The following is a 144,179-nucleotide window of genomic DNA, read 5'->3' on the forward strand; positions in this document are numbered from 1 at the left end:
TCTGGAGCTGGCACCCACCACAGCCAGATACAGCTTTGTCCCTGCTGTGGTGAATTGGCATTGCCACCTGCAGCTGTCGAAATTGACAGCTGCTGGTGTTGGAACGGTCAGCATTGCTGAACATTCATACATTGCCCATGCTTATTGGCCTGCTGTCTCTTAGAAAGTAGCACTGATAAGGACAGGGAAACATAGCGCCCCTGTCACACTGCAGACACAGCTGCCTTCATACATGGGGGAGAAGCGGTATAGCGCACATAACTTACGATGATACCGCTTCTCCCCCATAACATTTATATTTATGCTCTCATACTTCAGTGCTGCCCTTTCCCTCACTAAACAATCATACTTCAAAATTCTCATCTCTACCCAGTCTTCCAACCCCCATCGCCTCTTTGCCACTGTTAACTCCCTCCTCTGCCCAGCAACTCCTCTCCCTTCCTCATTGTCTGCTCTTGACTTTGCCACTTATTTCACATCCAATATTGACTCCATACATCAGCACATCACATAACACCAGACAAGCAACCAGACACCACCCATCCCTTGCCACTCCTCCCCTTCCCTCACAACAACTCTGACATCTTTCTCCCATGTATCTGGTGAGGAAGTCATTGCTCTCATCTGTTCCTCCACTCCACCACCTCCTCACTTGACACTATCCCCTCCCACCTCCTCCGCTACCTCTCTCCTTCTGCCTGTTCCCATCTTGCCCACCTTCTCAATCTCTCCCTCTCATCAGGCACTGTCCCCTCTGCCTTCAAGCATGCTCTTGTCTCCCCTATCCTTAAAAAACCTACCCTTGATACAAACACTTTCTCCAACTATTGACCCATCTCTCTCCTCCCTTTTGCCTCCAAACTCCTTGAGTGTATTGTCTATAATCGCCTCACTGCCTTTCTTTCCTCTCACTCACTGCTTGACCCATTCCAGTCTGGTTTCCGTTCTCTTCACTCCACTGAAACTGCCCTCACAAAAGTCTGCAATGACCTCCATGCAGCCAAATCTAAGGGCCACTACTCTCTGCTTAATCTTCTTGACCTCTATGCTGCTGTTGACACTGTGGACAACCCTCTCCTTCTGCAAACCCTTCACTCTCTTGGTCTGCATGATACTGCCCTCTCCTGGCTGTCCTCCTACCTATCTGATCGTTCCTTCTCTGTCTCCTCTCAGGACACTACCCCCCCCCCCCCTTCCACTGTTGGTGTCCCCCAAGGCTCTGTTCTTGGTCCTCTTCTTTTCTCTCTTTATACGTCCTCTTTAGGTGAACTCATTAGTTCTTTTAACTTCCAATATCACCTCTATGCTGATGACACTCAAATCTACCTTTCCTCACCTGATCTCTCCCCAGCTCTCCTCACTCATACCTCCAACTGTCTCTCTCCTATCTCTTCCTGGATGTCCCAGCGCTTTCTTAAACTCAACATGTCTAAGACTGAGCTGATCATCTTCCCACCCTCCCACACAACCTCACCTCCCACAATCTCATTATCCATTGATGGCACGACGCTCTCCTCTAGCCCCCACGTACACTGTCTTTGTGTAATCCTTGACTCCTCCCTCTCCTTCAAACCACAAATTTAGCACCTTTCACAAACCTATAATTTTCATCTCAAAAACATTTCCAGGATCAGACCCTTTCTCACTCGGGATGCCACCAAGACCATTATTCACTCAATGATTATTTCCAGACTGGATTACTGTAATCTTCTCCTAACTGGACTCCCTGACATTTACCTCTCTCCACTCCAATCAAATCCTCAATGCTGCAGCCCAGCTCATCTTCCTCACCAAACGCATTACATCCATCTCCCCTCCCCTACAAGCCCTTCACTGGCTTCCCTACCCTTTCAGAATCCAATTCATACTTCTCACACTCACAAAGCACTCACCCACTCCTCTCCCATTTACATCTCTGACCTTATCTCCCTTTAATCTCCCACCCGTCCTCTTCGCTCTGCTAATGCATGCTGACTCTCCTGTCTTCTGATTACTTCCTCCCCCACCTATCTCCAAAATTATTCATGTGCTGCTCCCTTTCTCTGGAGTTCTTTACCTCTCCCACTCAGACTCTTCACCTCCCTACAGAACTTCAAACGGGCTATTAAGACACACTTCTTTACCAAACCCAGTCAAATCTCATCCTAATCCTCTGTCCCATGCTTGGTCTACGCCATCTGTGTCACCCCTGTCTGTCTGCCCCTCCCCTTTAGAATGTTAGCTCTCACAAGTAGGGCTCTCTTCCCTCATGTGTTTATCCTTTTCTTACTTTAATAATCCTCAACTGCCCAAATCCAGCAGTTTTTTGACCACCTTGAAACTTATCTCTATGTCATCTACTGGTGTAGTTATGCTTAGTTACCCTGTACTTGTCCTATATTGTCTTCAACTGTAAGTAACTATTTTCATGTTTTCATTATGTGCATATGTACTCTGTAATTGGGCGCTGCGGAACCCTTGAGGCGCCATATAAATAAAAGATAATAATAATGATAATAATAATAATAATAATAATAATAATGACGGGTAATACATTTACACAATAAACTGTAAGCTCCACTGGGGCAAGGACTGATGTGAATGCATATATTCTCTTTGCTGAAGATGTGTGCGCTATATACAGTAAATAACTGATAAATAATAATAAATGAATAATCTTCAATAAAACAGGTTTTTTGCAGCCTATTCTTATTACTGTACATCGAATTTATAGTACTGTATGTACACATACTATAGACTAAACATATGAAAACATACAAAGTACACTGAGAAAGATGAAAATAAAAATAAGAATAACAAGTCAACTTTAACTGCTAGTCATACTGTACATATAATGAATCCTAAATTTGAATAGTAATAAAAAATGGAAACTGCAAAAGGAATTTTCAGAGATACATACATACACACACACACACACACACACACACACACACACACACACACACACACACACACACAAACAGGAGGAATGAAACAATAGCACTGGGCATGCCACTGACATAAAACATATTAAATAAAACTGCTTGTTTTTTAGTATAATACAGTATAATGCCAGAAGTCACAGCATAATAAAAAAACTTTGCCTAGTTCTATGTCAGAAGCCCTGATTATTGTGCTATTAAAACCTGGGAAGGATCCAGAAAAGGTTGATCCTTATCGACAAATTTCGCTGTTATCTACAGATCTTAAGATTTTGGTGAAGGTCTTGGCAACTAGGTTAAGTTCAGTGATAATGCAATTGTTTCATGAAGACCAGACTGGTTTCATGCCTGGGCAGTCCACTTTACTTAATTTAAGATGTCTTTTTTACCCATCTGTAGGTCTCCCGCAGGGACGCCCACTCCTCTACAATAGTTTCTCTTGATGCTGCTAAAGCATTCGATTCGGTGGAGTGGGCATTCTTGTGGTGGTCCCTCGACCACTGCGGCATTGGACCACGTTTTATTAGGTGGGTTAATTATTATATTCAGCTCCTTCAGCCAGGGTTTCAATAAATGGTTGTGTTTCTTCAGCCTTTCCTCTTAAAATGGGTACGAGACAGAGGTGTCCTCTGTCTCCACTACGTTCGCTATAGCAGTAGAGCCACTGGCTTAATTAACCTTGCAGTTAACCGCAGACTGCAATTTTCCCACCATTGAATGTAAAGGAGGACCGCGATCCTTCATTATAGCCTATGCGCTCCACCTGATTGACAGGTCAGGAGTGCACAGCCAATCAGGAGAGCAGTATTACATGGCACTCCCTGATTGGCTGGTGGGTCCTCTAGTGACAGGAGTCACATGGGATCCTGCCATTTGGGGAAAGGAGATCCATGTGCAAACATGGATCCCCTTTAGTGCAATGAATCGGGTCTTTGTGATTTGTTTCTTATTAATGCATGGATGCCTACAGGGAAAGAAGAGGACTGATCTACGCAGGATTTTTTGTGAGTATATATATATATATATATATATATATATTTTTTTTTAGTTTTGTGTTTCTCCAAATACAAGCATGCGGGGGAGGCTTGCTGGGACCTGTACTTCCAAACCACTTATTATGGCTATCAGCCCTCCATTCACAGCCCACGGATGGAGGGGACAGCCTCGGGCTTTACCCCTGGCCCTTGGGTTCCTGGGAGGGGGGTACCCCTTTATTGTAGGGGTCCCCACTCCCCCAGGGAACACCGTCTAGGGGTGACTAGTTGGGGTGTTAATGCTACAGCCGCAGGGACCTTCATAAATGTGTCCCCCGACTGTGGCATTATCTTCCTGGCTAGTGGAGCCCAGTGCTAGTTTTAAATATATGGGGGACCCCTATGTCTTTTGTCCCCCAGTACTGGTCCAAGAGCCCGGTGCTGGTTGTATAAATACTGGGGACCCCTATGCATTTTTCTCTGGTATTTTAACAACCAGGACTGGCTCAAAGAGCCTGGGGCTGGTTAGGCTTAGGAGGGGGGACCCAACACATTTTTTTTTTAATATTTAACTATTTAAATACTGTACACAATGAAGCCCTGCACGGATCTTATTGATCCAGCCGGGCTTCATTGTGTTATACAGTATCCGGCAGTGTTTTACTAATCTCTCCCATAAAACACTGCCTGACAATATGAATTACATCGACATCGGTGAGTGCAAATTGAAAAAACACAGTTTAGTAAATTACCGTGTTTTTTCTCAAAAAGTTGCAATCTGAAATGGCCAATGTCAACCGAGATTGATCTTGTCTGAAATCAGCACAATCACGAATCTTAGTTTTTATACCCAGTGGTGCAAGTAGAAAATTTTTCTCAGTGATACTGATAGTAAAAATAGGCGTGGTCACGTGTCATGAGGGGGGTGGAACATGAAACTAGGGGAGTGGCTACATGACAATGGGAGCATGGCCACATTATGCCACACATTGTAATGCCCCTTACACATTATGCCAAACACTGTAATGCCCATTACACATTATGCCACACACCATAATGCTTATTACACATTATGCCACACATCGTAATGCTTATTACACATTATGCCACACACCATAATGCTTATTACACATTATGCCACACACCATAATGTCCATTACACATTATACCACACACCATAACATCCATTACACATTATGCCACACACCATAATACCCATTACACATTATGCCACACACTGTAATGCCTTATATATTATACCATACGCTGTAATGCCTATTACATATTATGCCACACACAGTTATGCCACTGACACCATTATATGTCCCACACACAAAAATGCCCCTTATAAATTATGTCCCAGTGGTGGGCTGGTGACACTGAGTACTGCCATCATATTTTTTTAATGGTATTCCATATCACCCCATACCACCCTAGTTTCAGCACTGAATATATCCCAATGGTTTCTTTAGTGTATAGCAGTGGTTCTCAAACTGTGTGCTGTGGCACCCTGGGGTGCCTTGGGACACTTGCAGGGGTGCCCTGGGTTGGTGGTCCAGGACCAATTCAAATTATTTATGATCAACCTAATAGACAAAAGCAGTGGTGGTGGCTTCCAATCTTAAAATATGTGGACAAACAGAAGCAAATCTTGTCCCTCACCACACAATTGAACCAAAGGATGACATATAAACACAATTTACATAATTTAATATTTCTTTCTAAATTTCTCAATAAGAAACTTTTGGCCTAGGGGTGCCATGAAAAAAATTCTGATAGTCTAGTGCACCATGAATGAAAAAAGTTTGGGAACCACTGGTGTATAGTATGGAGGGGATTATTAAACGAGAAGTACTGTTCTGTAATACTTACTGTCTGGGTTAGGGCTGGCAGGTCCTGAATGCTGCTCCTGCTCCACCTCCCAGGCATCCATGTCAATGACGAGGGTATCTGCATGAAAAAGAAAAAATGAAAATAAAAAAGACAGTAACAGTATTAGTGATGAGCGGGTTCGGATCCTCGGGATCCGAACCCGCCCGAACTTCACCTTTTTTTTCACGGGTCCGAGCTACTCGGATCCCCCCGCCTTGCTCGGTTAACCCGAGCACGCCTGAATGTCATCATCCCGCTGTCGGATTCTCGCAAGATTCGGATTATATATAAAGGAGCCGCGCGTCGCCACCATTTTTCACTCGTGCATTGGAAATGATAGTGAGAGGACGTGGCTGGCGTCCTCTCACTTTGTTTCAGGGGCTGCAAATATCTTTATTCTGGGGACCAGCAGTATTATAGGAGGAGTACAGTGCAGAGTTTTGCTGACCAGTGACCACCAGTATTATACGTTCTCTGCCTGAAAAACGCTCCATATCTGTGCTCAGTGTGCTGCATATATCTGTGCTCACACTGCTTTATTGTGGGGACTGGGGACCACCAGTATATTATATAGGAGGAGTACAGTGCAGAGTTTTGCTGACCAGTGACCACCAGTATTATACGTTCTCTGCCTGAAAAACGTTCCATATCTGTGCTCAGTGTGCTGCATATATCTGTGCTCACACTGCTTTATTGTGGGGACTGGGGACCACCAGTATATTATATAGGAGGAGTACAGTGCAGAGTTTTGCTGACCAGTGACCACCAGTATTATACGTTGATCTAATACTGGCATATAATTCCACACATTAAAAAATGGAGAACAAAAATGTGGAGGGTAAAATAGGGAAAGATCAAGATCCACTTCCACCTAGTGCTGAAGCTGCTGCCACTAGTCATTGCCGAGACGATGAAATGCCATCAACGTCGTCTGCCAAGGCCGATGCAGAATGTCATAGTAGAGAGCATGTAAAATCCAAAAAAATAAAGCTCAGTAAAATGACCCAAAAATCTAAATCAAAATCGTCTGAGGAGAAGCGTAAACTTGCCAATGTGCCATTTACGACACGGAGTGGCAAGGAACGGCTGAGGCCCTGGCCTATGTTCAAGGCTAGTGGTTCAGCTTCACCTGAGGATGGAAGCAGTCATCCTCCTGCTAGAAAACTTATAAGAGTGAAGATGGCAAAAGCACAGCAAAGAACTGTGCGTTCTTCTAAATCACAAATCCCCAAGGAGAGTCCAATTGTGTCGGTTGCGATGCCTGACCTTCCCAACACTGGACGGGAAGAGGTTGCGCCTTCCACCATTTGCATGTCCCCTGCAATTGCTGGAAGAAGCACCCGCAGTCCAGTTCCTGATAGTCAAATTGAAGATGTCACTGTTGAAGTACACCAGGATGAGGATATGGGTGTTGCTGGCGCTGGGGAGGAAATTGACAAGGAGGATTCTGATGGTGAGGTGGTTTGTTTAAGTCAGGCACCCGGGAAGACACCTGTTGTCCGTGGGACGAATATGGCCATTGACATGCCTAGTCAAAATACAAAAAAAATCACCTCTTCGGTGTGGAATTATTTCAACAGAAATGCGGACAACTGGTGTCTAGCCATGTGTCGCCTTTGTCAAGCTGTAATAAGTAGGGGTAAGGACGTTAACCACCTAGGAATATCCTTCCTTATACGTCACCTGGACCGCATTCATCAGAAGTCATTGACAAGTTCAAAAACTTTGGATGACAGCGGAAGCAGTCCACTGACCAGTAAATCCCTTCCTCTTGTAACCAAGCTCCTGCAAACCACACCACCAACTCCCTCAGTGTCAATTTCCTCCTTAGACAGGAAAGCCAATAGTCCTGCAGGCCATGTCACTGTGAAGTCTGACGAGTCCTCTCCTGCCTGGGATTCCACCGATGCATCCTTGAGTGTAACGCCTACTGCTGCTGGCGCTGCTGTTGTTGCTGCTGGGAGTCGATCGTCATCCCAGAGGGGAAGTCGGAAGACCACTTGTACTACTTCCAGTAAGCAATTGACTGTCCAACAGTCCTTTGCGAGGAAGATGAAATATCACAGCAGTCATCCTGCTGCAAAGCGGATAACTCAGGCCTTGGCAGCCTGGGCGGTGAGAAACGTGTTTCCGGTATCCACCGTTAATTCACAGGCAACTAGAGACTTGATTGAGGTACTGTGTCCCCGATACCAAATACCATCTAGGTTCCATTTCTCTAGGTAGGCGATACCGAAAATGTACACAGACGTCAGAAAAAGAGTCACCAGTGTCCTATAAAATGCAGTTGTACCCAATGTCCACTTCACCACGGACATGTGGACAAGTGGAGCAGGGCAGACTCAGGACTATATGACTGTGACAGCCCACTGGGTAGATGTATTGCCTCCCGCAGCAAGAACAGCAGCGGCGGCACCAGTAGCAGCATCTCGCAAATGCCAACTCGTTTCTAGGCAGGCTACGCTTTGTATCACCGCTTTCCAGAAGAGGCACACAGCTGACAACCTCTTACGGAAACTGAGGAACATCATAGCAGAATGGCTCACCCCAATTGGACTCTCCTGGGGATTTGTGACATCAGACAACGCCACCAATATTGTGTGTGCATTACATCTGGGCAAATTCCAGCACGTCCCATGTTTTGCACATACATTGAATTTGGTTGTGCAGATTTATTTAAAAAACGACAGGGGCGTGCAAGAGATGCTGTTGGTGGTCCGAAGAATTGCGGGCCACTTTCGGCATTCAGCCACCACGTGCCAAAGACTGGAGCACCAGCAAACAGTCCTGAACCTGCCCTTCCATCATCTGAAGCAAGAGGTGGTAACGAGGTGGAAATCAACCCTCTATATGCTTCAGAGGATGGAGGAGCAGCAAAAGGCCATTCAAGCCTATACATCTGCCTACGATATAGGCAAAGGAGGGGGAATGCACCTGACTCAAGCGCAGTGGAGAATGATTTCAACGTTGTGCAAGGTTCTGCAACCCTTTGAACTTGCCACACGTGAAGTCAGTTCAGACACTTGTATATACACAAGGAGAGAAGTATGACTCTTGTTTGGGCGCACTCTTATTTCAGTGTCTAAGTGTTAATAGATAGGTATTGTGCCTAACAATCAATAATGTAGTCTTTATTTCTGCTCTTTAGAATACATGGAAACTCAGCAAGACATATAAAGCATAAGTAACCGTGGGTAAATCAAATGGGAGACGTATACTCCAAATTGTGAAATGTTCAGATCTTAATTATGCCTGGATAACTGCATATCGGAAGATAGCTACATATTACGCTGCTTCCGTCTGCCAAAGATCTGTACAAACTGCTCAGAATGGAAGTGAACAAGCCCGTGACCGGGTGAAACGCGTTTTCCTCATGGGCACCTGCCTGTCTGACATTTGAATGGGTGATATTTGATGCCTTATTGATTCAGATTTCATGCTTTAGCAGAATATTTTTGTATCTTTGAAAGAATTGTGTCACCAATATTGCTGGTATTTCCAGCTAGGCTAATTATATATGTGTCCCTTATGGGCACCTGCCTGTCTGACATTCGAATGGGGGATATTTAATGCCTTATTGATTCAGATTTTATGCTTTAGCAGAATATTTCTGTACCTTTGAATGAATTTGTGTCACCAATGCTTTAGCAAAATATTTTTGTACCTTTGAAAGGATTTGTGTCACCAATATTGCTGGGATTTCCAGCTAGGCTGATTATTCCTCATGGGCACCTGCCTGTCTGACATTTGAATAGGTGATATTTGATGCCTTATTGATTCAGATTTCAGGCTGATTCTATATGTGTCCCTTATGGGCACCTGCCTGTCTGACATTCGAATGGGGGACACTTAATGCCTTATTGATTCAGATTTCATGCTTTAGCAAAATATTTCTGTACCTTTGAATGAATTTATGTCACCAATGCTTTAGAAAATACTTTTGTACCTTTGAAAGGAATTGTGTAACCAATATTGCTGGGATTTCCAGCTAGGCTGTTTACATATGTGTGTACTCTCTTATGTGGGTACATTGTGATACAACCTTGTGATAGGGGCAGGCAATTTGTGGCTCCGCATTTTTCTGCGGGCACCTCGTCTGTTCCCTAAGGGCACCTTCATGTCTGACATTTGAATGGGTTATTCCTGCTATTTATATTGCTGGTATTCCCAGTGAATGAGCATAGCATATCCACTTTGTCTATGTACATTGTGAAATATATGTTTTTTCTTCACACCTCATGAAATAGTGACAGGTGGTGTGCGATCTCGCAAACAGTCTGCTTCTGTCAAATTTCAAACTGTGTGTATTATGTTTTTGCTTTCTAAGGGCATGTCACCCAAGTGATTATTACACAGGGCATAATCTATTTGCTTCATACATTAGCTCTTACTATAAAAAGCAAGGGCCCTCATTCCGAGTTGATCGCTCAGTTTTTCGTTCGCACAACATATTTGCAAAGTTGCGTTAGTGTAGTAAATTTGCGAACATCCGCCCCCAACGTATTTTTGCTCTTTCGTACGCAGTATTACACAAAGTGGGCGTACGCCAAATGACATCGCAGCAATGCGAAAACATCGCAGCAATGCGAAACCATCGCATTAACACATACTTCATCGTAAAAATACTAAGTTGTAGTATATTTACACATTTATCATTAAAAGTGCTCACTTTTGCGGGCAAACGCACCACAATGGTTTTTTTTTACTATTAAGTGGAATAACACATTCAAATTAAAAGTCCACAAGCCCTCCTCAATTACAAATCCAATTAGTGAAATGAATTGTAATGTTCATGATCAATTAAGTCTTTTTAAAATACCTGAAGAACACTTTGTAGCCATAATTGTACCTAAATTATTTTAGAATTTTAATATAAATATAGATGTTTGCAATGTGCTTGGTCTAATGTTTTTATTTTTATTTTTTAAGTAGAGTTTTAGTATGTGAATGAAGGTGTTTGCATGTTTATTTAGACAATAACAACATATGTCTTTTTTACATTTTAAACAAACTTACGTTAGATGTATGAAATGTTTAAGGTAATAAATGTCTGTTCGTCATTCTGCAGTTCCTTCATTGCATTAATAAATAATAAACACCCGCTTAACTTGAAAACAAATTTTATTTTTTGTTTTTTTTTTTTGTTTTTTTTATAATATAAACATATATTTATTTATTTTTTAAACAAAAATTAAAACAACGTTTGCATTTGGTCAACAAGACCCAGCAAGGCCTGGAGATGTATCCTCATGTTGCCAATAATGGCCGCAAAAGATGTGGGATCTCCAACGGCAACATCTGAAATTAAGAGATAACATAAACATTAATAACTTACTCACATTACTTATTATACAAGCAAGGCACAAAGCACACTTTAATGCAGGCATGTCCAAACTGCATCCCTCAAGCTGGTGTGAAACTACATATACCAGCATGCCTTGACTCAGTTTTGGGGCCAGGGAAAGCCAAAGCTGTGTCAGGGCATGCTGGGATGTGTAGTTTCTCAACAGTTGGAGGTCCGCAGTTTGGACAGGCCTGCTTAATGGCAAAGTTACTACATCATGGCTGTTTTATGGTACAATCATTAGCAGAAAAACACACAAGCCTGCTCTGGGTTTTTTTATTAAATTTTTTCCGTTTACGAGACCATGGGGTACATTTACTACTATGTGAGTTATATTTAAGATGGAGCGTTGCCCATAGCAAACAAGGAAAAATAAGAATATTATCTTGTAGAAGTGGTTCCCCAATTGTAAAGTATAATCTTATTGGTTGCTATGGGCGACATCCCATGTTAAAGATAACTACCATCTTCGTCAATGTTACACCATGTTGGCATTCATTTACATCTGGAGTGTATTTATGATTTTTTTTATGGGTTTGGTCCTGCATCATCACACTGCATATCAACATCTTCAGAAGGACAACAGATCCTAGCATGCCCACACTCCCTGAAAGCTGACCTTACTAAATAAGGTCAAACAGGTTTGACTTTAGCCAATAATCATTTTGTGAGTGTAACTTTCACACCACAAATCAGTGTGTCATTAGGCTGCATAACAAAGTGAAGCATGTGATTTGTAAGTGCAAATATTAAGACTACACAGGCACAAGTGTAAAAGACCAACAACATACTAAACTCCACTCAGGTCTGTTTCCCTGAAAACCTAACACATATAAACCCTGTTGTCCTGGCAACCCTGTCGACCTAATGAGTGTCGACCTAGAGTGGACACACAAAACATTGCACACATAAACACTGTACATATAATGACACTCACAAAAATGTAAATACAACATGTAGACCATGAAGAATAACACAAATATTTGTCCTTGGTACAAGAATTCCAACAGTACAACACTGCATGTTTTGGCATTGTAAGTGTAAGTAGGTAATCATTTTTGGAGAACATGTTAAAACACTTACTTTCCTCTGCAACATGATGGTTGACAGTTAATTCAGCAGGGGCTTCTTCTGCCCACTCACTGGGTGGGGAATGCGGCTGGATGGGGGAAGGCGGCAGGATGGGGGAAGGAGGAGGGATTGGGGAAGGAGGAGGGATTGGGGAAGGAGGAGGGAAGGGGGAAGGAGGCTGGATGGGGGAAGGAGGCTGGATTGGGGATGTAATTTCAGAGGGTGGGTCTGATTGAGAGGGCGAGGGGGGCGGAGAGAAAGTTAAGCCAATAGAGGGTGAGGGGGGCTGAGAAGGTGAGTTTGAAGTTGAAGGAGAAGGGGTATGGGAAGGAGGAGAAGGGGTCACAGAAAGAGATAGAGAGGTGGTGTGAGAAGGGGAGTGGAAAGTGGAGTGGGCCTGGGAAGCTGAGGGGGACTGGGAAGCTGAGGGGGACTGGGAAGCTGAGGGGAACTGGGTAGCTGAGGGGGACTGGGTAGCTGAGGGGGACTGCGAAGGGGAGGGGGAGTGAGAAGGGGAGGGGGAGTGAGAAGGGGAGGGGGACTGGGAAGGGGAAGGGGGCTGAGAGGTCTGCCGTTGTTCTCGTCCTATAATGATATTTTTGATAAAATTTATTTTGCATGTTAAATTACATACTAAACAATTTGAAAAATCACTGTTCTGTTCCATGTAAAAGACTGTGGTTTGTTTTTCTTAAAAATACACATTTTAAAAACATCATCATGTTGCCCACAGCAAACAAAATGAGTCAAAACTTTTACTTTGAAGCTCATTCCTTAATCTATTCCATTGAGTCATATTGATTGGTCTAGGCAACATCACCAGATAACTATTCAAGGCACCTTATTATATAGACAGCACTGATCAAGTATTTGGGTACAGTTTCCTGCCTGGTTATTAATTCTGGAAAACATGCACTTGTTTGGTGACACTTTGCTACAGTCAGTACTGTTTGCCCTAACCACACACACTGTCCTATGTTATAAAAATGGACAATCAGCGTTGCAATTAGCCTACCACTTAGTGTAAATTTCTTAAATTTTTGCTAAGAATCTTATGTAATGTAACTTACTGCGTGCATGCATAGCCCGTATTTGCTGGCGGATCTCCGCCAACAGCTCTGGCGTCCTCCTGCGGAGATCACTCCATCTCCGCGCTAGTTGGATGATTGTCCGCCTGCTGCGGACGCGAGTCCGCAGCAGGCGGCGGACCTCCGCGTAGGCCTCGCGCTTAACCCGATTTGGGATGAAGCGCCCAACGCGGCCTACGCGGCGGTCCATCACCGCAACCAGGACGCGGAGCTCCCGCCTGGTGAAAGGTGCAGCACGCATCATGGCAATGGCGTTTTCCTTATTTGGGCATATATTTATAGTGTCTGTTAGCATGTGATTGGTCAAAAATCTATGTTGTCATTTCTAATAACTTTATTGATCTTTGCAATGCTGTGAAGAGCAGAGTGTTATTTCGCACGAGCGGAAATACGCATTCGCATTAGCAAAAATTTTAGCAAAAAAAAAAAAAAACACAAACACAGACACAGAGACACACAGTTTTGAAAAAATTCCTACAAATATCTGTGTACTCACCACAGTTTGTGTGATCATTCAGCTGGACAGTCACAAAGTGGGCAACATTCAATTTCATTTGTTTGTGTGTTTGTTTAAATAATCAGGATTTTAGGATATAAAACAAATAAGGACACTATTTAGCATCATCACATTTTTTACATTTCAAATCTAAAATTGAAAGCTTAACGTGTTAACGGATTTTTAGTATCAAAAAAATTACACATTCCAACACACCAAAAGCATTACACAATGACCTTACAATATCAAACAAAATGTCAACATTACAAATAATACATAAGCATACTGTGATTTTAATTTGGATAAAAAAGATAATATAAAAACACTATACCTGAAATATTCAGCAACAATGCTTGCCCTGACTTGGCTCCCCCTCCGTGTAACACTCCCCCCACCGAAGTGTCGAACAACCCCTGGCTCCTCATCAGGCAATTCCTCTGTCTGAGGAAGCTCTACGCTACTCCTTACCGCGATATTGTGTAGTATTGCGCACAGAACCACTAGTTTACTTGCCATCTCCGGCGAATACATGATGTCGCCACCAGTGCGGTGAAGCACACGAAACCGCCCTTTAAGGACCCCAATTGTGCGCTCCACCAGCTGCCTAGTGGCAGTAAGCGCGGAGTTAAATGCCGTCTGTGGTCCTGGCCTGGGATTACGGTAAGGAGTCATGAGCCAGGGGGTGCAAGGATATCCACGGTCTCCTGTTTGAGGAAAAACCAAAATTAGAAATAGTAAATTTTGAAGAAAAAAAAAAATTTGAAAGAAATATGTGCAACAACTCACCCAATAACCACATGTCTGCTCGTTGACTTGATCTTAATCTGTGCCATATCCCTGATTGTCTAATGACATACGCATCATGGGAACTTCCAGTAAACTTTGCATTCAGGGAAAGGATCTGGAGGGATGGCCCACAAACAACCATTACATTCAGAGAATGAAACAGTTTCCTGTTTCTATAAATTTCTTCATTATGTTTTGGTGGCTGAATAGCTACATGTGTGCCATCCACAACCCCAATAACATGTGGGAAGCGACTACCACCTTCCGCAAATTGCCGCTTCACCACATCTAGGGCACCAACATCCAAAGGCATAGCAATAAATTGCTTCACACGCTTGAGGAAAGCCTGGCAGACACGCCGCAGGACCTTACTGAACTGGCCCTGCGACATGCCAACCAGGTCTCCAACCACATGCTGGTAAGACCCTGTTGCCAAAAAATGTAACACAGCAAGGAATTGTGTCAATGGTGGTATTGCTGTAGGATACCGAATTTCAGACTCCAGATCACTCTCTATTATGGAGAGAGTGTCTAGGATTAGATGTGGTGGCAGCCTGTATCTACGTACAACCACATCATCTGGCATCCCAAAAAGTAGGACACGGGGTCGGAAAATTGGTGGCCTAGCATGCCTCCGTTGCCTTGGTTGATGAGGAGCCGGTTGTGGTTGTGGGGCTGGCGGTTGGGGTGGGAGTGCTGGCGTGGGTTGGGGAGGTAGGGCTTCTGCTGCGATAAATATAGACATCACACACTTTTATAAAAAAAAAAAAAAATGTTGAATAAGACAAAAACAAAGTCCAAAAAATATGCAAACAAAAAATTTGTAAAAAAAGGGGGTGTCAACTTACTGCAGGAGCGTAAGACATTTTTTCTGGGGTCAATTCAGGACCAAAAAGAATATTATCACAAAAAAGAAAAACAACATTATTTTTATAATGAAAGCTACATATGTTAAATTGTAATTGTTAAAAATACTATTATTTAAAAAAACAGAACATCAAACACATCACAAACACCTACTACAAAATTATGAATAATTGGTTAAAAACATTTAAATAAAACAAACAAAAAGTTAGCCCTTTAGTAGCTAGTCCAGTCAAGAACAACACTACTTTGCTGATCAATCCCGGTAAAAAACATAACATTTATTATCAAGATGGAAAACAAACATAATCAAAACACTTTGAACAAACACAAACAGGCACCAACACAGGCCCAGGGAACTTACCTGATCCAAAATGAAGAAAGGAACTATTTGTGTTATATAGCACACAAAATAAACAAAATAGACTAGGGTTACGTCACCCAAAACAATTCTCCTACAAGAGAGCAAATATGACAGTCAAAAACAACATACAGACCAATAAACCAAACAGGCACCAACACAGGCCCAGGGAACTTACCTGATCCAAAATAAAGCAAGGAACTATTTGTGTTATATAGCACACAAAATAAACAAAATAGACTAGGGTTACGTCACCCAAAACAATTCTCCTACAAGAGAGCAAATATGACAGTCAAAAACAACATACAGACCAATAAACCAAACAGGCACCAACACAGGCCCAGGGAACTTACCTGATCCAAAATAAAGCAAGGAACTATTTGTGTTATATAGCACACAAAATAAACAAAATAGACTAGGGTTACGTCACCCAAAACAATTCTCCTACAAGAGAACAAAAATGTCAGTAAAAGCAATGAAGCACAGGTTTATTTGCAAAAATGGACTAGCAAAATATATATGTGTAAAAAAGAATAACAAACAATCAACATAAAATAAACACTTTAAAATCAAAAAATGAACAACAAGACGAATTCCAGAATACTCACAAACGAAAATTCGCAGACAAAATGCTACACTGACTATATTCTAAACGCAAACGAAAGGACAAATGTATGCTTGACAATTACTCACTCTGAAAATTCCTATAGCACCTTCACGCACAAGCCAACAAACTCAAGTGAAAGAAACTCCAAACTACCTACACTCACAGCGTGCAAAGTAGGCCCTTAAATAAGCAGTGCAATCATTAACCAGATTAACAGTGTACACCTGTGTGAATTAACGCTACGCACGTAGGTATAAATAAGCACACACCTCGGCGTACACACGTCATCACAAACATGGCTTCTCGTGAGCAAATCGCAGCAGAGATGGACCGCATTGCAGAGCAGGAGATGGCATTGCGGAAAAGACGCCTAGATTGCCAAAGGCGCATGTTGGAATACGCCTCTGCGGATGTTGAAGAGGCAGGACCTAGTACTCTGCAAATGTCTGCTTCTGAACCACAACAATTGACTGGGGATACCCTGCCACACACACATAGTGACCAAACTGAGGGAGAATTGGCTTTAGCCACACAAACACAACAGACAGAAGCTGCTAGTGAGGAGGAAGATGGTGATGACCAACAAGAAGAAACCTCACAGGCTACCTCCAGACGGAAGAAAAGACAGCCTGCATTCACTAAGAGGGAGTTGCGTGTCTTGGTCACGCAGGCCATGTCCAAAATCCATAGAGGGCCAAAAAACATGGGGGCGGCTTCAAAAGATCGCATCTGGAGAGACATCACAAAATCTGTGAATGAAGTTGGCTCTGTCGTCAGAACATCACAGGAAGTGAGACGACGGTAAGTGCATATTGACAGTCATTTTTCAGTGATAAGTTGACTAAAAAATGTAGTTACATGTGATGTTATGTCTAGCAAACACAAGCAGAACACGTGTCCTATATATTAGCTTAGACAAATAATAAGACTCTACTTTGTCCCTCTTTCACAATACATATGTAGGTGGGCCGACTTCAAATCCCGCCTGAAGGCAAAGAGGGCTGCGGAGTGGAATGCCTCAAGGGCTACAGGTGGAGGAGCACCTGTCGCTGTGGAGTATACTGACTTGGAGGAGATGGCGATGCCCTGTGTCAGTTATGAGGAGGGCCAAGGGGTGTCTCATATGGACACGGACCTGCCTGAGATCCTGACGGGACATGACTTGGAAGGTAAGTTTACACATTTAGTTGTCTGTAATTTTGACAGTATTTATAATAATAAACTAATTTTGTATCCAACTTTTTTCCCACACATTCTTCTATTTGCTTGCCACAAAACACAGCACAGGGGGGTGATCCGTTTGAGTCACAGGACGGTTATGTGGTTGAGGCTGAGGTGGAGGGACCTAGTGAGTCTGGCAGTGTGGGCCAACAAATCCCACCTCTGCAGGTTCCTACTGGCCCCCCCACCCAACCCTCTGCTATCCCGGAGATCCTGCTTGAAATCGCTAGGTATGGCGAGAGCCTAAATCGGTTTCAAGACGGGGTCATCCGGGAGGTAAGCCAGATAGCTGTCCGGCTCACTGAGCACCGAACCTGTGTTGAGCAAGGTGTTGCTCAACTCTGCCAAGGTCTGGCAGAGATCAGGCAGGGCCAAGAACAACTTGCCTCCTCATTCCAAAGCCTTGCAAATAACATCTTGCAAGGGCTCCAGGCCATCGCTGTCTCCCTTGCCCACAGTGGCAGAGAGCCACCCACATCGGCTCCCTCCCCTGCCCCTGCCCAGGAAGAACAGCCCACTGGGCAGGCCCAACGAAGGTCGCTCCGCAGACCTTCCAAAGAAGAACAGCCTCAGGCGGGGAGAAAAAGAAGAAAATGATGTCTCTCCAGATGGGCAGCACCCATGTTTTTGATGTTGCCTCTATGTATTTTTGGAGTTGGCTTGTGTGGCCAGAATGGATAACTCCCTCTTAGTGAAATGTATTCTTTCTGTTTGGATGTATTGTAGCCTGTGAGTTTATGTGTATAAACACCAGAGCCATCTTCCTCTTACTAGTGTGCTATGTATTGTTGTGTTTGTGTGGTGGATCCTAATTCTTTCTCATTTGGTTTAAAATTTGTGTGTGGCAGGGTGTGTCATGTTTTATTTATGCTTAAAAAATATACTTTTGTCAGAAGCAGAATTTTGCAGAGTACTGAGTTCTGCTATCTAATAATTGTCAGTGCCATCTGCTTGCTGCTTGGTCCATCTCTGCCTGTGCGACTCACGTGGAGCCATGTTGTTTAAATGTTGTGAAATATTATTATAGTAATATAGTAATCAGTCTAACGTGGACAGCAGATTCACACCTATCTAACTGCTCCTATCCCCTCTTCCCCACGCAGTCCTATCAATATTTCTTTTCTGAGGAGGATTCAATCCTTCCGTTTCGGTGCACTCTCATTGGTGGTATAGGGTCAAACCTTTCTACGATCATACCCTTGCATTCACGCCCAATCTCGTCCGATCTTGGAAGCTAAACGGAGGTGGGCTGGGTCAGTACCTAGAAGGGCGACTTCTAGGGAATACCCAGTGAAGTAGGAGGATTTCTTTCCCTATAGAAACAACACCAACAGCAGTATCACCACTTATACTCAATTCTACTACTTTTTGAACCTCCATTCGTCACGACTTATCCCTGACAGTGGCTGATTAATTGAATTGCCTATTAGTGTGTGGGTTCTCCCACTCACGTATTTAACCCAACTAAGGGTGCATTAATACAAACACAGTTTGTACAGATCTTTGGCAGATGGAAGCAGCATAATATGTAGCTATCTTCCGATATGCAGTTATCCAGGCATAATTAAGATCTGAACATTTCACAATTTGGAGTATACATCTCCCATTTGATTTACCCACGGTTACTTATGCTTTATATGTCTTGCTGAGTTTCCATGTATTCTAAAGAGCAGAAATAAAGACTACATTATTGATTATTAGGCACAATACCTATCTATTAACACTTAGATACTGAAATAAGAGTGCGCCCAAACAAGAGTCATACTTCTCTCCTTGTGTATATACAATTGCTTATCTTTGACTCTGGGCGCACCGCCATACGGACAGATAGGAATTTCCACAAACATTGTCCATTTCTGGCCACTATTCGATTACTAACGTATTTTGAATCCAGGTCGGTGCAGGATCAAAAACCCTCCTTTTCCGTGTAATCAGTTCAGACACTGCCAGCCTGAGTCAGGTCATTCCCCTCATCAGGCTTTTGCAGAAGAAGCTGGAGACATTAAAGGAGGAGCTAAAACAGAGCGATTCCGCTAGGCATGTGGGACTTGTGGATGGAGCCCTTAATTCGCTTAACCAGGATTCACGGGTGGTCAATCTGTTGAAATCAGAGCACTACATTTTGGCCACCATGCTCGATCCTAGATTTAAAACCTACGTTGTATCTCTCTTTCCGGCAGACACAAGTCTGCAGAGGTTCAAACAACTGCTGGTGAGAAAATTGTCAAGTCAAGCGGAACGTGACCCGTCAACAGCTCCTCCTTCACATTCTCCCGCAACTGGGGGTGTGAGGAAAAGGCTAAGAATTCCGAGCCCACCCGCTGGCGGTGATGCAGGGCAGTCTGGAGCGAGTGCTGACATCTGGTCCGGACTGAAGGACCTGCCAACGATTACTGACATGTCGTCTACTGTCACTGCATATGATTCTGTCACCATTGAAAGAATGGTGGAGGATTATATGAGTGACCGCATCCAAGTAGGCACGTCAGACTGGCAGGAAAAAGAGGCAATTTGGATGCCCTTGCAGAAACTGGCTTTATTTTACCTAAGTTGCCCCCCCCTCCAGTGTGTACTCCAAAAGAGTGTTTAGTGCAGCCGCTCACCTTGTCAGCAATTGGCGTACGAGGTTATTTCCAGAAAATGTGGAGAAGATGATGTTCATCAAAATGAATTATAATCAATTCCTGCGTGGAGACATTCACCAGCAATTGCCTCCAGAAAGTACAAAGGGACCTGAGATGGTGGATTCCAGTGGGGACGAATTAATAATCTGTGAGGAGGGGGATGTACACAGTGAAAGGGGTGAGGAATCGGACGATGAGGAGGAGGTGGACATCTTGCCTCTGTAGAGCCAGTTTGTGCAAAGAGAGATTGATTGCTTCTTTTTTGGTGGGGGCCCAAACCAACCAGTCATTTCAGTCACAGTCGTGTGGAAGACCCTGTGGCTGAAATGATGGGTTTGTTAAAGTGTGCATGTCCTGTTTATACAACATAAGGGTGGGTGGGAGGGCCCAAGGACAATTCCATCTTGCACCTCTTTTTTCTTTCATTTTTCTTTGCATCATGTGCTGTTCGGGGACTATGTTTTTAAGTGCCATCCTGCCTGACACTGCAGTGCCACTCCTAGATGGGCCAGGTGTTTGTGTCGGCCACTTGTGTCGCTTAGCTTAGTCATCCAGCGACCTCGGTGCAAATTTTAGGACTAAAAATAATATTGTGAGGTGTGAGGTGTTCAGAATAGACTGAAAATGTGTGGAAATTATGGTTATTGAGGTTAATAATACTATGGGATCAAAATGACCCCCAAATTCTATGATTTAAGCTGTTTTTGAGGGGTTTTTGTAAAAAAAAAAAAACCGAATCCAAAACACAACCGAATCCGACAAAAAATTTTCAGGGAGGTTTTGCCAAAACGCGTCCGAATCCAAAACACGGCCGCGGAACCGAATCCAAAACCAAAACACAAAACCCGAAAAATGTCCGGTGCACATCACTAAACAGTATACCAGTGGGTCCATAACAGTACTAAGCATTACAACTATGAGAGCCCTCCTCCTTCTCCTGGTTCTGGTACTCTGAAAACAAATAATAACTAATGTAAGATAGCCTTGAAGCAATTTTGAAAATAAATAAATAAACTCAGACTATACGATGATGATGATGATGATGATGATGATGATGATGATGATTTTTAATATTACCAGGGTTGGAAAAAAAGAAAAATTATTCTCAGTATACAATAAACCTGGGAAGCAAGGTGATCAAGGTAGTAATTGCAGCATACTTACTAGCTGGGGCAATGGTGCTTGGACCTGGAAGACCACTCAGCCCTGCTGCCTCCACCTCGTTCTCTCAGTGGGCCATCTCCTGTTGGGGGTGGCCACATTGCTGTCCTGTGGAAACATAACTAAGACCATACCTCTTTGCAGAAACATAATTTCTCATATGTCCTAGAGGATGCTCGGGATGCTTTAAGAACCATAGGGTATAGATGGGATCCGCAGGAGACATAGGCACACTATAAGACTTTGAATGGGTGTGAACTGGCTCCTCCCTCTATGCCCCTCCTCCAGACTCCAGTTAGATTCTGTGCCCAGTGATGCACACTGAGGAGCTCTCCAGAGTTTCTCAGAAAAATACTTTTATTATGTTTGTTATTTTCAGGGAGACCTGCTGGCTACAAGCTCCCTGAAGCGTCAGAGTGAAGGGAGAGAAGCAGACCTACTTCTTCTGAGTTCAAGGGCTCTGCTTCTTAGGCTACTGGACACCATTAACTCCAGAGGGTTCGATCACTTGGTACGCCTAGCTGCTTGTTCCCAGAGCCGCGCCGTCACCCCCCTCACAGAGCCAGAAGACAGAAGCCGGGTGAGTATGAGACGATCAGAAGACTTCAGTGATAGCAGAAGACAGCATTTGAGGTACCACGCAGCGGGGGCGCTGCGCGCCATGCTCCCACACATAAAACGGCACTGCAGGATACAGGGGGGCACCCTGGGCAGCATGGGGAACCTCAAACGGCACTGGCATAAAATATAACAGTGCCCAGGCACTAGTTAAGGGACCCCCACCAGTATAAAGATTATTTAAGCGGGACTGAAGCGCGCCATGTAGTGGGTGGGGCTTAGCCCACACAGCTCTGACCAGCGCCATTTTCTCTTCACAGAAGCTGCAGAGACGCTGGCCCTGAACTCCACACTGCTGTACAAGTAACAGGGTGCACAAGTGATTTGGTGCTAAATTATATATATATATAAAAAGCGCTAGCAGGTCTGGCCAGTCTTGGTACTTGCTTCAGTACCGGGATAGGCTCTGGGTGTGAGCTGGCTGAACTCTCTCTGTGTTTCTCTGGCAGGCTTTATTGTGGGTCTGTCTCCTATAGCCCCAGTGTGTTTGTGGGCGTCGGTACGTGTGTGTCGACATGTCTGAGGCCGAATGCTCTTCCCAGGAGGAGGCTGGAGTGGGGACAGAAAATAATGTGAGAGTGACCGTGTCGGCACCGCCGACGGATGATTGGGTGAATATGTTGAGTGTTTTAAACGCAAATGTGACTAAGTTGACTAAGATTTGATAAATCTGATCTAAGAACCAGACATGGAGGAAATCCATGGAAGATGCTTTGTCACAGGCCCAGACTCCTTAAGGGGTCACAGAAATGTGCATTTACCCAGATAGCAGATACAGATACCGACATGGACTCTGATTCCAGTGTCGAATATAGTGATGCCAGATTATATCCAAAACTGGCTAAGAGTATTCAGTATATAATTGTGGCGATAAAAGACGTATTACATATCACTGAGGACCCTGCTGTTCCTGATACTAGGGTCTGTATGTTTAAAGGAAAGAAACCAGAGGTAACGTTTCCTCCCTCTCATGAACTGAACGCACTTTTTGAAAAAGCTTGGGAAAATCCTGACAAAAAGATACATGTTCCCAAAAGAATTCCAGTGGCATATCCGTTCCCCTCTGGGGACAGGGAAAGGTGGGAGTCAATCCCCACAGTAGACAAAGCTTTATCGCGTCTATCCAAAAAGGTGGCGCTTCCGTCCCCTGACATGGCAGCCCTAAAGGATCCTGCGGATCGTAAGCAGGAATATACACTAAAATCCATTTATGTCACTACAGGGTCGCTACTCAGGCCTGCCGTTGCTTCGGCATGGGTGAGTAGCGCTATTGAAAGGTGGGCAGATAACTTGTCATCTGAGGTAGATACCCTAGACAGGGATAGTGTGCTTTTGACTCTGGGTCACATCAGGGATGCTGCAGCATATTTAAAAGAAGCTGTAAGGGATATTGGCATTTTGGGGTCAAGGGCCAATGCCATGGCAGTCTCACCAAGGAGAGCGTTGTGGATACATCAATGGAATGCTGATGCTGACTCTAAGAAGGCGATGGAGTCTCTACCATTTAACGGTAGGGTCTTGTTTGACGACAGCCTCACTGACCTGGTGTCTACGGCTACCGCGGGTAAGTCTTCATTTTTACCTTATGTCCCTGCACAGCAGAAGAAATCGCCTCACTATCAGATGCAGTCCTTTCGTTCCAATAAATTAAAAAAAGGACGTGGGTCCTCCTTCCTTGCTGCGAGGGGGAGAGGACGGGGAAAAAGGTCACAGGCTGTGGCAAGTTCCCAGGAGCTGAAGTCCTCTCTGGCTTCTACCAAATCCACTGCATGACGCTGGGGCTCCTCTGCGGGAGTCCGCACCATTGGGGGCACGTCTCCAACTCTTCAGTCAGGTCTGGGTGCACTCGGACCTGGATCCTTTGATAGTAGACATAGTAACCCAGGGGTACAAGTTAGAGTTTCAAGACGTGCCCCCTCACCGATTTTTCAAATCGGCCTTGCCAGCTTCTCTTCCAGAAAGGGAGATAGTAATCACTGCGATACTAAAGTTGTGTCAAAATCAAGTGATTGTCATGGTACCCCCATCTCAACAGGGGGGAGGTTTTTATTCGAGCCTGTTCGTGGTCCCGAAGCCGGATGGCTTAGTCAGACCGATCCCTCAATTTCTTTCTGAAAAAATTCAAGTTCAAGATGGAGTCTCTATGAACAGTGATCTCCAGTCTGGAGGAGGGGGATTTTATGGTGTCGGTCGACATAAAATATGCCTACTTACATGTCCCCATATATCCTCCACATCAGGCTTACCTGAGATTTGCTGTGCAGGATTGTCATTACCAATTTCAGACGTTGACGTTTGGTCTGCCCACGGCTCCGAGGATTTTCACCAAAGTAATGGTGGAAATGATGGTTCTCCTGCGCAAGCAGGGAATCACAATTATCCCGTACTTGGACGATCGCCTCATAAAGGCGAGGTCCAAGGAGCAATTGTTGAAGAATGTTGCCCTTTCACTGACGATTCTGCAACAACACGGTTGGCCTCTAAATTTGCCAAAATCACAGTAGGATCCAATGACACGGCTGTTGTTCCTGGGTATGATTCTGGATACAGAATTGCAGAGAGTTTTTCTTCCAGTTGAAAAAGCTCTGGAAATACAGAACATGCTAAAACAGATTCTGAAACCGGCAAAGGTGTCAGTTCTTCACTGCACTCGGTTGCTGGGGAAGATGGTGGCGGCCTACGAGGCCATTCAATATGGCAGGTTCCATGCGAGGGTGTTTCAGTGGAACCTGCTAGACCAGTGGTCCGGGTCTCACCTGGACATGCACCGGAAAATAATTCTATCTCCCAGGACCAGAATTTCCCTTCTGTGGTGGCTGCAAAGTTCTCACCTTCTGGAGGGATGCAGGTTCGGGATTCAGGATTGGATCCTGGTGACCACAGATGCAAGCCTACGAGGCTAGAGAGCAGTCACACAGGGAAAAACTTTCAGGGAAAGTGGTCAAGCCAGAAAGCTTGTCTACAGCACATAAACATTCTGGGATTAAGAGCCATCTACAATGGCATACTGCAAGCAGAACATCTTCTTAGAGGTATGCCGGTCTTGATTCAGTCAGACAATGTGACAGCAGTGGCGTACATAAACCTCCAAGGCGGAACAAAGAGCAGAGCGGCGATGGCCGAGGCCACGAAGATTCTTCGCTGGGTGGAAAGACATGCCAGCGCTCTGTCAGCGGTTTTCATTCCAGGAGTGGACAACTGGGAAGCAGACTTCCTCAGCAGACACGATCTCCATCCAGGAGAGTGGGGTCTTCATCAAGAGGTCTTTGCAGAAGTGACAAGTCATTGGGGAGTTCCTCAAGTAGACATGATGGCATCCCACCTCAACAAGAAACTTCAGAGATAGATTGTTCCAGGTCAAGGGACCCTCAAGCGATAGCGGTGGATGCCCTAGTGACACCGTGGGTGTTTCAGTCGGTCTATGTGTTCCCTCCACTTCCACTCATTCCAAAGGTGATAAAAATTATAAGAAGAACAAGGGTTCAGGCGATCCTCATTGTTCCGGATTGGCCAAAAAGGGCCTGGTATCCAGATTTTCAGGAGTTGCTCATAGAAGATCCCTGGCCTCTTCCTCTTCAGGAGGACCTGTTACAACAGGGGCCGTGCGTGTATCAGGACTTACCGCGGCTGCGTTTGACGGCGTGGCGGTTGAACGCCAAATCCTAGCCCGAAAGGGTATTCCCAGTGAAGTCATTCCTACACTTCTTCAGGCTAGAAAAGAAGTAACGGCAAAGCATTACCACTGTATTTGGAGAAAATATGTGTCTTGGTGTGAATCCAAGAAGGCTACTACGGAAGAATTTCACCTGGTGCGATTGCTCCATTTCCTACACGCAGGTGTGGATGCGGGCCTAAAGTTAGGCTCTATTAAAGTACAGGTTTCGGACTTGTCGATCTTTTTTCAGAAATAATTGGCCTCCCTTCCAGAAGTTCAGACCTTCGTAAAAGGCGTGATGCACATCCAACCTCCCTTTGTGCCCCCAGTGGCACCATGGGACCTTAATGTGGTGTTGCAATTCTTGCAATCACATTGGATTGAACCTTTGTGCAAGGTTGAGTTAAAATTCCTTACTTTGAAAGTGGTCATGTTGTTGGCCTTGGCGTCTGCAAGGCAAGTTCTGAGTTGGCGGCTTTGTCTCACAAAAGCCCCTATTTGATTTTCCATGCTGATAGAGTGGAGTTGAGAACTCGTCAGCAATTTCTGCCAATAGTGGTTTCATCATTTAATGTTAACCAGCCAAATGTGGTGCCAGTGGCTACTGACGCCTTGGCAGAGTCAAAGTCTCTCGATGTGGTCAGAGCTTTGAAGATCTATGTCGCCAGAACGGCGCAGATTAGGAAAACAGAGGCTCTGTTTGTCCTGTGGGCTCCCAACAAGATTGGGGCTCCTGCTTCTAAGCAGACTATTGCGCGCTGGATTTGTAATACAATTTAGCAGGCTCATTCTACGGCAGGATTGCCGTTACCGAAGTCGGTGAAAGCCCATTCTACCAGAAAGGTGGGCTCATCCTGGGTGGCTGCCCGGGGAGTCTTGGCGTTACAACTTTGCCGAGCTGCTACTTGGTCGGGATCAAATACCTTTGTGAAGTTTTACAAGTTTGATACCCTGGCTGAGGAGGACCCCTTGTTTGGTCAATCGGTGCTGCAGAGTCATCCGCACTCTCCCGCCCGTTCTAGAGCTTTGGTATAAACCCCATGGTTCTTGAAGCATCCCCAGCATCCTCTAGGACGTATGAGAAAATAGGATTTTAATACCTACCGGTAAATCCTTTTCTCTTAGTCCGTAGAGGATGCTGGGCGCCCGTCCCAGTGCGGGCTGTATCTGCAGTTTGGTTATAGTTACGCTCATGTTGCGTTAAGTTCAGTCAATCTGTGACTGTTGTTGGTCATGCCGTTGCATGCATTGTTGTTGAATGCCATGTTGTACGGTGTGGTAGTGGTGTGAGCTGGTATGTATCTCACCTTAGTTTAAAATAATTAAATAAACCCTTTTCCTCAAAATGTCCGTCTCCCTGGGCACAGTTCCTATAACTAGAGTCTGAGGAGGGGCATAGAGGGAGGAGCCAGTTCACACCCATTCAAAGTCTTATAGTGTGCCCATGTCTCCTGCGGATCCCGTCTAAACCCCATGTTTCTTGAAGCATCCCCAGCATCCTCAACGGACTAAGAGAAAAGGATTTACCGGTAGGTATTAAAATCCTATTAAACATAGCCAAGCACTTTATAGGGGTTAGGGGGCACCACATACAGAAGCAGATAAAGAGGGGGTGTGATTGCTCCCCTCCACTGCATCCGCACAGATAAAAGGGATCTGTTAAGTGTATGCGTGTGTGTGTGAGTGGCGAGTAGGCAAGTGACAAACCTGGGCCCCTGCATCAGGCCTGGGCCCAGGTAATTAGTAAATTCCAGGTAATTAGTAAATTCCCCCCACTCTCGATACCACTGTTTAGCAGGGCCCTTCTAGACATTATGCCACACATTAGCAGGGCCCTTATAGACATTATGCCACACATTAACATGACCTTTATTCACATTACTGTATGCCACCCACTACCAATATTAACAACAAAAATTGTATATAGAATACAGTACTGTACTGTATGTGTGGAAATCTGTCTCTGAAACTACTGTACATGTACTGTGTCCAGTGCCTACCCAACCAGTGATCTCACTGTACTTCACTGTAATTTGCATTAAGCTAAACAGTATGCCACTACAGTAGATACTGATTGGCTGTACAGTACAAAACTTAACATACAGTAACATTGTGCAGTGTTGTACTTACTACCTCTAAGGTGGTCTCTCGGTCTCTGCAGCAGCCGGGGGTCCCTCCAGGAAAGGTCACACCAGGTAGTTCTGGTCATATCGGGGTCAGCTCGTACTGTCCCCAGTGGCATAAGTCCTGACGGTATTCTAGTACTGGTATGCGTGTCTGTCCTTATGGAAAGGATGGCTGTTTTCAGGGCTGGATTAACAATGGGGCTGACAATTTGGCCAAGAAGCTCCGGGAGACTGGGTTGAGGGAGTGTGCCAGGGTGGTGCTGGGATGGTGGGTTTGCCAGTGCCACACTGGAGCTGTCATTGCTTCCCCTCTCCTCAGCCTCAGTGAGCTGCACCTCCTGTGCTGTGATTGGAAAAGGAGACAAAAGTAAAAACAGGAGACATAAAGTATAAAATAAAAAACAAAAAACATTTACCTTCCAAGGCATGTGGACATTCAAGGGCAGGGGTGTCAATGTCCATTTCTGACACATCTACCACCTCCTGATATAACACACAGACCATCATTTGCTCCTCCAAGTCCGTAAATTCAAAAGTCTCAGGCAGTGTCCCTCCCCCTGTTGCATTCAAAGCTTTCCACTGTGCAGACTTTTTCATTTTCAGCCGGGACTTGAGGTCAGCTCAACTACAGTTGTTGTGGTGGTTGGGGAAAAGATGAAAACACAAAACATTATTACATTTTAATAACATTTTTTGCTTTTATTGCAATTGTATACATAAAGCAGTCACAAATATCACACCCTACATTACTTTGGACAACTTCTACATGTACACATACATAGCAGAAAATATTGTAAAATGCAAATTGAACTTCAACATAGAGGTATAAACATACCAAATAAACATTAAGCTTATCATTTATTTAACACCTTCTAGAAGGTTACATGTGTAATAGTCTTGATTGCTATAGGTAACATTACATCTAAAATCTAGCTTCCATCTTAGTAAAAGCAGACAATAGTGTTTTATAGTGTGCCTCAGTATGTACTTACCGTCTCCTGTCTTCTTGGGGTGTGCGGACAATTGGTCCCACCGCATTCACTGCATCTGTGATCTCACTCCAGATACTGTCCTTGGTCCCCATGTTTTTATTTCGAAAATGAATCTTCTCAATGGCTTGTGGGATGAGAAAGGCCAACTCCCTCTTGGTAAATGGTAGTTGGCATCTTCTCTTTTGTTTCATTGCCTGCGATGCAGTAGCCTGAGAACTAGTTTCACATTCCTTTTCACTTTGTGGTCCTAATTGTAGCGTTTGGGTAGTTGGCCTAGAATCTTCCTCAGTTTGGCCCACATCTTCCTCACACCAGCCTCTTGTTGTGTTTGTTGCCCAGTAGATGGGGATACTTCACTACTGGGTTATGCTCCTGTCTCCTCCCAGCCAGCTTCTTGTTCCTGTACCAGCAGAACTCTGGGAGGCAACGGAGTCAGCTGCCACGGGGCTCCTGCTTTGAAGGGGGGCATCTCTCCTCCTGTTCCATGTGTTCAGCTACATTAATCAATTAATTTAATTGACAGCAGCTGGTACCTCTTCCGTAGCTGACTTCCCCACTAGTCACTACACCTTACAAATCACACCCTCTTTATTATAGATACACAGGAAGCAGACACCTTAGTGATGAAGCTATTTGCTCCTATAAAGGAAGCATGAGAATTCTAACTATATGAAGTTATTTCTCTGACAATTACAAGTAACTTCATATAGTTATAATTCTCATACTTTCTATGCAGTAGCAGATATCTCCATCAGTAAGGTGCATGCTTCCAGTGTAATAGGTTGTGGGTCCTAATCCTGGGTATGACACTTGCAAATTAATTGTCAGAGAAATGATCAGCATTGTGAGTGACTGAGCAGATTTATGTAGTGTGTGGTTGGACCCCTACATAGATCTGCCTAGTTGCAACGGTTTTGTAGTAGTTTCATGTAGTTAGAATCTCTGCAGGCTTGCTATGTAGGAGCAAATAAATAATAATAATAATAATATATATATATATATATATATATATATATAGGGGGCACCAATATTTTTCTTGCCTCCGGGCAACTGGGACAAACTTACGCCACTGGTACCAACTGCTGTAGTCTTTTTTAACTTTTTTCTTCTTTTTTCTTTAATGCTGCATACTCTGCATGCATTTTCCTGTATTCATTAGCTAGGTCATGCTTGTAGCATGTGCATATGGTTCAGGGGCTTTGTTTTATACCTGCGTATGCATGCTTAGTGAAAATCAGCACAGGTGATGCATACACAATTGGTACATTTGCTTTGATTGCTACTACTATTTAAGCATGTTCTAGCCATCCGTGGTTTGTTGGTGTATGCAGGAGTAGTTTGAGTTGGATTTGCAGTTGGTTTGGAGTTGGAGTTGTTTCAGAGGTAGAGAGTGTTTCTTTGAGGTAATGTTTTTTGTGTTTAGGTGTATAAAATTAAGTAGTGTTTCAAGGCATATTTCCATGGAATAATGTCAATGCAATGTGTTATGCATAGATGTGTGGTTTTTGTTATTTGTTCTAATTATTGTGTTAAGTATGTTGTATAGTGAATGATTGTGTGAGTTTGCACAGCACAGCATGTGTTTGCAACACGTCCCTGTGTAGTGTATTGTGGTGCATATTTTTTTTTACAAATGATGTAACATTTAGATACAACAACATGTGTGGTCAACTTGTGTCCCTGTAGCTGTTGTGGGAAAAAAAAACATCCCAGCATTCCCTGGGAAAGTTTGGGTATTAAGACATGCAATCGCTGAGGCAGGCCATGCTTGGATGTGTAGTTCCACAGCAGCTGGAAGGACAGGTTGAAAAAACATACACTGCAACAGATTACTGTAACACATTATTTAATAAAAAACACTATCATAACAGACATACAAGTAGGAAGTTCCTGTTTATGATGAGTAGTAGCCCAACAAACTCTGGAAATTGTGTTTGTGAAATAGTGAAACGTTAACATGACAGATGCATAGTGTAGATGGTATTTTATTGTTTTTAGTATATAAGGGGAGTGATATATTTTAGAATACAAATATGTACTGTGTGCTAATAATTGTTTTAATATGTAAATGTTATATTTTCAAAGTTATTAATCAGTAGAATATGTAAAGAGCATAATCAGCTTTGCAGTGGCATTCTAGTGGATTGTAGTGATGTTTTTTTGAATAAGTTTTTTTTTTTATTTTAATTTTTCTTTTTCACATTCTACACCACTTATTTAGAGATGAGCGGGTTTGGTTCTCAGAGAACCGAACCCTACCGAACTTCACCACCTGAGCCCGGATCCGAGTCAGGCTCGGTTTTTCCCACCTGACTCGGAAACCAGAACGAGGCAAAATGACATCATCCCGCTGTCGGATTCTTGCAGGGTTTGGATTCCATGTAAGGAGTCGTGCGTTGCCGCCATTTTCACTCCGGCATTGGAGAGTGTAGAGAGAGGACGTGTCTCCGTCCTCAGTGTCCTCAGTGTCCGTGTCTTGTGCTGCATCTGTCCAGTCACAGTGGTTGTGTCCTCTGCTGCCATATGTAAAGTGCTGCTGTATAAGTACAGTCCAGTGGTGCTGTGTTGTGCTGCATCAGTCCAGTCACAGTGGTGTCTTGTGCTGCATCAGTCCAGTCACAGTGTTGGTGTCCTCTGCTGCCATATGTCCAGTGCTGCTGTATAAATCCAGTCCAGTGGTGCTGTGTTGTGCTGCATCAGTCCAGTGGTGGTGTGTTGTGCTGCCAGGGCCGTTTCTAGACAATTTGGCTCCCAGTGCGAGATTTCAAAATGCGCCCCCCCCCCCCCCCCATTGCTATAAAAAAAATTGCGTGCCCCCCCCATATAGCCATAAAAAGAAAAAGCATGCGCGCGCCAAAGGCGCGCACGCTCCCGACAAGGGTGTGTGGCCTGATTACAATGGGCGTGATCTCATTAAAGTGGGCGTGGCCTCATCTGATATCATCACACCCACCACAGGGAAAAAAAATAAAAAATAAAAAAGTCCCCTTTTTACACATTACAGCAGGCAAGTGTCCCCATATTACATAGCACGGCAGGCAGGTGTCCCCATTTTACTCAGCGCGGCAGGCAGGTGTCCCCATTTTACAAAGTGCGGCAGGCAGGTGTCCCCATTTTACACAGTGCGGCAGGCAGGTATCCCCATTTTACACAGTACGGCAGGCAGATATCCCCATTTTACACAGTACGCAGGCAGATGCCCCCATTTTACAAAGTGCGGCAGGCAGGTATCCCCATTTTACACAGTGCGGAAGGCAGGTATCCCCATTTTACACAGCGCGGCAGGCACGTGCCCGCATTTTACACAGTACGGCAGGCATCCCCATTTTACACAGTGCGGCAGGCAGGTATACCCATTTTACACAGTACGGCAGGCAGATATCCCCATTTTACACAGTACGCAGGCAGGTGCCCCCATTTTACACAGTGCGGCAGGCAGGTGTCCCCATTTTACACAGTGCGGCAGGCAGGTGTCCCCATTTTACACAGTGCGGCAGGCAGGTATCCCCATTTTACACAGTGCGGCAGGCAGGTATCCCCATTTTACACAGTGCGGCAGGCAGGTATCCCCATTTTACACAGTGCGGCAGGCAGGTGTCAAGTGGGGGGGGGGGAAGGAAGGGGGAGAGAGAGATAGAGATAATACTTACATCTTCCCGCTCTTTGGGTCCCGCCGACTCACGTCCCTCGCGCCGGCCGCCTCCTCCTTCCAGGCTTATCTCCTCTCCTCCCTCTCCCCGAGCGCTCCTGCTCTGGGGGCTGGGCTTTGCGGAATGACGCGTTTGCGTCGTGACGTCACAACGCAAACGCGTCATTCCGCGAAACTCCGCCCCCCGAGCAGGAGCACTCGGGAAGAGGGAGGAGAGGAGATGAGGAGTCACAAAGTGCCGCGGCGGGCGCCCCGTGCGGTTGCACGGCTCGCCCGCCGCTAGAAACGGCACTGTGTGCTGCATCAGTCCAGTCACAGTGGTGGTGTCCTCTGCTGCCATGTCCAGTGCTGCTGTATAAGTCCAGTCCACTGCAGTGGTGCTGTGTTGTCCTGCATCAGTCCAGTGGTGGTGTCCCTATGCTGCCGTACAGGGGAGTAGCCAGAACTTTGTGGGCCCCATAGCAACATTCTGAAGGGCCCCCGTCCCAATGCTTCTAGAGAAACACTTCTCTGCAGCAGTTGTTATTTTTATGCCCTATAATAGTGTCCTAGTTCATTTTCTGAACCATAGTAGAGCCTTATTTAAAGTTATACCCGATAATAGTGTCCTAGTTTCTTTCATGAATTGCAGTAGTGCTTAAGTTCACCCTATGTCGCTCTATTTCAGAGCTGCCGCACAGTATCCCCAATTCACATTATGATATATAGTGCACACAGTTCATATTGTGCCTCATTACAGTGCCCCGGTTCATATTATATAACATTAAACTGCCCTCCAGTGCATTTTATACCACACTACAGTGAGCATGTCAAGTGACATACGTAGATATATTGTAGGCCCCAAGGAAAAAGTTTGAAAGGACCCCTACATACCACCCAATGGTGAAAAATGTTTATAACACATGTAACTCTGACAGGGAAGGTGGGCCCCTCTCAGCTCTGGGCGCCATAGAAGCTGCACTGCCTTCAACTATGGTAGCTACGCCCTTGCTTATCAGAATACATTGACGTTTTTATTAAAAAATATGTTCCGTTGCTAGACACCTATGTTAAGGATTCAATGCATGTTTTACAATTATTAGATTCATTTCTTTAGAGTCATGAATATAGCTGGGGTACCATAGATGTACAGTCGCTGTACACTTCTATCCCCCATGTTAAAGGTATACAATGTATAGAGATGGTATTACAAAAAGACCCAGAAATGAATACACACAGAATTGCTTTTTTATTAGACTGTCTCAAATTTGTGTTTGAGCTCAATTATTTTACATTTTTAGATACATTTTTTGTACAGCGATGTGGTTTAGCGATGGGGACGATTTGTGCCCCGAATGTGGCAAATTTATTTATGGGGATATGGGAACAAGACAAAGTTCTTAGTGAAAATCCCTATTCTGACAATTTAATATAATTTAAACGCTATATCAGCGATATTATCGTGATTTGGCGAGGAAATAAATCAGATTTTGGGGATTTTGTATAGTATTTGAATATTAACGACTATAACCTCAGCTTCACGTCAAAATTTTATAAGCAAGAAATTGAATTCCTAGACTTAGTCCTCAGTGCCATGGATTACCAAAAGGGAACCAGCATGAATGTGGAAACATTCACCTTTTTTAAAGAAGTTGACAGCAACAATTATCTAGACTATAAAAGCTGCCATCATAGAAAATGGAAACAAAATTTGTCCTATTCTCAACTAATTAGACTTAGACGCAACTGCACATCAATATCCAAATTTGAAGAACAAGCAGAAGTGTATAGACAAAGGTTTATTGAAAAAGGGTATCCTATCCCTTTAATAGAAACAGCCATTTCAAGAGCAAGAAGTCTAGAAAGAAAAGATCTGTTACAATATAAAGAAACTAATAAAAATAAAAAGGATAGGGAGGGTGTAATTTTTTGTCCCTTTACAACACAGTATAACTCTTTTAATAGTGACATTCAAAAGTCTCTGACACGCCATTGGGATATTATACAAATGGACCCCGGTGTTAGCAGAACATGTGTCACAAAAGCCGGATGCAGTTTTTAAAAGAGCTAAGAACTTGAAAACACACCTGGCACCAAGTTTACTCCCCTTGGCAACGGAAATCTCCAATGGCAACATGTTTGATCAGATTAAAGGGTTTTTCACATGTGGCAGGTGCAAAGTGTGCAGCCACGGTATGAAAGGCATGAAATCATTTAAGGACAGGGGCACTCCTGTAAAAGAATATAAAATTGATAAGTTTATTAATTGTAACACTATTCATGTTATATACTTGCTGGAATGTGGTTGCGGAAAGAGGTATATAGGAAAAACCAAAAGAGTTCTAAAACTGAGGATATTAGAACATCTAAGAAATATAAAAAATAATATGGATAATCATAGTGTCCCCCGGCACTTTAAACAGTGCCATAATAGTGATCCATCTTCATTAAAATTTTTAGGTTTGGAACATATACCTGTGGATAAACGTGGTGGGGATAGAATAAATAGACTTAACAGACGAGAAACCTTCTAGGTCATTACTTTGAATACTTTATCTCCAGATGGATTAAATGAAGGTTATGAACTCACTCCTTTTTTGGTTTAACGAACGGTGTACTTTGCTGCTTGTAACTGTTCATTTATTACAAATGTTTTATCAGTGTAATTTTAGGATAAAATATGACTGCATGATATTCATTTGTATTAGACAGTCTTTTTCTGTGTAAATGTATGTGTTGTTGATAAATCTCACTCACTAATGAATGATTACTTGAACCTGTTAATGTGTAACACTGATTGGAGAATGCAAACAGGTTTTTAGGATTTAAAAGCTCTAAGGGAAATGTTAAGACAAGCCCTCTGATGAAGTCCTGGTGACGAAACCGGTAGGGGCGTGGCTCATGGATGGACGCTGAACAAGGCAACATGCAGTGGTGAATCCATCTTGTATCTTTGATTTTAAAACGAATGTATCAGCGGTGATTATACCGCCATCTTTGGTACGCTTACATTTTTATACCTGTGTTTTATGATGTATCAATAAATTGTCATCTTTTAATGCACTATTGGTGCCCCCCATTATTCTATTTTCTCTAGACATAATCTTTCCCTGTTGGGAGACAGGAGAACGGGGTGGACGATAGCTGATCTAAACGGCAGTGTGCTGCCAGATTATTTGGAGACTTTACCTGTTTTAATTTGGATCTAACAATCTGGACTTGGACTTGTAGTTCCACAGACATTCTCCATTTAAACCCGGCTTGTGCTCACACCTCCAATTTCTTTTTCTCTCTCTATATGAATCAGGGTGCGCTAACAATCACTTCCCATTATACCAGCAGTGCAATTGACCACATGAATGGATAATAACATTTTATTGAAAGAACAATCCGCTGTTAGAGATAACCCTTTCAAATACACATATCAATAATTTGTGTCTTTAGATGAAATTAAGGGTATTTTCTCTCTCTTCAACTCTGACACATTTGTGTTGGTGGAGCTAAGCTGCGGAGCCGGGGGCTGGTTATTTCCGACCCTGCGGGTTGCGGCCTCCACGCCCCACTGAAGCCGGGACCGCGAGTTCCCCTCGTCACTGCCTTGGCCCGCCTGAAGTCCGCGGACGGTCGCCTGCTACCCGCGGCTGGCATCCGCCCGGCCTAGTTTCTTCACCCCCGCTTCCCTAAGTACTCACCGAGGGTCTGCACGCCGGGAGCCGGTGCGCGCTGCATACAGCAAGAGTCCCGGCTGGCACTGGCGGATGGTGCCCGCCTGAGATTGAAGACTGCTGCAGAGGTCCTGGAAGTTGCCGGTCCTCCCCTTAGAATTACCTGACTCTGGAAGCTGTCTGCACTGTCATGTTCTCATCAGCGGCTCCCGGCCATGCTCTCATCAGCGCTCCCACCTGCTGCTGCCGGCTTTCTCCTGCGGCCCTGTGCTGGGTGAGGTCAATGGACGAAGTTCAATGTCCAGCGCCATCTAGGGGGCTGCATACAGGGATCTGGTGGAGCGATCCTGTCCCTACTCCAATCTGAAGGGGCGAGCAATTATCTCCCGTGGGTTCCCTCACAGCTGTTAGGACAGAAGCTACTCCTATAGGTACTGTGGGGGGAGCTGAGGGGTGCTGTCTGTGTGGTCACCGGTGGCCATATTGCTGAGTTGCTGACACTGCAGTCAGGGCTATAGGCTGCACACTGAGGCAGCGATACCTGTACTGTCAGTTTTTGTTTGGGTTTTTTTCCCCCTTCAGGCTTACATATTATACAGTTGCCTGGCCTGCTTTAATATCCAGGACTCTTACTCTCCTATCCACGATGCGGCCGTGCCCTTATCTGGGGGACTCTCTCCTACCCCTGTAGTGGAGTGCTCATTGCCGGCATTACCGCCATACCCGCCCCCGGCTCTATGACCACCTTAAAGTAAGGTGCGTGGTCTCCCATGGGTGTTTTTTTTCCCCCCTTCATCTTGCCTCCCCCACCCTGCCCCATATTTTTTGGACTTCCTTTCTCCCCTGATGGATCATATCTCATAGTATAATACTTTACACTGGTCTCGTCCACATGCAGAAATCTTCGTCCAAGACTCCTAAACAAGGGAGTGCTGATATCTCTCAACATTTTACCAGGGGCACCAAGAATACCCAACATCGGGGTCTCCCCTCCCCTCCTCACGATTCTGTGGATAACTCCATCACACCGCCTTCTGCTCCATCCACTAAGGATGATATCTTAGCTCTCCGCTCCATTATTACGGACTTTAAGGACTCTCTGGAGTCCAAATTGGGCAAAGTGGTGGCCTCCATTAAGACGGACATTTCATCCCTCGCTTCCAGAGCCTCCAAAATGGAATCTCGTCAGGACCATTTCCAAAAAGCTCTAAACGATACGGGTCGTGACCTGGACCACATTGTCTCAGAATTGTCTGAACTTCATACTAAAAATGAGGATCGTGAGAACCGCGAACGCAGATCCAACCTGCACATCCAAAACATCCCTGAATCCGTCGGTGTGGATAACCTCAAACCCTACCTTCACACTATTTTCTACTTTCTGATACCGGACCTGGGGGATGTACAATTTCCTATAGAAAAGGCTCACCGTGCCTTCCGCCCTAAGCCTAGGGATGGTGAGCCTCCTCGTAATGTGGTAATCCACTTTCTCAAGTTTAAAGATAAAGAAAAGGTCCTCAATTCTACTCGTGGAAAGCCTCATATACTCTTCAATTCATCTAAACTACAGTTCTTCCAAGATTTGGCCCCTCTAACCATAGCTAAATGGAGGAAACTCCGTGATCTAACAAAGGCCCTACGGGACAGGAACATCTGTTACCGATGGGGTTTCCCCTTCAAGCTGATCGTTGATCTTCAGGGAAAAACAGTCATCAGAGATCTTTGTGAGGGCAAGGATTTGCTTTCTCACATAGAAGAAGCTGGACCCCCTGCTGGGGCAGACCACTCAACTTAAAATTTGACTATGCGTTTGGTTGGATGTTTGCTTACCAGCCCTTTTTCCTTTCCGTTGATAATCACCTCGGCCCTTGAAAAATCTCTGCCATTATGCTTACTTCTCTTCTTAGATTTTTCTATAACTTTTCATTGATTGTTTGCTGTATGGGAATCACCCCTTGTTATACGACTGTAAGGATATCAATGTTTTGTTCACTTACTGTATATGTCCATCCCTTCCCCCTTTTTTATTATCCCCACCCCCATCCCACGATGCCTCTTGTTCTTTTACTGGAATTGTCTCGTGGTCACTCTTTGCAGCAGTTCAAACTCACTGGGGTAAATTTACTAACGTTCGTGTTTTCCCGTTTCAGGTCAAAGTTCAATCACGAATGACATCGAAAGTGTAAAACTGCAACTTTTTGAATTTGTTACGACGGATTTACTAAGCTGTCGTATTCGGGTTTTTCTTTTGTTCCGATGTCGATGTCATTCGTGTTTTATTTTTTATTTTTACGGCAGTGATTAGCAAAACACTGCCGACTTTTTTACAATGAATCTCGGCCGGATCTGTGTGATCCGTGCTGGGGTTCATTTTTTTTTTTTTTTTTAAATTAAACACTGTAAAATCCAAAAAAAAAAATTGCGTGGGGTCCCCTCTCCTAAGCATAACCAGCCTCGGGCTCTTTGAGCCGATCCTGGTTGCAGAAATATGGGGGAAAAAATGACAGGGGTTCCCCCATATTTAAGCAACCAGCATCGGGCTCTGCGCCTGGTCCTGGTTCCAAAAATACGGGGGACAAAAAGAGTAGGGGTCCCCCATATTTTTAAAACCAGCACCGGGCTCCACTAGCTGGACAGATAATGCCACCGCCGGGGGTCACTTTTATATAGTGCCCTGCGGCCGTGGCATCAAAAATCCAACTAGTCACCCCTGGCCGGGGTACCCTGGGGGAGTGGAGACCCCTTCAATCAAGGGGTCCCCCCCCCAGCCACCCAAGGGCCAGGGGTGAAGCCCGAGGCTGCCCCCCCCCATCCAATGGGCTGCGGATGGGGGGGGCTGATAGCCTTTTGTGATAATGAAAAGATATTGTTTTTAGTAGCAGTACTACAAGGCCCAGCAAGCCTCCCCCGCATGCTGGTACTTGGAGAACCACAAGTACCAGCATGCGGCGGAAAAACGGGCCCGCTGGTACCTGTAGTACTATTACTAAAAAAATACCCAAAAAAACACAAGACACACACACCGTGAAAGTAAAGATTTATTACATACATGCACACAAACATACATACATACTTACCTTATGTTCACACGAGGGTCTGTCCTCTTCTCCAGTAGAATCCAAGGGGTACCTGTTGAATAAATTCTACTCACCAGATCCCGGGTCCCAGGGTCCTCGGGGCAACCATTTGTAATCCAGGTACTTGCATAAAATAAGAAAACGGAAAGCCGAGCCACGAACTGAAAGGGGCCCCATGTTTTCACATGGGACTCCTTTCCCCGAATGTCAGAAACCCACTCTGACTTCTGTCTAAGTGGGTTTCTTCAGCCAATCAGGGAGCGCTACGTTGTAGCACCCTCCTGATCGGCTGTGTGCTCCTGTACTGTCTGACAGGCGGCACACGGCAGTGTTACAATGTAGCGCCTATGCGCTCCATTGTAACCAATGGTGGGAACTTTCTGCTCAGCGGTGACGTCACTTTAGGTCAACCGCAGGGCAGAAAGTTCCCACCATTGGTTACAATGGAGCGCATAGGCGCTACATTGTAACACTGCCGTGTGCCGCCTGTCAGACAGTACAGGAGCACACAGCCGATCAGGAGGGTGCTACAACGTAGCGCTCCCTGATTGGCTAAAGAAACCCACTTAGACAGAAGTCAGAGTGGGTTTCTGGCATTCGGGGAAAGGAGTCCCATGTGAAAACATGGGGCCCCTTTCAGTTCGTGGCTCGGCTTTCCGTTTTCTTATTTTATGCAAGTACCTGGATTACAAATGGTTGCCCCGAGGACCCTGGGACCTGGGATCTGGTGAGTAGAATTTATTCAACAGGTACCCCTTGGATTCTACTGGAGAAGAGGACAGACCCTCGTGTGAACATAAGGTAAGTATGTATGTATGTTTGTGTGCATGTATGTAATAAATCTTTACTTTCACGGTGTGTGTGTCTTGTGTTTTTTTGGGTATTTTTTTAGTAATAGTACTACAGGTACCAGCGGGCCCGTTTTTCCGCCGCATGCTGGTACTTGTGGTTCTCCAAGTACCAGCATGCAGGAAAGGCTTGCTGGGCCTTGTAGTACTGCTACTAAAAACAATATCTTTTCATTATCACAAAAGGCTATCAGCCCCCCCATCCGCAGCCCATTGGATGGGGGGGGACAGCCTCGGGCTTCACCCCTGGCCCTTGGGTGGCTGGGGGGGGGGACCCCTTGATTGAAGGGGTCCCCACTCCCCCAGGGTACCCCGGCCAGGGGTGACTAGTTGGATATTTGATGCCACGGCCGCAGGGCACTATATAAAAGTGACCCCCGGCTGTGGCATTATCTGTCCAGCTAGTGGAGCCCGGTGCTGGTTTTAAAAATACGGGGGACCCCTACTCTTTTTGTCCCCCGTATTTTTGGAACCAGGACCAGGCGCAGAGCCCGATGCTGGTTGCTTAAATATGGGGGAACCCCTGTCATTTTTTCCCCCATATTTCTGCAACCAGGATCGGCTCAAAGAGCCCGAGGCTGGTTATGCTTAGGAGGGGGGACCCCACGCAATTTTTATTGAGAAAATAATCACTTTCCCACCACTTCCCACTGATATACATGCACGGATCTCATGGATCCGTGCATGCCTATCCAATCACGGAAAAAAAAAGCAGGTCTGTTTTTTTTTAGCACTTTTTTACGAGTTGTAATTTTTCACGGCAGTGTTTTTTTTTTTTTATACTTTGCACTTCTTAGTAAATTACCGAGATTCATACTTAAACAGCCGCGTTTTGACCGATGGTGTATTCATTTGTATTTTTTTTGTTGGACTTCCAAAAAATTACGAATGCCCTCATCACTGCCGTGATTATTGCTTAGTAAATTACCGAGATGACACTTTGATGAAAAAACGGCATCTCGGTCAAAATCGGGACCTTAGTAAATTTACCCCACTATGTTTATAGTAACCAGGGTGGTAAAATTTCGGTTTCTAGCAATCACCCCTAACCTTGCATGCTTATCTTGGCCACGGTTTGACTCTAGCTCACCCCGATGCTGCATTTTACCTTCCGTTGTTAATTTGTTCCCGGTACAGGGAATTAATGTTTATCTTAGATTTCCATTGCAATATTTTTAGCTCCTTGCACTGTTAGGTCTTTTCCCTCCCACTGTCCTAACATTTGCAAGTTCTATCTGTTTCGGGTCCACGGGCGCAGAGGTCTCACATACTTCGCCAGCTTCTCCGTTGGTTTTCTCCCAGACTCCACATGCCGCATTGTGGGCCCTCTGTGCCTGTTGCCCATACTTGTTTTAACATGTGTGTACCTTTGTGCTCCGAAAAGTTTCTGGTATTTTCAGATGATAATTGTTCAATATATTTTCTGGTGATTCTCAATTAGATCTCCACCACTCCCAATTTTATTTTATTTTTTATTCCCTTGTGGCCAATTGGACCTTTTGTTCCCTCGCCTCTCTGGACCACTAAGTCCTAATTATAGAGTACCAACCTCCTTTGTATTGAGTAACCTGCTCTTCCTCTTTTTCCTAACTTTCTCTACTTTGCTCAATTCGAATTGAGTACTCTGCTCCTTTACCACCTAATTTTTTTCTCTAAACTCTTTCTCTTGAGCGAGTCGGCCCCTTCCCTCTGCTCCCCCTTTTCAATACCCCCTCTACACTCCCCCCTCTCTCAGCACCATGCCTTTTACCATTGTCTCTATTAATGTCCGGGGCCTTAACACGCCCCATAAACGCTCTCACTTGTTCCGTACAATCCGCACTCTATGCGCAGACATAGTTCTACTTCAGGAAACACATTTTAAGAGATCTGGCCACCCCACTTTGTCTTCCAAACGATTCTCCACTGTGTTGTACTCCTCGAGTGAATCTAAGCATAACGGAGTCGCTATCTTGATAAGCAATAAACTCCCCTTCACTCAAAGCATGATTCATGTTGACGCAGAGGGGAGGTATATCATTCTGGTTGGCAGGCTGGGGCACCTGGAGGTGACTATAGCTAACCTCTATGCTCCCAACACGAGCCAACAACGTTTTTTGAAATCCTTTTTCACGGCTCTCCAAAAACATAGAACGGGTTATGTATTTCTAGGAGGGGATTTCAACGCAGTTCTAGATCCTTTCTTAGATAAATCCGCTCCCCAGAAACACCCTCGCACCTGTCATATATCCAGCACTTTCTCTAAACTTATTAAAGAAGCATCTCTCTTCGACACTTGGCGCGCTCTTAACCCATCCTCCAAGGACTACACTTTTTTCCAATCCCCATCAGTTCTATTCTAGACTTGACTACCTTTTATGCAGCCCTCCGGCCTCTAATCACATTTTGTCCTCATCGATCATCCCTAATGTCTGGTCGGATCACTCCTCTGGCACATCCGCATTTGATCTATTGGACATTCCAACTTCCCGCCCTTCTTGGCGCTTGAACGAGACACTTCTTAAAATTCCCTCCTTCAAATCCAAGATAGCTGGCCTACTCACAGAATACTTTTCTCTTAACAATCCTGACTCAGGATGTTCCCCATTAGTTTGGGAAGCCCACAAAGCCGTCCTCAGAGGCCATGTAATTAGCTTTGCATCTCACTGCAATAGGGAACACAAAGCAATACTTAGAAATCTCACTGATCAGGTCCAAATCCAAGACTCTCTTCATAAGCATAGTCCCATGGACTCGAACTATAAACCGCTTATGGCAGCTAGATCGACTCTCAATGCGTTATTAACAGAAAAGATAGATAAATCTCTACGTTGGCTGAATCAGCGATTTTATGAGAAAAGCAACAAGGATGATGCCCTCCTAGCAAATAAATTAAAGGCATGCAAAGCCCTCTCTTCTATAGTCTCGCTTAAGGATCCTAACGGTAATATACACTATAATCCCTCAGACATGAACTCTATCTTTAAGGAATACTTCACTCGTTTGTATAACTCCCCAGACAGTACATCCTCTCTATCTGTCTCAAACACACACATCTCTGACTTCCTGACCTCATGCTCCCTGCTGCGGTTGGATTCTCCCTCATCCACTGCATTATGTAAGCCTATATCTGATGAGGAAGTATCTGTGGCTCTTAAACTACAGAAGCTCTCTAAGGCTCCGGGGCCTGGACGGCCTACCCTTTGCTTACTATAAAACATTCCAGTGTTCTCTTGTCCCTCATTTGACGTCTACTTTTAATAAAATCCTTAATGGGGAATTCTTCCATAGCGAAACTACTAAAGCACTGATTACTGTTATTCCCAAACCTGGTAAAGATCAACAACAGGTCTCTAATTACCGCCCTATTTCTATTCTCAACACCGACTTGAAACTTTTTGCAAAAATACTTGCCCTACGCCTGAACCCCCTTCTTCCGTCTCTTACATCCCGACCAAGTCGGATTTGTCCCTTCACGCCAAGCTCTAGATAACACCAGACGTACCGTTAACCTGATCCATCATGCTAACTCTGTCAAACTACCTTCTCTTCTGTTGGCCTTAGACGCGGAGAAAGCCTTCAATAGGGTTTCCTGGGCTTTTCTCGATCAAACTCTCCGTAGCTTTGGTTTTCATGGGGAATTTCTCCAAGCCATTTCAGCACTCTATCACAACCCCTCCACTTCTGTCCTAGCGAACGGAATTCTCTTAGACTCCTTTGCCATCACCAACGGTACGCGACAGGGATGTACCCTACCGCCCCTTATCTTCGCTCTGATAATCGAACCTCTCGCTTGTCGCATCCGTCTTATCCCGGACATTACGGGCTTTTCTATCAAAGACTCACACTACAAACTTTCCCTTTTTGCGGATGACGTCCTCCTTACCCTCACTAACCCGTTAATTTCTCTACCCAACCTTTTCAAAGAATTAACACTCTACGGGGACCTCTCTGGATATAAAGTGAACAATGACAAATCAGAGGATCTCCCATTACACATCCCTCTCAACACGCTGAATCTTCTGAAATCCAACTTCCCTTTTGCATGGCATCATACCTCCATTAAATATTTGGGTGTGCATATTACCAAATCTTACGATTCTCTTTATGACGCAAATTTTCCTTCCTTATTTAAGGGCATATCTCAAAACACCTTAGGATGGAAAAAAACATTTCATTTCTTGGATTGGCAGGATTAATGCTATTAAGATGAATGTCCTCCCCAAGATTTTATACCTCTTCCAGACTCTCCCTGTCCCAGTCCCTCTCCGGATTTTATCATCCCTCCAGACCCAATATGGTAAATTCATTTGGAATGATAAGAAGCCGTGATTGTGTAGGGAGGCTCTCCAGCAGAGCTCTACGTGTGGTGGTTTGGGCCTTCCCTCACTATCGAGAACTAGTTGCCTGGCATTCTCTGACACACGAGGAGATGGGTGGACTTGGAGAGTGACTTGGCTCAGGTCGACTCAGTCTCTCGTCTTCCATGGCTCCCTCGCTTGCACAGACCTAAAACCATTCAGTCAGTGCCAACAATATCCCTAACATTATCGGTGTGGGACTCCACTCCAGTTAAACTTTCACTTCAACACATCCCTCCCCCCTAACTACCATCTGGAACAACCCCTCCTTCACCCCGGGCCGATCCTATAATTTTGCTTCCAACTGGTCTAGAGCAGGCATCTCCTGCTTTCGTCATCTACTTCATAACAACGTACCGCACTCATTTGCAGACCTTCAAACACAGCACTCTCTCCCGAATTCTTATTTTTAGCAATACCTTCAAATTCGAAATTTCGTGATGTCCTCTACTAGGACAACACCTCTTCCTAATGTCTCGACTCCAATGGAACGCCTTTGTATGTACCATTCCACGGATCGAGGCATTATTTCTATTTTCTATCAGTCCATTTTGTCTCCAGTTTCAACTCCTCGTACAGCACATGAACTTGCATGGGAAACTGACTTGGGGACTTCCCTAGAAGATGACATATGGGAATCTGTTCGATTGAATATTTCTAAATGTTCTATTAGCGTCTCCATCAAGGAGAACTCCTACAAAGTCTATGCACACTGGCATTTGGTTCCTGAACGCTTACACCAAATATATCCAAACACTTCTAACCTCTGTTGGCGTCAATGTGGTCAAGTAGGCTCGTATATTCATATTTGGTGGAGCTGCCCGAAGATAGCCACTTTCTGGTCATTGGTCCGAATCCTTATTCAGTTGCTTATCCCGGATTGCCCCCCCCCCCCCCCTCCCTCCTGAGACGCTTCTCCTGTGTGCCCCAGCCTGTCATCTATCCAAGCCTGAAAACAAACTGGCTCTGCATATAGCCTGTGCAGCTAAACTCCAGATTGCTAAATCATGGAAACTTCCCACCCCTCCCACCCGTCCTGAACTTATGAATCGTGTTTGGTTTGTAGCGAAGATGGAATACCTTTCCTCCTTGATAAACAACAGAGTGGATAAATTCCACAGCATTTGGACACCTTGGTACGCTAAATTTCAAGTAGCTCTCCCAGGTCTTTCCTAGTTCTCCCTACCCTTTTCCTCACCCTTCTTTTCTCCCGACTCGCTCTCCCCTCGTCTGTGGTTTGTTTTTGTTCTTTTACTCTTTATCTGTCTCTATGCTTTCCTCTCCTCAATTTTCATCATCACCCCTGCTTCTTTTTCCCTCTGACTGTCTTTGTACTTTCCTACAAGCCCTCCCAAGGGTTCCACTGGTTGGCCCTTCGGAAAATTCTTTCTTATTTTCTATTTCTTTCCTAATTCTTGATTGTTTTTGGGTTTGTTTAAAAAAAAAAAAGAGATAAACTCATACACTTAATTTTCTAGTCTATGTACTTCAACATGTTTATGTTGATGTTATTCTAGTTTTCTTGCGCTCTGAGTATGTTAATTACCTCCATTTGTCACTGCTTCTCCTTCTTCAATAAAACTTTGTGACTTAATACACAGGAGGCTTTTCTTTTTTTTTTAACTCTTAGATGTTGCATCATTGTATATTATTTCCAATTGATTTGTGTGTTGTTAAAGCTTAGTTGCAACAGTAAATGTTATTTCCAATTGTTTTATAAAATAAGCATGCAAGCTATGAATGCTGTTTATTGGATTCGAGTGTGATATCTATAAAAGTGTGTTCTAGTATGCCTGCAGACAAAAGAAGCATTGTGATACATGTTTTATATAACATAAGCTTACAAATGAGTTATAAGTGTTGTTTAAACATTGAAAAGCCTCCTGTGTATTAACTCTTAGATGTTACATTATTGTATATTATTTCCAATTGATTTGTGTGTTGTTAATGCTTAGTTGCACCAGTAAATGTTATTTCCAATTGATTTATAAAATAAGCATGCAAGCTATGAATGCTGTTTATTGGTTTCGAGTGTGATATCTATAAAAGTGTATGCTGCTATGCCTGTGGACAAAAGAAGCGTCGTCTTGCGAGGGTCGGCTAACTGAAAAAAGCATATGAAGAATGCATATTACACCGTATTAAACCCAGGGAGTTATAGCGGCGTTGATAAGTTTTATGCGTGGAATAAATCTGTGTTAATGAAGAATGCGTATTACACCGTATTAAACCCAGATAGTTATAGCGGCGTTGATAAGCTTTATGCATTGGATAATTCTGTGTTTAAATGTTGATTAAACGTATCTAGCATTATTTTTGCACACATAGTGATATAACACAAAATGTATGGGAATCTGTGACTGATAGGTGAACTCAAGCTATGAGGTTTGTGACAGATGAGTAATCCATTATTGACCAGTACACACAGACAAGCAGTTTGTTTTAATTAAGATTTGACTATAGGCTTGTGTATCTTTATTATGATTGTGTATTTTTACATATAGTTGAATGATCCACCCAAACAGACAAGAAAGCTGCAGTGTAATTAAGGTCTGTTACAGCTATGAAAATTTGTAAAGCTGTACAAATCGTCACATTTGCTTGTGACTGATGGTTGAACTAATAGTGCAAACAGACATGACCAGGCATGTCTGAGTATTAATCAAGATCTATCACTAGTGCTATGAGAATTTAGGTTTGTAATTGACGTGTTGTCGGATGTAAAATTGCATACACGCTATGAATAATGATATATTATCAATTAGCAGCAGTTAGTGGTTAAGAGATATATAGAGAGATCCATTTTAACTGTACTGCACTAACCCATCTAATAATAAGAATAATACTTAATTGATGGTTTATAGATACTAACCTGTATTGATAACGCCTAATGAGGGTATAAAATTACCACATATAACAAATAGTACAAATCAGTAAAATCATTCTACGTCATATGGGAACTAAAATGCTTTTATTATTTGACGAGCTAAATATTTTAAACATATTAATGCCGTTTCACTGACAAGCTGTATAGTTTTTTTTAAATGCTATGGATTCATTAACAATATTTGTCAGACATTGATAAGCGCGTATTAATTCTAAATGTTGCTAAAATATAGACGCGAGATAGTGCTGATCATATATATATATATATATATATATATATATATATCCTAATATCGTTTGTAAAAACATTGCATGTTTATATTCAAAATGTTGGCAATGTTTTATGTAAGATAAAACCGTATAAATTAGTTGTATAACATAATCAGGTGTAAAATTATGTGTTTATTAATAAATAAGCTGTTTTTTGAAACTAAATTTGTACTTGCCCCCTATAGCTCCACACGTAGGGTCTGAGTTTTGTATGTGTCAACAACATTTCAGCTTTATAAGGGGTGTCCTGTATCCATTTCAGCACAGCATTGAAATCTATCACACAGAAAATACTGAGTCATTGCAACACAAAAAAAAAAAGTGCACTTTTTCTTGCAAACTTGTTTTTTTAATGCACACCGCAGCAGCCATTTTCTCGGTTTGGATAAGGAGGTTGTGCTGGCTTGCTGTTGCTAATAATACTGGTTGAGTATCCCATATCCAAATATTCTGAAATACGGGCTTTTTTGAGTGAGAGTGAGATGGTGAAACCTTTGTTTTTTGATGGCTCAATGTACACAAACTTTGTTTAATACACAAAGTTATTAATAATATTGTATTAAATGACCTTCAGGCTGTGTGTATAAGGTGTATATGAAACATAAATGAATTGTGTGAATGTAGACACACTTTTTTAATGCACAAAGTTATAAAAAATATTGGCTAAAATTACCTTCAGGCTGTGTGTATAAGGTGTATATGAAACATACAAACAGGAAAAACAGGAATGAGACAGCGCTGACTGAGATGGATTGTCATTAAAAATACAATAATATTTAATGAATTAAAATTAGATTACAATAAAATATTTAAATGAAATAGGTCTCACTGCACTAATGAGCTTATGGTCACCATACATATATAGATTAATTAGAGATGAGCGCCGGAAATTTTTCGGGTTTTGTGTTTTGGTTTTGGGTTCGGTTCCGCGGCCGTGTTTTGGGTTCGACCGCGTTTTGGCAAAACCTCACCGAATTTTTTTTGTCGGATTCGGGTGTGTTTTGGATTCGGGTGTTTTTTTCAAAAAACCCTAAAAAACAGCTTAAATCATAGAATTTGGGGGTAATTTTGATCCCAAAGTATTATTAACCTCAAAAAACATAATTTACACTCATTTTCAGCCTATTCTGAACACATCACACCTCACAATATTATTTTTAGTCCTAAAATTTGCACCGAGGTCGCTGTGTGAGTAAGATAAGCGACCCTAGTGGCCGACACAAACACCGGGCCCATCTAGGAGTGGCACTGCAGTGTCACGCAGGATGTCCCTTCCAAAAAACCCTCCCCAAACAGCACATGACGCAAAGAAAAAAAGAGGCGCAATGAGGTAGCTGTGTGAGTAAGATTAGCGACCCTAGTGGCCGACACAAACACCGGGCCCATCTAGGAGTGGCACTGCAGTGTCACGCAGGATGTCCCTTCCAAAAAACCCTCCCCAAACAGCACATGACGCAAAGAAAAAAAGAGGCGCAATGAGGTAGCTGACTGTGTGAGTAAGATAAGCGACCCTAGTTGCCGACACAAACACCGGGCCCATCTAGGAGTGGCACTGCAGTGTCACGCAGGATGTCCCTTCCAAAAAACCCTCCCCAAACAGCACATGACGCAAAGAAAAAAAGAGGCGCAATGAGGTAGCTGACTGTGTGAGAAAGATAAGCGACCCTAGTGGCCGACACAAACACCGGGCCCATCTAGGAGTGGCACTGCAGTGTCACGCAGGATGTCCCTTCCAAAAAACCCTCCCCAAACAGCACATGACGCAAAGAAAAAAGAGGCGCAATGAGGTAGCTGACTGTGTGAGAAAGATAAGCGACCCTAGTGGCCGACACAAACACCGGGCCCATCTAGGAGTGGCACTGCAGTGTCACGCAGGATGTCCCTTCCAAAAAACCCTCCCCAAACAGCACATGACGCAAAGAAAAAAAGAGGCGCAATGAGGTAGCTGTGTGAGAAAGATAAGCGACCCTAGTGGCCGACACAAACACCGGGCCCATCTAGGAGTGGCACTGCAGTGTCACGCAGGATGTCCCTTCCAAAAAACCCTCCCCAAACAGCACATGACGCAAAGAAAAAAAGAGGCGCAATGAGGTAGCTGTGTGAGTAAGATTAGCGACCCTAGTGGCCGACACAAACACCGGGCCCATCTAGGAGTGGCACTGCAGTGTCACGCAGGATGTCCCTTCCAAAAAACCCTCCCCAAACAGCACATGACGCAAAGAAAAAAAGAGGCGCAATGAGGTAGCTGTGTGAGTAAGATTAGCGACCCTAGTGGCCGACACAAACACCGGGCCCATCTAGGAGTGGCACTGCAGTGTCACGCAGGATGTCCCTTCCAAAAAACCCTCCCCAATCAGCACATGATGCAAAGAAAAAGAAAAGAAAAAAGAGGTGCAAGATGGAATTATCCTTGGGCCCTCCCACCCACCCTTATGTTGTATAAACAAAACAGGACATGCACACTTTAACCAACCCATCATTTCAGTGACAGGGTCTGCCACACGACTGTGACTGATATGACGGGTTGGTTTGGACCCCCCCCAAAAAAGAAGCAATTAATCTCTCCTTGCACAAACTGGCTCTACAGAGGCAAGATGTCCACCTCATCTTCACCCTCCGATATATCACCGTGTACATCCCCCTCCTCACAGATTATCAATTCGTCCCCACTGGAATCCACCATCTCAGCTCCCTGTGTACTTTGTGGAGGCAATTGCTGCTGGTCAATGTCTCCGCGGAGGAATTGATTATAATTCATTTTAATGAACATCATCTTCTCCACATTTTCTGGATGTAACCTCGTACGCCGATTGCTGACAAGGTGAGCGGCGGCACTAAACACTCTTTCGGAGTACACACTTGTGGGAGGGCAACTTAGGTAGAATAAAGCCAGTTTGTGCAAGGGCCTCCAAATTGCCTCTTTTTCCTGCCAGTATAAGTACGGACTGTGTGACGTGCCTACTTGGATGCGGTCACTCATATAATCCTCCACCATTCTATCAATGTTGAGAGAATCATATGCAGTGACAGTAGACGACATGTCCGTAATCGTTGTCAGGTCCTTCAGTCCGGACCAGATGTCAGCATCAGCAGTCGCTCCAGACTGCCCTGCATCACCGCCAGCGGGTGGGCTCGGAATTCTGAGCCTTTTCCTCGCACCCCCAGTTGCGGGAGAATGTGAAGGAGGAGATGTTGACAGGTCGCGTTCCGCTTGACTTGACAATTTTGTCACCAGCAGGTCTTTCAACCCCAGCAGACCTGTGTCTGCCGGAAAGAGAGATCCAAGGTAGGCTTTAAATCTAGGATCGAGCACGGTGGCCAAAATGTAGTGCTCTGATTTCAACAGATTGACCACCCGTGAATCCTTGTTAAGCGAATTAAGGGCTGCATCCACAAGTCCCACATGCCTAGCGGAATCGCTCCGTGTTAGCTCCTTCTTCAATGCCTCCAGCTTCTTCTGCAAAAGCCTGATGAGGGGAATGACCTGACTCAGGCTGGCAGTGTCTGAACTGACTTCACGTGTGGCAAGTTCAAAGGGCATCAGAACCTTGCACAACGTTGAAATCATTCTCCACTGCACTTGAGACAGGTGCATTCCATCTCCTATATCGTGCTCAATTGTATAGGCTTGAATGGCCTTTTGCTGCTCCTCCAACCTCTGAAGCATATAGAGGGTTGAATTCCACCTCGTTACCACTTCTTGCTTCAGATGATGGCAGGGCAGGTTCAGTAGTTTTTGGTGGTGCTCCAGTCTTCTGTACGTGGTGCCTGTACGCCGAAAGTGTCCCGCAATTTTTCTGGCCACCGACAGCATCTCTTGCACGCCCCTGTCGTTTTTTAAAAAATTCTGCACCACCAAATTCAAGGTATGTGCAAAACATGGGACGTGCTGGAATTTGCCCATATTTAATGCACACACAATATTGCTGGCGTTGTCCGATGCCACAAATCCACAGGAGAGTCCAATTGGGGTAAGCCATTCCGCGATGATCTTCCTCAGTTGCCGTAAGAGGTTTTCAGCTGTGTGCGTATTCTGGAAAGCGGTGATACAAAGCGTAGCCTGCCTAGGAAAGAGTTGGCGTTTGCGAGATGCTGCTACTGGTGCCGCCGCTGCTGTTCTTGCGGCGGGAGTCCATACATCTACCCAGTGGGCTGTCACAGTCATATAGTCCTGACCCTGCCCTGCTCCACTTGTCCACATGTCCGTGGTTAAGTGGACATTGGGTACAACTGCATTTTTTAGGACACTGGTGAGTCTTTTTCTGACGTCCGTGTACATTCTCGGTATCGCCTGCCTAGAGAAGTGGAACCTAGATGGTATTTGGTAACGGGGGCACACTGCCTCAATAAATTGTCTAGTTCCCTGTGAACTAACGGCGGATACCGGACGCACGTCTAACACCAACATAGTTGTCAAGGACTCAGTTATCCGCTTTGCAGTAGGATGACTGCTGTGATATTTCATCTTCCTCGCAAAGGACTGTTGAACAGTCAATTGCTTACTGGAAGTAGTACAAGTGGGCTTACGACTTCCCCTCTGGGATGACCATCGACTCCCAGCGGCAACAACAGCAGCGCCAGCAGCAGTAGGCGTTACACGCAAGGATGCATCGGAGGAATCCCAGGCAGGAGAGGACTCGTCAGACTTGCCAGTGACATGGCCTGCAGGACTATTGGCATTCCTGGGGAAGGAGGAAATTGACACTGAGGGAGTTGGTGGGGTGGTTTGCGTGAGCTTGGTTACAAGAGGAAGGGATTTACTGGTCAGTGGACTGCTTCCGCTGTCACCCAAAGTTTTTGAACTTGTCACTGACTTATTATGAATGCGCTGCAGGTGACGTATAAGGGAGGATGTTCCGAGGTGGTTAACGTCCTTACCCCTACTTATTACAGCTTGACAAAGGGAACACACGGCTTGACACCTGTTGTCCGCATTTCTGGTGAAATACCTCCACACCGAAGAGCTGATTTTTTTGGTATTTTCACCTGGCATGTCAACGGCCATATTCCTCCCACGGACAACAGGTGTCTCCCCGGGTGCCTGACTTAAACAAACCACCTCACCATCAGAATCCTCCTGGTCAATTTCCTCCCCAGCGCCAGCAACACCCATATCCTCCTCATCCTGGTGTACTTCAACACTGACATCTTCAATCTGACTATCAGGAACTGGACTGCGGGTGCTCCTTCCAGCACTTGCAGGGGGCATGCAAATAGTGGAAGGCGCATGCTCTTCACGTCCAGTGTTGGGAAGGTCAGGCATCGCAACCGACACAATTGGACTCTCCTTGTGGATTTGGGATTTCAAAGAACGCACAGTTCTTTGCGGTGCTTTTGCCAGCTTGAGTCTTTTCAGTTTTCTAGCGAGAGGCTGAGTGCTTCCATCCTCATGTGAAGCTGAACCACTAGCCATGAACATAGGCCAGGGCCTCAGCCGTTCCTTGCCACTCCGTGTGGTAAATGGCATATTGGCAAGTTTACGCTTCTCCTCCGACAATTTTATTTTAGGTTTTGGAGTCCTTTTTTTTCTGATATTTGGTGTTTTGGATTTGACATGCTCTGTACTATGACATTGGGCATCGGCCTTGGCAGACGACGTTGCTGGCATTTCATCGTCTCGGCCATGACTAGTGGCAGCAGCTTCAGCACGAGGTGGAAGTGGATCTTGATCTTTCCCTAATTTTGGAACCTCAACTTTTTTGTTCTCCATATTTTATAGGCAGAACTAAAAGGCACCTCAGGTAAACAATGGAGATGGATGGATTGGATACTAGTATACAATTATGGACGGACTGCCACGGTTAGGTGGTATAAAAAAACCACGGTTAGGTGGTATATATTATAATAATAATACAATTATGGATGGACGGACTGCCTGCCGACTGCCGACACAGAGGTAGCCACAGCCGTGAACTACCGCACTGTACACTGGTTGATAAAGAGATAGTAGTATACTCGTAACAACTAGTATGACACTATGACGACGGTATAAAGAATGAAAAAAAAACCACGGTTAGGTGGTATATATTATAATAATAATACAATTATGGACGGACGGACTGCCTGCCGACTGCCGACACAGAGGTAGCCACAGCCGTGAACTACCGCACTGTACACTGGTTGATAAAGAGATAGTAGTATACTCGTAACAACTAGTATGACACTATGACGACGGTATAAAGAAAGAAAAAAAAATACCACAGTTAGGTGGTATATATTATAATAATAATACAATTATGGATGGACGGACTGCCTGCCGACTGCCGACACAGAGGTAGCCACAGCCGTGAACTACCGCACTGTACACTGGTTGATAAAGAGATAGTAGTATACTCGTAACAACTAGTATGACACTATGACGACGGTATAAAGAATGAAAAAAAAACCACGGTTAGGTGGTATATATTATAATAATAATACAATTATGGATGGACGGACTGCCTGCCGACTGCCGACACAGAGGTAGCCACAGCCGTGAACTACCGCACTGTACACTGGTTGATAAAGAGATAGTAGTATACTCGTAACAACTAGTATGACACTATGACGACGGTATAAAGAATGAAAAAAAAACCACGGTTAGGTGGTATATATTATAATAATAATACAATTATGGATGGACGGACTGCCTGCCGACTGCCGACACAGAGGTAGCCACAGCCGTGAACTACCGCACTGTACACTGGTTGATAAAGAGATAGTAGTATACTCGTAACAACTAGTATGACACTATGACGACGGTATAAAGAATGGAAAAAAAACCACGGTTAGGTGGTATATATTATAATAATAATACAATTATGGATGGACGGACTGCCTGCCGACTGCCGACACAGAGGTAGCCACAGCCGTGAACTACCGCACTGTACACTGGTTGATAAAGAGATAGTAGTATACTCGTAACAACTAGTATGACACTATGACGACGGTATAAAGAAAGAAAAAAAAATACCACAGTTAGGTGGTATATATTATAATAATAATACAATTATGGATGGACGGACTGCCTGCCGACTGCCGACACAGAGGTAGCCACAGCCGTGAACTACCGCACTGTACACTGGTTGATAAAGAGATAGTAGTATACTCGTAACAACTAGTATGACACTATGACGGTATAAAGAATGAAAAAAAAACCACGGTTAGGTGGTATATATTATAATAATAATACAATTATGGATGGACGGACTGCCTGCCGACTGCCGACACAGAGGTAGCCACAGCCGTGAACTACCGCACTGTACACTGGTTGATAAAGAGATAGTAGTATACTCGTAACAACTAGTATGACACTATGACGACGGTATAAAGAAAGAAAAAAAAATACCACAGTTAGGTGGTATATATTATAATAATAATACAATTATGGATTGACGGACTGCCTGCCGACTGCCGACACAGAGGTAGCCACAGCCGTGAACTACCGCACTGTACACTGGTTGATAAAGAGATAGTAGTATACTCGTAACAACTAGTATGACACTATGACGACGGTATAAAGAATGAAAAAAAAACCACGGTTAGGTGGTATATATTATAATAATAATACAATTATGGATGGACGGACTGCCTGCCGACTGCCGACACAGAGGTAGCCACAGCCGTGAACTACCGCACTGTACACTGGTTGATAAAGAGATAGTAGTATACTCGTAACAACTAGTATGACACTATGACGACGGTATAAAGAATGAAAAAAAAACCACGGTTAGGTGGTATATATTATAATAATAATACAATTATGGATGGACGGACTGCCTGCCGACTGCCGACACAGAGGTAGCCACAGCCGTGAACTACCGCACTGTACACTGGTTGATAAAGAGATAGTAGTATACTCGTAACAACTAGTATGACACTATGACGGTATAAAGAATGAAAAAAAAACCACGGTTAGGTGGTATATATTATAATAATAATACAATTATGGATGGACGGACTGCCTGCCGACTGCCGACACAGAGGTAGCCACAGCCGTGAACTACCGCACTGTACACTGGTTGATAAAGAGATAGTAGTATACTCGTAACAACTAGTATGACACTATGACGACGGTATAAAGAAAGAAAAAAAAATACCACGGTTAGGTGGTATATATTGTAATACAATTATGGATGGACGGACTGCCTGCCGAGTTCCGACTGCCGACACAGAGGTAGCCACAGCCGTGAACTACCGCACTGTACTGTGTCTGCTGCTAATATAGACTGGTTGATAAAGAGATAGTATACAATACATACAACAATATACTACTATACTGGTGGTCAGGCACTGGTCACCACTAGTCACACTGGCAGTGGCACTCCTGCAGCAAAAGTGTGCACTGTTTAATTTTAAATTAATATAATATTATGTACTCCTGGGGGCTCCTGCTATAACAACCTGCAGTGCTCCCCAGTCTCCCCCACAATTATTATAAGCTTTGCCTTTTATACATTGATGTGCAGCACACTGGGCTGAGCTGAGTGCACACAGACTGAGTCACACTGTGTGACTGGCTGCTGCTGTGTATCGTTTTTTTTCAGGCAGAGAACGGATATAGCAGAGAACGGATATATTATATTAAAATAAATAAAAGTTAACTAACAACAACTGCACTGGTCACTGTGGTAAACTCTGTCTGACTCTGCACAATCTCTCTCTCTCTTCTAATCTAATTTCTAATGGAGAGGACGCCAGCCACGTCCTCTCCCTATCAATCTCAATGCACGTGTGAAAATGGCGGCGACGCGCGGCTCCTTATATAGAATCCGAGTCTCGCGAGAATCCGACAGCGTCATGATGACGTTCGGGCGCGCTCGGGTTAACCGAGCAAGGCGGGAAGATCCGAGTCGCTCGGACCCGTGAAAAAAAAACATGAAGTTCGGATTCCGAGGAACCGAACCCGCTCATCTCTAAGATTAATCACTTGCCGCTTGATCCAATGTCCCCATGGGACCCGCACGGTTTGAATGTCCCTTATCCTGGGGTTGTTGCACAATCCCCGGGCCGAATGCTTGTAATAACGCTGGAGGAATGTCTGTCCCAGTAGTGTGGCAATACAACAGGAAAGTCCTCACCAGTAGTGCATAGTTGCAATGAAGTTCGGTCCTTGTTATATGGATGTGGGTACAAATGGCAGCGCTTTTTGGCAGAGTCCACAGAGGTCCAAGCGGTGATGAATATTCCGTAAAAAGGTGACACAGGCTCACACCTAGGTGTGAGCCTGTGTCACCTTTTCACTGAATATTCTTTGCAATCTTTGCAATTGACATCACGCGCCTCCTGAATACATAATGTCTCATGCAAATATTGTAGTGGTTGCTGATAGGTTCAGTTTTTACTTTCTAAACATTTTATTTCAGACGTTCAGTTATGCAGAGCTTTGCTGGGAGATTTTTTCTTTTTTCTTTTTTTATTACCAAATGCTTTTAATTAAATAGTGTAATCTGTTGGCCTTGTCATCATGTCAATAAATTATTCTACAACGGACCTTTCTGAGAATATAGATAAACATATAAAGACAAATAGATTGCTTTTTAACACTACTATAACACACAAGGTAAGTTAACCTATAAATTCCTGTGAATTATATCTGCATGTTATCCAGTGTATTTGTTGGTGTCTGGTCGATATAGTGGCCACCATTATGCATAGTCATGTATGTTAGAAGACACTTTGGATCCCCATCCTGCCATCTCATTGACTTATATTCAGTACTTAGAAAAAAGGTCCAAGTACTCTGATAACCAAAGGCTACAAGTTGTTGCAAAATTTACAGTTGTTGCCGCTCTGGACAAGGTATAAGATGCTTATTTTCTTAATTTATGAAATTATCTCACTGATCTCGTCCTGTAGTTATAACTAGTTATAAGAATTAATAATTACTCCAAGAAAAAAGGTGCTCATACTACGTCCCACTGAGTACCAACAGACGTGGACCCGGGAAATTAGAACCATCGCCATTCTGCGCTCTCTGTGACACAGCTCACACTGCAACCCACTGAGTGCCATCAGAAACAACATAGCTGTAACTATTCCTATAATTTGCAATAGTGGTTAAATAGACTTTAATCTGTGTTTCCCCATGGATATGCATATATGTATGGCTAATATTATTTATAGCACATTAATTGACCGTTATTGATTTATAATTATTTGTATATCTACATCTACTGTAATTTATAGATGATAAATCAGGGTCATAGCCAGAACTTTGTGGGACCCATAGCAACATTTTGAAGGGCCCCTGTACTAATGCGTCTAGAGACACCTATCCACAGCAATTGTTAATTTTAAACCCATAATAATATATTTATTATTTATTTATTAATTACCAGTTATTTATATAGAGCACACATATTCCGCAGCACTGTACAGAGAATATTTTCCCATTCATTTCAGCCCCTGCCCCAGTGAAGCTCACAATCTATATTCCCTATCACGTGTACACACAGACACATTCACGCTAGGGTTAATTTTGTTGAGAGCCAATTAACCTACCAGTATATTTTTGGATTCTGAACCATACTGTTGCCATAGTAAATGTTATGCTCCATATTAGGGCCCTAGTCTATTTTATGAACCACAGTAGTGCTCTAGTTCATTGTAGGGCTATCAGTACATATTATCCAGCACTGTGACATCAATTCATATTATGACATGCAGTTTGCCCAGTTCATATTATACCAAACTATAGTGCCTCCACTGCATATTGTGCCACATTACAGATGCCAGTTCAGATTATGAAACTTTATAATCCCCACCATTTCATGTTATAACTATTGATGTGCACCGGAAATTTTTCGGGTTTTGGTTTTGGATTCGGTTCCACGGGCGTGTTTTGGATTCGGACGCATTTTGGCAAAACCTCCCTGAAAATTTTTTGTCGGATTCGGGTGGGTTTTGGATTCGGGTGTTTTTAAAAACAAAACAAAACAAAAAAACTCAAAAACAGTTTAAATCATAGAATTTGGGGGTCATTTTGATCCCATAGTATTATTAACCTCAATAACCATAAGTTCCACTCATTTCCAGTCTATTCTGAACACCTTACACCTCACAATATTATTTTTAGTCCTAAAATTTGCACCGAGGTCGCTGGATGGCTAAGCTAAGCGATCCAAGTGGCCGAAACAAACACCTGGCCCATCTAGGAGTGGCACTGCAGTGTCAGACAGGATGGCAGATTTAAAAAATAGTCCCTAAACGGCACATGATGCAAAGAAAAAAAAGAGGTGCAATGAGGTAGCTGTGTGACTAAGCTAAGCGACCCAAGTGGTCGACACAAACACCTGGTGCATCTAGGAGTGGCACTGCAGTTTTCTAGCGAGAGGATGAGTGCTTCCATCCTCATGTGAATCTGAACTACTAGCCATGAACATAGGCCAGGACCTCAGTCGTTCCTTGCCACTCCGTGTCGTAAATGGCATATTGGCAAGTTTACGCTTCTCATCAGACGCTTTTAATTTTGAGTTTTGGGTCATTTAACTGAACTTTTGTAGTATACTTGACGACACAGAGGTAGAGCAGTGGACTACTGTACCGTACTGCTATATATATACTGGTGGTCACAGCAACATTCTGCACTGTCCCCTGCTACTATATACTGCGCACAACTAAAATGCAGCACAGGTATGGATGCATAGTATACTTGACGACACAGAGGTAGAGCAGTGGACTACTGTTCCGTACTGCTATATATATACTGGTGGTCACAGCAACATTCTGCACTGTCCTCCTTCTATATACTACAATGCAGCACAGATATGGAGCATTTTTCAGGCAGAGAACGTAGATATTTTCAGCACACTGAGCACAGATATTTGCAAGCACACTGAGCACAGATATTTGCAGCACACTGAGCAGATATTTGCAGCACACTGAACACAGAAACTGAGAGAACGCAGCCACGTCCTCTCGCTATCATCTCCAAAGCACGAGTGAAAATGACGGTGACGCGCGGCTCCTTATATAGAATACGAATCTCACGAGAATCCGACAGCGGAATGATGACGTTCGGGCGCGCTCGGGTTAACCGAGCAAGGCAGGAAGATTCGAGTCTGCCTCAGAACCGTGTAAAATGGGTGAAGTTCGGGGGGGTTCGGATCCTGAGGAACCGAACCCGCTCATCACTAGTTATAAGCCATCCAGCGACCTTGGTGCACCTCCTTTTTTTTTCTTTGTATCATGTGCTGTTTGGGCACTATTTTTTAAATCTGCCATCCTGTCTGACACTGCAGTGCCACTCCTAGATGGGCCAGGTGTTTGTGTCGGCCACTTGGGTCGCTTAGCTTAGCCATCCAGCGACCTTGGTGCACCTCTTTTTTTTTTTTTTTTTTTTTTTTTTTTTTTTGCATCATGTGCTGTTTGGGGACTATTTTTTGAAGTGCCATCCTGTCTGACACTGCAGTGCCACTCCTAGATGAGCCAGGTGTTTGTGTCGGCCACTTGGGTCGCTTAGCTTAGCCATCCAGCGACCTCTGTGCAAATTTTAGGACTAAAAATAATATTGTGAGGTGTTCAGAATAGACTGGAAATGAGTGGAAATTATGCTTATTGAGGTTAATAATACTATGGGATCAAAATGACCCCCAAGTTCTATGATTTAAGCTGTTTTTGAGGGTTTTTTGTAAAAAAACACCCGAATCCAAAACACACCCGAATACTACAAAAAATTTTCAGGGAGGTTTTGCCAAAACGCGTCCAAATCCAAAACACGGCCGCAGAAAACCGAATCCAAAACCAAAATACAAAACCAGAAAAATTTTCGGTGCACATCACTAGTTATAACACATTACAATGAGCAAGTCAAGAGGCATAACTACATATATTGAAGGCCCGAAGGTAAAGGTTTGTAAGGACCCTTGCATATCACCCAAAGTGTGTCTCTCTTAGCTATGGACCCATAGCAGTAGCACTACTGGCATCTACAGTAGCTATGCCCTTTGTGATAAATCCATGTTTTCCACCTGGAAATAGTAAACGTTTCTTACAAATGTTATCAAAGGATACATAGTGTAAAGGGCCTATCAAAACTTCCCTTAATATTTGCATTTAGTAATAATTCTGGACTTTGCTGCGGCAGTATGATAATATAGCACCCCTACACTATGAAAGCGATGTTGAAACGTTTTATAAATTAGATTGCTTACATTTAAAAAGAGAGAATTTGTGAATTAATCCTCTCATTCATGCGACTGGTGTGTTTAATTTTTGCATAATGTTGTTTTACAGATTTTTCCAGTAAACCTTAATGTTAGTGTTGTAGACATATGCTGTCCAATAGGCACACAGACATCTGTCCTTAGGGTTTATCTTCCCGGAGGTACTCCACAGATGGTTGTATGACTTTCATTCATTATACTGTGTGTATTGAGAACTTATAGGGGTATATGCAATTCACGGCGAATCGCGGCAATTTTTCACCGTTTTTTAATTCGACTTAATTCGACAGGTGAATTCCGGAAGGTGGCTTCCGGAATTCACCATATTCAATGAAAAACGGATTCGCCAGAATCGCGGGCGAAAATCGGCCGATTTGGCGGATTTTGCCGCGATTTTAAAAAACGGGAAAAAACGGGAAAACCCCCCCCAAAAAAATGGCGTGGGGTCCCCCCTCCAAAGCATAATCAGCCTCGGGCTCTTCGAGCTGGTCCTGGTTCTAAAAATGCAGGGGAAAAATTGGGCAGGGATCCCCCGTATTTTTAAAACCAGCACCGGGCTCTGCGCCTGGTGCTGGTGCCAAAAATACGGGGGACAAAAAGAGTAGGGGTCCCCCGTATTTTTAACACCAGCATCGGGCTCCACTAGCTGGACAGATAATGCCACAGCCGGAGGTCACTTTTATGCCGTGCCCTGCGGCCGTGGCATTAAATATCCAACTAGTCACCCCTGGCCGGGGTACCCTGGGGGAGTGGGGACCCCTACAATCAAGGGGTCCCCCCCCAGCCACCCAAGGGCCAGGGGTGAAGCCCGAGGCTGTCCCCCCCATCCAATGGGCTGCGGATGGGGGGGCTGATAGCCTTTTGTGATAATAAAAAGATATTGTTTTTTCCAGTAGTACTACAAGTCCCAGCAAGCCTCCCCCGCAAGCTGGTACTTGGAGAACCACAAGTACCAGCATGCGGGAGAAAAACGGGCCCGCTGGTACCTGTAGTACTACTGGAAAAAAATACCCAAATAAAAACAGTACACACACACCGTGATAGTAAAACTTTATTACACACTACCGACACACACATACTTACCTATGTTGACAGGCCGACTGCCACGGTCTCCGACGATCCGAGGTACCTGTGAAAAAATTATACTCACCTTCCAGTGTCCAGAGGTAAATCCAGGTCCAGAGATAATCCACGTACTTGGCAAAACAAAAAAACGAACACCGATCCATACCGGACTAAGAAAGGGGTCCCATGCTTTCACATCAGACCCCTTTCTCCCGAATGCCGGGACATCACGTGACTCCTGTCACTGAAGTCCCTTTAGCCAATCAGGAAGCGCTACTTCCGTGGCGCTCACCTGATTGGCTGTACGCTGTCTGTGCTGTGACAGCGCATCGCAAAGCCGCTCCATTACTTTCAATGGTGGGAACTTTGCGGGTAGCGGTGGGGTTAACCCGCGGTCAGCCGCTGACCGGCGGGTGACCTCACCGCTAGCCGCTAAGTTCCCACCATTGAATATAATGGACTGGGCTGTGCGATGCGCTGTCTGCTCAGACGCGCAGAGCCAGTCAGATGAGCGCAACGAAGTTGCGCTTCCTGATTGGCTTTAGAGACCTTTCTGTGACAGCTGTCACTGACAGGTCTCTCTGCATTCGGGGTAAGGGGTCCCATGTGTCAGCATGGGACCCCTTTCAGTCCGTTTGGTCGGGTATTTGCGTTTTGTTTTTTTCTCCAAGTACGTGGATTTATCTCTGGACCATGGCTGAGGTGAGTATATTGATCTTTTATTTTCAGGTACCCCTGGATTCTACATGGAGAAGAGGACCGATGTCGGCGTGTGAACATAGGTAAGTATGTGTGTGTCGACGTATGAAATAAAGTTTTACTTTCACGGTGTGTGTGTCCTGTTTTTATTTGGGTATTTTTTTCCAGTAGTACTACAGGTACCAGCGGGCCCGTTTTTCTCCCGCATGCAGGTACTTGTGGTTCTCCAAGTACCAGCTTGCGGGGGAGGCTTGCTGGGACTTGTAGTACTGCTGGAAAAAACAATATTCTTTTCATGATCACAAAAGGCTATCAGCCCCCCCATCCGCAGCCCATTGGATGGGGGGGACAGCCTCGGGCTTCACCCCTGGCCCTTGGGTGGCTGGGGGGGGGACCCCTTGATTGAAGGGGTCCCCACTTCCCCAGGGTACCCCGGCCAGGGGTGACTAGTTGGATATTTAATGCCACGGCCGCAGGGCACGGCATAAAAGTGACCCCCGGCTGTGGCATTATCTGTCCAGCTAGTGGAGCCCGATGCTGGTGTTAAAAATACGGGGGACCCCTACGCTTTTTGTCCCCCGTATTTTAGGCACCAGCACCAGGCGCAGAGCCCGGTGCTGGTTTTAAAAATACGGGGGATCCCCTGTCAATTTTCCCCCCGCATTTTTAGAACCAGGACCAGCTCGAAGAGCCCGAGGCTGGTTATGCTTTGGAGGGGGGACCCCACGCCATTTTTTTTTAGGATTTTACCGTTCCAGCAATAAAAAAAAAAAAAAAATATTTTAAAAAATATATAAATAATATTTGTGCCTCCAAAAAAAAAAGAAAAAAAAGTACCTAATCCCTTCTAATATAAATAGATCTGCTATTCCCAAAAAAAAAAAACACAAAAAAAAACATGTTTAAATTTTTTTTATTTGTTTTCACCCTCCAAAGTGTGGCGGATTGAAAATGACGAATTTGCTGTCTAAAAGCACTGCTGTCGAATTTCCAAACTTGAATTGAATATGCTTTGGTTGAATTGCAGCACTTGTATCATTGCAGAAAAGTCGAATTTGCAAAAATTCGAATTTCAAAAAGTCGAATTTTGAAAGTCCGTTTTTTGGTCGGAAAGCACTGAATTGCATAGGCAAATTTTTTTTTTGGTCGAAAATGACCCGAAATTCGACAATTTCGGGAATTCGACCGCAATTGCATATACCCCATAATGACTGTGCTTGTATAGACTGTTGTTATATTAATGTGTGTGTTAACATCAGGTTTTACTTAATCACAGGCGCAGCATGGGCAAAATTGATGATGTATTCCCATCCTGTTTTATAGAATGGTACTGAAGAGCCCAATGCAGACAGTCATCACAAACCTTGGGAACGCTTCAAGAATCCTTTTGTGATCAACAATGATTTAACAGGTAGGAAAATCGAATTAGTCATACAGTAAATGGTGAGGTGGAATACTGGCCAGATATTGCAAGTACCTCACATGCTTTGATCTTATTGTATAAACCATTGACGTTTATTTACTGAGGAGTATATACCAGATCCTAACAATCAATAAACAGGCAAGAGTTTCCTTTTAGCGCCACATTACAATGGGCCATAAAAACAAATCCTCAAGTTGAATGGGAAAAGATACCTTGAATCTCGCAGAATATATTTTTAAGCGATTATGAGACACATAAAGATATTTTAGTTCTGTAAGCAATCCTGCTTCATATCCTTTCCCTACGCCGCCATATAAAGTTGGTAAAATAACTAGATTCATTTAATGGAATTATAGAAATAATGCTATTCAAAATGTAAATCTGAACTAAAAGTTTTTGTTTACAATGCAAGTAACAGATAAACCCCATCAAACTAATGGTTTTGAAGGGTCTGCCCAGACCCTGACTGTTATATGAAAACATTATTTACAGTATATGGTACTGCCAATCACATTAAAGGTTAACATTTTTCTGCATACGTTATGTTAACTGCTTCATTAAAGCAATCCTAGCAAATGCCATTTTATTGCACAGTGCACTAGTTCCCAGCAAGGCAGAAAACTGTGGTATCACAATAGGTGCAAAAGCAGCTGTAAGCCTGACACACTTATACCCCTTTTCCACCTACGTACCGTGTCCGATCCGGGATTTTTAACACGGCTACAACCCGTGTCGGCTCCCCCAATTCCACTACACTTCGACACGGGTTATTCCCGTGTCTGATCTGTTTCCACCTAACCCGGGTAAGCTCTGTAAAAGCCTATTGCTGTCATTACAAATTGACTTTTTACTGTCTCATCAAGATGATGTCATCAAAAGGACCAAAACGGAGGGGTGGGGCCTGCTCACAGCATTGCAGCAATGGACGCCGGTGCAGTAGCTGTGTCTAGCATGGAGTCGCAGACTGTTTGCAGTTTACTGCTGCTTTCTGGTACAGACAGCTTGATGCAGCTTTTCACCTTGTGCTACCTACTGCAGAGCTGGAGAAGGAGAGCTCAATTCTTTGCAGAGAGGGCTACCTATCGACGCAAATATTTGAAAAGGAGGAGAGCGCGTATATCATCCACTGTTGTTATTTCTCTCATAACAATGAACTCTACACCAAGCCGAAGAATGTGGATGAGAGATCAGACATGGGGAAGCATTCATGCAGACTATTCTAGCATATCAGGAGGAGCAGTGGATGTCAAACTTCAGGATGTCTCGCGCTACAATCGAGTATGTTTTGGAACTACTGTCCCCCGCAATAACCATGCAGACCACCAGGTTCCGGAAGCCCATTGAGCCAGCCAGGAGATTAGCGATTGCTCTCTGGTGGTATGCTACCCCTGGAGAGTATCTCACAGTTTCCAGTTTATTGCCTGCATGTGCCCAGCGTAGTGTTGTTTGCTGCTGCGGTGCCTGCATGTGCCCAGCGTGTCTCCCAGGGATGACATCATCTTCCAGTGCCCCAGAAGCACCAATCAGCGTCTCAGAGCGTTACTCGGGTCTGAAAACACGTGTAATGACCGTTTCCACTGCACCGCTATCCGTGTCATTACCGTGTTCTACCCAGGTAAATAGCCGGGTTGGATTCCCGGGTCACTCAACCCGTGTTGACCCGTTTCCACCTACTAAAAACCTGTGTCGATGCGCGCCCCCGTGCAAAAACACGGGTAAAAACAGCTAGTGGAAAAGGGGTATTAGTCTGCAAGTACACAAACCTGTCAACATGCAGTACAGGTTTTAAGGATATCCATATCCTTTTATTTTATTTATTTTGTCATATATTGTGCCTGAGTAGTAGGGTAGCTATATGTTTCTGCAGGCAAGGCCATAGTTTAATGTGTGGAATGGCTGTTCTCATAGCTCTTGTAGAACTACAAGACCCAGCAAGCACTTCCATTCATAGTGCTCTCAGTTTCACAAAAGTTGTAGAGCCACAAAGCTACACTCTAGGGACTGGCTTTATTAATTATTATTATTATTATTATTGTTATCCTTTATATGGCGCCACAGGGGTTCCAAAGCGCCTACCAAAGAACAAAAACAAATGAGCACAGCAAGAAAATGACTTACAAATTGTCTTACAGGAATGACTACAGATCCCAGCAAGCCTCCCCTGCATGTTGGTAGTTAGGGAACCATAAGTACCAGCATGCGGGGTATTACCTATAGTCACCATATAAAGGAAATCTAAAAAAAAGTACTCACACACCATGATATGGATTGTTGTTATAATCTCTCTTGCACACTCACTCACACATGCTTACCTATAATCCTTGTAGCCATTCATGTATTTTTTATCCAATTGCATCTACATAACCTGTAAAAAAAAAAAACTTTATCACCTATTCCTAGTGTAGATTAGGTCCTGTTCAGTGCAAGTAGGCATTCCAGGGATTAAAAAAATAACAAAGCACAAGACCCGACCCAGATGGACATCAGGAAGTATATGTATTAACACATACAAACATTTACACAGGATCAGTACGAGATCCTGGCAGTCGGGATCCAGGCGGTCAGGAGACCAATGCCAGGAGCCCGACAGCCTGGATCCAAGCAGCGAGTGCAGCGTGTACCCTCGCGGTCTTGCTGCACTGGCCATGCTTCAGGCCTGGTGGCGACTTTTGGTCGCCACAGGTTTCTACTCCCCTCCGATCAATTGATTGCCTCCCATTTACACACAAAAAGTACTTTTCAGATATAAATGATCTGTGCAGGCTTCATGTTCGGGAGTAAATACTTGGAAAAGATATACAGCACTATATACTGGATAAAGACAATATAACTTCTTTATTTTACAAAATAAAATATTTGGTTGCAACCATAAATACAATTAGAAATTTAAAAAAAAAAAAAAAAAAAATATATATATATATATATATATATATATATATATATATATATATATATATATATATATATATATGTAAAAAACAGGGCAAACACAGCACAGCACTTCATTCGGTATATTACCACTTGTAGAGGCCACACACAGTCTCCTGTATAGAATCCTTTGGAGAATATTGCCACAGTCCAAGGGGTATAGATATAACTTGTGGAGATGTAAAGTCCATACGGAGTGGATGGAAAACCTTTTGAAGCTTGATTATGGACAATTATAGTCCTATTGAAAGCATGGTCTCAAACTCCTCTTGCGGACACCAACAAGTTCCCCATTTCAGGCGTGCAGGACTTCTAGGCGTATTCCAGGATAGGAGGTTTTTGGTTGTAGTGGAGGCCTCTGTAAACCGACGCGTTTCGCTGTGTCAACAGCTTTATCAAGGTGTATGTGTGTCCATTGTGCAGTTGCCCTTTTTAAAGGCTGTGCTGATTGCCCATTGTTAACAGCTGTACTTAAATTAAAATCATTAATTAACACAAAAAATAAAATTATATCCAGTTTTATTCATTGGTAATATATGGAGACAAGTGTATATGTATTCGGAAATCCCTTTTGTTTCTTATTATCTGAAATCAATATATAGAACAATAGGAGCATTTCCTAATTCACTATTGCGATCATGTGACCGCGTGTGTGTATTTCCTGTGTCTGGAACGCATACCAGACTATGATAGGCTCTGAAGTTAAAAAAACGCCGGTCACGTGACGCTATTTGTATGCACGTGATCGGCTGTAGTACTCGCGATGGCTCTAAGGAACAGAAGTGAGGTCATGATCACATGACCGGATCCCCCCATCTGACGCGGCTCTCGAGGTAGTGGCCTAAATGCTCGCGAGAGCCGCGACGTACACATCGAGGTCTAGGTCACGTGACTAGACCCGCCCGTGACGTGACTCCCGGAAGTAACCGATACCCGCAGTCCGGGCGCGTCATCGGCAACCATAATGGGCATATTTTTGCCCTCAGTTGGAAACACATTAATATATATTAGAGGAGAGGAAGAAAGAGCCCAAAAGTATTAATCCCCTAAATTAGAGACATATGAAATATGTATATATGTTCTTGAGTGGGACATACATATATTTTCAAACAAAAAGGGAGAGATTTCTTTCCTCTAATATATAAGAATACAATAGAGGATTGTTATATTCAACGATCCTATATACAAGACAATGTAGTGGTAATTATCTATAGATGCCAGTATAAATATAACCTAATATAGATCTGTATGGACTTCATAATATATGTATCATTATTAAAAATTATAGAATTATCTACTTTCATAACTGAATAGTGACATCTTGTGGTGTTATTAAGAAATTGCATTCACATAGTAATAGTCATTGCAAATAATATATCTAGAGTAAATAGCATTCCCTATGAAGAGATCTATGAATAGAAAAAGAAAGAGAAGAGAGAGAAATGAACCAAGTCCATATTATGATTATCATAATTATGAGATATATTAATTATTACCAGTTATTAGAGTACCGCATTAAGCTCTAAGGCTTCATTTAAGCCACAGGGATACAGGGAGTTCAGCTGTAATGTCCAGTAAATCTCTTGACGACAAAATCGAGTGTACCTATCTCCTCCTCGACATGTTGGTGGGATATATTCTAATCCAATAACTTTCAAGGAACTAGGATCTTTATTGTGGTGATACGCGAAGTGTCTCGATAGGCTATGTTTCATTAGCCCATTTTGGACATTTCTGCGAAGTTCCATGAATCTCAATTTCAACGCTCTAGTTGTTCTGCCGACATATTTTAAATTGCATCTGCATTTTAATAGATATATAACCCATGACGTATTGCAATTAATAAACGAGGAGATATTTATACATTTCTCTTCCAAAACCATATCGATCTTTTTGGTTTTGTTACACGCATGCGAACATGTTGTACATTTATTGGCACCACACTTGTAAAAACCCTTCGGTTTTGTCGTTAACCACCCACTTTCCAATTTTGTTCCTATGTTTGATGAATTAATTTTTAATGGATTCTTTAATTGACTGGGTGCTAATATATTCTTTAGGGACTTGTTCTTCTTAAAAATAAACTCTGGCTTAGCTGGAAGAATACCATTCAAAATCGGATCATTTAGGAGCATATGGTAATTGTGTTTAATCGTATTTTTAATCTGATTGGATCGATTATTAAATCTGGATATAAAGGCCAGTTCTTTCTTGTTGTCAACAGAAATTTTGGGTTTTGGATAAAGGAGTGTCTGTCTATCAACCTGATTAACTTCTACGAGTGCTTTGTCTAATAGATGTTGTGGGTAATCCCTATCTTGAAAGGATTCTAATAATATTTTTGCTTGGGAATCAAAAGCTTTGGTAGTAGAACAGTTTCTTTTGATACGTAATAATTGACCTTTGGGGATGTTGCTCTTCCAAGACTGAAGGTGTGCACTTTTGTAATTTAAATAACAATTATGGTCAACATCCTTAGTGTAGTTAGACGTGTGGATACAATTATCCACTATTTCTAGAGAGATATCTAAAAAATCGATTTTCGAGGAACTGAAGTTGGAAGTGAAGGTTAAATTATATGTGTTAGTGTTGAGAAAATTAACAAAATCTGAAAAAGTGCTATGGTCCCCATCCCAAACAAAGAAAAGGTCATCGATGTACTGCCCATAGAGGACGAGATGATCGCCGAGTCCGCCTCCCCAAATGAGGTCTTCTTCTAAGTGTCCAACATAAAGGTTGGCGTAACTCGGCGCAAATCTCGTCCCCATGGCGGTTCCCATCGTTTGACGATAAAATGTGTCAGAAAAAAGAAAATAATTGTGAGAGAGAATGAAGGAAATAGAATTGACAATAAACTCCCGGTGTCTCTCAGAAAGGTCACCATCCGTTGATAATATTTGATTAATAACCTGTACACCTTTTTGGTGAGGTATATTAGTATAAAGACTGGATACATCCAGAGTGGCGAATGCATATGAGGGTTTCCAGGTAACCCCCTGAATTAGTTCTAAAAAGTGCATGGTATCCTTGATATGGGACCTTAGTTGAGAGACACGCGGTTGGAGATGACTGTCAAAATAGGCTGAAAGAAAAGAAGTGAGGGAGTTGACACCAGAAATAATGGGACGTCCCGGGGGTGAGGTGAGGGACTTGTGAATCTTGGGGAGGTGATAGTAGACTGGAATAGTGGGATGTAAAGGAAAAATAAACTTCAGTTCCTCTTTAGATATCACTCCATCCTGAGAAGCTCCTTGTAGAAGGGCATATAATTCCTTCTGATAGAGGGGGGTGGGATCTGGTACAAGGACCTCATAGAAGTTTACATCTCCCAATTGTCGTATTGCTTCCTGGATGTAATCCTTTCTGTCTTGTATTACGAGCCCACCCCCCTTATCAGCTTCTTTAATAATAATTGAAGTATCTTTTGTTAGTTTTCTAATAGCTTGTTTTTCCCATTTGCTTAAATTTTGTTTGGTGTCACATTTTGAAGAACATATCGTTTTGAAATCTTCTAGGGTAGTTTTATAAAAAGTTTCCACCTGACTACTTTTAAAACTAATGGGAAAAAAGTCAGATTTTAATTTGCATATTTTGTTATCTACTTCAAAGATCTTTTTAGTGACTGGTTGGGTTTTAGTGTCTCCCCCTAGCTCCTCAAGAATCTTTATTATAGGATCATCAGTAGCGTCTCGTACAATAGGTACCTCGTTAGAACAATTCCCTATACCAGCCTTTTTTGCAAAGAACCTTTTTCTGCAGAATGTGCGAATAAACCGGTTCAGCTCAACATATAGATCAAATATGTTTGGGGGCTCTGAAGGGGCAAATTTTAGACCTTTACATAAAAGTGCTATTTCACTACTAGTCAGTTTTTTTGAAGATAGATTATAGATACTCTTCATATTTCTCACTAGTTTTTTATTTCTTAATCTCTTAGATTTCTCTTTTTTGCCCCCTCGTCGTCCTCTATACTTCGATCCCTGCCTCTTTTTGATGTTGGGTAGTTTCTTCTCTCTAGATGTTCCTTGTGTTGATACCCTCTTTGATCTAAAAAAAGGCGATGACTCTTGGTTATTCCTCCTTCCTCTAAATTGGGTATCTTTCGGCCGTGCCCCTCTCTGTGTGTCATTCCTGTTTTGTTGGGAGGAATATCTTATTTTATTAGGTGATGTTTCATGTTCATGATTATACAACCCCCTTCTAGGTTCAGGATCCTTTTCATAGTTATCTTTTTTCCCTCTTTTCATGTCATGGTTAGAGCCATCAACTACATTTTTTCATTTATCTCTATAGGTTCGTACTTCGCCATTTTTATAGTCATCCATATCTCGTTTAAATTTTTTACATTTCATTTCTGTAATAGATATTTCAAACTTGAGGACTCTTTCTGAAATTATACGATCCCTTTCTATATATTCGGTTGTAGTTTTAGAACTATCAAGTTTTTTCTTAATACTCTCTATCTCCGAGACTATTGACTCTACTTTTTTATTTCTAAATCTTATAACTAGTTCCATCAACTGTACTGAGCATTTATCCAAAATACTCTCCCATTCATTCTGGAATTCTGGGATTTCCTTAAAGATGGATGGTTTGAACAAACGTAAACCCCTGGGGATTAAATTTTTATCAATATACTTCTGTAGGTTTACGCTGTCCAACCAGTGTTTGGTTTCATCTTTAAGGAGATCCTCTAATCTTAGGAAATCTTTCTTTAGTATATTGTCATCAGAGATTTCAGGATTTTTATTATTTTCCCATTTAGACATATACACTTGTCTCTGACTATATCTTTCATTGAAGGTGGAAAAACAGCTAATTTTGGCAGCCAGGCAGAACTATGTGAATATGCAAAGGAAGAATTACCAAGGTAATGAGCCCGGCGCTTCAAAATGTGATGTTTAACCCAAGCAGCTGTTGACAGAGATAGTTAGTCCCTGAGAATAAATACTTGGAAAAGATATACAGCGCTATATACTGGATAAAGACAATATAACTTCTTTATTTTACAAAATAAAATATTTGGTTGCAACCATAAATACAATTAGAAATTTAAAGTGCACAGACATTACCCTCCACGATATCACCCACTAAATCCGTTACATTAGCCATCATGGGGCTTCCAGGCTGGCAGCTCAGGTGCTCTATTGTGGAGTCAGGGCCTCTGGGGATCTGGGAGTGGCTTCTGTGACATCCGTGCAGAGGAGGCTCCGGGGCTCAGAGTATGTGGCGCAGGGAGGGTGATGAAAGGCTTCTGCTGCGCCGCTTTCATACACATCTATGCTGAAGGCTGCAGCAGCTTTTGTTCCACCTGTGCCTCGGCTAGGGAGAGGGGATTGTTGATGCCAGAGGAGGCAGGCGGACTGGCAGCAGGACATAGGATGCTGCAGTGACTTGCTGCAGAGTCAGTGGCATACCCTCCAACTGTACCTTTTTCGCAGGTACAGTACCTTTTTTATGGTCTGTACCAATTTTTGGCTCTCCAAACTTCCATTGAAAGGATAGGAAAAGGGGCTTGGCCATGTCACTTTTCCTGTGGCCATGCCCCCTTTTCGAATTTGTACCAATTTTTATGTGTAAATTGTTGGAGAGTATGTTGCTGCTGATGCATGGGGCCTATTTTGGGGTGTGGACCTGGAGCTGCAGCTCCACCAGCCCCATTGTTAATCCTGCTCTGGGAACACACAGCAGCCAAAGGGCAGAGCCTCCCATTGAATGTAACCTGTGTTGGAGGGCGTTTCTCGCCCAATCAGCTGTGGACTGGGTGTAATAGACATGCTGCTAACTCAATGAGAGCTCCTAGCCACACCCAGTGTTATCCACACAGTCACAGAGTGACAGATCTGGGTATTATAATTAGAGATGTGCACCGGAAATTTTTCGGGTTTTGTGTTTTGGTTTTGGGTTCGGTTCCGCGGCCGTGTTTTGGGTTCGAACGCGTTTTGGCAAAACCTCACCGAATTTTTTTTGTCGGATTCGGGTGTGTTTTGGATTCGGGTGTTTTTTTCAAAAAACCCTAAAAAACAGCTTAAATCATAGAATTTGGGGGTCATTTTGATCCCAAAGTATTATTAACCTCAATAACCATAATTTCCACTCATTTTCAGTCTATTCTGAACACCTCACAATATTATTTTTAGTCCTAAAATTTGCACCGAGGTCGCTGGATGATTAAGCTCAGCGACCCAAGTGGCCGACACAAACACCTGGCCCATCTAGGAGTGGCACTGCAGTGTCACGCAGGATGGCCCTTCCAAAAAACACTCCCCAAACAGCACATGACACAAAGAAAAAAAGAGGCGTAATGAGGTAGCTGTGTGAGTAAGCTAAGCGACCCTAGTGGCCGACACAAACACCTGGCCCATCTAGGAGTGGCACTGCAGTGTCACGCAGGATGGCCCTTCCAAAAAACACTCCCCAAACAGCATATGACGCAAAGAAAAAAAGAGGCGCAATGAAGTAGCTGTGTGAGTAAGCTCAGCGACCCTAGTGGCCGACACAAACACCTGGCCCATCTAGGAGTGGCACTGCAGTGTCAGGCAGGATGGCCCTTCCAAAAAATACTCCCCAAACAGCACATGACACAAAGAAGAAAAAAAAGAGGCGCAATGAGGTAGCTGTGTGAGTAAGCTAAGCGACCCTAGTGGCCGACACAAACACCTGGCCCATCTAGGAGTGGCACTGCAGTGTCACGCAGGATGGCCCTTCCAAAAAACACTCCCCAAACAGCACATGACGCAAAGAAAAAAAGAGGCGCAATGAGGTAGCTGTGTGAGTAAGCTCAGCGACCCTAGTGGCCGACACAAACACCTGGCCCATCTAGGAGTGGCACTGCAGTGTCAGGCAGGCTGGCCCTTCCAAAAAACACTCCCCAAACAGCACATGACGCAAAGAAAAATGAAAGAAAAAAGAGGTGCAAGATGGAATTGTCCTTGGGCCCTCCCACCCACCCTTATGTTGTATAAACAGGACATGCACACTTTAACCAACCCATCATTTCAGTGACAGGGTCTGCCACACGACTGTGACTGAAATGAAGCAATTAATCTCTCCTTGCACAAACTGGCTCTACAGAGGCAAGATGTCCACCTCATCATCATCCTCCGATTCATCACCGTGTACATCCCCCTCCTCACAGATTATCAATTCGTCCCCACTGGAATCCACCATCACAGCTCCCTGTGTACTTTGTGGAGGCAATTGCTGCTGGTGAATGTCTCCATGGAGGAATTGAACCTAATTAATTTTAATGAACATCATCTTCTCCACATTTTCTGGAAGTAACCTCGTACGCCGATTGCTGACAAGGTGAGCGGCGGCACTAAACACTCTTTCGGAGTACACACTTGTGGGAGGGCAACTTAGGTAGAATAAAGCCAGTTTGTGCAAGGGCCTCCAAATTGCCTCTTTTTCCTGCCAGTATACGTACGGACTGTCTGACGTGCCTACTTGGATGCGGTCACTCATATAATCCTCCACCATTCTTTCAATGCAGTGACAGTAGACGACATGTCCGTAATCGTTTTCAGGTCCTTCAGTCCGGACCAGATGTCAGCATCAGCAGTCGCTCCAGACTGCCCTGCATCACCGCCAGCGGGTGGGCTCGGAATTCTGAGCCTTTTCCTCGCACCCCCAGTTGCGGGAGAATGTGAAGGAGGAGATGTTGACAGGTCGCGTTCCGCTTGACTTGACAATTTTCTCACCAGCAGTTCTTTGAACCCCTGCAGACTTGTGTCTGCCGGAAAGAGAGATACAACGTAGGTTTTAAATCTAGGATCGAGCACGGTGGCCAAAATGTAGTGCTCTGATTTCAACAGATTGACCACCCGTGAATCCTTGTTAAGCGAATTAAGGGCTCCATCCACAAGTCCCACATGCCTAGCGGAATCGCTCTGTGTTAGCTCCTCCTTCAATGTCTCCAGCTTCTTCTGCAAAAGCCTGATGAGGGGAATGACCTGACTCAGGCTGGCAGTGTCTGAACTGACTTCACGTGTGGCAAGTTCAAAAGGTTGCAGAACCTTGCACAACGTTGAAATCATTTTCCACTGCGCTTGAGACAGGTGCATTCCACCTCCTATATCGTGCTCAGTTGTATAGGCTTGAATGGCCTTTTGCTGCTCCTCCAACCTCTGAAGCATATAGAGGGTTGAATTCCACCTCGTTACCACTTCTTGCTTCAGATGATGGCAGGGCAGGTTCAGGCGTTTTTGGTGTTGCTCCAGTCTTCTGTACGTGGTGCCTGTACGCCGAAAGTGTCCCGCAATTCTTCTGGCCACCGACAGCATCTCTTGCACGCCCCTCTCGTTTTTTAAATAATTCTGCACCACCAAATTCAAGGTATGTGCAAAACATGGGACGTGATGGAATTTGCCCATATTTAATGCACACACAATATTGCTGGCGTTGTCCGATGCCACAAATCCACAGGAGAGTCCAATTGGGGTAAGCCATTCTGCGATGATCTTCCTCAGTTGCCGTAAGAGGTTTTTAGCTGTGTGCGTATTCTGGAAAGCGGTGATACAAAGCGTAGCCTGCCTAGGAAAGAGTTGGCGTTTGCGAGATGCTGCTACTGGTGCCGCCGCTGCTGTTCTTGCGGCGGGAGTCCATACATCTACCCAGTGGGCTGTCACAGTCATATAGTCCTGAGTCTGCCCTGCTCCACTTGTCCACATGTCCGTGGTTAAGTGGACATTGGGTACAACTGCATTTTTTAGGACACTGGTGAGTCTTTTTCTGAGGTCTGTGTACATTTTTGGTATCGCCTGCCTAGAGAAATGGAACCTAGATGGTATTTGGTACCGGGGACACAGTACCTCCAACAAGTCTCTAGTTGGCTCTGCAGTAATGATGGATACCGGAACCACGTTTCTCACCGCCCAGGATGCCAAGGCCTCAGTTATCCGCTTTGCAGCAGGATGACTGCTGTGATATTTCATCTTCCTCGCAAAGGACTGTTGGACAGTCAATTGCTTACTGGAAGTAGTACAAGTGGTCTTACGACTTCCCCTCTGGGATGACCATCGACTCCCAGCAGCAACAACAGCAGCGCCAGCAGCAGTAGGCGTTACACGCAAGGATGCATCGGAGGAATCCCAGGCAGGAGAGGACTCGTCAGAATTGCCAGTGACATGGCCTGCAGGACTATTGGCATTCCTGGGGAAGGAGGAAATTGACACTGAGGGAGTTGGTGGGGTGGTTTGCGTGAGCTTGGTTACAAGAGGAAGGGATTTACTGGTCAGTGGACTGCTTCCGCTGTCGCCCAAAGTTTTTGAACTTGTCACTAACTTATGATGAATGCGCTGCAGGTGACGTATAAGGGAGGATGTTCCGAGGTGGTTAACGTCCTTACCCCTACTTATTACAGCTTGACAAAGGCAACACACGGCTTGACAAATGTTGTCCGCATTTCTGTTGAAATACTTCCACACTGAAGAGCTGATTTTTTTGGTATTTTCACCAGGCATGTCAATGGCCATATTCCTCCCACGGACAACAGGTGTCTCCCCGGGTGCCTGACTTAAACAAACCACCTCACCATCAGAATCCTCCTGGTCAATTTCCTCCCCAGCGCCAGCAACACCCATATCCTCCTCATCCTGGTGTACTTCAACACTGACATCTTCAATCTGACTATCAGGAACTGGACTGCGGGTGCTCCTTCCAGCACTTGCAGGGGGCGTGCAAATGGTGGAAGGCGCATGCTCTTCACGTCCAGTGTTGGGAAGGTCAGGCATCGCAACCGACACAATTGGACTCTCCTTGTGGATTTGTGATTTCGAAGAACGCACAGTTCTTTGCTGTGCTTTTGCCAGCTTAAGTCTTTTCATTTTTCTAGCGAGAGGCTGAGTGCTTCCATCCTCATGTGAAGCTGAACCACTAGCCATGAACATAGGCCAGGGCCTCAGCCGTTCCTTGCCACTCCGTGTGGTAAATGGCATATTGGCAAGTTTACGCTTCTCCTTCGACGATTTTATTTTAGATTTTTGAGTCCTTTTTTTACTGATATTTGGTGTTTTGGATTTTACATGCTCTGTACTATGACATTGGGCATCAGCCTTGGCAGACGATGTTGATGGCATTCATCGTCTCGGCCATGACTAGTGGCAGCAGCTTCAGCACAAGGTGGAAGTGGATCTTGATCTTTCCCTATTTTTGGAACCTCAACATTTTTGTTCTCCATATTTTAATAGGCACAACTAAAAGGCACCTCAGGTAAACAATGGAGATGGATGGATACTAGTATACTTATGGATGACGAGCGACTGCCGACACAGAGGTAGCTACAGCCATGGACTACCGTACTGCGTCTGCTAGTATAGACTGGATGATAATGATATAAAAAATATATATATATATCACTACTGCAGGACAGGTATATATTGTATGACGGACCTGCTGGACACTGTCAGCACTGCAGACTCCTAAACTACTAGTATGAAGAAGATAGAAAAAAAAAAACCCACCACAGGTAGGTATACAATTATGGACGAGCGAATGCCAGTGCCGACACAGAGGTAGCTACAGCCGTGGACTACCGTACTGCGTCTGCTAGTATAGACTGGATGATAATGATATAAAAAATATATATATATCACTACTGCAGGACAGGTATATATTGTATAATGACGGACCTGCTGGACACTGTCAGCACTGCAGACTCCTAAACTACTAGTATGAAGAAGATAGAAAAAAAAAACCCCACCACAGGTAGGTATACAATTATGGATGAGCGACTGCCGACACAGAGGTAGCTACAGCCGTGGACTACCGTACTGCGTCTTCTAGTTGTTATGATACCAGTACGTCTGACCAGAGGTGATCTTATGACGGAGGTCAGAGTACTGGAATGGAATGCTGGTTACGGGAGCAGGAAAGCCTAGTAACCCCTGGCGCCCTAACTCCGTTGTCTCGCCCGTGTTATCAGAAATCCCCTGCGAGACTATGGTTGCTTGAGCCCATGGCAGCCGCGTTTGAAGGGCGGATTATGTCTGCCCAACTCCGATGCCCCCTCAGGTCTTAATGGGAGACAAAGGGAAATCCGAGACAGGGTGATAACAAGGGGCCCTCTGACTAAGCAACCAGGCCAGGGGCTACAAGCTAACTAACTTAAACCAGAAGTATGTGCGGACAAACCGCCAGGGAAAAGGACAACCAAAAATCCACGAATCCGTTACTCCTATCCAGCACCGCTGGATACCAGAGTGGATTTGTGGGAGCGGAATCCTCCGCAAAAGCTCCGAAACACAATATAACCAAATAATAAATAGTAAGCGGTCAAGCCGCAACACACGGCTACGCCGCGACTCACAAACACCACAGGATGTTAAAGGTGCTCGGTCAGGACTCCAGGAAAAGATGACAACTTCCGAGTATTGGACCACTGAGGACAGGAACGACCGGATAGACAGGACTGGAAAACTCTCTGCAACAGACACAGCAAACAGGAAGCTATTACCGGCGTCTGTGAGAAGTCCAGAGAGTGCTTTTAACTGGGAGCTCTCCAATCAGGAGCCAGACAGGGTAATTAACAATCATGCCGTGCAGCTGCATGCTGCACGGCCAGGATACCAATGAGGTGATTAATCTAGACCCAGCAACGGGGAACGCGGTCCGACAGTGGCGTCCCCGTTGCTAGGGTCTGAGCGGCTCCGTGCGCCCGGCGTCTAGCGTTGCTAGGGAGCCGGCGGCTGTCCGCATGCGGCGTCCCTAGTTGCTAGGCACCGGGCCGCAATGACGGGCGGACCCTTGGCGCCTAACAGTACCCCCCCCCTTGAGGAGGGGTCAAGGAACCCCTAAGGCCAGGTTTCTGAGGAAATTCTCGAAAAAATGCCTTTTTGAGCCTCGGGGCATGGAGATCCTCATCCAGGACCCAAGACCTTTCTTCTGGACCATAACCTCTCCAATGTACCAAAAAATAAAGCCGACCCCGGGACAACTTGGAATCGAGAACCTTCTCCACCAAGAACTCCTGCTGACCCTGTACATCTATTGGTGATTTCCCCTGAGAGATCTTCCGAGGAAATCTACTGGAAGAAATGTATGGTTTCAACAGGGAGCAATGGAAAGTATTTCCGATCCGGAGAGTTCTTGGTAAACGTAACCGGAAAGCAACTGGATTGATTTTTTTTTATAATATGAAATGGTCCAATAAATTTAGGGCCCAATCTGGCTGAGGTTTGTCGAAGTCTAATGTTGCGAGTCGACAACCACACCCTATCTCCAACTTTAAAAGTGCACGGCCGCCAGAGCCTGTCAGAAAAATTTTTCTCCCGAAATGCCGCTTTTCTGAGAGCAAGGTGCACTTTTCTCCAAATGAGTCTGAGATGAGCGGTCAAGGTCAGTGAGGAGACAGAGGAATGTTGAAAAAAGGAATTAGCTCTGGGGTGAAAACCAAAATCTGTAAAAAATGGAGACACATTGGTGGAGGAATGACAGGCATTGTTGTAAGCAAACTCCGCCAACGGAAGAAACTTGGACCAGTCATTTTGGAGTTTGGCCGAGTACAAACGCAAATATTGTTTTAATGATTGATTAACTCGCTCAGTCTGCCCGTTGGATTGGGGATGGTACCCAGACGGTAAAGACAATTTCATCTTTAAAGAGGCACAAAAAGACTTCCAAAATTGTGCAATGAATTGTGGACCCCGATCAGAAACAATATCAGTGGGTAACCCATGGAGTCTGAAAACATGGCGGAGGAACAAAACTGCCAATCCCTGGGCAGATGGCAATCGGGGAAGAGCAATGAAATGGGCCATCTTGCTAAAACGGTCAACTACCACCCATATGACTCGGCATCCGGCTGACAGAGGGAGGTCCACCACAAAATCCATGGAAATATGAGACCATGGCCTGAGAGGAACATTCAAGGGCATAAGTTGACCGATAGGCAGGGAACGGGGAACTTTATGCTGTGCACAGACCTGACACGAAAAAACAAACTCCTTAATGTCTTTGGAAAGACCAGGCCACCATACTGAGCGGGAGACTAATTCCAAAGTCTTAGCGATCCCCGGATGCCCGGCAACTTTGCTATCATGAAACTCCGTCAAAACAGTTGCTCTCAAAAACTCAGGGACATAAAGACGACCAGCAGGAGTATTTCCAGGAGCTTGATGTTGAAGCTGCTTTAACTGGGTAAATAAATCTTGTGTGAGGCCTGCCCGAATGACTGAAGACGGAAGCATGGGAGTAACAGGACTGTTATCATGAACTGGAAGAAAACTGCGTGACAGGGCATCCGCCTTGGCATTCTTGGAACCTGGCCTGAAGGTGATAATAAACTTGAAACGAGTAAAAAAATAAAGCCCAACGAGCTTGCCGGGCATTCAGCCGTTTAGCTGATTCAATGTACTGAAGATTTTTGTGATCAGTCAAAACTGAAATGGTATGTGTTGCTCCCTCAAGCCAATGCCTCCACTCCTCGAAAGCCCATTTAATAGCCAGTAATTCCCGGTTACCAACATCGCAGTTGGATTCAGCAGATGAGAATTTCCTGGACATAAAGGCACAAGGATGTAATTCTAGAGAATCCGGATCCTTCTGAGATAGGATAGCCCCTACTCCAACCTCCGAGGCATCAACCTCAACAATGAAAGGCAATTCTGGGTTGGGATGTCTGAGGACCGGGGCTGAGACAAAGGCTTGTTTCAAGGCCTGAAAAGATAACTCAGCTTCACGTGACCAGTTGGTTGGATCCGCTCCCTTCTTAGTCAGTGCCACAATGGGAGCAACTAGGTCGGAGAAAGAGTGAATAAATCTTCTATAATAATTTGCAAACCCTAAAAAGCGCTGAATTGCTTTTAAGTTGGTGGGTTGCGCCCAACTAAGGATGGCTTGGAGCTTCTTCGGTTCCATACAGAATCCCCGAGGGGAAATAATGTACCCTAAAAAGGATACCTCCGTGACATGAAATTCACATTTCTCCAGCTTGGCATATAGGTGATTTTCACGTAATTTTTTTAGAACCTGACGCACCTGGGTAACGTGTTGTTCAATAGAGTCAGAATATATCAAGATATCGTCTAAATAGACTACTACGAATCTTCCAAGAAAATCACGGAGCACATCGTTAATGAGATCCTGGAAAACTGCCGGAGCGTTAGACAGGCCGAATGGCATAACCAGATACTCATAGTGACCCGACTGAGTACTGAATGCCGTTTTCCACTCATCCCCTGACTTGATTCGGATGAGGTTATATGCTCCTCTCAGGTCAATCTTAGAAAAAATCACAGCCGAACGTAGATGATCAAAGAGGACAGAAATCAGCGGCAAAGGGTAAGTATTTTTTACTGAGATTTTATTCAAGGCTCTAAAGTCAATGCAAGGTCTGAGTGATCCATCCTTCTTCTCCACAAAGAAGAAGCCTGCACTTAAAGGGGATTTAGACGGCCTGATAAATCCTTTCCCTAGGCTTTCTTTAACATATTCATTCATGGCCACAGTTTCTGGTCCGGACAATGCATATAACCTTCCCTTAGGCAAAGTGGCACCAGGAATTAGCTCAATAGCACAATCATAAGGCCGATGGGGAGGCAGAATGTCCGCATTGCCCTTGGAAAATACATCAACAAAATCCTGGTATTCCACAGGAATGGGTGCGGGAATGACAGCAGCTATTCTGATGGGAAGCGTAATACATTCCTTATTACAGATGGTACCCCACTGTGAGATCTCCCCCGACTGCCAATCAATGATGGGATTATGAAAGGCCAGCCAAGGGTGACCCAGAACCACTGGAACTGCTGGGCAATGGGTAAGGAAAAATTCAATTTTTTCGGAATGAAGAGCTCCTACCGAAAATAGTACAGGAGGTGTACAGAGAGAAATAACCCCATTGGACAAGGGACTCCCATCTAACCCATGCATGGTGATACACCTACCCAAGGCTAACTGAGGAATACCTAAGGCCTTGGCCCACGTTAAGTCCATAAAGTTCCCTGCAGCTCCACTGTCAACAAAATCCGACACCGAGGAACAGAGGCTGCCAAAGGAAACTTTAGCTGGGACTAACAGTGAATTATTTGAGGAGATAAGCTGCAGACCAAAGTGAACCCCCTCACAATTCACTTGGTCGAGGCGTTTCCCGACTTGTTCGGACAATTACGGGCAAAATGTCCCTTACTCCCACAGTACAAACAAAGACCAGAATTTTGCCTTCTGGTTCTTTCTTCAGGAGACAGCTTGGAGAGACCTATCTGCATGGGCTCCTCTATGTCCACAGGAATGGAAAAAACACCAGGAGTAGACCCGACAGATGCTCCTTTTTCAGCCCTCCGCTCTCTGAGACGACGATCAATCTTAATAGAAAGCTCCATGAGTTTATCAAGAGTCTCAGGAGCGGGATACTGAAGGAGACTGTCTTTTATAGACTCAGATAAGCCGAGGCGAAACTGACTGCGCAGGGCTGGGTCATTCCATCCACAGTCGTTCGACCAACGGCGAAACTCCGTACAATAAATCTCTGCGGGATTCTTACCCTGTCTGAGAGCACGCAAATGACTCTCGGCGGATGCCTCTCTATCAGGGTCATCATACAATAGCCCTAAAGACCCCAGAAAGGCGTCTACAGACAACAATGCCGGATCGTCAGTTCTTAAACCAAAAGCCCAGGTCTGGGGATCCCCCTGAAGTAAAGAAATAATAATTCCGACCCGCTGAGATTCCGTACCTGAGGAGACTGGTCTTAAACGAAAATAAAGTTTACAAGACTCTTTAAAATTAAAAAACTGCTTTCTATCCCCAGAAAAACGGTCAGGCAAATGCATTTTTGGTTCAGGAACGACCCTCGGGGAAGTCCGTAACAGATCTTCCTGTGACCTCACCCGAAGGGATAGATCCTGAACCATCTGAGTAAGTTCTTGAATCTGACTAACTAGAAGCTGGCCAGGATTTGGCCCTACACCAGTGGGATTCATGAGGCCGACAAATCTTCCAAACTGAAATAAGGGAAAAAATCAAACCCTGTTTAATTTTAAATTTTAGTCTGGCCGGTAATAATGTTATGATACCAGTACGTCTGACCAGAGGTGATCTTATGACGGAGGTCAGAGTACTGGAATGGAATGCTGGTTACGGGAGCAGGAAAGCCTAGTAACCCCTGGCGCCCTAACTCCGTTGTCTCGCCCGTGTTATCAGAAATCCCCTGCGAGACTATGGTTGCTTGAGCCCATGGCAGCCGCGTTTGAAGGGCGGATTATGTCTGCCCAACTCCGATGCCCCCTCAGGTCTTAATGGGAGACAAAGGGAAATCCGAGACAGGGTGATAACAAGGGGCCCTCTGACTAAGCAACCAGGCCAGGGGCTACAAGCTAACTAACTTAAACCAGAAGTATGTGCGGACAAACCGCCAGGGAAAAGGACAACCAAAAATCCACGAATCCGTTACTCCTATCCAGCACCGCTGGATACCAGAGTGGATTTGTGGGAGCGGAATCCTCCGCAAAAGCTCCGAAACACAATATAACCAAATAATAAATAGTAAGCGGTCAAGCCGCAACACACGGCTACGCCGCGACTCACGAACACCACAGGATGTTAAAGGTGCTCGGTCAGGACTCCAGGAAAAGATGACAACTTCCGAGTATTGGACCACTGAGGACAGGAACGACCGGATAGACAGGACTGGAAAACTCTCTGCAACAGACACAGCAAACAGGAAGCTATTACCGGCGTCTGTGAGAAGTCCAGAGAGTGCTTTTAACTGGGAGCTCTCCAATCAGGAGCCAGACAGGGTAATTAACAATCATGCCGTGCAGCTGCATGCTGCACGGCCAGGATACCAATGAGGTGATTAATCTAGACCCAGCAACGGGGAACGCGGTCCGACAGTGGCGTCCCCGTTGCTAGGGTCTGAGCGGCTCCGTGCGCCCGGCGTCTAGCGTTGCTAGGGAGCCGGCGGCTGTCCGCATGCGGCGTCCCTAGTTGCTAGGCGCCGGGCCGCACTGACGGGCGGACCCTCGGCGCCTAACACTAGTATAGACTGGATGATAATGATATAAAAAATATATATATATATCACTACTGCAGGACAGGTATATATTGTATAATGAAGGACCTGCTGGACACTGTCAGCACTGCAGACTCCTAAACTACTAGTATGAAGAAGATAGAAAAAAAAAACCACCACAGGTAGGTATACAATTATGGACGAGAGACTGCCGACACAGATGTAGCTACAGCCGTGGACTACCGTACTGCGTCTGCTAGTATAGACTGGATGATAATGATATAAAAAATATATATATATCACTACTGCAGGACAGGTATATATTGTATAATGACGGACCTGCTGGACACTGTCAGCACTGCAGACTCCTAAACTACTAGTATGAAGAAGACAGAAAAAAGAAACCCCACCACAGGTAAGTATACAATTATGGATGAGCGACTGCCGACACAGAGGTAGCTACAGCCGTGGACTACCGTACTGCGTCTGCTAGTATAGACTGGATGATAATGATATAAAAATATATATATATATCACTACTGCAGGACAGGTATATATTGTATAATGACGGACCTGCTGGACACTGTCAGCACTGCAGACTCCTAAACTACTAGTATGAAGAAGATAGAAATATAATGAATGACGGACCTGCTGGACACTGTCAGCAGAATGCGTTTATATATAGAATTAAAAAAAAAAACACCACACGAGTGTTTAACTTTTTCAGGCAGACAATATACTGGTGGTCACTGCTGGTCAGTCACACTGGCACTCTGGCAGCAAAAGTGTGCACTGTTAAATATGTACTCCTGCTATAACTGCTCCCCAGTCTTCCCCACAATTAAGCTGTGTGAGCAGTGAGCACTACTCAGCACAGTCAGATATACATAGATGATATTATCATGCAGCACACTGAGGCTGAGCACAGATATGGTATGTGACTGTGTATCGTTTTTTTTCAGGCAGAGAACGGATTATATTAAATAATAAATAAAACTGGTGGTCACCACTAGTATAACTATCAGCAAAACTCTGCACTCTCTGAGTACTCCTAATGCTCCAGTAAATCAAGTGTCTCACTCTCTATCTAAACGGAGAGGACGCCAGCCACGTCCTCTCCCTATCAATCTCAATGCACGTGTGAAAATGGCAGCGACGCGCGGCTCCTTATATAGAATCCGAGTCTTGCGATAGAATACGAGCCTCGCGAGAATCCGACAGCGGGATGATGACGTTCGGGCGCGCTCGGGTTAGCCGAGCAAGGCGGGAAGATCCGAGTCTGCCTCGGACCCGTGTAAAAAGCGTGAAGTTCGGGGGGGTTCGGATTCCGAGGAACCGAACCCGCTCATCTCTAATTATAATAGGATTTTAATTACCTTAATGGTAAATCCTTTTCTCGTAGTCTGTAGAGGATGCTGGGGTCCATATTAGTACCATGGGGTATAGAGGGGTCCACCAGGAGCCATTGGCACTTTAAGAGTTTAATAGTATGGGCTGGCTCCTCCCTCTATGCCCCTCCTACCAGACTCAGTCTAGAAACTGTGCCTGAGGAGACGGCATACTTCGAGAGAAGGAATTACATATAGTGGCGAGATTCATACTAGCTCACACAACAGGCAAATCCGGCTAACATGCCGGAACAGCTCAGGAACAGCTGAAACAGTACTGAAACAGTAAATAACGCAGAACTTACCTAGGAACCAGGCAGTACTGAACTATAAAAACCAATGCAGGAAAACGAAGCGCTGGGCGGGCGCCCAGCATCCTCTACGGACTACGAGAAAAGGATTTACCGTTCAGGTAATTAAAATCCTATTTTCTCTTATGTCCTAGAGGATGCTGGGGTCCATATTAGTACCATGGGGATGTCTCAAAGCTCCCAGTACGGGAGGGAGAGTGCGGAGGCTCCTGCAACACTGCTTGACCAAACTTGAGGTCATCAGAGGCCAAAGTATCGAACTTGTAAAACTTGGCAAACGTGTTCGACCCAGACCAAGTAGCAGCTCTGCAAAGTTGTACAGCCAAGACACCCCGGGCAGCTGCCCAGGAAGAGCCCACTTTACGAGTAGAATGGGCTTTTACAGATTTTGGACATGGCAATCCTGCCGTAGAATATGCATGCTGGATGGTGAACGTGATCCAGCGTGAAATCGACTGCTTAGAAGCAGGACACCCAATTTTCTTGGGATCATAGAGGACAAACAAGGAGTCAGTCTTTTGATGATGAGCTGTCCTCTTCTTATAAATCTCCAAAGCCCTCACAACATCCAAGGCCTTTGAAGCAATTGAGGAGTCAGTAGCCACTGGCACCACAATAGGCTGCTTGATATGGAAAGCCGATACAACCTTAGGCAGGAACTGTGGATGAGCCCTAAGCTCCACCCTATCTTCATGGAAGATCAGATAGGGACTCTTACAAGATAAAGCCCCCAATTCCGACACACATCAAGCAGAAGCTAAGGCCAACAAAGTGACCGGCTTCCACATGAGAAACTTGATGTCAGCCTCCAGCAGAGGCTCAAACCAAGCAGATTGCAGGAACTGCAGCACCACGTCCAGATCCCAGGGAGCCGTCGGAGCCACAAAGGGAAGCTGGATGTGTAGAACCCCTTTCAAAAAGGTCTGAACCTCAGGGAGGACAGCCAATTGTTTTTGGAAGAAGATGGACAAAGCTGAGATTTGGACCTTGATGGAACCCAATCTCGGGCCCATATCCACACCTGCTTGCAGGAAAAGGAGCAAATGAACAAGTTGAAACTCCACCACAGAAAATTTCTTGTATTCACACCAAGAAACATACTTTTTCCAAATACGACGATAATGTTTAGAAGTTACCCCCTTTCTAGCCTGTATCAGGGTAGGAATTACCTCACTCGGGATACCTTTCCGAGCTAAGATCTGGCGTTCAACCGCCATGCCGTCAAACATAGCTGTGGTAAGTCTTGATAAGCGAATGGCCCCTGCAGTAGCAGATCCTCCCGAAGAGGTAAGGGCTTTGGATCCTCTAACAGAAGATCCAGCAGATCTACGTACCAAGCCCTCCTTGGCCAGTCCGGAGCAATGAGAATTGCCAGAACCTTTGTAATTCTCACCAGCTAAAGAACCTTTGGTATCAGAGGAAGTGGAGGGAACACATACACTGACTTGAACACCCACGGTGTTACCAGTGCGTCCACCGCCACTGCCTGTGGGTCTCTTGACCTGGAACAGTACCTCCTTAGCTTCTTGTTGAGGCGGGAGGCCATCATGTGTATGTGAGGAACCCCCCACCAACCGGTTACCTCCTCAAACACCTCCGGGTGGAGGCCCGACTCTCCCGGATGGAGATCGTGGCAGCTGAGGAAGTCTACTTCCCAGTTGTCTACTTCCGGAATGAAGATTGCCGACATCGCTACCGCGTGTCTTTCTGCCCAGAGGAGGATTCTTGACACCTCTGACATGGCAGCCCTGCTCTTCATTCCGCCTTGTCGGTTTATGTAGGCCACCATTGTCACGTTGTCTGGCTGCACCTGAACAGCCCGATCCTGTAGAAGGTGTGCTGCTTGCAGAAGGGCGTTGTACACGGCCCTTAGCTCCAGGATGTTTATTGGGAGAAGGGATTCTTGATTCGACCACCTTCCCTGAAAGGTTTCCCATAGAGTGACTGCTCCCAGACCTCTTAGACTTGCATCTATGGTTAAAAGGATCCAGTCCTGAATTCCGAACCTTCGGCCTTCCAGAACTTTCAGAGGAGTGAAATCCTGGCTTTCGGAGACAGGCGTATCCTCTTGTGTATGTGTAGGTGAGAGCCCGACCACTGGTCCAATAAGTCCAGCTGAAAAGGTCGAGTATGAAACCTGCCGTACTGCAGCGCCTCATAGGCGACAACCATCTTCCCCAGAAGGCGGATGCATTGATGAACCGATACCCAGGTAGGCTTTAAGACATCCCGGACCATTGTTTGGATTACCAATGCTTTCTCCACCGGGAGAAAAACCCTCTGCACCGCCGTGTCGAGGATCATTCCCAGGAAAGACAGCCTCCTTGTCGGCTACAGATGAGACTTTGGAAGGTTCAGGATCCAACCGTGCTGCCTGAGCAGCTGTGTCATGAGCGCGATGGATCGCAACAACCTCTCCCTGGATGACGCCTTGATCAGGAGATAATCCAGATATGGAATTATGTTCACCCCTTGCTTGCGGAGGAGAACCATCATCTCCGCCATCACCTTGGTGAAGATCCTCGGTGCTGTGGAGAGGCCAAATGGCAGCACCTGGAACTGATAGTGATCGTCCAACAGTGCAAACCTGAGGTATGCCTGAGGCGGTGACCAAATGGGAATATGCAGGTAAGCATCCTTGATGTCCAGGGACACCAGGAACTCCCCCTCCGTGAGTCCTGAGATGACAGCTCTCAGAGATTCCATCTTGAATTTGAACTCTCTGAGATAAGGGTTCAAAGACTTTAAATTCAGGATAGGCCGTACCGAACCATCCGGTTTTGGTACCACAAAAAAGGTTCGAATAATAACCCTTGTTCCACTGCTGAGGTGGAACTGGAACAATGACCTCTGACACAATAAATTTTATGATGGCCTCCAGAAGGATTGTTCTGTCCGCCAGCAGAGCTGGCAAGCCTGACTTGAAGAAACGGTGAGGTGGGGGATGTTGAGACTCCAGTCTGTACCCCCTGGACACTATATCCAGGACCCAGGGGTCCAGGCCAGATGACACCCAGACATAGCTGAACTGCCGGAGTCTTGCCCCCACCTGACCTTCTTCCAGACCTAGTTGTCCACCGTCATGCGGAGGACTTAGGGGTATCAGAAGTGGGCTTCTGGGCTTGGGAACCTGCGGGAGCAGGTTTCTTTCCTTTGGCACAACCACCTCTGAAGAACGTATTCGAAGGCTTGTTCTTTCTAGACCCCATGGGCCGAAAGGACTGTGATGTGCCTGGTGTAAAAGGCTTCTTCATAGCCAGTGCAGCTGAGGGGAGAAAAGGAGACTTACCCGCGGTGGCAATCCACGCATCCAGCGCCTCCCCAAAGAGAGCCTGACCTTTGTATGGTAGGCCCTCCACACACTTCCTGGATTCCGCATCCGCAGACCAGTTGCGCAGCCAGAGACCCCTGCGAGCCGAGACGGACATGGAGGATATCCCCGCAGCCATGGAATCCAGGTCTTTCATGGAATCCACCAGGAACCCTGCAGAATCCTGAATATTACGTAAAAATAAATCAACGTCACCTTTGTCCAGCGTAGACGATTCCTCCTGTAAAGTGATCGACCACCTGGCAATAGCTTTAGCAATCCAAGCACAGGCTATAGTAGGCCGCAATATAGCCCCTGAAGCCGTGTAAATGGATTTCAGCTTAGCATCCACCTTGCGATCTGCTGGGTCCTTTAATGCGGTAGACCCCGGGACCGGTAATTCCACCTGTTTGGACAGCCTGGAGACCGAGGCGTCCACGATCGGCGGGGACTCCCATCTCTTCCTATCTTCCTCTGGGAAGGAAAAAGCCACCAAGATCCTCTTGGGAATCTGGAATTTCGTTTCCGGAGTTTCCCAGGCCTTTTCAAAGATAGCATTCCATTCTTTGGATGCCGGGAAAGTGAGGGAGGGCTTCTTATTATCTGTGAAGAAGGCTTCCTCCACCTGTTCCGGAGCTATGTCTGAAATGTGTAAAACATCCCTAACAGCCTTAATCATCAACTGCACCCCCTTGGCAAGTTATGCAGTCCCCCTCAATACGTCCCCATCACCGTCTGCAGCATCAGAGTCGGTGTCCGTGTCATCCTGCAAAATTGCAAGTGCATGTTTGTGAGAATGTGTCGCAGGGAACCCCGAGGATGCAGTATCAGACCATACAACCATAGAGGACTGGAGGATCTGCGTGGCATGCTCAGTCCTAGCAACTCTATCAGAAATCTGAGAAATAGTCCCCTTCAGAGAGACTAACCAATATGGCTCTCTAGCTGGGATCTGTGCTAAGACAGTGCAATGCTGATTACATGGAATGGAGTCTTCCTGGGAAGACAAATCCCCTGCAGCATATGAAACAGTGTCCCTAGACATGTTGCACACACACTCCAACACCCCACAAGCACACAGGGTATTATGAATACAGAGTTTCCCTTCCCAAGAATGGTAGAGAGACACAGAGATTGGAGCCAACCCACACACAGTGCTATCAAAGGTATAGGGAGTCCCCGACCAGCACTGGCTGTGTCCCTTAATAGGTGACACAGCCTGTATACAGCCTCCCCCCCCCCCCCCCCTTCTACAACCCCCTTGGTACTGTACAGACAGCTGGAGATTGCTCTGGAGGGACCTGGTTCCACTTGAAGTGATTGTAGGCAGGAGAAAATGGCGCTGAACACCGCTAGGTCCGCTCTGAGAAGCTCCACCCCTTCAATGGCACTGTCTACCCGCTCACCAACAGATTATACTGGCCAGAGGAGTTGCGCTGGCCTGGATCCTCAGATCCCGACAGACTTTTGTGGACAGTGTAGGGATCGGTGCTGGCCCAGGGCGCCCCTCCCAGCGCCGCACCGTAGTACCGCTGAGCCATCACGGAGCGCGGGTGAGACTGCACTCCATACCCCAAGGCTGCCTTCTTCACACTGTCCCCTCGCTTATAATGGGGGACAGTTACTCACTCGCCACCTCTTCAGCTCCCGAGGGGGTGGCGGCCGGCTGCCGGGGCGAGCGTTCCCCTGTGGCGGGGTGCGATCAGACCCCTCTGAAGCCAGTATTCAATCAGCGGGAGCAGTGGCTCAAGACCCCGCAGGGTGGACACTGCTCCCCCCCCCCCTCAGTCTCTCGCTGCAGGGAGGCTGTCGCCAGCAGCCTTCCTGTGAAAACAAGAAACTCTGAAAAATACAAATTAAACAGTAGAGTTCCCCTAGCTGTGACCGGCTCCTCCAGGCACATTTTCTAAACTGTGTCTGGTAGGAGGGGCATAGAGGGAGGAGCCAGCCCACACTATTAAACTCTTAAAGTGCCAATGGCTCCTGGTGGACCTGTCTATACCCCATGGTACTAATATGGACCCCAGCATCCTCTAGGACGTAAGAGAAATAGGAGACAAAGGCTTATCGTTTATACCATCATCCAAATGTAACACATGTCGCTGGTCTGAGGATTGCATAAATTTACGCAACAATTACGCCTGAAAGAGTATTTTAATAAACAACCAAAACAAGCGGATGCACAGAAGATATTGCCTTTCAAATCCAGATCCACTTGTGGCCCGGTGTCAAATAACTCTTCTATTAAAGTTTTCTCATGAGCACTTAACCAAGGAGTAATTGAAAATGCTTGCAAATTACCAGCACCACGTAACAATCTGTCACGAGCTGAACGTATTGCCTAGGACAAATTAAGATCATATGATGATATCGTGATTCCACCTGCAGATAAGGGCGGGGAGGGTTTAGATTTGGACTGTCACTGTAATGATTGGGACAGCTCAGTGATCCTGAAGTATACCGACAATTGAATATGGGCCCTCATTCCGAGTTGATCGGTCGCAAGGCGAATTTAGCAGAGTTACACACGCTAAGCCGCCGCCTACTGGGAGTGAATCTTAGCTTCTTAAAATTGCGACCGATGTATTCGCAATATTGCGATTACTAACTACTTAGCAGTTTCAGAGTAGCTCCAGACTTACTCTGCCTGTGCGATCATTTCAGTGCTTGTCGTTCCTGGTTGACGTCACAAACACACCCAGCGTTCGCCCAGGCACTCCCACCGTTTCCCCGGCCACTCCTGCGTTTTTTCCGGAAACGGTAGCGTTTTCAGCCACACGCCCCTGAAACGCCGTGTTTCCGCCCAGTAACACCCATTTCCTGTCAATCACATTACGATCGCCGGAGCGAAGAAAAAGCCGTGAGTAAAAATACTATCTTCATAGTAAAGTTACTTGGCGCAGTCGCAGTGCGAACATTGCGCATGCGTACTAAGCGGATTTTCACTGCGATGCGATGAAAAATACCGAGCGAACAACTCGGAATGAGGGCCATGGATCAAACGCAGGCCTTTAAGAAGGAACTGGATGACCTATTGGGCCTAATTCTGAGTTGATCACAGCAGCAAGTTGGTTAGCAATTGTGCAAAACCATGTGCACTGCAGGGGGGACAGATATAACTTGTGCAGAGAGAGTTAGATTTGGGTGGGTGTGTTCAAACTGAAATCTAAATTGCAGTGTAAAAATAAAGCAGCCAGCATTTACCCTACACAGAAACGAAAAAACCCACCCAAATCTAACTCTCTCTGCACATGTTATATCTGCCCCCCCTGCAGTGCACATGGTTTTGCCCAGTTGCTAACAAACTTGCTGCTGCGATCAACTCAGAATTACCCCCATTGTCCTTTGGGGTAACGCAACAATGTATGACTGACAACGTTTTCAGAGCCTTATCTTGTGATTTTCCGGTGGCACCAGTTTTATATTCGATACCCAAAATACATAAAAATAACATGCACCCTCCTAGATGACCCATCATTAGCGCACATGATTCTTTATTTTATACTGTCTCCAAATACCTAGACAGTTATCTACAGGATTTGATTAGTGCCCAGCCTACATTTCTTAAAGATTCCACCACTTTACTTAAAAAATTTAAATTACTGTCTCCACTTCCATCTGGTTGTTACTTGTGCACATTAGACTTGATTTCATTATATACTAACATTCCACATACGCAAGGTCTGGAAGCAGTACGGAGGTTTCTGTCTTCCAATACTCTTTACACTGCTTTACTCCTCTCTGTTTGGAACATTCAATGATAATACCCTTGTTTCACTTAACTTGCTCTACGTGAAATTCTGGAACTGGGTGCTCTTTAAATTAGGAATGAGCGGATTTTGGATCTCAGATATTTAAATCTCCTGGACTTCACGATCTGAGTCCGGATCCGAGTCCAGCTCGGGACTTCCCGCCAGACTCGTATCCCAGATTGAGTTAAAACGTCATCATCCCGCTGTCGGATTCTCATAGGTTTTGGATTCCTTATCGTGTCACCGCCATTTTCACTCCAGTCTTGGAGAGTGAAGGAGACAGATCTCTGTCTCTCTGTGGGTGGTGGCATACAGGGGTGCTGCTGTCCTGTGCTGCCCTGGGGTGCTGTCCTGTTAGGGGTTCTGCTTGTCCTGTGCTGTACAGGGATGCTGTCCTGTGGTGTCCTGTGCTGTTAGGAATGCTGCTGTCCTGTGCAGTACAGGGGTGCTGTTCTGGGTTGCTGTCCTGAGGTGTCCTGTGCTGTTTGGGATGCTGCACAGGGGTGCTGCAGTCCTGTACTGTACAGGGGTGCTGTTCTGTGTGCTGTAAAAATAAATGGGTGCTGTAGCCCTGTCTTGTGTGCTGTAAAATAAAGGGTCGCTCTCGCCCTGTCTAGTGTGCTGTAAAAATAAAGGTGTGCTGCCTGTCCTGTGTGCTGTAAAAATAAAGGGGTGCTGTAAAAATTAAGAGGCACTGTTCTGTTTGCTGCAAAAAAATAAAGGGGTGCTGTAAAAATAAAGGGGCACTGTTCTGTGTGCTGCAAAATTAAAGGGATACTGTAAAAATAAAGGGGTACTGTTCTGTGTACTGTAAAAATAAAGTGGTGCTTTAAAAATAAAGGTACACTGTTCTGTGTGCTATAAGATAAAGGGGCACTGTTCTGTGTGCTGTAAAAATAAAGGGGTGCTGTAAAAATAATGGGGCAATGGAGCCTTGTCCTGTGTGCTGTAAATATAAAGGGGCACTGTTCTGTGTGCTGTAAAAATAATGGTGCACTGTGGCCCTGTACTATATGCTGTAAAAATAAAGGGGCACTGGTATGTGTGCTGTAAAAATAAAGGGGTGCTGTGGCTCTGTCCTGTGTGCTGTAAAAATAAAGGGGTGCTGTAAAAAATAAAGGGGCACTTTTCTGGGTGTTATAAAATTAAAGGGGTGCTGTAAAAATAAAGGGGCACTGTTCTGTGTGCTGTAAACATAAAGGGGCACTGTTCTGTGTGCTGTAAAAATAAATGGGCACAGTAAATATAAAGGGGTACTGTTCTGTGTGCTGTAAAAATAAAGGGGTGCTGTAAAAATTAAGAGGCACTGTTCTGTTTGCTGCAAAAAAATAAAGGGGTGCTGTAAAAATAAAGGGGCACTGTTCTGTGTGCTGCAAAAATAAAGGGATACTGTAAAAATAAAGGGGTACTGTTCTGTGTACTGTAAAAATAAAGTGGTGCTTTAAAAATAAAGGTACACTGTTCTGTGTGCTATAAGATAAAGGGGCACTGTTCTGTGTGCTGTAAAAATAAAGGGGTGCTGTAAAAATAATGGGGCAATGGAGCCTTGTCCTGTGTGCTGTAAATATAAAGGGGCACTGTTCTGTGTGCTGTAAAAATAATGGTGCACTGTGGCCCTGTACTATATGCTGTAAAAATAAAGGGGCACTGGTATGTGTGCTGTAAAAATAAAGGGGTGCTGTGGCTCTGTCCTGTGTGCTGTAAAAATAAAGGGGTGCTGTAAAAAATAAAGGGGCACTTTTCTGGGTGCTATAAAATTAAAGGGGTGCTGTAAAAATAAAGGGGCACTGTTCTGTGTGCTGTAAACATAAAGGGGCACTGTTCTGTGTGCTGTAAAAATAAATGGGCACAGTAAATATAAAGGGTACTGTTCTGTGTGCTGTAAAAATAAAGGGGCACTGTTCTGTGTGCTGAAAAAATAAAGGGGTGCTGTAGCCCTGTCCTTTGTGCTGTAAAAATAAAGGGGCACTGTTTTGTGTGCTGTAAAAATAAAGGGGCACTGTGGCCTTGTCCTGTGTGCTTTAAAAATAAAGGGGCACTGTTCTGTGTGCTGTAAAAATAAATGGGCACTGTGGCCTTGTCCTATGTGCTGTAAAAATAAAGGGAAACTGTGGCCCTGTTCTGTGTGCTGTAAAAATTAAGGGGCACTATTCTGTGCTGTAAAAACAAAGGGGCACTGTGGCCTTGTCCTGTGTGCTGTAAAAATAAACGGGTACTGTAGCACTGTCCTTTGTGCTGTAAAATTGAAGGGGCACTGTTCTGTGTGCTGTAAAAATAAAGGGGCACTGTGGCCTTGTCCTGTGTGCTGTAAAAATAAAGGGGCACTGTGCTGTGTGCTGTGAAAATAAAGGGGCGCTGTGGCCTTGTCCTATGTGCCATAAAAATAAAGGGGCACTAGTGCTGAAACTGCTGCCTACAATCATGACATTGACCATGCAGTTCCATCAACATCGTCTGCCTAGGCCGATGCCCAATGTCATAGAGGGCATGTAAAATCCAAGAAGCAAAAATGAATAACCAAAAAAAAAATCTGATTAGAAATGTAAAATTGGCAATATACCATTCACGACACAAAGTAGCAAGGAAAGGCTAAGGCCTTGGTCTATGTTTATGACTGGTGGTTCAGCTTTTCATGAAGATGGAAGCACTCCTCCCTCTCGAAATATGAAAAAAATAAAGCTTGATAAAGCATAGGAAAAAACAACTGTGCATTCAGACTCAGAGAAATCACAAATCCCCAGGAGAGTCCAAGTGTGTTCACGGTTCGGTTGCAATGTCTAGGCCTGACCTTCTCAACACTGTATGGCAAGAGGAGGCTCCTATCACCATTTTCATGCCCTCTGCAAGTGCTGGGAGCACCGCCAGTACAGTTGCTGATATTGAGATTGAGGATGTCACCATAGAAGTACACCAGGATGAGGGGGATATTGGTGTAGCTGGTGCTGAGAACGAAATTGATGATGAGGATTCCTATGTTGACGTGGTTTGTTTGAATAAAGCACCAGTGGAGACAGTTGTTGGCCATGGGATGAAAAAGCCCATTGTCATGCCTGGGCAAAATACCAAAAAATCCACCTCTTCGATGTGGAATTATTTCTCCAGAAATCTGTACAAGTGTCAAGCCTTGTGTTGCCTTTGTCAATCCATAGTAAGTAGGAGTAAGTATGTTACCCACCTAGGAAGATAATCCCTTATGTCACCTGCAGTGCATTCATCATAAGTCATTGTCAAGTTCAGAAACTTTGTGTAAGAAAGAGTGTTTTGTTCAGTCGGTAACTTTGTCAGTGATCAGCATAGGAGGTTACTTTCACAAAATGTGGAGAAGATGATGTTAAGCAAAATTAATTATAAATTCCTCCAGGAAGACCTTTACCAGCAATTACCTCCAGAAAGTACACAGGGACCTGTGATTGTGGATTCCAGCAGGGACAAATTAATACTCTCTGAGGATGAGGATGTAAACACTGAAGGGGTGAGGAATCGGAGGATGAGGATGACATCTTGGCTCTGTAGAGGCAGTTTGTGCATGGAGAGGTTAATTGCTTCTTTTTTGGTGGGGGCCCAAACAAATCAATTATTTCAGCCAAAGTCATGTGGCATACCCTGTCGCTAAAATGATTGGTTTGTTAAGGTGTGCATGTCCTGTTTATACAACATAAGGGTTACCAAGGACAATTCCATCTTGCGCGTCTTTTTTTGTCTGCAATATCATTCCAGGGGTGCTGCCCTACTGCCGTTTAAGTCCAGTGGCGATGTTGCCTGTCTGCTGTGCTGTGTAATTCTCCAGGGGTGCTGCCTATGCTGTATAAGCCCTGGGGTGTTGTCTGTCTGCTGTATAAGTCCAGGGAAACTGCATATCTGCTGTATAAGTCCAGAGGCGCTGACGTATAATTCCAGGGGTGCTGCTGTACTTGATACTAGGTTTAAACTAAAGCCTACAGCAGAATATGAAACAAGCTTGAACATCACAACCAGATTTGTGAAAACATATAGCCACAAAGGTGGAAATGGAAATTCCAAGTTTGACGAAGTGTTTTCCAATAAAGTTGGGAGAGACCACATTTGTGGCCAAAGTCAGTCAGACTCAGAAAAGACAGAATCATAATTCAGCAGAACGTGACATGGCAACATCTCCTACTTCATTTTCTTTGGCGTCTGATGGAGAAAACAAGATTTAACAAACACCCCTATGTCTATATGTCTGCCATATAATTCCAGGGATGCCCTGTCTAAAACCGCTCATCTCTAGTAGGTACATACATAGGTAAGAATGTATGTATGTAAGTGTGCATGCATGTACAGTAAAGTTGTACTTTCATGGTGTCTGTGTTTTGTTTTTATTTGGGTATTTTTTTGGTAGTAGAACTACAGGTATCAGTGGGTCTGTTTTCCCCCAGCATGCTGGTACTTGTGGTTCTCTAAGTACCAGCTTGCAGGGGAGGCTTGCTGGGACTTGTAGTTCTGCTGCAAAAAAAGAATATTCTTATTTTACACAAAAGGCTATCAGCCTCCCATCCACCGCCCACGGATGGGAGGGACAGCCTCGGGCTTCACCCCTGGCCCTTGGGTGGCTGGAGAGGGAGGACCCCTTGATTTAAGGGGTCCCCACTCCTCCAGGGTACCCCGACCAGGAGTGACTAGTTGGGGATGTAATGCCAGGGCCATAGGGCCAATATAAAAGTGTCCCCCGGCTGTGGCATTATGTCCCTGGCTTGTGGAGCCCGGTGCTGGTGTTAAAAATATGGGGGACCCCTATGTTTTTTGTCCCCCATATCTTTTGCACCAGGCGCAGAGCCCGGTGCTGGTTGTTTAAATATGGGGGAACCCCAGTAATTTTGCCCCCTGTATTTTTACAACCAGGACCGGCTCAAAGAGCCGAGACTGGTTATGCTTAGGAGGGGGGACCCCACGCAATTTTTTTTCTAATTTCAACCCATTCCCACCCCTTCCCACTGATAAGCATGCACAGATCTCACTCATCCGTGCATGCCTATCAGAATACAGGGGGAAAAAGCAGGTCTATTTGAAAACTGCTTTTTTATGATTTGTACTTTTTCACGGCAGTGTTTGGCTTTTGACGGCAATGATTGAGGATACGAATTTTTAGTACCGTATATACTCGAGTATAAGCCGAGTTTTTCAGCACATTTTTTGTGCTGAAAAAGCACCCCTCGGCTTATACTCGAGTGATGCGCCCGGAGCCCTGTGCAGGAGCAGAGCACAGGAAGCAGCCGTGAGAGAAGGAGGAGGAGGAGAGAGGGGGACTCGGGAGCCGCAGCAGCGCACTGTAATTGGTGCATCGACCAGTGACGCTGCTGCAGCCATCCCTCTCCCTCTCCATGCTCACCGAAGTACTGCCGCGCCGCCCGCCTCCTCAGCCGCTGCGCTCTGTCCCAAGGCCGGCCACCGCTGCCCGCACCGCCTGCTGCTGCCTGCACTCGTGCCCCGTCATTGAAGGTTAGTAGAGACAGGCTGCGGGGTGGGGAGCGCGGGTGTGTCGGGGGGAGCGCGGGTGTGTCGTGGGGGGGGGGGGTAGTTGGGGGCTGGGCATATCTGGCACTGTGAGGGCATATGGTATCTGGCACTGTGGGGGCATATGATGCACTGTGGAGGCATATCTGGCACTATGAGGGCAAATATCTGGCACCATGGGGGCATATCTAGCACTGTGGGGGCATATCTGGCACTATGAGGGCATATCTGGCACTGGGGGCATATGTAGCACCGTGGGGGCATATCTGGCACTATGAGGGCAAATATCTGGCACCATGGGGGCATATCTAGCACTGTGGGGGCATATCTGGCACTATGAGGGCATATCTGGCACTGGGGGCATATGTAGCACTGTGGGGGCATATCTGGCACTATGAGGGCATATCTGGCACTGTGGGAGCATATCTGGCACTATGAGGGCAAATATCTGGCACCATGGGGGCATATCTCTAGCACTGTGGGGGTATATCTGGCACTGGGGGGCATATCTGGCAGTATGAGGGCCGTGTCCAGCTATAGCTGCATTTACCACCCTAGGCTTATACTCGAGTCAATAAGTTTTCCCAGTTTTTTTGGGGAAAATTAGGTGCCTCGGCTTATATTCGGGTCGACTTATACTCGAGTATATACGGTAAATTACCGAGTTGTATAAAATAACAGGCATGTTTGACCGATGGTGTATTTATTCGTATTTTTTTTCTCTGCCTTAAAAAAATATACGAATGCCCTCATCACCGCTGAGATTTCAGTTTAGTAAATTCCCAAGATTACACTTTGAACAAAAAATACAAAATCGGTCAAAATCAGGAGCTTAGTAAATATACCCCCATATCTTATTGTTATACCCAATACAGTTTTGAAAGTAACAATACAAACGTTGCAGATTATTTAACTGCTGCTAAACAATACCCAGTGCAAATACATAAAATATGTCCAAAGACTGTGCAAAATGCTAACAGATGAAATGAGTGACCTGACATTGTATTTTGTTTCACACTTGCAGGCATTAACATTGGGCAGCATTTTAACAGAAATGCAGCAACCACAGGATAACATTATATCAAAACTTATGTTTTCTTGCTTTAACACTGGCAAAGTTTTCAATAATGGTTTCAAAGCAGATTCCTCGCATCAGTTCACTTTCATTCTTAGAAGAGTTAATGCCTTTAGGCGCTCATCCTGCTTTGTCAATGTCAGTTTATTTTTTATAAGTGTTAATTTGCTAAATGAACGCTTTCCTGAGCAGTTTGTGATCATTAAACAAAGGTAGATTCTCAGAGAGACAGCTACATTAGGAAAAACATCCTTGATCTTTTGTACATACAATAACTGTGCTTGAGATGAAGGTGTGTGACAGGTCCTTCCTTTGGCAAACTGTACAAACTGAACCATTTCTTGAGGATACACTTTTTTGTCTAGATCTAGTGGATAATGTTCAGTAAGTTTCGTAGCCTCTGCCACTATTTCTCCATCCGTCATTTTGGAAGAGCTAAGCACAACCTTGAAACGATCATATATAACAGAATAGGCAACAATTCTATCATTCAGTGCCATTTTGAGGCAATCAAGTATGTGCAAGTATGTCTCCACATGAAATTTTTCTCTTGCAGAAAATGTGGTTTCTTCTGACTCCACACTATCCACATTCCTTTTTTTCCTTCTTGCATGAGTTACTCTATAGTCTGATATACCACTTTCTGCTTGTGTCTCCTTCTCCAAGTTATCAAAACTTCCACGCAGTGAATCTAAAAAGTGACCTAGAGATTCTAGTAAATCTACAGCAACCTTGAGGTCAATAGTCATGGATTGCAGTGCTTTGCTTGTTGTATTAAATCTGGACAGAATGGTATTCTAGAAGTGGCAGTGGAATGCTATTTCCAGCAAATTCGTAGCCTGAGTCAAGGTGTCCGCTTCGTGTCTTGTAGCTGCAGTTTGTTGTTTATCTTCAAAATTTTCATCAAAGGCATCTTGAATGTTTTTGTATCCTTTGGCTAAGGCAGCAGTTGCATCTGCACGAGCAGACCATCTTGTTTCTGGTAGATTCTTCACTGTGAGTCCTTGTTTTCCCAGATTATTCATTAAAACAGACCAATGGTGGGTGGAAGCAGAAAAGAATTGGTAAACATTTGAGAGAAAACCAAAGAAGTTTACAACTTCCACGCAGCAATCAACAGCATTTGATCCAACAAGGTTTAAGGACTGTGCTGTGCATGGCGCAAACACAGCCAGAGGATTAGAATCCTTCACCCTTGCTTGCATTCCAGAATATTTTCCAGCCATGTTGCTTGCATTGTCATAAGTCTGTCCACGGCAATCCATGATATCAATGTTTTCAGACTTCAAATATTCTAGCAAGTCTTCTGTGAGATCTGCAGCCTTATGACTATGAATCCTTAGAAATGTGAGAAAACGCTCAACTGGTATGCCATTCAATACATAACGTACAGTAACACTGGGCTGATCAGCATGGGTTACATCTGGTGTTGAATCAACCGACACTGAGAAATACTTAGAAAGTGAAATCTCTTTCACGATATGGTTTGTCACCTGCTTTGCTATACGTTCGATAAACTCTTCAACAATTGTTGATGAAAGATAGCCTGTCCACTGTTTCCAGTCTTGGATATGTTTTGCAAGAAAAGGATCAAATTGTGCTATCAATTCAATGATTCCAAGAAAGTTACAATTATACTTTGAACCAACTGTCTCATCACTCCCGCGAAAAGCTAAACCTCTCTCTGCTAAAAGTTTCACAACTGCTACAACTCTGCGTAGTACTTCACACCAGTATTGTTTTCTTTCCACAAACTCTCGTTCCATATAACTGTCAATATGACCTGATTTTTCACCAAGTTCACGGGCTTGCAAAATGCAGTTCCGGTGTGCATCACTTTCTTCATGGATTTTTATCCTCTCTTGTGCCTTTTTCCATTGAGGGAATCCATCAGTGAGAACTTGTCTTTTTTACTTCCCATCAGTGTACAATAAGTACAATAAATGGAACCCTTTGAATCACTATATGACATCCATTTTCTGTGATGGACTACACCATTAGGCCAGCATCCATAACACATGGTGTTTTTAAAGAAACGATGATATCCTCTTAGTCTGGCCTGAGAAGGTTTGTAGTAGTGTGATGACTTGTGATATTTCTCTGACTCATTTGTTTTGGCAGTTCTCTAATCCTTGTTTTAGCCAATAATCAACTTGCAGAGCTGATTGGAAACCACTTTGCAGGATCTGTTGATTGGTGTTCACTTAGTGTAGCAAAAGCATGACTTTGTTCTTCAGTACCTTTACTTGTTGAAGGTCCACCATGTTCTGTCAATTGCTGATTTTCATTATCACTGCCTTCAAAAGGACTTGGTCCAATTTCTTCACTTTCTTCATCAACAGATTTTGAAAATGTTGACTCTGTTTCTTTCTGATTATGTGGTGCACTTGTGTCTGCTGAATGTCTGCTGTGACCGCTTTCAGGAACAGTGTCTTCACATTCGTCATCAAAAGATTTTGCAATATTTGACTACGCTTCAAATTATGTTGTTCAGTTATTTCTGTTGAATGTCTGATTGGCATTTGTGATGTGCTTGGACTGGTAGTAGAGGTATTTGATTGAAAGAAATAATTTAACTTGGGCATCTTTGCCAAGACTGCATCAGCACTTCGCTTCTTCTCTTTTGCCTGTTTGCGCTTTTGAGCTCCTGAAGCTAAAAGTCTTTTGGGCATTTTGAAGGACTGAAAAAAAGATCTATAGATAAACAGCTATAGCTAGACACATATATATATATATATATATATATATATATAGCAGGGCATGTTAATACTATTTTAGCTATGAATTTCTGCTAATAAAGATATCTGTGTATCCAGATACACAGCAGGGGGCGATGAGGGCGATCGCCCCCCGTAACACAAGACCCAGCCCCGCCAACTTGTTCCTGCGGGCAGCAGAAGTCGGGGGAGCTGAGTGCGATGTCTGGGACCTGGCTGCATTGACAGGGCAGATGAGATGGCACCGGGAGCCTGGCGGGACCACCCAGTGTTGCCTGGCCACTGCTGCCAGTGGCAGCACAAACTCTGCGCCGCGTCCTTGTTCGCTCCTTCAGCCGCGGAGGAGCTGCTGCCACCATGTCTAACAGGTCATGAACCGCAAGGACACCCGACAGGTGAGGGGCGGGGAGAGGATGGGAGGCATTTGGTTGGTGTGGATAGTGGCCAGAGTGCTGTGCTGTGGAGAAACCAGTGCAGGAGAGACAGGGGACCCGCTGGTTGGACAGTGCTCTAGCCTATTGTGTCTGTGTATGTACTGTATAGTACATCACTAGTGTCTATATGTGCATGGAGTGTTACTGGTTGAGTGGTTGTGTGTGCTGTGTATCACTAGTGTGTGTGTGTGTGTGTGTGTGTGTGTGTGTGTGTGTGTTAGTGTTAGTAGTGCGTGACAGTGTGTGTGACAGTGTGTGTGTTAGTAGTGTATGTATTATGTATCACTAGTGCACAGGTTCTCAAACTCGGTCCTCAGGACCCCACACAGTGCATGTTTTGCAGGTCTCCTCACAGAATTACAAGTGAAATAATTAGCTCCACCTGTGGACCTTTTAAAATGTGTCTGTGAGTAATTAATACACCTGTGCACTTGCTGGGTTACCTGCAAAACATGCACTGTGTGGAGTCCTGAGGACCGAGTTTGAGAACCCCTGCACTAGTGTGTGTGTGTGTGTGTGTGTCTGTGTGTCAGTATTGTATGTATGGTGTATCACTAGTGTGTGTGTGTGTGTGTGTGTGTACATGCGTGTTAGTTGTGTATGTATGGTGTATCACTAGTGTGTGTGTGTGTGTGTCAGCATTGTATGCATGGTGTATCACTAGTGTATGTGAGTGTGGTGTGTGTATTAGTAGTGTATGTATGGTGTATCACTAGTGTGTCTGTGTGTTAGTAGTGTGTCTATGGCATAGTGTGTGTGTGTGTGTGTGTGTGTGTGTGTGTTAGTAGTGTATATATTATGTGTCACTAGTGTGTGTGTGTGTGTGTGTGTGTGTGTGTGTGTGTGTGTGTGTGTGTGTGTCAGTAGTGCATTTATAGTGTATCAGTAGTGTGTGTATGTGTGTGGTGTGTGTTAGTAGTGTATGTATGGTGTATCACTAGGGCCTAGCAGACTGGAAAGGGGAGGGGTCTGGATTAATTTTAAAACAGCCCCCCCTATAGGAGAAGTCTAGATCCGCCCCTGGTTTGAGCCACTGTCCAGCCTAAATAGATGAATGTGTAGTGAATGTTATAAAGGGGCGCTATAATGTGGCATAATATGAACTGGGGACACTGTATGTCATAATATGAATTGGGGGTACTGTGTGGTATAATGTGTACTGGCAGCTCTACAATAAGACATAATATGAACTAAGGAACTACTATGGTTCATAAAACAAACTAAGGGGTATAAAATTAACGGAGTCACTACTATGCAATTATAGGTCATAAAATTGCCAACTGCTGAGGAGAGGTGTCTCTCTAGAGCATTGGAACAGGGGCACTTTCAAAATGTTGCTATGGGGTGAACCACCTTTTGGGCGTGTCTCCCACCACCTTTTGGGCATGTCTAGCACTAATTTTCATTCTATCAGTAAAATCACATGGTGTAATCTAATTTCTCCCTAGTTCCTAATAATACAAGTAGATATAATACACCCCAGAGAAATAAAATGAAACATAATGGTGCGACTGTCCGCTACGGCATAACCCCGAGTCCTAGCTGCCGCTGCACCCTATCGCTGCTTACACTTCCACAACTTATCCTTAACCTAGTGGCAGAACTAGAGAGTGGTGGGCCTTGGTGTAAAATTCACATTACACCACACAGTATGAGTCAAAATTAACATTTCACCACACGGTATGAGACGAAATTCACATTACGCCACATGGTATAAGCTAAAATTCACATTACATCACATGACATAAGCCAATATTCACATTATGTAACACATACTTGCCTACCTGACCCTCTCCATGAGGGAGAAAATGCTCTGTTCCTGGGCTTTCCTGGTAATGTATGATTGCCATCACCTGTGGTGAGCTAGTTAATTGATAAGAAAGGTGTTTCACGACAGGTGATGGCAATCATACGTTACCAGGAAAGTCCAGGAACAGAGCATTTTCTCCATCATGGAGAGGGTCAGGTAGGCAAGTATGATGTAACATGGTATGAGCCAAAATTCACATTACGTCACATGGTATAAGCCAAAATTCACATTATGTAACAAGGTATGAGCCAAAATTTACATTACGCCAGACAGTATGAGATAAAATTCACATTATGCCACACTGTATGAGCCAAAATTTACATTCTGCCACACAGCAAGAGATAATATTCACATTACGTCACGCGGTATGAGCCAAAATTTACATTACGCCTCATAGTATGAGTAAAAATTTACATTGCGCCACACACCAAGAGATAACATTCACATTACGCCACATTGTATGAGCCACAATTCACATTACACCAAACTGTATGAGTGCAATTCACATTACGCCACACTGTATGAGCCACAACTCACATAACACCACACTGTATGAGCCGCAATTCACATTAAGCCACACGGTAGGAGCAAAATAAACATTACGCCACGCTTTATGAGATAAAATTCACATTACGCCACACTGTATGAGCCAAAATTTACATTCTGCCACACAGCAAGAGATAATATTCACATTACGTCACACGGTATGAGCCAAAATTTACAATATGCCACACGGATTCTCACCTGCCGCGGGTCCCGGTTCTCGCCACTTCAACGGGTAGTGGGGCTGTGGTGACGGGATGCTGCTGCGGCGCAGGCCTCTGGCGCGTCTGTCCAGCGCCTGGGGCCCAGTGGCCGGGGATCTAGGGCGCCGTGTGGGGAGTTTCTTCAACGACTACTCATTGACTCCTAGCTCAGACTACATCTTCCATTGGCCTTTGTCTCATGGGAAGAAACTATATCCAGCCCCCTCATCTTCTTCATCCACAGGCGGTTGCTTCCTCGGGCAAGTCTCAGTCACCGGATCCTCAATTCCAGCCGAGCGTGACAACGCCACACTGTATGAGCCGCAATTCACATTACGCCACACTGTATGAGCCGCAATTCACATTACGTCACACGGTAGGAGCCAAAATTTACATTACACCACGCTTTATGAAATAAAATTCACATTACGCCACACGGTATGAGGCAAAATTCACATTACGCCACGTGCGAATGAGCGGCTGCAGCCTGGCCTGAATAGACCCCATACTACCCCCCAAACACATAATATAATACACAGTGCCCCAAACACATTATGTGACACATGGTGCCCCTCCAAATACATTATATAACACACATTATACATTACTTGTGGGTGCAGTCCTGTTCACATGTGGGTTCCGGCAGCAGGTGCTGCTGATAAATGTACCCTCTACTGCCCCTGCAGCGGCATCTCTGTCGCCGGGCCTGCTGACCGGGCATAGAGGGCGAGTGTAGAGAGGAAAGGGTCAGGTGGATGACGGGCACGGGTGTAGAGAGCGGGTGTGGGCGGGCGTAGCGAGCGGCCGTAGAGAGCGGAAGGTCTCTGTGCGTGGGAAGTCTGTGCGGGCGGACGGACATAGAGAGCGGGCTGTCAGTGCTTTCTGGAACAGTTTATACCCACTCCATTTCTGACAGTAGTTTATTCTACCCTTACTCCTCTGCTGCTCTCCTATACACACCAAAACGTCTTATCCCCTTCCACATTCTTACTAATATACTTTTTCATGACACCTCCTCTGTTTGGAAATCAATATGCCACAAACTATCTCGCCCTTACACTGCTTCCAAATATTTAATATTTTGGGGCAACCGCCTTTTTTCCCCTGGGCTTGACAACACTACATACTTGCTCTGGAAGGATAGTGGTATTGCTAGAATTAAGGATGTATTTGACACGGGTGGGACTGTGATCATTTTTAGTGTGCTTCATGATACATTTTTGATTCCCCACTCACAATTCTTTATGTACCTACAAGTTGTACATTATGCTAGGTTGTCTCTCCGATCTCCTGATCCCCTCCACTCCTTAATGGCATTCCTAATATTCCACCCTTATAAGACCAAATATCTTAGCTCTGACCTGATGTCTCACACTCCTACCAAGGTTTGGAAACAAAGAGTGTTATCTTGGGGTCGTGTCTGATATCCCCTCTATTACTGTATGTCTGCTGATGACCGGATTTGTCACTATGATTCCACGCTGAAACACCTGCGTTGCTCTTGGCTTCAGGAAGTACATATTAAAATGATAAACTGTGTATATATTTCTCAAGCCAGGTGCCGCTGCATGGTTTTGGAGGAGTCGGGGGATTGTCTTAAATGCAAACGCCCTAATGCTACTTTTTTCCATAACTTCTGGCAATGTCCTAAAATACAGAAGTTTTGGGGTAATCTTGTCAATTATATCAATTTGATATTTCATTTGAAACTTTTTATTGCTCCTCTCACCTTGTTTTGTGCAAATTTTAAGGCTTGTTATCTGGGAGCCAATAAGGCCTCAATCCTACCTTTATTGACTGTCATTATTACCGTTGCAAAAAAAGTTATTATTTGTAATTGGACCTCCTCCAAGCCCCTCTTTTTGACTGCGGTGAAAGCCTTATTGCTTAAGACTTTGTATTATGACCGCCAATACATATTTCCTGCATTGGAAACAGGGGTGATCTAATTTTACAAAAAATGGGGTGCTCTTGTTGACTCCTTCGACCCCTCCACCCAGGATAACATCCTTAAGGTGTTTGAGGTGTTTGAAACCACCTCTTGGTACTTATGCCATACTTCGTCTTAGCTGAAGTGTTAAACTATTTTTTTTTTTATTTTCTTTATTGCTTCTACTCCAACCTGTATTGTATGATACTGATGTTTGACCCGCAAACTCCTGCTTCACTTCACCCCTACTGTTCTCTCCCCACACACCCCTCCCCATCCTTTTCTGACTTTATTTTTCTCTATCTTACCTTTATGCCATTCTCTTTTTTTATGTGATATTTGTCGGATGTATGAAGGCTTTATATTTGCGGTCTCCGACTTTGTGATATTTTTTATGTTTTTACTCATGATTATATACCACTTGTTACATCTATGCAATTGACTGGCTCAATGTTGCCTTTTGTACCTTTTATATGCCTTTCTCATGCAATAAAAAGATTTAAAAAAATAAAATAAAAATATGAATAAAACAAGACACACAGGTATGCTCACATGCATGTGACATACAGGTATGCTCACATGCGTGTTACTGGGAGCTGTGAAAAATGAAAATAAGGAATCTGACACAAAATATGTAAAGAAAAATGCAATAAAAAAAAAAAAAAGAAACCCACAAGATTTTCATAAAAAGAGGCTCCAGACTCCGTGGAGGGGACAATATCCAATCTTGATCCTATGGTATAAACCAGTTTATTTGCATCCCAGCATTAAATCCGAGATTATCATAATCCCTAAAAATGGAGTAGGGAGTACAAATTCAGAGGCTTTGGCCCCTAGTTTTTCAGTTTGTCCAGTAATGTGGTAATTATACATTTGCTTGGTTAAAGTCCTTTCTGTTCCACACCAAGATAGGATTTGAGGTGAAAGCCTGTGTGTTGTTCCTGATTGCGGGTGCCTCTCTAATTTTTAATCACCTTTTTGACACTGTCCTCTTCCTCTTGCCTCTTCTCATAATGTGAAAAGTAATCAAATATAGAGATTGTATATTTGTAGCTAGCTATCATTCAGAGAACTTAGTGAGATTTTTCCAGGGGGATCACTGGTTGCTGAAATGATGGGTTTATTAAACTGTGCATGTCCTGTTTAAACAACATCTTCCCAAGGACAATTCCATCTTGCACCTCTTTTTTCTTTGCATTATGTGCTCTTTGGGGCCTAGTTTTTAAAACTGCCATCCTGTCTACAACTGCAGTGCCACTCCTAGATGGGCCACGTGTTTGTGCTGCCCAATTGTGTCGCTTAGCTTGGTCATCCAGCTACCTCAGTGCAACCTTTTGGCCTAAAAACAATATTGGGGGTCATTCTGAGTTGATCATAGCTGTGCTAAATTTAGCACAGCTACGATCAGGCACTCAGACATGCGGGGGGACGCCCAGCACAAGGCTAGTCCACCCCGCATGTCAGTCCGCCCCCCCCCCCTGCATAAATGCAAAAGCATCGCACAGCGGCGATGCTTTTGCATCTCAGGAGTTACTCCCGGCCAGCGCAGCTCCTGCGGCTGGCCGGGAGAACCTCTTTGCTGCCCCGGGTCGCAGCGGCTGCGTGTGTCTTCACGCAGCTGGCGCAACCCGCCCCCCCCCCCCCCCCCAACAGTCCGGCCACGCCTGCATTTTTCGGACTGCGCCCCCTAAACGGTGGCTTAACTCCGCCATCCATCCCCCTCCCACCCAGATCCCGCGTCTGCCTCAGAGGTGATCACTAGGCAACAACGGCTGGCATGCGCTGGCGCACTGCGGCGCATGTGCAGTTCCGACCCGATCGCTGCGATAAACTGCAGTGAGCGATCGGGTTGGAATGACCCCCATTGTGAGGTGTGATGTATTCAGAATAGACTGGAAATGAGTGGAAATGGATGTTATTGAGGTTAATACTACTGTAGGAACAAAACAAAACCCAAAATTCTGTGATTTTAGCTGTTTCTATAGTTTTTTAAAAAAAAATCCAAATCCAAAATCAAAACCCGAAATGGAGGTTTTGGCAACTCCAATCCAGATCCAAAACATGAAAGGAGATACAGGTCCAAAACCAAAACACAAAACCCGAAAAGTGTCCGGTGCATATCTCAACTTTAAATATATTGGCTTTAGCACTTACAAAATTATGTTTTTTTTAATTATATAGACTCATGGGCAATGGGCATAATATTGTATAACATACAATAGTCTCTGGCTATGACTGGCTTTTTGATTACATATATCCACTTGGCCGTGGTATCATTGCCAGGTGCTTTATGATATATTTATTTATGCAAAGTGCTTGCTTGACTTCCTGTACATTTTTTGTCTAGTATCTTCTGCCTAAGCATTACTGCCATATTGTGCCTCTTCTATGTAATGCACCTTCTCTGTGTTCTATGGTGTTCCTTCCTCCCTCACAGTACACGCATGCCAGGTTACCATGACAATGACGCCAGGAGGTGTGCATCCATGACATCATCGGGACCTGATGGCGTGTGCGGACTGTTGGGTGGCGGTTTCAGCGTGGTCGTTTTCTGCCTCATTTCTCCTTTATTTAAGGTAAAATGTTGTATGTGTCCTGATGATATTTTAACTATTAAAATGAAACATTGACTTGTATACACTGCACTGAATTGTTCCCCTGAGTGGATGTGGACTGGGAGTTAAATTTCTATTGGGCTGATTGAGTCCTGTGAGTGCCGCTTGCCTCTCTCTGACTGTATGTATTGTTACACTGAGGGCACCCAGGCATTATTATTGAATTGACTGGAGTGCCAGTATATAACATCCAATGTCAGCCGGTACTCGCATACTAATGACAACTTGCTCTGGTGCCAGAATATTTGTGGACTGTTCTATGTTGGGCAAACCATTGATACATTTTCTGAAAGAATAGCTGCCCACAGATCGGCAATAGAATTGATTCTTGAGGGCAAACAGCTTGACCAGCCTGTTGCAAAACATTTCATACAGGCTGGCCATTCTTTAGAATCACTCCGATATTTTATGATTGACCATGTCCCTCTGACACTACGAGGTAGGGATAGAGCTAAACCTTTATTGATTAAAGAAGCCCGTTGGATTACGAGATTGGGTACCACCAGTCCTGGTGGATTCAAAGAAAAAATAATGTAACCCTGGTCTATGGGGTTTTAATGACAATATATGGTAATTAAAATAATGTGCCTCCACCCAAATCTTTCTCCTATTCACTAAACATGAATTAGGTTCAGGGTAGACTTGGGAACACCCTGTCAATAAAGATTTATATATATATATATATATATATATATATATATATATATCTAGAATAGTGTTAATGGTACCTCCTTATAGGTTTTTACTCTTTACTTTACAGGTTTACCGGAGGGATCAGATGTTATTCAACTCATCACTCGTAGAAGGAAAAAAGATAAGTAATTTACTAGACATCCTCAATTAAATATTTTACTTGCATGCATTAATACTGGATCACATAAATATATTACTTTATATTTCATATACAATCCAATACTTCTTTAGATTAAAAGATGTAATACACATAAAATGACATCAATTAATAACTCATATACACCTAAGATTCATGCATATATATATATACACAGTTCTAGTCCAACACTTGAATATTGCCCAAGTAGATAGTTGACTTCACCCCACGGTAAGATTTGGTTATCCTAAATAAGCTGTCCTGTAGAAAGTATTTGTTAATTATATATGCATATATAACAATATAGGCCTCTGTACAGAATAAGGTATTTATCCTGGTTAGCTGAGTAGAAACTCCGTTATATCTAGGTCTTCTTTATATTAAATAACCGCAGCTGGTGCTCCTCAATAACAGTTTCCTTTAGCCACTTTGTAGTTCTTTAATATGTAGTAACTGTATCTAAATGTGAGCTGAATTAGGATGGCGCAACAAGATATAATCAGTTTCTCTTTCTATAACAATGTGTCCAGGAGACATTACACTGTTAGTATAATGCCACAAAAGAATCAAACTGTGTCCCTTCTGTCTAGACTGGCAGGTTGCAGCTGTGTGTATTAATCCTGAGCTTGGCTGTGGTTAAATCCTCCTGAGCATTAATCTATGCCTCTAGTATATGATGGCAGTTGTAAGGTAGACAGCCAGAGATAGGATTTAGCTTATAATGTTTGTCTTCCTATATTAAATAGGTAGTTCCATTAGCCTGGCATATAGTTTTATATTTCCATATAGAAAGGTAAATTAGCTCAGAGCCGTAAGAATGTGATAGATAATAGTAAATGGGGCTTAGTGATAGCAGCTGTCAGCAGTTCAGTGTGCCTGGCTTAATATCTAGGGTGAGTAGGTGCACATTAGAAAAAAACAGTTACAGACCTCCGTTGTCTTCAGCGAGTGTCTCCCGACACTCACTATATCCGAGAATGGTAGCCCCGCCCACCTAGCCTTTCATTGGTGGGCAGCGAATCGACTCTGTGATACTGTGTGGTATAGAGATGAGACGGAGATCAGCGCCGCTGCTGATTACTGTAGGTTGCGCCAGTCACCGCTCACCCAGCTTGATGGATGCACTGCCACACAGCTCCACCGGCTCTCTGGTCTTCATGGCCCCGCAGGTCGCTGCTGCTCTCGCCGGTCACAGCTCCCCTGGCTCTCTGGTCTTCACAGCCCTGCAGGTCGCCGCTGCTTCACGCCAGTCACAGCTCCCCCGGCTCTCTGGTCTTCACCAGTGACGTGCGGTGAAGGCACTGATTGGTAAGGCACTGGGGCACCTTCCCCCCTCAACAAATACAATCTGTGTGAGGAGGGAAGAGCTGTGTGTGCGAATATGAGTGTGGGGGGAGAGCTGGGGGGGGGGCTGTGTGAGGAGGGGAGAGCTGGGTGTGGTGATCTGAGTGGGAATGGAGAGAGAGAGGGGGGCGAGAGAGAAGGGGGTGGGAGAGACGGGTGAGAGAGAGAGAGGGATGAGAGAGAGAGACAGAGGGCGGGATGTACTAAAGGGAAAATGCGGTAAAACCCCCGTTTTCAGGGGTTTTACCGCATTTTCATATGTATGAAGACCCCACCGCCGGGTTTACGCCACCGGGGGTATCGCCATCTTTTGATGGCGATACCCAATAGAAGCCTATAGGCTTCTTACTGCCGCCGCATCCCGCCGCTGACCTGCGCCGCTCACAACTTCCTATCTCCTACCGGCCCACCTCTTCCTTCTCCCCCGCAGCACAGCCTTGTCTCCTTCCGGCTGCAGGGGGAGAAGGAGCATCACGGGGACTCCCTGCACGTCACCTCCCGGGGCTGAGAGGTGAGGGAAGCCGCCTCAAACTCTCTCCTGCGGACCATCACTGATCGCAGGACACCCCTGGCATCGCTTTGAGATACTAATCGCATATGTTAGTACATATGCGATTAGCATCATTGCGATGACCGGCAATGACCCGCGATCATTGATAGTACATCCCGCTCAGAGAGAGGGGTGGGAGAGAGGGGGTGAGATAGAGAGAGACAGAGTGAGGGGATGAGAGAGAGACAGAGAGAGGGGTGGGAGAGAGGGGATGAGAGAGAGGGGGTGGGAGAGAGAGAGAGAGAGAGACAGAGAGGGGGGAAGCAAGAGAAGGGGAGAGGGAGAGAGAAAGAGAGACAGACAGACAGAGAGGGATATGGTGGCTCTGACCTTCTCTGACTTCTGGACATGGTGCCCGCTGTGATCATGGTACCTGCAGCCCAGATAGCAGCGTGAGCCTGGCGGCCTTGCTAGAGAGGGCATGAGAGCAGCCTGTATACAAGGCGGGAGGGCGGCTGCAGCGCTTTACAGTGAATGACGGTGACTCACTCACTGTCAGCAGCGGTGGGGATTCGGTGAGACCGGATCAGTTTCTGGAATGCCGGACCGGATCAGCTGCCTGCAACGACCTCTGCCGCTGGGAAGCAAAAACAGTGGGCAAAGGGTCATTTATTATTAATTATGCAGCATTCAAAAATTTGCCCCCTCTTATGCAGCTAGCTGCTGGTGCTGCAGCTATCTCAGTACTCTGCCCTCCTTCCCCCTACCCTATTGTAGTAGCAGCAGCGGGGTAGGTAGGAGGCTGTCAGTCCTGCACAGTGTTCCCCCATGTGACAGCAGCGCATACACAGCGCCACTGTGCAGGGCTGACAGCCTTCTGGCAGTGCGGGAGCAGCTTCGAGCGGGGAGCCGGGAGGATCTCTCCCTCGCTGCTGACAGCCCATCGCGGGCATGCCGCCGGACGGAGACGTACTTACTTACACAGCTCCCCAGTGGCAGGAGGTCACTGCAGTGAGCTGAATCTCGCAGCAGTGCTTGTGCGTCGGGCCGCCACTGCTCCCAACGCTGCCGGATCGCGGAAACCGGCCAGACACAGAGGTGAGTGAAGGCCACTGAAGGGACACTTCTCCCACTAGGATTTAGAACAAACCTTGCGGGCCGTAGGGATCAGCAAACCGGAAACTGATCCAGCGTCCAAATCCGCCCATGTCACTGGCCAGCGGATCCAGTGGATCTGCTTGGCCAATCACATCTGGGTGGCTGACAGGGGCATGCATTCATCGGGGCTGAATGCACGCCCCTGTCATTGCGGCACCAGTAAAGGTGCCGCTTCTCTATGCATTTTCAATGGGCTATCCCAGCCCATTGCTGCACCCTGCCCCCTGCCCGCCTCCCGCTGCCCGGACCTTTAGTGTTAGCAGCGGGAGGCACCTCTCCCGCTGCCTCACACCATCACACGCAGCCATAGTAACAGGGGGAAGATTATTACAATAATAAAAGAAGATATTTATCACAGACTCTGTGTTATAAGCATCTTCTTTTTATTATTTTAATCATTATGACAGGGGAGGCACTGCCTCCCCTGCCTCCCCTGACTGCACGTCCCTGGTCTTCACAGCCCCGCAGGTCACCGCAGCTTCACACCGGTCACAGCTCCCCTGGCTCTCTGGTCTTCACAGCCCCGCAGGTTGCCGCTGCTCTCGCCGGTCACAGCTTCCCCGGCTCTCCTTCTTCAGTGTGCTATTGCTCGTTAGGGGGCTACACCATCTCCTCTGCGCCGCCAATGTTCACAGCACAGCTCTTAGCGGCGGGCAGAGAGAGGCATAAGCATCTCCCTCAGAGGTGCACACACGAGTCCCTCTCAGCGCTTCAGCTCCCCTTTTTATACAGGAGCCCCAGGGGCCACGAGAGCAGTTCCAGTCCTCGTGAGTCAGTTTCTCCCGCCTTCAGTACAAGCTAGTTTTAACTGTTCCTCGTGCCCGGCTGATTACTGAGGCATTACCATAGTCAGGGGTATCTATAGATTGGCCACACAGGCATAGGATAACACAGCACAGTATATAGGGAATGATGACGGTGGTTATTCCAGTTAATGGGAATACCTGTCAAACACAAGGATTAAGAGGCACAATTCTCCGAAAATACCTCAATGCTTTCTCATATTTTACCTCATCAAATGTAAAGACATCATATTAACAATGAGGACACTACTATACCACAAATAAATATATATTTATATAACCCATTTTCCATTACCGCTACTTATTTTATACATTCATAAGAAAAAGGCTACATTTCTCCCCCTGGTGATCCAAATTACTTATGAACTCTAAATTTTGGAGCACCATTTAAATAAACCTTATTACTTTAAAAGGTTAAAACATAGGGAGTGGTTGACTTTCCATATAACCAAAGTAAGGCCAAGTATACACAATGCTAGGATAAACTACTCTAGGTTCATTACATGACTGCCCAAGCTGGTCATAAGTGAGAATCATAGGGGGTTTACGTTCCCTTAGAGGTCTGGGGTTTTCATCAATTTCCACAGTACTTGAATGAGTAGGTAGACCAACCTCATTGCTAGGATAGGGTGAGGCATCCTCCCAGGAAGGATCATTGGGTTCATTTATATTCCATGGTTCTGTTGAAAAATGTTGAGAGTTCTCGCTCAATTCGATTATAGAATCAGATTGTTGAGAAGGAGTGGCTACTGGTTCACCTAGATCCCCACTTGGGACAGTTGGAACCTTTCTATAGAAAAATCCCCGGTCTATTCTCTCGGCTTCAGACCAGTCAGTTTGTGGATGATCTGGAGAATTAGAGATTGTAGGACTTGAATTGTCAACTACGTTATGATGCAAAATATCATCCTTCACCGTGAAAGTAATATCTTGACTTATGGGCAACAAATGTTGGCGGTGGTACATTAGTAAAGGGCCTTCTTTATCCTCAGGTACCAGCTGATTAACCGGAATGTCGGGTAATTGTCCGAGCACTCTATAGGGGATTTCTTTCCATCGGTTAGATAATTTTTGTCTTCTAGGAGCCCCTAATCGCCTTAAGAGAACTCGATCACCAGGAAGTAATAAGTGTTCTTTGACTTTAGCATCATGCCGCTGTTTATTCTTTTCACCATGCTGTTCGGATGCTCTTTTAGCAATTTCATGAGCAGCTTTTAATTCTTTCCTCAAATTGTTGACATAGGTATTAGAAGTAGACGGCTTGGTAGGTGAAATAGAAAGGCCCAAAGAAACGTCTATAGGTAGTTGGGCTTCTCGTCCAAACATAAGTGAATAAGGAGAGTACCCAGTGGATTCATTTTGGGTACAGTTGTAGGCATGAACAAGTTGATTGATGAAACGTTTCCATTGTAGCTTATGCTTGGGATCCAAAGTTCCTAACATATCAAGCAGGGTTCTATTGAACCTTTCCGGTTGCGGATCCCCCTGGGGATGATATGGTGAGGTTTGTGACTTCTTTATTCAATTCAAATACACAGCTCTTAAATTAACTTGCTTTCAAAGTCTCTTCCCTGATCCGTATGGATGCGGGCTGGAAGCCCATAATGTACAAAGAAGTGATCCCAAAGGGTCCTAGCTACTGTCAATGCTTTTTGGTCTCGAGTGACATATGCTTGGGCGTAATGGGTGAAATGATCAGTGATCACAAGAATATTACTTTCCCTCCCATTGGGCCCTTCTAACGATAGAAAGTCAATGCAGATTAATTCCATAGGTCCAGAACTACTTAAATTGACCATGTTAGCTGTGGGGGTGGGTAACTTCTTCTGAAGAACACAATTTTTACCGGTTTTACAGTAATAGTCAATATCCTTACTCATATAAGGCCAGTATATTCTCTCTTGTATTAGATGTAATGTTTTATCCACCCCCAAATGTCCATGTTTATCATGCAGAGAATGGAGAATCATAGGGATATGGATAGTTGGGAGAACCAGCTGATATTTATCATGCCCCTCTCTTGTAGTGGTTTTTCTAAAAAGGATTCCTTGCTTTAATACTAATCTCTTTCTCTGTCGTAGTAAAGCTTTGCTTTTGCAAGAAATATTACACTCCAAAGCTCGTTCAGATTCTCTTAAATGGTCAATTACAAAAGCGATCTCAGGGTCCTAATTTTGATCCTCTCTCATTTGCTTTTTAGAAATGATGGGCAAGTTTCCTAACTCAGGAGTGTTAATCCAACAGTACATGGAAGGAATGGAAGCTTCAGTGGCTCCCAACGAGTGCACAGCCCCGGATCAATTGCTAGGTAGTAGTTTTATTTGATGACACAACCCTTGGAAAACGGGAGCCGGTATTTCCACCCAATCATCGTTTGGACTCACAAACAGAGGATGAGGTAGTCGGATAGAGCATCGGCATCTATATTCTGCACTCCAGGCTTATATTTTAAGGAGAACTGGTAATTGGACAGGGCTGCTAACCACCTATGTCCAGTGGCATCCAATTTAGCCGTAGTATTAATGTAGGTTAAAGGATTATTGTTGGTGAGCACAGTGAAGTGTACGCCATCCAGATAATTGTGGAACTACCGCCCATTTTACCACTACCACCCATTTTAGTGCTAAAAACTCTAATTTATGGACAGCATAGTTTTTTTCACTGGTGGATAGACCTCGGCTAACATGTTGGTATAAGACTACCCCTATTCCTACGAATGAGGCATCGATATGCAGTTCATAAGGGAGTTCAGGATTTGCATATGCCAGAACAGGAGAATGGATTAGATGGAATTTCAATTTTTCAAAGGCCTCATCACAGGATGGCGTCCATCGATCACCGAAAGCTTCTTGTGGTTTATGATAGTCGTTCAGATTTTGTCCACTATACTTTGTTTGCCCATGTTTGTGAGAAGGGAATCCTTTTGTTAGATCATTTAAAGGACGGGCAATTCTGGAATACTGTGGCACAAACTTCCGATAGTACCCACAGAATCCCAGGAAGGATCACAGGTCCTTCAACGTATTTGGTCGTGGCCAATTCTGTACCGCCGCCACCTTATCTGGATCAGTAGAGATTCCATCTCGACTAACAACATGGCCCAGATATTTCACAGTTGTTTGACAAAATTTACACTTGTCAACAGACAACTTTAATTCCCTTTTCTGTAACCTGTCCAAAACTTTTAACAATCGGTGGTTATGTTCTTCCAAAGTTCGTCCAAACACAATAAGATCATCTAGATATACTAAGACTTCTCGATAACACATATCCCCTACAGTTTGTTCCATGGTTCTCTGAAAAGTGGCCGGGGCTCCCTTTATCCCTTGGGGCATCTTCAAAAACTCAAAGAACCCAATAGGACAAATAAAAGCAGTGTTAGGTCGGTCATCAGGATGCATCGTTATCTGGTAGTAACCACTCCGTATATCCAGAACAGAGAACCATTGACTGCCCTGCAAACAATCCAAGGCTTCATCCACTTTTGGTACAGTGTACTGATCAGGGATGGTACGATTGTTCAAAGTATGATAATCCACACATAATCTGATATCTCCATTCTTCTTTCTGGCTACCACGATGGGAGATGCATAAGGACTATCTGAATCGGCAATAACTTAATTCTCCAGTAAACCTTTCAAATGCTGCCTGACGTCTTCAAAATCGGCTGGCGCCAATCGGCGAGATCTTTCGCGAAAAGGGGTCTCATTGGTCAGATGTATGCGATGTTCAATTCCAATGGCTGTACCCAAATCCCATTCACGAAAGGAAAATACTGGCTTCCTAAGCTTTAATTGAGAAATTAGTTGGTCTTTCTCAATCACAGCTATATCTCTGTTCTTAAAACACTCTGAAACTCTAGTAAGAAATTCAGATTCAGGGTCACAAGGAGTAGTAGGTAGTAATGAGGTGGATACATCACAATCTACTCGGATTCTAGTTCCTGGATACCAAGGGATGCAGGGGTATAGCTTTTTTGTTGTTCCATACACCAATCAGATAGCATCTTAAACAAATTTGAATTAGTGCCTACAATTACTGACACTACTCCTTTATCTCCAGGGGAGTCAGGGCACACCAATGCTAGAAAAGGTAAGGGGTCTTGATATCCGGATGGCTGTTGTGGAAATTCTATCTGAGTAATTACATACCCCAGGTATGGATACTTCTGTTCACTTAATCCCCAAATAGTTAATCCATCAAAGGGCAGTAAGGGAACATCAGAGAGATATTGAGTATACCAACTTTCAAAAATTATGGATACTTGAGATCCACTATCAAGTAAGGCGGTACACAGTTGTCCATTTATCAACACAGACATCAAAGGGGCCTGTCCCATCATTCCCTCTGGAATAATAGTAGGCCACTGCGGACTCCCCATTGTGCAGACAATTATTGGTTGGGAGTCGGTGCGGGGTTCATCGACATCCCTTCTACGTTTTCCGACTGTTCAGTCTGACGTCTATCAGGTGTAGCGGTGAGGGAGGGGAAACTTCTACGTTGACCACACTCAAAGGACCTATGTCCTAATTGTCCACAGTTAAAATAGGGGATATTAGAGGTGTCAGCAGGTCTCCTATTGAATCCTCTACCTCGGCTAGAAGATGATACTCTTGAAGGGTCAGATGATGCATTTGTAAAGAAATTAGTTGATCTAACTTCTTATTTTGTTCTTCTATTAGCTTTAGCAGTTGTTCATTTACTGACAGACATTCAGGGGTAGGAACAATTACTTTTACTCGTTATAAGTTCTTCTCTCTGTTTTCAATCTGTACTTCTTCCAGTTTTACTTCTTTTATCAATTCTCCTAAAGTGGGAGCAGGCTCCCTGGGCAAACTACACCTTAAACGTTGAGCTACAGGGTTAGTAGTCAGAGCCCCTCTCAAAATGTGCTTCAATCGCCTCTCGTCAATTTCATGTGGATTAATCCCTCCGTTATCTAAGAGCTTGTAGAGAATCTTGTCCAAGCGGTAAATGTAAGTGGTGAGGGTTTCATTAGGTTCTTGGTACGTTTGGTTTAATCTAGATAAAATGTCCCCTACATCTTTAAGAGTACCAAAAGAATAATCCAATGCCTCAAAATAGTCTTTCAAAGTAGCTTGGGAGTTACTTCTCCTAGTGGCATGAATTATTCCCATAGCGGGCCCCCTCAAGCTTTCCATGATTCTTTGCTTTTTGATATGTTTGGGACATCTCCACTCCTCCGAATGTTGTACCGCCGCCTCTCTCCATACCTCATAGCTCTCTTCTCCGGTGGGAACGGGAGTTACCCCCGCAAAGATTCTCAGTTTCCTATACCCCCCTTCATAGTGCCAGCGTTCAAAATGACTAACCACTTTATCCATCACATTCTCCACTTGTGGATCTATTTTATCATTCCTTAATGAATCGGCTTCGGATGTATTACTATTATTAGGATAACATCCTGCACTAGCACTCTCTACTTGACTATCCTTCTCCCCTCCATCAGCATACTTCTCTACCGGCCACATTACTTTCCATTTCTTACAAGGGCCTTTTCAATTAAAATATTAGCTGGGATTACAGAAGCATCAAGCTGATTATCATTACTCATTAAAATAGCACATATGTCATCATTAACTCCTCTCCATTTATCTACAATATATGGTTGTTTGATTCCATACATTTTCTTTACTTCACTTACAATATCTTCATCTGTTATTTCCATAAAATTTCCCAAAATACTTACACTTTTCTGTACATCTACCCCTTTGCTTCTACACCAGCTATATATATCTTCTCCCTTTATCAACTCCATTTCTATCTCAGCAGCATTTTGACTTGTTTTAAGGACATTACATCAAAGTTGGATCAGCCTGTAGTGTGTTTTTCAACTTTAATTTTGAGTGTGACTCCAAATCCAGACCTCCATGGGTTAATAAATTTGATTTCCATTGATAATTTTTGTGTGATTTTGTTGTCAGCACATTCAGCTATGTAAAGAACAAATTCTTTAATAAGAATATTTCATTCATTCAGATCTAGGATGTGTTATTTTAGTGTTCCCTTTATTTTTTTGAGCAGTGTATATACATATATATATATATATATATATATATATATATCTATCTATCTAGAATAGTGTTAATGGTACCTCCTTATAGGTTTTTACTCTTTACTTTACAGGTTTACCGGAGGGATCAGATGTTATTCAACTCGTCACTCGTAGAAGGAAAAAAGGTAAGTAATTTACTAGACATCCTCAATTAAATATTTTACTTGCATGCATTAATACTGGATCACATAAATATATTACTTTATATTTCATATACAATCCAATACTTCTTTAGATTAAAAGATGTAATACACATAAATTGACATCAATTAATAACTCATATACACCTAAGAATTCATGTATATGTATATGTATATATATATATATATATATATATATATTAGTATGTTCCCTTAGTGCGCTCTTATTATACAATACTGAAATGTCTAATTACTTTATGTCAGTTAGTGTCTGAGTTTACTAACATAAATACTATTATATTTCCAAATGGGAAAGCAAGCTTCAACACAGAGCTCTTATTCTGTAATCTGATATAATTAGATGACTGTTGGTGGATGTTATATAAAGAGAGGATGACCTTACACATTTATACACCCATATTAGAATCACATATATCTCTTTATTAAAAGATTTTGATTTAAAACTTATCATAAAACTTTTCCTTTTCTTTTACATTGGAGATACAATTGTATATTTCAACATTATTTGTATAAGGAAAAAAAAATATAATGAGCTTTCATCCAACGCGTTTCGTCTATATCGACTTCTTCAGGGGTGTTTTCTAAATAACAGCTCTCTGTTTATATTGGAATAACTGTAGTATTCAAAAGGTATGAAGTTATAATTGAACCAAAGTTGTACTGAAAAATATTTTATTACCAAGTTGAAAAAACTTGAAGAAAATTATTCCCAGAATATGATAGCGTTTATTGAGATTCCTTATTATAGGCCACCTAATGAATTATATTCTTCTCCAGCATGTAGATATATATTTCATTCATTTTTCTTGGCTCATTGGGTTGGCATTTCCTCAGTTTTTCAAAGTATCAGTGAAGTCCAACAGAAGGGATCCACTTGTAAACTTAGGATAAAAATATCCCTTTAATTTTCCAGCAGTTGTCCTATAGGTCTGCCTGCATAGGTATCCAATATATACACAGTTCTAGTCCAACACTTGAATATTGCCCAAGTAGATAGTTGACTTCACCCCAAGGTAAGTTTTGGTTATCCTAAATAAGCTGTCCTGTAGAAGGTATTTGTTAATTATATATGCATATATAACAATATAGGCCTCTGTACAGAATAAGGTATTTATCCTGGTTAGCTGAGTAGAAACTCCGTTATATCTAGGTCTTCTTTATATTAAATAACCGCAGCTGGTGCTCCTCAATAACAGTTTCCTTTAGCCACTTTGTAGTTCTTTAATATGTAGTAACTGTATCTAAATGTGAGCTGAATTAGGATGGCGCAACAAGATATAATCAGTTTCTCTTTCTATAACAATGTGTCCAGGAGACATTACACTGTTAGTATAATGCCACAAAAGAATCAAACTGTGTCCCCTCTGTCTAGACTGGCAGGTTGCAGCTGTGTGTATTAATCCTGAGCTTGGCTGTGGTTAAATCCTCCTGAGCATTAATCTATGCCTCTAGTATATGATGGCAGTTGTAAGGTAGACAGCCAGAGATAGGATTTAGCTTATAATGTTTGTCTTCCTATGTTAAATAGGTAGTTCCATTAGCCTGGCATTTAGTGTTATATTTCCATATAGAAAGGTAAATTAGCTCAGATTCATAAGAATGTGATAGATAATAGTAAATGGGGCTTAGTGATAGCAGCTGTCAGCAGTTCAGTGTGCCTAGCTTAATGTCTAGGGTGAGTAGGTGCACATTAGAAAAAAACAGTTACAGACCTCCATTGTCTTCAGTGAGTGTCTCCCGACACTCACTATATCCGAGAATGGTATCCCCCGCCCACCTAGCCTTTCATTGGTGGGCAGCGAATCGACTCTGTGATACTGTGGGGTATAGAGATGTGATAGAGATTAGTGCCGCTGCTGATTACTGTAGGTTGCGCCAGTCACCGCTCACCCAGCTTGATGGATGCACTGCCACACAGGTACACGCTGCTAGCGCCGGTCACAGCTCCACCGGCTCTCTGGTCTTCACGACCCCGCAGGTCGCCGCTGCACTCGCCGGTCACAGCTCCCCCCGGCTCTCTGGTCTTTACAGCCCCACAGTTCGCCGCTGCTTCACACCGGTCACAGCTCCCCTGGCTCTCTGGTCTTCACTGCCCCGCAGGTCGCCGCTGCTTCACACCGGTCACAGCTCCCCCGGCTCTCTGGTCTTCGCGGCCCCACAGGTCGCCGCTGCTCTCGCCGGTCACAGCTTCCACGGCTCTCCTTCTTCAGTGTGCTATCGCTCATTAGGGGGCTACACCATCTCCTCTGCGCAGCCAATGTTCACAGCACAGCTCTTAGCGGCAGGCAGAGAGAGGCATAAGCATCTCCTTCAGAGGCGCACACAAGAGTCCCTCTCAGCGCTTCAGCTCCCCTTTTTATACAGGAGCCCCAGGGGCCACGAGAGCAGTTCCAGTGCTCATGAGTCAGTTTCTTACGCCTACAGCATGAGCTTTACCATAGTCAGGGGTATCTATAGATTGGCCACACGGGCATATGATAACACAGCACAGTATATAGGGAATGATGACGGTGGTTATTCCAGTTAATGGGAATACCTATCAAACACAAGGATTAAGAAGCACAATTCTCCGAAAATACCTCAATGCTTTCTCATATTTTACCTCATCAAATGTAAAGACATCATATTAACATTGAGGAGACTACTATACCACATACAAATAATTATATATTTATATAACCCATTTTCCATTACCGCTACTTATTTTATACATTCATAAGAAAAAGGCTGCAATAAATTGGAACACACTTTTGTAGTCTAGATCTCCCTGTAGTACAGGTTATGGGTCTTTCTCTTGTTCTTACCGTATATTTTACATAGAAATGATGTCCTATTTATGCTGACCGTGCTTTTTATGTACAACTGTGACGATTTCATGTGTGTCTATTATTGTAGTTTATATTAATGATTGTTCATGTATTGTCTTTTAAAGCTGGTGCTACTTGTCATTTTCTACCCCCCGCAGATCCCTTCCAGATCTGCCCCCTGCTTCGGAAGGCCGTGGAATGCAGTACAGTGCCTGGGTGGAACGCACTTCTTGTTTCTCTAGGCAACTGACAGCCCGTGACAGGACATGACGTGGCGGAAATAGACTGTGAATGGGACACTGGGCGGAAGCGGTGGACGGTGGCATCGTCGTTCCAGGGTGGCTATTTATGTGGGTAAGTTTGTCCATGTGTTTGTCTGTACTGTTGGGTCTGAGGACGGGGTTTGTAGCCCCGAAACCTTAACCATGTGAATACAACTTTTCATCACTTTTGTTATTGTTGGACCACTATATATATATATATATATATATCTGCACGCACAAATACAAAACCACATCACCCACCACCCCAGAAGCGGGGTACATAAATGCACTTACCACTCACAGGGTAGGGTGCATGTAACCATAGCACTTGCCACCCCAGAAGCAGGGTACACTCATAGGGTGGGGTGCGTGTAGCACATGACCACATTACTTAAGTACACATTTGTTAGCCACCACATACGGCCCTTAGGGGCAGGGGGTGGAGCTTTTGTTGTTGTTACCTCACCTGTATCCTGACGAAACACTTCTGTGAAATCAAACTGTCCACTTAGGAAGCAACATTGATTGACAATCAATTCCACATGCTGTTGTGCAAATGGAATAGACAACAGGTGGAAATTATAGGCAATTAGCAAGACACCCCCAATAAAGGAGTTGTTCTGCAGGTGGTGACCACAGACCACTTCTCAGCTCCTATGCTTTCTGGCTGATGTTTTGGTCACTTTTGAAAGCTGGTGGTGCTTTCACTCTAGTGGTAGCATGAGACGGAGTCTACAACCGACACAAGTGGCTCAGGTAGTGCAGCTCATCCAGGATGTCACATCAATGAAAGCTGTGGCAAGAAGGTTTGCTGCAAGGATCTCAAATATTAGCGGGCACCCTGTTCTTTTTATGATTACCTGGTCGGGACTGTGAATCTTCTTTGTAGCACCTTGCACACAGCACTTTGAGGTTGCACTCAGCACTTTATATCACATAATTGTTTGTCTGAAAAGAACAGTGGTCGTCTATGAGGAGTACAACATGGCGGTTGACACAGGTGAAGGTTGCAGTGGATTGCAAACGAGAGTGGAACTCACACTCGGAGAAGTTTGCAGATTCTCTGATTCTGACTACGTGAACATCCTGTTTAAGGAAAACCTGTCGGCTACAGGTGGAACACCTGGCAACCTGCATTTATATCATGAAATTTTGAAATTGAAACGACGTGAAACCAATTACTTTTACCATGGTGTCACTCTCTCTGATTACATAAGAGAGGAAAAAAATCACGCGGGGCTTTCGGGTGAAAAACGTGCCCACTATAGGATGAAATAACATTCCACTTTGCAAAGTATGGACGTCAATCTTGAACAAATGTTTCTTTGACCTGATGTTGGCAGTGATAGAGGAGGTCACTAGGGAATTATCATCCATCCATGCCAAGATAGCTAGCTTTGAGCAGAGCCATCAAGCCACGTTACAATCCGACAGTACATCCAACTGGAATGAAAAGCTAGCATTACAGATTGATAAATATAAGAGAGATCTTATCAATTATATAAGGCAGAAGATGGAAAAGGTCAATTATGACTATGAGAGCCATCAGGTATATCCGTGGCTCACAGGTGGCAACACTGCTCAGCAGGGTTTCAGGAGACGTCCCTTTTCACGTTTTAATAGACAGGGGTTGGACACAGAAACTTCTCAAGAGGATTCCTCCTCGGCTAATGAATTTGATCATACATCACGGTACCGCCGTCAGGTCCCTTTAGGGGTACGTACCCGGGCACAGATCGCCTACAAAGAAGGCGGTACACGAGGCGCGGCGTGGGGGGGGGGGGGGGGTCAGAACAAAAGGACGGGCCAGCAAACGGCCACCGTTACCCCCTCGGATATAGAGGCATCTGATGTCCAACCCACTAATGCTATTTTCAACTTATCTTCAAGATCTTTTAATAAGTTTGAAATTTATGTACTTTCCAAGGGTCTCAATTTTGTACCCACGGCACATTTTGACCCCTTTAAATGGCGCATAGAACAGTTTAAATTGAATAGACAACTACGGTTGGGTGAATTTTTTCAAAATAAACCACCAGTTGATGTTTCCAAGGACGTAACCACCATGACTGTTGGGCCGATGCCCATTCCGCAAGCACTCCGCAAGAAATCCGTGTTTGATCCACCGTCATTGAACCCCTCCATTAAAACATTCACTAGATTAGTGGATCAACAAACACAGCAGGTGATCAAGTCAAATAATAAAGGACACTCTAATTTGACACATCATGAATGGCAGGCATTAAAATCTTTGAGTTCTTATAAAGATATAACCATTAGACCCGCTGACAAGGGTGGTGGCCTGGTAGTCCAAGACACTGCTGCTTACAGTTGGAAATGGAGAACCAATTGAGTGATACTAATACGTATCAATGACTGGAGAAAGACCCTACGGATGGATATAAACGAGAGCTTGACTATTTGTTGGGTGATGCTGTTAAACAAGGAACCATCAACATTCAAACTAAGGCAGCATTAACCATAGCATTTCCGATCAAGCCAATTCCCTACACCATCCCCAAGATCCACAAGGACAGCATTCATCCCCCGGGTTGACTGATTATATCGGCACGGGGATCATTGTATCAAGCTGTTGCGATCTTTCTGGATAACATCTTACAGCCATGTGTGCAGGCAGAACCTTCCTATCTAAAGGACACCAATATGCTACTAGATATATTAAGACACCTTAATAGCCTGCCTAACGACTGTACCTTATGTACCATCGATGTCAAAAATCTGTACACCTGTATTCCTCACTCACATGGTTTACAGGCAGTACGAAAGCTCATCACGGATAACTGTCAATATCGGGGACCCGACATTGATTTCTTTTTGAAGTTGCTTGAACTTACTCTAAAGCGCAATTATTTTATGTTCAATGGCAGGTTCTTTTTGCAGTTATGTGGCTGTGCGATGGGGTCCTGTGTGGCCCCGTCATTTGCGAACAGCTACATGTTTGTGGTTGAAAAGGAATTTCTCCAGCATCATTTGTTAGATAAAACCAACCTTCTAATGTATACTGGGTACATAGATGACCTGTTGTTGATCTGGCAAGGTGACATCACTATTTTGACCACTTTAATTGAAGCTCGGAATCTATCATCATCCCCAGTGAAATTGACATTCATTACTGATACTAAGAACATTAATTACTTGGATGTATCAATTTCGATCACAGGAGAAACATCGTCACCTCCCTTTATGCAAAACCAACAGACCGTAACAACTTGCTTTTGGCTTCCAGCCACCATCCAGACCCCCTCAAGAGGGGGCTCCCCTATTCTCAGATGTTAAGGGTATGCCGCATTACCCAGATGGACTAGAAGAGGCACTATCAGCAATGATAGAGAAATTTTTGGCAAGATGCTATCAGAGGCCATTGTTAGTAGCAGCAAAACGTAAGGCTCTTCATTCTGTGCGAAATGGTAATTACAACAAAAAGATCCAGGTTGAAGCCTCAAATAAATTCATTTGGGTCAACCATTATCACGATCTCAGTAGCAGCTTCAACAAAATTTCAAAGGCACAGTGGTCCATCATCAGAACTGATCCGGCATTACATTCCTTCAAAAGCAAGCAACTGATGTTTGCGTACCAGCGTGGGAGAAATCTAAAAGATTATCTGGTTAAAAATGATGTCTCAGCTTTCAGTTCCTTGCCTACAGGCTCAACATTCTTGGGCACAGCACGCCCAGGGTGTTTCAGATGTGTGAACTGCACCACTTGCAGTTATATGATTCCTGGAGACTCCTTTTTCCACCCGTTTTCTGGCAAAAAGTTCAAAATTCGACAAAGGGTTACATGTACCACGAAATTCGTGGCCTACATAATCAGTTGCCCGTGTGGCCAACATTATGTCGGCAAAACGGACAGGACATTTAAAGAACGAATGGCAGCTCATCGTTCCTCAATAAAATCTGCCATTGAAACTGGACACAGTGAACAGCCTGTGTCCCGACATTTTAGTGAGACTAGACATCGTTTAACGTCACTCCGCTACCGTATCATTGAACATATACCTGCACCTACGTGAGGTGGAAATAGATCATTGATGTCACTGCAGGCTAAAAGTCGATGGATTTTCCGATTAGATACGTTAGCCCCACGAGGCTTAAATGAGAATTTGGGACTTTCTTGTTTTCTATAATACAAGATCTGTTTGTTTCTTTACAGGTGTTATTATAGACTTCGATATCATCATGCAATTATCACTTGCTTTCATCATTCTAGTATTGAAGCCAATTCTCAATAATAATATGTTGATTATAGTAGCATTACATTAATTGTTATGTTTACACTATTTTGTGTAGTAGATGATATGGCTTCTAGTTAGTAATTATCAACGCAAAGTGTGCTTTGTTTAGTGTTGTTTATGTTGCCATTACTCCTCATTCCCTGTTTCTATCTGTCACTATAGGTCACATGGGGAAGGTTCTCTCCGTGACGCCGGACGCAACGTGCGTCAGATGACGTCATTTCGACGCGCTGGGGCGCGAGGCGGGCGGAGACATGGATGGTCCCTGGGTATAAGATGTATGTGTTTGTTTGTATTTATTGATTGCACCCTGCCGAAAATGCCACAAACCGAGCATTGAAACGTTGGTTAACTCTTACCTGCCTGGGCTCTTTATTTTCAAGTGCCGCCGTACAAAGCTTTCTACATAACGCTGTACCCACCGGTAAAGCCATTACTAGGAGGGGACCGATTTTTGTGATTACTTCATACTTATATGCTATTTATTGAGGAGTGCCGCTTCACCAGTTTCTATATATATATATATATATATCTACACGCACAAATACAAAACCACAGCACTCACCTCCCCAGAAGCGGGGTACATAAATGCACTTACCACTCATAGGGTGGGGTGCATGTAGCCCATGACCACATTACTTAAGTACACATTTATTAGCCACCACATACGGCCCTTAGGGGCAGGGGGTGGAGCTTTTGTTGTTGTTACCTCACCTGTATCCTGACGAAACACTTCTGTGAAATCAAACTGTCCACTTAGGAAGCAACACTGATTGACAATCAATTTCACATGCTGTTGTGCAAATGGAATAGACAACAGGTGGAAATTATAGGCAATTAGCAAGACACCCCCAATAAAGGAGTTGTTCTGCAAGTGGTGACCACAGACCACTTCTCAGCTCCTATGCTTTCTGGCTGATGTTTTGGTCACTTTTGAAAGCTGGCGGTGCTTTCACTCTAGTGGTAGCATGAGACGGAGTCTACAACCCACGCAAGTGGCTCAGATAGTGCAGCTCATCCAGGATGTCACATCAATGCGAGCTGTGGCAAGAAGGTTTGCTGTGTCTGTCAGCGTAGTGTCCAGAGCATGGAGGCGCTACCAGGAGACAGGCCAGTACATCAGGAGACTTGGAGGAGGCCGTAGGAGGACAACAACCCAGCAGCAGGACCGCTACCTCCGCCTTTGGCCCTCATTCCGAGTTGTTCGCTCGCTAGCTGCTTTTAGCAGCTTTGCAAACGCTAGGCCGCCGCCCTCTGGGAGAGTATCTTAGCATAGCAGAATAGCGAACGAAAGATTAGCAGAATTGCTACTAAATATTTTCTTGCAGTTTCTGAGTAGCTTCAGATCTACTCCTTGATTGCGATCAGCTCAGTCCGTTTAGTTCCTGGTTTGACGTCACAAACACGCCCTGTGTTCAGCCAGCTACTCCCCAGTTTCTCCAGACACTCCCGCGTTTTTCCCTGACATGCCTGCATTTTTTAGCACACTCCCAGAAACACTCAGTTACCACCCAGAAACGCCCCTTTCCTGTCAATCATTTACCGGTCAGCAGTGCGACTGAAAAGCGCCGCACGAACAACAGTAAAACTGCTGTTTTTAGTTAAATAACTTAGCGCATGCGCGCTGCGTGACATGCACATGCGCATTTAGCAACAAATCGCAGCATAGTGAAAATCAGTAATGAGCGAACAACTCGGAATGACCACCTTTGTGCAAGGAGTTCCTTTGTGCAAGGAGGAGCACTGCCAGTGCCCTGCAAAATGACCTCCAGCAAGCCACAAATGTGCATGTGTCTGCTCAAACGGGTGTAGTACGGGTGACCGGCGGTCTCCTGACCGCCGGTCACCTTACCGACGCCGGGATCCCGGCAGCATACCGACGCCGGGATCCCGACGGGGAGGGGCGAGTGCAGCAAGCCTCTTGCTGGCTCGCTGCGCTCGCCACGCTGCGGGCTCGGTGGCGACCTGCGGTCGCCACGGGTTCTATTCCCACTCTATGGGTGTCGTGGATACCCACGAGTGGGAATAGTCCCTGTTGGTCGGCATGCCGACCATCGGGATAGTGAGCCGTCGGGCTCACGGAGGAGGTCATGTGACTGTCGGTCAGCCGACCGGCGGTCACATGACTACCACCCACTCAAACGATCAGAAACAGACTCCATGAGGGTGGTATGAGGGCCCGACGTCCACAGGTGGGTGTTGTGCTTACAGCCCAACACCGTGCAGGATGTTTGGCATTTGCCAGAGAACACCAAGATTGGCAAATTCGCCACTGGCACCCTGTGCTCTTCACAGATGAAAGCAGGTTCTCACTGAGCACATGTGACAGACGTGACAGAGTCTGGAGACGCCAAGGAGAACGTTCGGTTGCCTGTAACATCCTCCAGCATGACCGGTTTGGCAGTGGGTCAGTAATGGTGTGGGGTGGCATTTCTTTGGGGGGCTGCACAGCCCTCCATGTGCTCGCCAGAGGTAGCCTGACTGCCATTAGGTACCGAGATGAGATCCTCAGACCCCTTGTGAGACCATATGCTGGTGCGGTTGGCCCTGGGTTCCTCCTAATGCAAGACAATGCTAGACCTCATGTGGCTGGAGTGTGTCAGCAGTTCCTGCAAGACGAAGGCATTGATGCTATGGACTGGCCCGCCTGTTCCCCAGACCTGAATCCAATTTAGCACATCTGGGACATCATGTCTCGCTCCATCCACCACAGACTGTCCAGGAGTTGGTGGATGCTTTAGTCCAAGTCTGGGAGGAGATCCCTCAGGAGACCATGCGCCACCTCATCAGGAGCATGTCCAGGCATATAGGGAGGTCATACAGACACGTGGGGGCCACACACACTACTGAGCCTCATTTTGACTTGTTTTAAGTAGAGATGTGCACTTGAAATTTTTCGGGTTTTGTGTTTTGGTTTTGGGTTCGGTTCCGTGGCCGTGTTCTGGGTTCAACCGCGTTTTGGCAAAACCTCACCGAATTTTTTTTGTCGGATTCGGGTGTGTTTTGGATTCGGGTGTTTTTTTCAAAAAACACTAAAAAACAGCTTAAATCATAGAATTTGGGGGTCATTTTGATCCCAAAGTATTATTAACCTCAAAAACCATAATTTCCACTCATTTTCAGTCTATTCTGAACACCTCACACCTCACAATATTATTTTTAGTCCTAAAATTTGCACCGAGGTCGCTGGATGACTAAGCTAAGCGACCCTAGTGGCCGACACAAACACCTGGCCCATCTAGGAGTGGCACTGCAGTGTCATGCAGGATGGCCCTTCCAAAAAAAACACTCCCCAAACAGCACATGACGCAAAGAAAAAAAGAGGCGCAATGAGGTAGCTGTGTGAGTAAGGTAAGCGACCCTAGTGGCTGACACAAACACCTGGCCCATCTAGGAGTGGCACTGCAGTGTCACGCAGGATGGCCCTTCCAAAAAACACTCCCCAAACAGCACATGACGCAAAGAAAAAAAGAGGCGCAATGAGGTAGCTGTGTGAGTAAGGTAAGCGACCCTAGTGGCCGACACAAACACCTGGCCCATCTAGGAGTGGCACTGCAGTGTCACGCAGGATGGCCCTTCCAAAAAACACTCCCCAAACAGCACATGACGCAAAGAAAAAAAGAGGCGCAATGAGGTAGCTGTGTAAGTAACGTAAGCGACCCTAGTGGCCGACACAAACACCTGGCCCATCTAGGAGTGGCACTGCAGTGTCACGCAGGATGGCCCTTCCAAAAAACACTCCCCAAACAGCACATGACGCAAAGAAAAAAAGAGGCGCAATGAGGTAGCTGTGTGAGTAAGGTAAGCGACCCTAGAGGCCGACACAAACACCTGGCCCATCTAGGAGTGGCACTGCAGTGTCACGCAGGATGGCCCTTCAAAAAAATACTCCCCAAACAGCACATGACGCAAAGAAAAATTAAAGAAAAAAGAGGTGCAAGATGGAATTGTCCTTGGGCCCTCCCACCCACCCTTATGTTGTATAAACAGGACATGCACACTTTAACCAACCCATCATTTCAGTGACAGGGTCTGCCACACGACTGTGACTGAAATGACGGGTTGGTTTGGACCACCACCAAAAAAGAAGCAATTAATCTCTCCTTGCACAAACTGGCTCTACAGAGGCAAGATGTCCACCTCATCATCATCCTCCGATATATCACCGTGTACATCCCCCTCCTCACAGATTATCAATTCGTCCCCACTGGAATCCACCATCTCAGCTCCCTGTGTACTTTGTGGAGGCAATTGCTGCTGGTCAATGTCTCCACGGAGGAATTGATTATAATTCATTTTAATGAACATCATCTTCTCCACATTTTCTGGAAGTAACCTCGTACGCCGATTGCTGACAAGGTGAGCGGCGGCACTAAACACTCTTACGGAGTACACACTAGTGGGAGGGCAACTTAGGTAGAATAAAGCCAGTTTGTGCAAGGGCCTCCAAATTGCCTCTTTTTCCTGCCAGTATAAGTACGGACTGTCTGACGTGCCTACTTGGATGCGGTCACTCATATAATCCTCCACCATTCTTTCAATGGGGAGAGAATCATATGCAGTGACAGTAGACGACATGTCCGTAATCGTTTGGCAGGTCCTTCAGTCCGGACCAGATGTCAGCATCAGCAGTCGCTCCAGACTGCCCTGCATCACCGCCAGCGGGTGGGCTCGGAATTCTGAGCCTTTTCCTCGCACCCCCAGTTGCGGGAGAATGTGAAGGAGGAGATGTTGACAGGTCGCGTTCCGCTTGACTTGACAATTTTCTCACCAGCAGGTCTTTGAACCCCAGCAGACTTGTGTCTGCCGGAAAGAGAGATCCAAGGTAGGTTTTAAATCTAGGATCGAGCACGGTGGCCAAAATGTAGTGATCTGATTTCAACAGATTGACCACCCGTGAATCCTTGTTAAGCGAATTAAGGGCTCCATCCACAAGTCCCACATGCCTAGCGGAATCGCTCCGTGTTAGCTCCTCCTTCAATGTCTCCAGCTTCTTCTGCAAAAGCCTGATGAGGGGAATGACCTGACTCAGGCTGGCAGTGTCTGAACTGACTTCACGTGTGGCAAGTTCAAAGGGCAGCAGAACCTTGCACAACGTTGAAATCATTCTCCACTGCACTTGAGACAGGTGCATTCCACCTCCTATATCGTGCTCAATTGTATAGGCTTGAATGGCCTTTTGCTGCTCCTCCAACCTCTGAAGCATATATAGGGTTGAATTCTACCTCGTTACCACTTCTTGCTTCAGACGATGGCAGGGCAGGTTCAGGCGTTTTTGGTGTTGCTCCAGTCTTCTGTACGTGGTGCCTGTACGCCGAAAGTGTCCCGCAATTCTTCTGGCCACCGACAGCATCTCTTGCACGCCCTGCTCGTTTTTTAAAAAATTCTGCACCACCAAATTTAAGGTATGTGCAAAACATGGGACATGCTGGAATTTGCCCATATTTAATGCACACACAATATTGCTGGCGTTGTCCGATGCCACAAATCCACAGGAGAGTCCAATTGGGGTAAGCCATTCCGCGATGATCTTCCTCAGTTGCCGTAAGAGGTTTTCAGCTGTGTGCGTATTCTGGAAACCGGTGATACAAAGCGTAGCCTGCCTAGGAAAGAGTTGGCGTTTGCGAGATGCTGCTACTGGTGCCGCCGCTGCTGTTCTTGCGGCGGGAGTCCATACATCTACCCAGTGGGCTGTCACAGTCATATAGTCCTGACCCTGCCCTGCTCCACTTGTCCACATGTCTGTGGTTAAGTGGACATTGGGTACAACTGCATTTTTTAGGACACTGGTGAGTCTTTTTCTGACGTCCGTGTACATTCTTGGTATCGCCTGCCTAGAGAAGTGGAACCTAGATGGTATTTGGTAACGGGGGCACACTACCTCAAGAAATTGTCTAGTTCCCTGTGAACTAACGGCGGATACCGGACGCACGTCTAACACCAACATAGTTGTCAAGGCCTCAGTTATCCGCTTTGCAACAGGATGACTGCTGTGATATTTCATCTTCCTCGCAAAGGACTGTTGGACAGTCAATTGCTTACTGGAAGTAGTACAAGTGGTCTTCCGACTTCCCCTCTGGGATGACCATCGACTCCCAGCAGCAACAACAGCAGCGCCAGCAGCAGTAGGCGTTACACGCAAGGATGCATCGGAGGAATCCCAGGCAGGAGAGGACTCGTCAGAATTGCCAGTGACATGGCCTGCAGGACTATTGGCATTCCTGGGGAAGGAGGAAATTGACACTGAGGGAGTTGGTGGGGTGGTTTGCGTGAGCTTGGTTACAAGAGGAAGGGATTTACTGGTCAGTGGACTGCTTCCGCTGTCGCCCAAAGTTTTTGAACTTGTCACTGACTTATTATGAATGCGCTGCAGGTGACGTATAAGGGAGGATGTTCCGAGGTGGTTTACGTCCTTACCCCTACTTATTACAGCTTGACAAAGGCAACACACGGCTTGACAAATGTTGTCCGCATTTCTGTTGAAATACTTCCACACCGAAGAGCTGATTTTTTTGGTATTTTGACCAGGCATGTCAATGGCCATATTCCTCCCACGGACAACAGGTGTCTCCCCGGGTGCCTGACTTAAACAAACCACCTCACCATCAGAATCCTCCTTGTCAATTTCCTCCCCAGCGCCAGCAACACCCATATCCTCCTCATCCTGGTGTACTTCAACACTGACATCTTCAATCTGACTATCAGGAACTGGACTGCCGGTGCTCCTTCCAGCACTTGCAGGGGGCGTGCAAATGGTGGAAGGCGCATGCTCTTCACGTCCAGTGTTGGGAAGGTCAGGCATCGCAACCGACACAATTGGAATCTCCTTGTGGATTTGGGATTTCGAAGAACGCACAGTTCTTTGCTGTGCTTTTGCCAGCTTGAGTCTTTTCATTTTTCTAGCGAGATGCTGAGTGCTTCCATCCTCATGTGAAGCTGAACCACTAGCCATGAACATAGGCCAGGGCCTCAGCCGTTCCTTGCCACTCCGTGTGGTAAATGGCATATTGGCAAGTTTACGCTTCTCCTCCGACGATTTTATTTTAGATTTTTGAGTCCTTTTTTTACTGGAATTTGGTGTTTTGGATTTTACATGCTCTGTACTATGACATTGGGCATCGGCCTTGGCAGACGACGTTGCTGGCATTTCATCGTCTCGGCCATGACTAGTGGCAGCAGCTTCAGCACGAGGTGGAAGTCGATCTTGATCTTTCCCTATTTTTGGAACCTCAACATTTTTGTTCTCCATATTTTAATAGGCACAACTAAAAGGCACCTCAGGTAAACAATGGAGATGGATGGATACTAGTATACTTATGGATGGACGAGCGACTGCCGACACAGAGGTAGCTACAGCCGTGGACTACCGTACTGTGTCTGATGCTAATATAGACTGGATGATAATGAGATAAAATTAAAATATATATATATATCACACTAGTACTGCAGCCGGACAGGTATATATTATGTAATGACGGACCTGCTGGACACTGTCTGTCAGCACTGCAGACTCCTAAAGTAAGCTACTAGTATCAAGAAGATAGAAAAAAAAACCACGGGTAGGTGGTATACAATTATGGATGGACCAGCGACTGGTGCCGACACAGAGGTAGCTACAGCCGTGGACTACCGTACTGTGTCTGCTGCTAATATAGACTGGATGATAATGAGATAAAAATAAAATATATATATATATCACACTAGTACTGCAGCCGGACAGGTATATATATATTATGTAATGACGGCCCTGCTGGACACTGTCTGTCAGCACTGCAGACTCCTAAAGTAAGCTACTAGTATCAAGAAGATAGAAAAAAAACCACGGGTAGGTGGTATACAATTATGGATGGACCAGCGACTGGTGCCGACACAGAGGTAGCTACAGCCGTGGACTACCGTACTGTGTCTGCTGCTAATGTAGACTGGATGATAATGAGATAAAAATAAAAAATATATATATATATATATCACACTAGTACTGCAGCCGGACAGGTATATATATATTATGTAATGACGGACCTGCTGGACACTGTCTGTCAGCACTGCAGACTCCTAAAGTAAGCTACTAGTATCAAGAAGATAGAAAAAAAAACCACGGGTAGGTGGTATACAATTATGGATGGACCAGCGACTGGTGCCGACACAGAGGTAGCTACAGCCGTGGACTACCGTACTGTGTCTGCTGCTAATATAGACTGGATGATAATGAGATAAAAATAAAATATATATATATATATCACACTAGTACTGCAGCCGGACAGGTATATATTATGTAATGACGGACCTGCTGGACACTGTCTGTCAGACTCAGCACTGCAGACTCCTAAAGTAAGCTACTAGTATCAAGAAGATAGAAAAAAAAAACCACGGGTAGGTGGTATACAATTATGGATGGACGAGCGACTGCCGACACAGAGGTAGCTACAGCCATGGACTACCGTACTGTGTCTGCTGCTAATATAGACTGGATGATAATGAGATAAAATTAAAAAATATATATATATATCACACTAGTACTGCAGCCGGACAGGTATATATTATGTAATGACGGACCTGCTGGACACTGTCTGTCAGCACTGCAGACTCCTAAAGTAAGCTACTAGTATCAAGAAGATAGAAAAAAAAAAAAACCACGGGTAGGTGGTATACAATTATGGATGGACGAGCGACTGCCGACACAGAGGTAGCTACAGCCGTGGACTACCGTATTGTGTCTGCTGCTAATATAGACTGGATGATAATGAGATAAAATTAAAATATATATATATCACACTAGTACTGCAGCCGGACAGGTATATATTATGTAATGACGGACCTGCTGGACACTGTCTGCAGAATGCGTTTATAAAAACACCACACGACGAGTGTTTAACTTTTACAGGCAGACAATCACAATATACTGGTGGTCAGCAGACAATCACAATACTGGTGGTCAGTGGTCACTGGTCAGTCACACTGGCAGTGGCAGCACTCTGGCAGCAAAAGTGTGCACTGTACTTAAATGTACTCCTGCTATAACTGCTCCCCAGTCTCCCCCACAATTAAGCTGTGTGAGCAGTGAGCACTCAGCAGTCAGATAATGATATACAGTATATGATGCAGCACACTGGGCTGAGCACAGATATGGTATGTGTGACTGTGTCACACTGTGTATCGTTTTTTTTCAGGCAGAGAACGGATTAATTAAACTGGTGGCATTGGTCACTGGTCACACTATCAGCAGCAAGTAGTACTCCTCCTATATGCTCCCCAAAATTTGTGTATCTCTCTAGTACTCTAGTCACTCTAAACGGAGAGGATGCCAGCCACGTCCTCTCCCTATCAATCTCAATGCACGTGTGAAAATGGCGGCGACGCGCGGCTCCTTATATAGAATCCGAGTCTCGCGATAGAATACGAGCCTCGCGAGAATCCGACAGCGGGATGATGACGTTCGGGCGCGCTCGGGTTAACCGAGCAAGGCGGGAAGATCCGAGTCGCTCGGACCCGTGAAAAAAAACCTGAAGTTCGGGCGGGTTCGGATTCCGAGGAACCGAACCCGCTCATCTCTAGTTTTAAGGACATTACATCAAAGTTGGATCAGCCTGTAGTGTGTTTTTCCACTTTAATTTTGAGTGTGACTCCAAATCCAGACCTCCATGGGTTAATAAATTTGACTTCCATTGATAATTTTTGTGTGATTTTGTTGTCAGCACATCCAACTATGTAAAGAACAAAGTATTTAATAAGAATATTTCATTCATTCATATCTAGGATGTGTTTTTTTATTGTTCCCTTTATTTTTTTGAGCAGTGTATGTGTGTGTGTATATATATATATTTATATATATATATATATATATATATATATATATATATCGTGCTCACAAATGACCGGCACTCAAAAAAAGTTCTTCCAATATAATGCCTGGGTGCCCTCAGTATAGGGTAAATGTATTGAATGAAGGAAGGATATGGCACTCTCAGGACTTACTGTAGTACAACCATTCAGATTTTTAGTACAGTCCCAATCAGCTTAGCGGGACCAGCCTCTTCATCAGTCAACGTTTCATTTATTTACATAAATTTTGTCAGGATACAAACATGATTACAAACATCTTACCTTATATAATGTAGAAGAAGAAGAAAAATGCAGAGACCCCCTGTGACGACATGTGATGACACAGCTGGCGCGTCGTGTCGCTCAGTGGTAAAAGACACGTGGTTACTTTCCTAGCCCTGGTCCTACACATGGACTTCACCAATTGCCAATATGTTATTAGTTATATGTTAGGCAATATTGTATTGTATTGTGTGGTTATTATATTGTACAGTTATATTGTATCTGTTATATTTGGTATATGTAGTTTATTTGGTTATTATATATTCAATGTAATTGTTAACTGAATAAGTCTAGGCCAGAGTGTTAGTAACATAGTTAAATCAGTTCATTGTAATGTAAGTCCCCTAGCTGTACACTCAGATGTGATTAGGATGAGTAGGTTATGTAGTATACAGGTTCTGTATGGAGATGCAGGTAATCTGATCCTGTGCACTCCATTGTGTACAAGAGGCCAGACACCTCGTCTCCACTCCTGACTGACCAGCTTGTGTGATGAATAGACAGGGGAGTATATAACAAGAGGAGTGAGCTCTGCTGGGGGAGAGAGATCTGACACAGAGAGAGTGAGTGGCAGGAGACTGACTAAGAAGTAATGTTCTGTCAGGAGCTCCAGGAGGGATTGTCGTGTAGAATTGGATCACAGAAGTGTGCTGAGCTGTTTATAACCCATTCTGTTCAATAAACCACTGTTGGTTTTTCATCTACCACCGTGACTGAGTGATTTTGAACCCAGTATCCTCACATTTGGTGGCAAGCAGAGGGATCACTCAGGTTACAAGCATGGATGCAAGATATTACAGCAGATTGGAGGCAGCAGCACAATATTACAAAGACATCAAGAAGGGAGTCCTGCAAGGACTGTGTCATGGAAGAAAAATTGTAATCAATACAGTGGATACCAAGGAATCCATAATTGGAAAACTGGCTCAATGGGACGTTGAGCACCCTTGTGATAAGGAGGAAGAAGAGGATATGGTCCAGGCCTCAGCAGAGGAGACCAGTAAAGGAACCAGGGCAGTGGAGCTTGTGGTTGGAAGTTTGTCAGCATATCGGCAGGCTGGGAAGCCGGATCTTTTATTTATAGTTTCCAAAATGCAGTACATTTGGGAGTACTGAAATGAAGCTCAGTGGGAAATCAGCAGGTGGAGAGTATCCAGCATACAGGACAAGTTGTGTCATCTGGGGAATGCGTTCATGCACTGCAGAAGTGAAGCAGCCACATGGAATCTGGGGGAGCCAGAGTTTGAGGAATTCAGGGAGGAAGTGATCGCCACAGTGGCCCAAATGACACAAAGGATACAATATACAGAGACGGAAGGGCAAGTGCAGAGTAAATTGCCTTCCCGGACAGAGCCAGAGGAAGTGGCATTGGATCGGGGGCCCCTGGATACCCCAGCATGGCGAGACCAGTGTTACAGGGTGGATGCGGAAAGGCACCACCTGCAACAGCTTCTCCCATACCCAAGGGAAGAAGTTGCCCAGTGGTCTATACGGAAGGAAGCACACGAAGTGAAGACAGCAGTGAGCACAATCCAGGCACCCCAGGAGGAACTGCACTACAACTTCCCTTTTGCTGAGATGGAGGATGAGGACTTAGTGAGAGAGTGTCAAGAACTGTCTGCCCAGTATGTTACACTGGAAAAGGATGACCTTGACCAGGTGGATGCAAGGAAGCACTGTCTGCAACCCGTTCTCTTCTCCCTGGGGGAATGTCACAGTGAAACACTCAGTGACCGGCCTGAGCTGTGCTATAACTGGCCATTTGCAGGTTTGGAGGATATAGAAACCATCCCAGAGTGCCAGCGAGACATTGAGGAAGAAATTGCCACTATCATCCGACCACCACTTCAGCAACAGAGCCTCCAAGGGAATCCTTCAGGTGAGCACCAACCAGTCCTGGCTATTGAGCCATTTACAGTGTTGTGTTTGGGGGAGGCTACTGAAAATGAGAAGGAAGTGGGGTCTGTCATCCAAACACCCCAGGAGAAGATGCACTATGCCTTCCCATTGGCAGAGGTGGAAGAGGAGATCTCTGCGAGGGCAGCAGTAGGTGGTAATGTCCCAACTATAAGCATGGCTAGTGCAGACAGTGTCTCACTTCAGGCTGATCAGCATATTCGGCTGAGGGAGGCCTATTGTGAAGCTATGTTCATGGCTGCCCCAGTTATTTTATCAGAAAAGGATGTTCAGGAAGGGCCCAGTGTATCCCCAGCTATTGTATCTCTCCCAGAAGATTCTGGAGGTCTGTTCCCATTCAGTGAACTTGATGGTAAGGAGCTGCAGTCTGAATGCCAGAATCTTCCCTATGACTCAGAGAAAATCCAGGTATCAGACCTGGTGAAAATAGCATCAGCTCAGGAACTGGAAGAGAACATGTTGCTCTACTCTAGGGCACCTGAATATGTTTTGGACTGGCATTGTGTGCAAGGTGAAATGACTGACTCTAACCAGGATAATGGTGTTCAGCCAGGACATGTAACAGTGAATGCAGTGAATGGAGAAGGTAATGCCACTGTCCCTGTGAACCTACATCCATTTTCCAGTACAACCATGGTCGAGTTGGTGGGTACACACAAGGAAGCTGAGCAGATTGTACTCCAGGCCAAAGCATACAAGACTCAGAGTAGGATCCCACAAGTTACCCAGCCAGCCAGGCTGGAGGAAGCATTTACCCAGGATAGCACAGAAGAAACTTCTGGCATGGAGGAATCCCCATTGTGCCCTGACAATTACAATACCCATGATTCATGTTTGGGGGAGGGAAGCCACTGTCCTGATGCACCAGAGGTGATGGAAGTGGGGTTCCCAGGGAATACATTGTTGGGGAGGGAGAGTGAGGGCCCCAGAGATCAGATTTTGTTTATGGAGGAAAACTGTAACTATGTGAAATTTGAGGTTACCCAGTTGGGTGTAGGGGAATTATTAAGTCCCCAGGTGCAGTTATTGGACTTATTGAATTACACTGTTGCACATGCTGTTACCCCAACCCAGCGGCTGTCTACAAAGGGGACTTTGATTAATGTATTTGGATTGGACACCGGGGGGGAATACAAGAACTATGGACTGCTGATCACGTTTCCACCAGACCCTGGTAAGACTGTATTGATTTATGTACTGTGGGCCACGCACCCACCAGACCGGGGAAAGAAATTCCCACACAAGCCTCATGACAATTACCACAGACTTTGGACATGGGATGCTGGTGGGCTCTGTACAAACTGTAAAATGCTATTCACAAAAACCACCAGACCCACAAGAGAAACCAGCCAGTCATTGTTATGATGGGGCACAGACTGTCTGATGTAGAAGAGCATCACTGCGCTCAGCAAGCTTAAGCTACTTAGGACACAGGGCGAGAAAGTAGGGGAAGGTAATGTGACGACATGTGATGACACAGCTGGCGCGTCGTGTCGCTCAGTGGTAAAAGACACGTGGTTACTTTCCTAGCCCTGGTCCTACACATGGACTTCACCAATTGCCAATATGTTATTAGTTATATGTTAGGCAATATTGTATTGTATTGTGTGGTTATTATATTGTACAGTTATATTGTATCTGTTATATTTGGTATATGTAGTTTATTTGGTTATTATATATTCAATGTAATTGTTAACTGAATAAGTCTAGGCCAGAGTGTTAGTAACATAGTTAAATCAGTTCATTGTAATGTAAGTCCCCTAGCTGTACACTCAGATGTGATTAGGATGAGTAGGTTATGTAGTATACAGGTTCTGTATGGAGATGCAGGTAATCTGATCCTGTGCACTCCATTGTGTACAAGAGGCCAGACACCTCGTCTCCACTCCTGACTGACCAGCTTGTGTGATGAATAGACAGGGGAGTATATAACAAGAGGAGTGAGCTCTGCTGGGGGAGAGAGATCTGACACAGAGAGAGTGAGTGGCAGGAGACTGACTAAGAAGTAATGTTCTGTCAGGAGCTCCAGGAGGGATTGTCGTGTAGAATTGAATCACAGAAGTGTGCTGAGCTGTTTATAACCCATTCTGTTCAATAAACCACTGTTGGTTTTTCATCTACCACCGTGACTGAGTGATTTTGAACCCAGTATCCTCACACCCCCTCTAACCGGAAACCACACCGGAGTGAGTGCAAGAGGCGGCGGCCCCTGATGACGTCACGCACCACGCGACGTGCACCCTCCGGCGCCGTAGCCCGCTTCCTCTGTGTTATCATGAAAAATCAATAATAGTACTGTGCATAAGAAAAACCACAAGATGGCGCTGAGGGTTACCAATAGTGCTTAATAGAATCCCAATTTCTGCAATGCACAATGAAACAATGTCCATACTGTTATATAAAAATGCATAAACCTTAATGTAATTTAATATACAAGGCTATCTGACTGGGATAATAATTCTAATTAAGGGGATATAGATAATACATCTCGCAGCGATTTGTTTATAATAAACAAAATATGTCTGTTGGTCAAAGATTTAAAAATGAGATGACATTAGTTATAAGTGTTAATTATAATTAAATATTGGGCCCTAACAGTCAATATTGAATATACTACATAGGATGACAATAAACTGGACCCTATGAGGCAGATTATCCAAACAAAACTTGGAGAAAGAGTAGAGAAAAAAGAGAACATACATTTTTTTTTTTAAAGTTCATTAGAAACAACCCAAATTGTTGGTTTCATTAAGTCCCAATGGGGTTACTGTTTTTACTGGTATATCCAGCGGGTTTCCAAGCATAGTCGGCGGGTGCCGCGATCACCTCCTCTTAGATCACTAGTTATGTGATCAATGTTCTTGTATCTTAAAGTTGCTAAGGAGTTATTTTTCTCTCGAAAGCCACCGGTTGTTCTTGTGGTTTACTTTCAATGGCCTCTCGAATGGCTTGGCGGTGAAGGGCCATTCTTTCACGGAAAGATCTAATAGTTTTGCCTATGTACTGTACATAAGGCCACACTGGCATCCAAGGTAATTAATAACATAAGAAGACTGATATGATAAAACATGTTTCATTTTAATTGCTAATGTGTGACCACTTTCCATGTAGCTGCAAGTCGTGCAGCCTACACACCTGTAGCAGCCAGATTTTTTGGATAAGAAATGTTGTGGATGGTAAAGGCCAAGACTAGAGATGTAATTCCGGATGAGGATATCCCGTAGTTTCCTTGCCCTCTTATAACTGGGCATAATTTTGGTGTTTTTTAATATTCTCAAATCCGGATCGCTAGTAATAACTGGCCATAGGCTATTGCTATGTTGCATGTTCACCTTACTAAATGGGTGATACTGTTATATCTAGTATAAATGGAATCTTTTTTGTGGGGGTTTTATACTGTTGAAGTCAGAAAATATTACAAAACACACATTACATACAAACACCACATAGGTGGCCTCCGTGTGCGTGCGTGTTCGGCTGTGCATGCACATATTCGCAAATTGTGTATGGTCGCTCCCGCGGTCCTGCGCGGTTTGAGCGTGGTATGAGTAATTACAGTGGAGTTTGTACTCTCATGGAAAAGCCACAAAGACATATCATAAATCTAATATATATATATATATATTGTATAAAAACCCACACTGTCTGCTTTAACCTTTAAATAGCATGAAAATCAGTCACACATAAATTAAAACTCCCAGAGACTAAAATACAATGGCCTTATTTACACTAAGCTTTGAAATTCTATGACGAAGGCAAACACCTTTGTTTACTAAAATAGCCAAGTTTCTATTTAAAACAATGAGTACTGAATTGTCATTGTCTCAAATGAAAGCAAAAACAAACGAAGAGACAATACCCAGGAACCGAAGCTGTTTAGAAACAATAGCTAACCACAACACAAGACCAGACAGATAGAAATCTAAGATATTAACATTCATAGTCTAAAACCCATGGAGATGTAGGTGTTCATATATATATATATATATGAATAAATATATATAATTCCTAACAAATTGTAATAGCAGGAGTATGTGTGTATGTGTATATATATATATATATATATATATACAAACAGAGAACCCAGCACTCACCAAAGTAAACTCACTTATCCTCAACAATTCAATAAATAAATGATGGGGGTTTAGTTGGTGGATTGGCCAATGCACGGAAGCCTGCATACCGATTTTCAAGGTACCCCACCTTCATGCAGGTCCTACACTATCACAGAGTCTTAAAACCTGACTATTTCACTGCTGCATCATCTGCCTGCTAGATGTAATGTGTACCTGCCACAGACTTTATGGCTTTTAAAAGGCACACTAGTCACCTATTGCACTGGCTCAAAGATGATTGCTAAAGAACAGCTGAGACAGGTTCAGGATAATAAAGTCCACACAGGGGTGCATGAGAAAGCTAGTGGCCACGGTTAATAAGAGCTAACCATAGATTAACCCCTTCATATACACACAGAGAAAAACCACAGCACTCACCACACCAGAAGTGGGGCACAGCTATGCACTTACCACTCACAGGGTGGGGTGCATGTAACACTGCACTCTCCACCACAGAAGCGGGGTACACAGCTGTACTTACCAATCACAGGGCGGGGTGCATGTAGCCCATGACCACATCGCTCTAATAAATACAAACAGAGAACCCAGCACTCACCAAAGTAAACTCACTTATCCTCAACAATTCAATAA

The 144,179-nt window shown here is 44.6% G+C and overlaps 2 long non-coding RNA genes across 3 annotated transcripts; both read left to right on the forward strand.

Moving 5' to 3' along the window:
* The first annotated feature begins 30,107 nt into the window (after positions 1 to 30,107).
* Positions 30,108 to 109,223, forward strand: LOC134947569 (uncharacterized). 2 transcript variants are annotated; one of them, XR_010182628.1, is made up of 3 exons: positions 30,108 to 30,184; positions 63,728 to 63,815; positions 109,089 to 109,223. It is a non-coding gene; the product is annotated as an uncharacterized LOC134947569 (long non-coding RNA). The 2 variants fall into 2 exon arrangements; XR_010182629.1 differs by lacking the exon at positions 30,108 to 30,184 and adding an exon at positions 35,287 to 35,409.
* Positions 109,224 to 120,035: 10,812 nt separating this feature from the next.
* On the forward strand, positions 120,036 to 127,765 carry LOC134947570 (uncharacterized). Its single transcript, XR_010182630.1, has 3 exons — positions 120,036 to 120,091; positions 123,093 to 123,288; positions 127,618 to 127,765. It is a non-coding gene; the product is annotated as an uncharacterized LOC134947570 (long non-coding RNA).
* The last annotated feature ends 16,414 nt before the right edge of the window (positions 127,766 to 144,179 follow it).

The sequence above is a fragment of the Pseudophryne corroboree genome, chromosome 8 (assembly GCF_028390025.1).
Source record: "Pseudophryne corroboree isolate aPseCor3 chromosome 8, aPseCor3.hap2, whole genome shotgun sequence".
Taxonomy (NCBI): Eukaryota; Metazoa; Chordata; class Amphibia; order Anura; family Myobatrachidae; genus Pseudophryne; species Pseudophryne corroboree.